We start from the raw sequence: 144,179 nt of genomic DNA, 5'->3' as shown, positions 1-144,179 counted from the left end.
CTTTCTCATTTTACCTTAAGGGGATTAGCATTAACTCAAAGATTGATAAAACAATCAAAGTAATGAAATTGACTAAACAGATTAAGAATCTAGGCTAGAAGGTCTTGGTCATTGCTTTTTCTTCTCTATATCATCTCTGAGATTTATTTCTCCTGATTGTTATCCAGCTGTTACCTCCATGAGGCAATTACATGGCCAAATTGCATCTCCAGCTTTTCTCATGTGCCTATTTCTCTGGATAGTCTCTGAGGTACCATCATTGCTACTAACTTGAAATAAATATACTTTCAACTAGATTCATTCCTTCATTAACCTAAGTTGGAACCCATGGTTCTGTTTTCATTTGTTTCTCTCTAAACCCAGACACCACAGTTTTTTCCCCTTTTAGCATATCTCTTTCATTCATTTTTCCTTACTAGTCCATACTGAGGACCCTATTCAGGTCCTCACCTCCCCAGGCCTGTATTATTTCCAAATTTTTCTAAATACCATTAAATACTTTCCCTCTCTCAATCCAATCTCCACACTGCAATGGGAGTGACTAAATTGATCATATCACTCTGTTGTTTAAAATCATTTCATTGGGGGCATCTGGGTGGCTCAGTCAGTTAAGCCTCTGACTTCGGTTCAGGTTATAATCTCGTGGTCCGCGAGTTCGAGCCCCACATTGGCCTCTGTACTGACAGCTCAGAGCCTGGAGCCTGTTCAGATTGTGCCTTCCTCTCTCTCTGCCCCTCCCCTTCTCACTCTCTCTCTCTCAAAAATAAACATTAAAAAAAAATAAAATAAAAACACTTCATTGGTTTCCATTATATTTTGAATTTGATTCAAATTCCTTACATTTTTTTTTCAATATATGAAATTTATTGTCAAATTGGTTTGCATACAACACCCAGTGCTCATCCCAAAAGGTGCCCTCCTCAATACCCATCACCCACCCTCCCCTCCCTCCCACCCCCCATCAACCCTCAGTTTGTTCTCAGTTTTTAACAGTCTCTTATGCTTTCACTAGACTTCAGCCAGAAAGGCCTTTCAGTTTCTTAAACATATGTGTTATTTCCTACCCTAGAACCATTCACAGCTTCTTCCTCTTGTCTGAAAGACGCTTCTGCCAACTCTTCCAGCAGCTGATTCCTTCTAATCCTGTAGGTTTCAGCCTAAATGTCACATGTCAGAACATGCTTCCCTGGCCATCCTATTTAAATTAAGTCCCTGCACCTTAACGCTCTACCTCCTCCTTGTACATTTTCTCCTTAACATTTAGCACAATTTGTAGTTATTTATTTGCTCATCTGTCTTTCTTCAGTGAATTCTCTGGGGTCAGAGACCAGTATTTACCTATCTTGGTTACCGGCATAGTGTCACTCATTTGCTGACTGAATGGATTAAATAAACGATCTTCCTGCTTCTAGTGGCTCCTTAGTCCAATCCACTGTTAAATCAATTTTTAGACACAGCTTAGTACCTGACACTCTCTTGCCCAAAGACTATAGTGAGACCTGTTTTGAGCAAAACATTTAATATCTCCTCCAATGTAGACCTACCAACTATCTCTCATTCCTTATCTTTCAAATCCTACTTACGCCTCTGATCTTTTCTTCCCTTTTAAATCTCTAGGTGTCAATGTTTTCTGGTTTTCCCTCTACCTATCAAGCAAGATGCTACCCTTCCTTCACAGTTCCTCCATTTTTTTCATAGGAATCTAATCTTCACCTAAACTCTTAAAATAATATGCATCACTAATTTGCCCTTACAGAATACTAGTTATATTTTTATGTAAATGACCTATCTTTTCATCTAGATTTTAAGATTTCTCACGGCCTACTTTATGCATATTTTTGTGTTCAATATATGTGTGCTGATCATGATAATATTAATCTGTAAGTTATAGCATTAAATGAATTTTGAAACCGAACCATTAACCTATAATACAGTAAAAAAAAATAGCTGCACATGGAGTCCAACACTTGCTGTGGGGTCTTAGGTAAGGTACAATTTCCTCGAACTTTACTTTTCTCTTTCTTTATTGTAAGATTTTTACTTAACAGGATAGTCATAAAGAATAGTTAAAAAATAAATTATGTGAGGGGCGTCTGGGTGGCTCAGTCGGTTAAGCGTCCAACCTCGGCTGAGGTTATGATCTCACGACGATTTGTGAATTTGTGATTTCAAGCTCTGCATCAGGCTCTGTGCTGATAGCTCAGAGCCTGGAGACTGCTTCGGATTCTGTGTCCCTCTCTCTGTCCCTCCTCTGCTCATAGTCTCTGTCCCTCTCAATATAAATATATATTTTTAAAAAAAGAATAATTATTAAAAAATAAATTATGTGAAAGTGCTTGGTAAAACATCAAACACTATGCAAAAATATTATTTGCCAACCATTAATGATATTATTTGAAACCAAAGAAAATAAAGTATACCTTTAGAGACTATGAAATAAAACTATGTACTTTTGACCCTAAGATACTTTTAATACTGAAAATAAGAGTTAAAGAAGAGTTTTGGTAAGTTCATAAAACATTAGGCAATTAACTCTTTTTTTTTTCAATATATGATTTTTTGTCAAATTGGTTTCCATACAACACCCAGTGCTCATCCCAAAAGGTGCCCTCCTCAATACCCATCACCCACCCTCCTCTCCCTCCCACCCCGCATCAACCCTCAGTTTGTTCTCAGTTTTTAAGAGTCTCTTATGCTTTGGCTCTCTCCCACTCTAACCTCTTTTTTTTTTTTTTTTTTTCCTTCCCCTCCCCCATGGGTTTCTGTTACGTTTCTCAGGATCCACATAAGAATGAAAACATATGGTATCTGTCTTTCTCTGTATGGCTTATTTCACTTAGCATCACACTCTCCAGTTCCATCCACGTTGCTACAAAGGGCCATATTTCGTTCTTTCTCATTGTCACGTAGTATTCCATTGTGTATATAAACCACAATTTCTTTCTCCATTCATCAGTTGATGGACATTTAGGCTCTTTCCATAATTTGGCTATTGTTGAGAGTGCTGCTACAAACATTGGGGTACAAGTGCCCCTATGCATCAGTACTCCCGTATCCCTTGGGTAAATTCCTAGCAGTGCTAATGCTGGGTCATAGGGTAGGTCTATTTTTAATTTTCTGAGGAACCTCCACACTGCTTTCCAGAGTGGCTGCACCAATTTGCATTCCCACCAACAGTGCAAGAGGGTTCCCGTTTCTCCACATCCTCTCCAGCATCTATAGTCTCCTGATTTGTTCATTTTGGCCACTCTGACTGGCATGAAGTTATATCTGAGTGTGGTTTTGATTTGTATTCCCTGATAAGGAGCGACGTTGAGCATCTTTTCATGTGCTTGTTGGCCATCTGGATGTCTTCTTTAGAGAAGTGTCTATTCATGTTTTCTGCCCATTTCTTCACTGGGTTACTTGTTTTTCGGATGTGGAGTTTGGTGAGCTCTTTATAGATTTTGGATACTAGCCCTTTGTCCAATATGTCATTTGCAAATATCTTTTCCCATTCCGTTGGTTGCCTTTTAGTTTTGTTGGTTGTTTCCTTTGCTGTGCAGAAGCTTTTTATCTTCATAAGGTCCCAGTAGTTCATTTTTGCTTTTAATTCCCTTGCCGTTGGGGATGTGTCGAGTAAGAGATTGCTACGGCTGAGGTCAGAGAGGTCTTTTTCTGCTTTCTCCTCTAGGGTTTTGATGGTTTCCTGTCTCACATTCAGGTCCTTTATCCATTTTGAGTTTATTTTTGTGAATGGTGTGAGAAAGTGGTCTTGTTTCATTCTTCTACATGTTTCCGTCCAGTTCTCCCAGCACCATTTGTTAAAGAGACTGTCTTTTTTCCATTGGATGTTCTTTCCTGCTTTGTCAAAGATCAGTTGGCCATACGTTTGTGGGTCTAGCTTCTGGGGTTTCTATTCTATTCCATTGGTCTATGTGTCTGTCTTTGCGCCAATACCATGCTGTCTTGATGATTACAGCTTTGTAGTAGAGGTTAAAGTCTGGGATTGTGATGCCTCCTGCTTTGGTCTTCTTCAAAATTACTTTGGCTATTCAGGGCCTTTTGTGGTTCCATATGAATGTTAGAACTGCTTGTTCTAGTTTCGAGAAGAATGCTGGTGCAATTTTGATTGGGATTGCATTGGATGTGTAGATAGCTTTGGGTAGTATTGACATTTTGACAATATTTATTCTTCCAATCCATGAGCAGGGAATGTCTTTCCATTTCTTTATATCTTCTTCAATTACCTTCATAAGCTTTCTATAGTTTTCAGCATACAGATCTTTTACATCTTTGGTTAGATTTATTCCTAGGTATGATGCATAGGGGCACTTGTACCCCAATGTTGATAGCAGCACTCTCAACAATAGCCAAATTATGGAAAGAGCCTAAATGTCCATCAACTGATGAATGGAGAAAGAAATTGTGGTTTATATACACAATGGAATACTACGTGACAATGAGGAAAAATGAAATATGGCCTTTTGTAGCAACGTGGATGGAACTGGAGAGTGTGATGCTAAGTGAAATAAGCCATACAGAGAAAGACAGATACCATATGGTTTCACTCTTATGTGGATCCTGAGAAACGTAACAGAAACCCATGGGGGAGGGGAAGGAAAAAAAAAAGAGTGGGAGAGAGCCAAAGCATAAGAGACTGTTAAAAACTGAGAACAAACTGAGGGTTGATGGGGGGTGGGAGGGAGGGCAGGGTGGGTGATGGGTATTGAGGAGGGCACCTTTTGGGATGAGCACTGGGTGTTGTATGGAAACCAATTTGACAGTAAATTTCATATATTAAAAAAATAAATTAAAAAAAAAAAAAAGATTTATTCCTAGGTATTTTATGCTTCTTGGTGCAATTCAATTAACTCATTTTTAAAGTGAGTTAGATATTTTCAAAATTATACTCAAAAGTTAGATAATTCACACAGGGCATCCATCATGTGACGCTGCAAAATGTTTCTTGGTACCACAATCGAAAAGACAAAGATTCAAGTTGGAAGGATCACTGATCCCAATAAGTTAAATATATGAAGTTCCAAAGGGTGTCTGGGTGGCACAGTCAGTTGAGCGTCTGACTTTGGTTCAGGTCATGATCTCACGGTTCGTGAGTTCAAGCCCCATGTCGGGCTCTGTGCTGCCAGCTCAGAGCCTGGAGCCTGCTTCGGATTCTGGGTCTCCCTCTCTCTCTCTGCCCCTCCCCTGCTCACACTCTGCCTCTCTCTCTTTCCAAAATAAATAAACAAAAAATTTTTTAAAAAATAAATTAAAAGAATAAATTTCCATCAGAATGAGAATTCACATGTTCTCTATGCAACTATAAAAGGGAATGAGAAAGGCCTTTATATTCTGATAGGAACAAATATCCAAAATATATTACTGTATTAAAAAATCAAGGATACAGAACAATGTACATATCATGCTCTCACGTAAAAAGTGAGGGAGGGATATATATATATCATATATATATATATTCATACATATATATACATACATATATTCATATTTTCTTGAATGATCTAAGTACTTCCTGCCTCAAAAATAAATAAAACATTAACAAAAAATTAAAAAAAAAAAAGAAACTAGTTACTTATTAGTTAGTTACTGGGGAAAAGGAATAGGAACTGAATAGACCAGGCAAGAAGATTTTCATTGTGTATCTTTTTTTTTTTTTTTTTAACGTTTATTTATTTTTGAGACAGAGAGAGACAGAGCATGAACGGGGGAGGGTCACAGAGAGAGGGAGACACAGAATCTGAAACAGGCTCCAGGCTCTGAGCTGTCAGCACAGAGCCCAACGCGGGGCTCGAACTCACGGACCGCGAGATCGTGACCTGAGCCAAAGTCGGACGCTTAACCGACCGGGCCACCCAGGCGCCCCGCATTGTGTATCTTTAAATACTTTTTTACTTATTTTTACTTAAAAAAATTTTTTTAATGTTTTATTTTTATTTTTGAGACGGAGAGAGACAGAGCATGAGCAGGGGAGGGGCAGAGAGAGAGGGAGACACAGAATCCAAAGCAGGCTCCAGGCTCTGAGCTGTCAGCACAGAGCCTGATGCTGGGCTTGAACCCATGAATTGTGAGATCATGACCTGAGCCAAAGTCGGACGCTTAACCGACTGAGCCACCCAGGCACCCCAATACTTTTTTATTTATGATCTGTGTGAATGTATTACCTAATCAAAACCCTTAAATTTATTAAAATATTTTTAGGGTCATGTATTTTTGGCAACCTTGTTAGAAGATATATTATTTGCTTCAATTACAAACTTGCAATGTTTCAAACTAGACTTACATGAACACAGGAAGCTCACCTTCATCTGAATACCCAAAATACTGAGCGTATACCATTCATTTAATCTTGTAGCATATTAGTTATATGTTGATGTAAGTAGTCCATCACTTTTCAACAACTAGCTAAAAGTTTCCTATATTCTAACTGTGTTCAAAACTTCCTAATTATTCTCACCTCTAAAATCTCGAAAACGCTTAATGCTCTTCAGTGCTAAAAGGGCAGTCTTTAGAGAAGTATCTCCCTTTTCTGTGAAGACAAAAACAGAAGAAAAATTAGTAGATTCAAGAAACATAAAGTACTTCCACAGTGAGCTAAATCGGTTCTCTTGCTGCCCCTTAAAGCATCTTATGGTTTTCTAGCTACGTAAACTTTTGTCCTGAATGCAATCTACAGTCTGCCTATTTAAATCCTATTCATATGTCAAAACCAGCTCCTAAGTCTAGATTTCTAAAAAGCCTTCTGTTGAACCTAGATGATACCCTCTAACCACTACTCTTTCCTTTTTCTTTCCTTCCCAAACTATTTTCTGGAAAGAAATGTTCTTATTCATCATAATCATATTGTCATTCACACATCAAACTGGTCTTATCTAGCTTCCACCCTCTCAAAACTGCTTTTACCAAGTTCACCCATTAACTATTTACTGCCAAATCAATGAATACTTTTTTTTTGGTCTTATTTAATACTTTCCTCTTTCATTCCCAAATTAATGAATACTTCTTAATTTGTTGGTCTTATCTAATACTTTCCTCCTTCAAACTCTTTTTTCTCTTTGTTTTGTTGCTATAGCTTTCTTTTGGTTTCTCTCCTACCGTTCGTTCTAGTTACTTCCTGTTACGTCCTTTATAAACTATTCTTTCTCCACCGTTACTTAAATGTTAGCATTTCAATGTCCTTGGCCCTCTTCTTGTTGCACTCTATAAACCATTCCTGAATTCTCTTGTAACTACAAACTGTATGTTGCTGACTCTCAAGTTTCTATTTCTAGGCTAGACCATTGTCTACTGCACATCTTCAACTCCGTGTCCACTCCATGCCCTCAAACACAATATTTCCTTTTTGTGTGATATATTGAATGTGGTTCAATGAATCCAATGTGCGATATATTGAATGTGATTCAATGAATTCAGTGAATTCAAATGAACTGATGATTTTATTTCCATGCAAATAACAACTCTTTGGGACAGATCAGATACATTTTTTTACTTCCATATTGCCAAATTTTAATTTGATCAGTTCTATATTTATCCCCCTGTGGCAGCTGGAGCACTGACAGTAGACGGAAACTTTCCTCATTCCAGTCTATCAAGGAAAATCTGCAGTTAAAAACTTTGATCAGCAGGCATTCAGAGAATGGTAGGTGGCAAATAAAGATCCTAGTGGATTATTCTAATTACATTTTGTTTTACCTTCATAACTTAAGAAGCTGTAAGAAAAGAGAGAGGACAACTTTCTGTGTGTGTGTTTTTTTAATATAATTTATTGTCAAGTTAGCTAACATTCAATGTATACAGTGTACTCTTGGCTTCAGGAGTAGAATCCATGATTCATTGCTTACATACAACAATATACAGTGCTCATCCCAATAAGTGCCCTCCTCAATGCCCATCACCCACTTTCCCCTGATCCCCACCCCCCCATAAATCCTTAGTTTGTTCTGTGTATTTAAGAGTCTCTTATGGTTTGCCTCCCTCTCTGTTTGAAACTATTTTTTCCCTTTCCCTTCCCCTATGATCTCTTGTTAAGTTTCTCAAATTCCACATGAGTGTACACATAGATCTCTCTTTCCTTGACTGACTTATTTCACTTAGCATAATACCCTCCAGTTCCATCCATGTTGTTGCAAATGGCCAGATTTCATTCGTTTTCATTGCCGAGTAGTATTCCACTGTATATATAAACTACATCTTCTTTATCCATTCATCAGTTGATGGACATTTGGGCTATTTCCATAATTTGGTTATTGTTGATAGTGCTGCTATAAACATTGTGGTACATTTGCCCCTATGAATCAGCACTCCTGTATCCTTTGGATAAATTCCTAGTAGTGCTATTGCTGGGTCGTAGGGTATTCTGCTTTTAATTTTTTGAGGAACCTCCACACTGTTTTCCAGAGAGGCTGCACCAGTTTTCATTCCCACCAACAAGTGCAAGAGAGTTCCCATTTCTCCACATCCTCACCCACATCTGTTGTTTCCTGAGTTGTTAATTTTAGCCACTCTGACCTGTGTGAGGTGGTATCTCAGTGTGGTTTTGATTTATATTTCCCTGATAATGAGTGATGTTGAGCATCTTTTCATGTGTCTGTTGGCCATCTGGATGTCTTCCTTGGAAAAGTGTCTGTTTGTGTCTTCTGCCTGTTTCTTCACAGGATTATTTGTTTTTCATGTGTTGAGTTTGGTAACATCTTTATAGATTTTGGATACTAGCCCTTTATCCAGTATGTCATTTGCAAATATCTTCTCCCATTCCATCAGTTGCCTTTCAGTTTTGTTGACTGTTTCCTTTGCTGTACAGAAGCTTTTTATTTTGATGAGGTCCCAATAGTTCATTTTTGCTTTTATTTCCCTCGCTTTTGGAACTCTCATCACTGTTATTTAACAGAGTGTTGGAAGTCCTAGCTTAAGCAATCAGACAACAAAATGAAATAAAAGGCACCCACATTGGCTAAGAAGAAGTCAAACTTTCACTTTTTGCAGATGACATGATACTCTACGTGGAAAACCCGAAAAACTCCACCAAAAAGCTGCTAGAACTGATACATGAATTCAGTAAAGTCACAGGATATAAAATCAATGTACAGAAATTGGTTGCATTTCTATACACCAATAATGAAACAATAGAAAGAGAAAACAAGAAATCAACCCCATTTACAATTGCACCAAGAACCATAAAATACCTAGTAATAAACCTAACCAAAGATGTAAAAGATCTATATGCTGAAAACTATAGAAAACTTGCGAAAGAACTTGAAGAAGACACAAAGAAGCGGAAAAACATTCCACGCTCATGGACTGGAAAAACAAATATTGTTAAAATGTCGATACTACCCAAAGCAATCTACACATTCAAGGCAATCCCAATCAAAATTGCACCAGCATTCTTCTCAGCGCTAGAGCAAACAATGTTTTAATTTGTAGGGAACCACACAAGACCCTGAATAGCCAAAGTAATGTTGAACAGGAAAACCAAAGCAGGAGGCATCACAATCCCAGACTTCAGGCTCTACTACAAAGCTGTAAACATCAAGACAGTATGGTACTGGCACAAAAACAGACACATAGACCAATGGAATAGAATACAGAACCTAGAATTCGGCCCCCAAGTGTATGGCCAACGAATCTTTGACGAAGCAGGAAAGAGTATCCAATGGAAAAAAGACAGTCTCTTTAGCAAATGGTGCTGGGAGAACTGGACAGTAACATGCGGAAGAATGAAACTGGACCACTCTCTCACACCATACACGAAAATAAACCCAAAGCGGGTGAAAGACCTAAATGTGAGCCAGGAAACCATCAAAACCATAGAGGAGAAAACAGGCAACAACCTGTTTAACCTCAGCCGCAGCAACTTCTTACTCGACATGGCTCTGAACTTTCTGTGCTTTTGACAGTTGTATTAACATCCTTCTTTAATGAACACTGTACGAAGTTTTCACAGACTCTAAGTATGAGTCTAGTTTGAAGTGTCTAGTGTCAATTGGCACAATGGATGCAGAGAAAAAAGAACTAGGATAATTGGATGCGCTAGATATATAAAAGTATTGACTAATGTTATTACAAATTATTTTTATGATATTCTCTTACTTATTTTCACCACTTTCTTTCCTGGTGTATTACTTTATATTGAAGACAGAAGAGGTAAACACAAAATTTAAATAAAAGAATGAAAAATTAAGATGAGGCAAAATTAGGTCTAAAGCAAGCAATAACTGGATTAATTTGCATCTTCTTTTTAAAACAAAATCATTTTATTATAAATCAACCCTCCCATCTCAGTTTAAACTGTTATTTTGGGTTTTATAACATATATCTGAAAGGAATTAGTTTTCACATATTAATTGGTTAAAAGAATGAGCATTTCCGAGAAGTCAGTTTTAATGTAAACCAATGACTATTTGTCTAACAATTTCTTACTTTTTAAACAATTGAAAACAAGAAACTTGAAGATTCATCTAGGGGGCAAACTTTAAAAATGACCACCTACCCAGTGGTAGTGTAGTTCCTATTAATTTTTTTATGTTTTTATTTTATTTCTGAGAGAGAGAGAGAGAGAGAGAGAGAGAGAGAGAGAGAGGAAGGGGCAGAGAGATAGGGAGACACAGAATTCAAAGCAGGCTCCAGGCTCTGAGCTGTCAGCACAGAGCCCGACACGGGGCTCGAACTCACAAATGGTGAGATCATGGTCTGAGCTGAAGTCTGATGCTGAGCCTCCCAGGCACCCCTCCTGTTAAATTTTTTTTTTTTTTCAACGTTTATTTATTTTTGGGACAGAGAGAGACAAAGCATGAACGGGGGAAGGGGCAGAGAGAGAGGGAGACACAGAATCGGAAACAGGCTCCAGGCTCCGAGCCATCAGCCCAGAGCCCAACGCGGGGCTCGAACTCACGGACCGCGAGATCGTGACCTGGCTGAAGTCGGACGCTTAACCAACTGCGCCACCCAGGCGCCCCCCTCCTGTTAAATTTTTTAAAGCAATATGTACATATTGTATATTCAGAAATATGTAAGTACTTATATTTTTCCCGTTAGCTGGAAGAACCTGCAAAATAAATGAGATACTGTGATGTAGGTCAAAGTAAGAAGTGGAAACCCAAACAAAAACATATGTTTCTCATTTGATCTTTCTACCTACCTCACATTGTATTATGGCTGTAAATATTTAACCTGTTCTCCCCACAGAATACTTTTAATTTGCTTACAGTTTAAGTATTCATTTTTCATCAGTAACCAAATGCTCAAAATGTATCCTCTCCTCACAATTCTCATGGAAATTTCTCCAAAATAATATCACTTTTCTCAAACAGTTATAAAGCAAAATTGTCTCAATGATGCTAAACATGGCATGTTATTGAAATGTAAAAGGCTTCCACATCTAACTGAATGAATTAAGAAAAGCTTCAAGGAGGTTACATTTTTACTGACTTGGCGGCATATTTGAAGGTTGACAGAAAGACTCATACGGAAAATGTATATAAGTGAGTATGATGCGTTCTGGAAACTATAAGTAGTTTTTTAATTTTGGATTTAGTTTAAATTATTCTATTTGTGTCTAGTAAGTGTCTTGAAACCTTACAAAAATGTGTCAGAAAGTTTGTGGGCAAAGGTTAATCTTAACAGGTCCAGTAACGGGAACTAGATTTAAAAAGGCCTTGTGCATTTTGTGAAGGAATTTAGATTTATCTATTCTCATTTCAATCTCTTCCCTCCATCATGCCCTTCATCAAACACAATATATCCTAAGCTGAATTCATCTTTGCACTAAAGCCTCCTCCTATATTCCCCAGCTTATTAAAATGCATCACTTGGGTGCCTGGATGACTCGGTTAAGTGACCGACTCTTGATCTTGGCTCAGGTCATGATCTAGTGGTTCGTAAGTTTGAGCCCCACATCAGCTCTGCGCTGAGAGGATGGAGCCTGCTTGGGATTCTCTCTTTCCTTCTCTTTCTGCCCCTAGCCAGCTCACACTCTTTCTCTCAAAAATAAATCAATACACTTAAAAAAAAAAAAAAAAAAGACATCACCATGAAATGTCTCCCAAACCAGAAGTCTGTTAATCATTCTCAATTCCTCTCTCTTTTCCTTCCCTAACTTAACCAAACAATGAAGAATTTCTGCCTCCTAGAACTCATATCTGTTCCCTTCTTCCCATCCCTGGAGCCAATGCCTTACATCAACACTCATTACTTTTAACCCGAATTCTTGCATGCCTTCTAAAATGTGTCCTTGCTTCCAATCTTGCCCCCCTCTGCTCTTTCTTAACACTGCTATCATAATGCCCATTACAAAGTGCAAAATTAGTCAGGTCACTTTTCAAATTTGACTTCTTCAATGACTCCCTAGAGTCTTCAAGATAAAATTCAAACTCTGTTGCTCAGAGAACAACAAAGATAAAAACAAAGCCCTTCTGGATCTGCTCTTGACTATATGGCCACTTCATTTCTTTCTTTTCCCACTCCTTCCACCACTATGCACCATCAAGTTGATAGTCAAACATCAACCTGAACTGTAAAGCTTGTTAAACACACACACACACACGCACGCACGCACGCACGCACGCACACATACACCTTGGCCATGATTCAGATATTCTGGGTTTTTAACAAATTCCTAGGTAGTTCTGATGTAAATCAGTCTGAGATCCAATGCTGTAAGTCCTACTGGACTACTTAGAGTTCCTTGGCTTCTCCATGAGCTTTGTTCTTCTGTACTTTGTACATACTGAACATTCCTTCCTAACTCCTTTCAGCCCCTTTCCCTGCACCTGCAATTCTTGGCTAGTTCCTACTCATATTTCAAAACTCAACTCCAACAGCATCTCCTCCAAACAGCCTCTCTGACTACCTTATCCAACCCTGTGTGGGTTAGGTACCTATTGTATACGTTCCCGTAACACTCTGTTTACCTCTGTCGTGGTATTTAACAATTGGAATTCGCGTTGTTTGTCATCTTGACAGACTGTAAGCTCTTTTATCTTTATATACTTAGTGTCTAGCAAGCAACAGTGCTTAATAAACTTTCATTGAATGAATGAAATAGCTCACCTCTGAACTCTCATACAACTCACTATCATCACTTGTGGAGGAAAAAACTCAGTCCTCCTCCTGTGTTTCTTCTTTACTCTCACTCTATGGCCACGCTTACAGCACTCTGACACTAGATATGTGGGGGGTTTTCTCCCACCAAGCAATTCTCTGCAACACCAACTGAGTGTCATACAATTTAACGCAATTCTGACACTATCTACCTGGAGATGGCATCAGGTCTCACAGGTTAAGGGTTCAGTCCCATGAGACTGCTCCCCCTCCACTGCAGATGCCAATCACAAGTAGTAGGTCCCCAGGTTACCTACAACTTCTGTCCAACTTGGCTACAAATTGGAGGTTCCCATGACTTTCTCTCCCTTGGACTCAATTATTTCCTAAAATAGTTCACAGAACTCAGGGAAATACTTAACATTCATCAGTTTATTAAAGGATATGATAAAATATACAAATGAACAGCCAGATGAAGAGATACATAGGGTCTGGGAGGTCTGGGAGCATCCCAAGCACGGCAGCTCTGTCCCTGTGGAGTTGGGTCAGTTATCTTTCTGGTATGTAGATGTGTTCACCAACGTGGAAACTCCCCAAACCCCATACTATTAGGATTTTATGGAGACCTCCTCACATAGGCATAATCAATGATTCACTCCATTTCCAGACCCTCTCCGTTTTCTGAAGAATGCGGGTGGGGGATAGAGCTGAAAATTCCAAAGTTCCAATCATGGCTTATCCTTATGGTGACAAGTCCCCACCTAGAAACCAGAAGCCTTCCCAGAATCACCTATTAGAACAACAGATGCCCCTAGAGTTCTCATCACTTAGGGATTTGCCAGTGTTTTAGGAGCTCCGTGCCAGGAATGGGGTTGAAGGGCAAATATATATTTCTTATTATAAATCACAACACATCACATCACTATGTCCCTGGCTATTACTCAAGTACTGCCATATACCATTGTAAATTCACTAAACTTTTATCTCTTATATTGTTATATACCCTTTTGTTGTTTACAGCTTGCCTCACCAACTAGACTGAAAGCTTCCTATGAATATTTTATATTTACTCGATTATCTGACACATTACATGACCCCTTACATATCAAAGACACTCAGGATCAGGTCTGTCCCATAGTCATACAGGCCAGGCACTGCCTAACGCTGAAGGGTGCTGTTTACAAGCACCCATAAGTTGTGCTGTACAGCGGCTCCAGTCAATATGATTAATGAAACAATGCTTAAACCCATTTAATAATGGAATAAAGAAACTACTTTTAGGAACTGAATTTAAATGAATAAAAGAACCACATAATAATTGGCAAAATTTGAAAATTATACATTGTTTTCTCTGAAACCTCTTAGGATTCAATCAGTCTCCTCCCACAAATGTCTCCTGCAGAGGGGAGAAAGTCCTCCCTCAGTCTCTTCCTGGCTCAGAGCAGTTTCCCTTCAGCACAGCTTTCACAGAGAATGACCTTGCCTTCCCTGAAGATGCTAAAAACATACACACAGATACACTCTGATGGAATCAACACAGGATACTTCATGGGTCATAAAAAATCTTATTAATCTTATTCAAAGATTTTTCTGTCAAGATAAATCTATGATCTCAGTAGACACGCTCTCTTAGAGTACTTTTTCCATTAGGATAATAAAGAAAAAAATTATTGGGGAGTGATGAATGGAGGATAGGGAAGGGGAATGGAAAATTTGCTATCACTTTATTTGGAAAGTCAACGTAGTTATATATACCATCAACATCAAGCGTTTTCACTAACATCTGGTGTTCTTCAGGCTTTACAGAAACACTGAGGTCATCAAAAGCATCTTTCAAGTCACCAATCTGAATTCTGTTGCAGTTCATCAAGTTGACAGTTTGGAGGGCAGTACATAAACCTGAAAACACAGGGGGATTCTATAGGTCATATATTTCAATTAATATTATCATTATGATTCCAAAATTAATAAGCCAAACATCCCTTTATTCCAAGCATATTTCCCTGAGATGTTCAGTTATTTTTGTCTCAAACTAAAAAAACTAAGATGACTCAGTTTTGTTTTTGTTTTTTAACTTAACTGCCTTACCAATGAGTTACACAAATCATCATACGCTCAAGGTATCAGCTTCTCAAAAGTTAAAATAGGCCATTGCATCTTTTAGGGAAATGTTTCATTGTATATGCATGAGACAGAATTTGGGGCTTACTTCTGTCTATATGAAATAGCCCAAATTTCAGAGTATAAAAATATTAGTCCTGAATTTTCTTCTGCTTATTTTGCTACTGCTTTCATTTTTTGCATATTCTTCATAACTTTCACTCTATTATTAGAAGTCCGCCAAGGAGTGTGGGAGTATTAAGGTGCCCCATTCCCAGCTCTTATCTAAAACCTCTAGGGATTTTCCCTTCTAAATGGGGTCCTTAGGATTAGAGCCAAGCCTCTGTCTGCCTTTTCAATGACTCCCACAAATCATGGTACACTCAAGGTCACTGTTTGGATTATAATCTCTAGTTTATCTAAGAGAATATTTAAAAGGAGGCAAAGTACTGGTACTCAAAAGAATTGCAGGAAAGAGTTGTACTATTTAGTAAGACATTATTAGATAAGACATTTTCCAACAAATCCTAATTCATGAGTGCCTTATTTCTCCAATAAATCCCAGCAGGTTTTTTTTGTAGACATTACAAACTGATTCTAAAATCCACATGGCAGTGTAAAAGTCCTAGAATAGTCAAAACAACTTTTTTTTTTACATTTTTTTAATGTTTATTTTTGAGAGAGAGAGAGCGCGAGAGAGCGAGCGAGCAAGCAGGGGAGGGGCAGGGAGAGAGGGAGACACAGAATCCGAAGCAGGCTCCAGGCTCTGAGCTGTCAGCACAGAGCCTGACATGGGGCTCAAACCCACGAACCATGAGATCATGACCTGAGCTGAAGTCGGACGTTCAACTGACTGAACCACCCAGGTGCCCCAGTCAAAACAACTTTTTAAAAGTAGAACAAAGTTAGAGGGCCAATACTACCTGAATGGTTTCAATGTTTATTGCAAAGCAACAGCAGTCAGACAATGTGGTTTGTGTAAAAACTGACAAAGAGGGGCGCCTGGGTGGCGCAGTCGGTTAAGCGTCCGACTTCAGCCAGGTCACGATCTCACGGTCCGTGAGTTCCAGCCCCGCGTCAGGCTCTGGGCTGATGGCTCGGAGCCTGGAGCCTGTTTCCGATTCTGTGTCTCCCTCTCTCTCTGCCCCTCCCCCATTCATGCTCTGTCTCTCTCTGTCCCAAAAATAAATAAAAAACGTTGAAAAAAAAAAAAAAACTGACAAAGATTAATAGAACAGAAGAGAGAATCCAGGAAATAAATATATATGTATATTTATATGATTTGTTACAAAACTACAAAGGAATTTCCGTATAGAAAGTATAGAGAAAATACAATCTTTTCAACAGTGGTGCTGGAACAAATGAAGGTCCATATGCAAAAACAAAACAAAACAAAAAGGAACTCTGATCCATACTTTATTCCACATATAAAGATTAACTCAAAATAGATCACAGAGCTAAAATACAAAACCAGAGGTGCCAGGGTGGCTCAGTAAGTTAAGCATCCGACTTCAGCTCAGGTCATGATCTCCCCGTGAGTTTGAGCCCGCCTCAGGCTCTGTGCTGATAGCTCAGAGCCTGGAGTCTTGCTTTGGATTCTGTCGCCCTCTCTCTCTGCCCCTCCCCCACTTGTGCTTTTTCTCTCTCTCTCTCTCTCTCTCTCTCTCTCTCTCTCTCTCTCTCAAAAATAAATAAAAATATTAAAAAAATATTTTTTAATGCAAAACCAAAACCCATAATACTTTTAGAAGAAAATATAATAAAACATTTGTAACCTTGGGTGAGGCAAAGATTTCATACATGTGACACCAAAAGCACAATATATAAAAGAAAAAAAAAACTAATTAACTGGACTTCATCAAAATTAAAACTAATGCTCTTGACACTTAAGAAAATGAAGACACTCAGAGAAAAATGTGCTCAGTAGAAGACTCGGAGAAAATATTTGCTAAGTATATATCTCATAAAGGACATGTATCCAGAATACAAACAGAAATACAAAAAAACCCATCCAACTTTATTTTTTTTTATTTTTTTTTAACGTTTATTTATTTTTGAGACAGAGAGAGACAGAGCATGAACAGGGAAGGGTCAGAGAGAGAGAGGGAGACACAGAATCCGAAACAGGCTCCAGGTTCTGAGCTGTCAGCACAGAGCCTGACGCAGGGCTTGAACTCACGAACCGTGAGATCATGACCTGAGCCGAGTCGGACGCTTAACCGACTGAGCCACCCAAGCGCCCCAAAACCCATCCAACTTTTTAATTTTTTTTTAACGTTTATTTATTTTTGAGACAGAGAGAGACAGAGCATGAACGGGGGAGGGGCAGAGAGAGAGGGAGACACAGAACTGGAAGCAGGCTCCAGGCTCCGAGCCATCAGCCCAGAGCCCAACGCAGGGCTCGAACTCACGGACCGTGAGATCATGACCTGAGCTGAAGTCAGACGCTTAATTGACTGAGCCACCCAGGCGCCCCCCCATCCAACATTAAAAAAGATCTGTACAGACACTTTATAAAGATACACAGATGACAAATAAGCACATGAGAAGATGCTCAACATCATTAATCAGTGAGGAAACACAAATTAAAACCACAATGAGATACTACTACACACTTATTAGAATGATTAAAATTAAAAAGACTGACTCCACCAAGCACTCCCAAGGATATGGAGGAATTGGACCTCTTCATACACTGCTGGTGGAAATGTAAAATGGTGTGGCCACTCTGGAAACCAGTTGGCAGTTTCTTAAAAAGTGAAACATACACCTACCATGTGAACCAGCCAATCTTTGGTAACTACTCAAGAGAAAGGAAAGCATATATTCATACGATGAATATTGTTGTACACAACTGTTCATAACAGCTTTATTTATAAGAGCCCCAAACTGGAAATAGCCTAACGAGCCGCACCAGGTAAGTAGACAAACTTCAGTGTATCAGCAAAATGGAGTGCTATGCCAGTAATAAATGACAATGAACTGCTGATACATCCTACGTGGATGAATCTCAAAATAATTATGCTGAATGAAAGCATCTAGCAAAAAAGAATATACCCATTTTATAAAAGTCTGGTAAATGCCAATGGATCTATACTGGCAAAAAGCAGATCAGTCGTTGCCTACGGATGAGGAAGAGGATGGGAAAAAGGCAGGAGAGATTACAAAGGAGCATGAGGCAGTTTTGCAGGTCAGGGATGTGTTCATTACCTTGATTGTGATGACAGATTTATAGGTGTGTGCATATGTCAAACTGTGTACTTTTAATTATAAAAATATACAGCTTTTGAATATCATTTATAGCTCACAATACTGTTTAATAATAACAAAAGGCAATGGGAAATATGACCCACCTTCAAATTCAGGAGCTGGCTTATTTGTGTTCAAAGCCTCCAAAATTTGTTTGAGACTTACTTCACTATTTTCTAAAAAGTAAAGTATAAGGATTATAAAATGGCAAGGTGTCAATAATCATCATTAAAATAACCATGACAGGGAATGGTGTGTGTGTGTGGGGGGGGGTGGGGGGGGGGGAGGGGACAAATTTTGTTAATGTCTGAAAATTAGCCAGATAAAAACTAATCAATTTAAAATAATTTTACCACGAATCTATTCCCTTAAAACAAGAAAAAATTCTAACGGTATTATTTGTCTTAATTAAATATTGATGTATACATTTTACAAATGTGATGCCAGACAGAGGGTGACTCTTAAAAATATTTCCAAGAGTAAAAAAATATTAATTTTAATTTGTTCTCAGTATGCCTACATTCTCATTATGTTTCTAAGACCTAGTTTATCTAAAACATACATATATAAAACATATCCCAAGCACACAGTAAAACTAGGACTTCAACAGAGATTGTTCTTTTAAAAAGGACTCACCATCAATAGATGCTTGACCCAGAATTTCCTGGAACGTCTTGTTGCTTAATAGAATTCTAGCCTTCCGGAGTTGGGACCTCAGCTCATTTATAGGCATCTTATCATTTCTGATCTTATCAAGAGTTGTAATCTCTTTAAATAAATCTGTAAACATGTCAAGAATAGAGAAGTGATGAGGAAGTTGAGGCAAAGCCCTTTTTTAGACTTAACACCCTAACCTGCACAGAGTAGATGCATTACAAAAGGAATTCTGAGTTAGAGGGCTTTCAAAACATGTCAGTGGGCTCTGTTTTCAGAAGTCACTTAAACAATAAGCAAAATTTAACATACCCCTAGCCAGCTAAAAGTTGAGTTTCTGCAACATTTTGTAGAAGTTTGCTTTTATTTATTAACTATTTCTCCTCAAAGGTTTTTCTACTACATGCTCCAGTCTTTCATAGACTGTAAAGCATTTCAAGAACAGCTTGATAATAAATAGCTCTTAGAATGAAGTCAAATATCAAAAATAGAACCCAGCTAGTTGGCAAAAGGAAAACTGAAAAATATAAATCTGTTATACTCTGAAAAACAGTCACACCCTCTCCTAGGCATTAGAAAGCCTCTCTTTCTTGCTAGCCTACCTACTAGTATTACATGCAGTAAATCCTTTTTTTTTTTTTTTTTTGTACTTTTTTTTAACGTTTCACTATAGGTGAGAAAAAGAAGCATATGGAAATTATCGGAGGTGAGAGAAAATTGTATTAGATTCACCAGGGGAGAAAATGTGTACCTTATACTGGAGCATATACTGAGACAAACTATTTTGCTTTAAGAAAGCATATTCTAGGAATGTAATTCTAAATAATTCATTACAGTCAAAGCACAGATTAAATATGATAAGGAATAAGAAAGCAGATTATAACATCTTGATACAGCAAAGAAAACTTAAGGAATTAAAAATACAGGGGAAAACAAACTATATTTTAGAAAAAGAATACCATTGAATGATCTTAGAAATTTACTTTTAATTTTCATTCTTTTACTATACTTACTATTGAATGGTGTTGATGGTTTAGGTGAATTAATGAAAACATCAATTACATCTTTTAAGATCTTTTTACTTTCTGCAAAGTTAAGAAATAAAATGGAATTTAAATAGATTTTAAGCTCATTAAAGCAGGGATCTGGTATTGTTTCAATTTCATTCAGCTTTCAAACTTCTGTGACCATAATGCATGGTAAGAAATACACTTAGATTATGAGCATGTGCGTGTGCACACACACACACACACACACGTACACACACACAAAAAGGGAATGCAAGGAAACACAATCTGGGAATTGCAAGGTACAGTTAGGATTCAGACCTTCCCATCCCCTGCCCCGAGGCAGGTCATAAGACACTCATGTGAGAGATGCCCTTGCTATACCCAGAGGGAGGGTGCATCCTTATCTCTGAAGACTGAGGGTTGGAGGGACACCAAGAGGAATCTGAACGAACAGACCTTACTAAGTTTCCCCTGGTTTACCACGCTCAGCTCATCTCATTTTGTCCTATCACAGTTTTCTACCACTTTCCACACTTCATCAAAGCTAACACCAAAACATTCAGCTTTAACAACTCCTTATAAATATTCCCCTTTCATGTAAAATTTATATTAACTTTGAATGCTTTTCTCTTGTTGATCTGTCTCTTGTTACAGAGCTCCAGCTGGGAACCTAGAAGGGCAGAAGGAAAAGATTGTTTTCCCACTCCTACAGAAGCCTGCTTCAGGGGTCATAGGCTGGTAGCCCACAGACTGAATATAGCTGAGAGTCAGTCATGTTCATTGTCCTAGGGAGTGGTGGGGTTTTCTTTCCATTTGAATTTAACTATCTTCATCTAGGACACATGCTCTCAAGTTACCTTACAGTCCACACCCCTTCCTTTTGTCTTACAGCCAACTCATTTTATTAATTTTGCATTACGTGCCTGGCTACCGCAGGCATTTGAGTTAGCGGACTCTGCAGAGCCTGATTCAAAAGTTACCCTTCTCTATTGAAGTCTATTGTAATTTATCTAAATGGCAAATATTGGAGCTATGGCACTATACCTTTTGAAGTGGCAGGATAATTTGACCCATCTTTCCTATTCGAAGCAGTTAGCTTGGCCTTAAATATTTCCTCACTCCTGAGATTTTTGTAGACTGAGAGTTTTGGTAGGGACTATGTTTGCAAAAACCTAGAATCATTGAAGAAAATATGCCAAATGCCTAAATAGAGAGGAAGAGTTTGTCTGGAGACAGAGACAGAAGGAAAGAGAGGGACAGGGAGGGGTTGAGAGACTAGAGGTTTGATGGGAAAGAGTGAGAATTACCCTGTGGGAGCTTCCCTTCACACAGATGCAGGATTACCACAGGCTCCAACAACAAAGCATCAGTAGAAACACAATGCAAGGAAGTTTTAAAAGCTCTTCCTCTGTCTCCCACATTATGGTGTGACTTTGGAATGGGAGAGGGTGCCAGTAATCAACCACCCTGCCCCCAGGGTCTGATTTAATTTAATTGAAAGAAAAAAATGATTTCAATTTCTGGTATTTAGTAGCCAGATATCTGGATCAGCCCTCCTACTAAAAACAACTAAAAATTCTAAATAAAATTATTGCTATAAAAAAAAAAAATCTTGGGGCGCCTGGGTGGCTCAGTCGGTTAAGCGTCCGACTCCAGCTCAGGTCATGATCTCACAGTCCGTGAGTTCGAGCCCCGCGTCGGGCTCTGTGCCGACAGCTTGGAGTCTGGAGCCTGTTTCAGATTCTGTGTCTCCCTCTCTCTTTCTGACCCTCCCCGACTCATGCTCTGTCTCTCTCTGTCTCAAAAATAAATGTTAAAAAAAAAAATTTTTTAAAAATCTTGAATTCATCAATGTGTTGCCAAGAAAGTAAGAAATTCCCAGACCAAACAACTGATGAAAGGCTGTAATCCAGAAACACGGCGACTGTTTTTACCCAAAGAGTGTTTGCCAAAGACAAAACAAAACAAAATTGGATGAATTTTAGTTTGTAGTTTCAAAGGCTCAGACAAAGCCTAAGTTCCTCCCAAAGTGGAGGGGAACGTGGGGTGGTTATCCTCAATTTACAAAAATGTTTCTCTAGATTTCAAGACCCAGAAAAAAATATCAAGAATAAGAAAACGTTCCTCCTTTATAGATAATTTGACTTTTCTCTCTAGCTACCTTTAAGATTTTTCTTTCTCTTTGGTATGTCACAGTTTCATCATGATAACCCTATGTATGGATTTCCTTTCATCCTATGTGGGATTCACTGGAATTCTTGTATTGGTAGGTTTAGGTCTTTCTCATTCTGGAAAATTCTCAGCTATAGTTCTCCAAATATTTTCTCTGCAACCACTCTGTCTCTTCTCTCCTGTGTGGCTATATATCACATCTTTTCATTCTTTCTTTTTCTAGCTTTACTGAGATATAACTGACATGTAACATTATATTAGTTGTAACTAATATATAACGTAATCAGATACACATATATATTTCAAACTGATTGCCACAATAAGTAGACCTCTTCATTCTGCCTTCCTTTTAGCTTCTTCTTCTTCTTTTTTTTAATGTTTATTTATTTGGGGGAGAGAGAGAGAGTAGGAGATGTGCAGAGAGGGAGACAGAGGATCTGAAGAGGGCTCCATGTTTACAGCAGTGAGCCCAATGCAGGGCTCTAACTCACAAACCACAAGATCATGACCTGAGCAGAAGTCAGATGCTCAACCAACTGAGCCACCCAAGTGCCCCCAGGCTTCTTATGTCTAATGGCAACGCCTCACTCTTCTTCCTCAGTTTCAGGTCACTGGGTTCTTTCTCATCTTCCTGAGCCTTCTAAGCAGAATCCACATTTGTTTTGACACTGGGGCTCTGCCTCACTTGTGTCGGCCTTCCCCTGGCCTTTCTTTAAGTCCTGTTTCTTTCTTTTCAAATTTTAGTTTCCCTTACATGTTTTCAAATTTATCTTTTTTTAGAAGAGTACAGAAAGAGTGAAATTAAAAGAATAGAAAATACATATATATCCAAAAATATACTGTATTGCATATTCGCAGGTTGCTCAGAGAGTAAATCTTAAAATTTCTCAACATAAGAAAAAAACCCCTTTTTAACTATGCATGGTGACGTGTTAACTAGATCTATCGTTGTGATCATTTCATTCTATATGTGAAATATATATACAAAATGTCACAAAATCAATGGTAGAGAAGAAAATGATACAGATGAAAACATAAATTGAGGAAACAATAAACACGATAGAGAGGATCAGAAAGCCAGGAATTAGTTAAGAGTTATTAAAATTGACAAACCGCTAGCATAAATGACCTAAAAAGAAAAAAGATGGGGCGCCTGGGTGGCTCAGTAGTCAAGCGTCTGACTTCGGCTCAGGTCATAATCTCGTGGTCCATGAGTTTGAGCCCCGTGTCAGGCTCTGTGCTGACACCTTAGAGCCTGGAGCCTGCTTCAGACTCTGTGTTCCCTCTCTCTGACCCTCCTCCACTCTCTCTCCCTCAAAAATAAATAAAAACATTTTTAAAAATCTTTAAAAAAGAAGTATCTGATTTTATTTATTTTTTAAAATGTTTGAAACATCTTTTTAAACATTTTTAATGGTTATTTATTTATGTTTGGAGGAAGAGAGAGAGGGAGAGAACAGGGGAAGGGCAGAGAGCAGAGAGAGAGAGAATCCCAGGCAGGCTCCGTCCGTCAGTGCAGAGCACTGTGAGATCGTGATCTCAAACCGTGAGATCATGACCTGAGCCAAAATCATGAGTTGGACGCTTAACTGACTGAGCTACCCAGGCACCCCAAGAAGTATCTGATTTTAAAACCTGGATAAAAACAGTACTTGTTTCTACTAGTCTTCTCCAAATAAAGAAGAGTATCCACACACTTTCCAAAAGGGTTACAACAATTCTCAGTAACCAGTTTATAAACATAGCAGTCCCATAACAATCTTCCTAAACCTATGGTATTAGTATTCTTAAAAAAAAAAAAAAAAAAATGAGCCAGCATGAACACGTATAGTCTAAACAGGAAAACTGAGAGGTAACTCAAGAACTCACCATCTGTTTCAGAGTTCAGTAACACCCCAGGTTTTTCTTCATTTAAAGGTTTCTCCAGGCCCTCCAACGCAGATAAAAGGTCTGTAACTTCAACTTTCCTATCAAAGACACTATTAACAACGTTACATGCATCTTCTATTCCTAAACAGAGACATGACAAAATACAAAGATATCTAGTTGGTCAGTCTATCCAGAGAAGCACATAACAACTTGATTTGGGTGAGATGTATTCATTTTCTAGAATACCCAGTCTTGAGAGATTTTGCCTCTCTGAAATATTCTCCAAACTGAAAGCTCTACAACATTTATAGGTTTACAATGCTTATATCAGAAAACAAGACACACTGAAATAGTTTACCTTACTAGTTCAACACAGGAAGGTAAACAAAACAACAAAATACCAAAATTATCTCTAAGAAAATAGTGCCATGATGGGGAAACAAAAGGGGGCACTTGGGTGGCTCAGTCAGTTAAGTGTCTGACTTTGGCTCAGGTCTTGATCTCACGGTTTGTGAGCTCGAGCCCCACATCAGGCTCCGTGCTGTCAGCGCAGAGCCAGCTTCAGATCTTCTGGCACTCTCTCTCTCTGCCCCTTCCCTACTCATGCTCGCTCACTCTCTCTCTCTCAAAAATAAATAAACAAACATTTAAAAAAAGGCAGCCCTTTCTGTCTTTATCTAAACATTTGGAAAGAATGACAGTGTTGTTGATGACATGCCAATAATTTGTTGCTTTACTAACTCAAGTGTTATTCATTTATATCTTTTAATCTCCCTTGTATCCAAGTTACAACTGTCTTCTTTATTATGTCCTCCCTATTTTTTCCCCTTCATCATACTTCCTAAAGAGTTCTTTATTAGTCTTTTGAAAGAACCAACTTTTGGTTATATGGATAAGTGCGTGTGTGTGTGTGTGTGTGTGTGTTCTATTTCACTAACTTCAACTTTCCACTTTGTTAGCTCCTGACTAGCACTTTTCAGGGGGATTGTACTGCTCTTTTGTTGTTTATGCTGCTGGTTAGCTCTGTAAACTGAACGTTTAAGATAAATTGTTCTGGAGGCGCCTGGGTGTCTCAGTCGGTTAAGCGTCCCACTCTTCATTTTGGCCCAGGTCATGATCATGTCAGCTGCGCTGACAGCAAGGAGCCTGCTTGGGATTCTGTCCTTCTCTCTCTCTGCTCTTCCCCCCCGTCATATGCACTCTCTCTCCGAAAATAAATAAACTTAAAAAAAGATAAATTATTTTTGATATTTCTTGTTTTCTAATAAAAGCATTTAATGCTATAAAATATCCTGTAAGATTGTTTTGGTCACACTCTACACGATTTGATACATAGTGCTTTCACTGTCATCATTTCTAAAATCTTTCAGGTTTCTTTTATTCTTCCACCAAGGAATTACTTACAAGGCAATTTGTTTTTCATCTTAAAAGCAACACTTTTCCTTTCTGTCACAAATAATTTTAATGTCACAACATCATGGTCAGACTATGTGGTCTGAATGACTTCTGATTTTCAGAATTCACTGAAATTTTTATTTGTGGCTTAAATACATCATCTATTTTTGTGGATATTCCATAAGTATTTGAAAAGAATGTGTATGTTTTTAGCATACAGAGTACTCTAATCTGTTTCTGAAGTCAACTTTGTTAATATTGTCACTTCAATCTCAATCTCTTTCTCAATTTCTTTCAATCCGTCTATTTCAATCTTATCTATTTAGAATTCAGTGTTTACCTGGAAATAGATATAAATATGGTTGTGTTTTATGGGCATTAGTAGAAATCCAACTTATATAAAGCATTCTTTGTTATACACGTATTCCATTTTTTCCTTTCTTCATGGAACCGTATTATTACTGAGGTCTCTCTCTGGTGCAAATGTAAATCTAGTTTACTGTTATGACGTGTATGTATGGACCATATTTTATTCAACCATTTCCCAAATCATGGACTCATAGATTGTTTTCATTTCTTCCCTCCCATAATGTTGCAGGGAGCATCCCTGTACATGTCTCTACAAGAAACTTCTCTGGGCTATTTATCTGACAATAGAATTATTGGATCATAAGAAATATGCATACTGAATTTGACAAGTACTGCTAGATTGCAATCTGGAATGCTGTACCATTTTACCTACTCACTAGCAATTTGTGAGTATTGCCAACTCTCTTCATACACATATTTAGCTATGTGGGTTTCTCCTCCTGTATACTAAGTCTTATATCCTTACTTATTTTTCCAATTGATTTCTTTCTTTCTACTGTTGATTTGCAGAATTCCCTTATATTTGAGATATTAATTTTTTGTTAGTTATCTTGTAATTATCTTCTTCCAGTCTGTTACATGTTTTAGAGTCCTTCATTTACCAGAAATCCTTAATTTTGATGTGATCAAATCCTTTTTTACCCCATGGTTGTGCTTTTGGGGAGTAACATCTTTAAGAAGGCATCCATAACCACAAGGCACAATAGTTTTTCTTGCATTTTCTTCCAACAGCTTTATAGTTTAATCTTTGAGATCCATTTTAACATTCATTTGATTCTTTGAAGGTTATTTTTGTATATGGTATGACATAGGGATTCTACTTCATTTTCTCTGCATTGTAAGGCAATTTTCTCAAATCAGAAGCTAAATAATACATCTTTTCCCCCACTAACTGATGATGTCATTTCTATCACATTCCGAGTTCCCATTAATAGAAGTCTCTACTGGGTTCCATATTGTGATGCACTGGTCTATTTTCACAGGTCTATATTAAAACAGCATTATGCTATGTACTAACATGTGACAAAGCAAGATCTTTATCTTTTTTTTTCCCAAAAGGGTCTTAGCTATTCATAGATCTATAATCTTCTATAATGAATATAGCATTAATTTGTCAAGGTTCCCACCAAACTTATCCTGAGATAGTGAGTGGAACTGCATTCCAAGTACAGATTATTTAGAGAGAATCCACTTATTTCAATACTTCTTTTAAAACCCCAGTTTTAGGACTACAGTTCTCAATCTCAATGTCTGTGGTCCAAGGCTGTTTTAGTGTCCCCATGATAGAACTGTGCTGAAATTTCAAAACAAACCGAAAAAAGTTAAGCATTTAGCCAATGTTTTTCACAAGGAGATAGAGAGCAAATGTAAAAAAATATATATATGAAGAAATAAACAAGAAAGATAAGAATACAGAGGGGAAAAGTCATTAGATGTGATTTAAAAAAGCAAACCTGTTACTTTGATTATAAGATGGATAACCCCATCAGCATTAGTGAGGACAAAAGAAAGAATATAGCAATAAAACACATGACAAGGAAGAAAGAGAGACAACAGAAATTTTTTTAAATAATTCAAGAATATTACAGTATGGAAAATATGCATCTATGTGTGAAAACCTAGAGTTTACAACATGAACTGAGTTTAAATGAGAAAATGCATAAAAGGGGGGTTTGGTAGAGTATATATAAAGTCTATATACACACATACCTATACATACACCAACCCCCAAAAATGAAGTTTCTGTTCATATGCATTTTGAATTTCATACTTACTGTGGCACTCGATAAATTCATCACTGTTGTTCAATTCTCTGATGAAATCCTTAAAACTCACCACTTCATCTTTTTTTAAAAAAGAAAAAAAGAAAGAATTTAGGTATTATTGTAAAAAGGACCATTTGATGTTATAACACCAGAGCTATAAACACAAAAATAATGGAGAGGACTGGTAATCCTATTGTGACACATGTGATATGCAGAATAGACCTAAAATAAAGCTGTCAGAGATGCACTTTGAACATCAATTCCTCTGATAAAAACCCGTAAATTGATAGACAAGAAACAACTTTTAATTTCTCTTTTAAAAGATATATGGCAGTATATTTCCTTTGGCATTTAGAGTGAAACTTCTGAAATATGCAAAATTTGTTATTTTAAATTGAAATAATTACTCACCGTTAGGATTAGTGTTATCCAAAGTCTCCTTTATTTTATCATCTGTTAGATAGATTCCAATGGCATTTAAATTTTGCTGAAGTACAGGAATGTCTTTAAGTTCATTTTTGTAAATGTTGATGTTGTAAAATTGATTTTTATTTCCTGGGAAGAGATAATCACCTTCAGTTAGAAAGGAATTTTCATGTTTCTCCTTTATATTTTAATTTTTTTTAATGTTTATTTATTTTTGACAGAGAGAGAGAGAAAGACAGAGCATGAGCTGGAGAGGGGCAGAGACAGAGGGAGACACAGAATCTGAAGCAGGCTCCAGGCTCTGAGCTGTCAGCACAGAGCCTGACACGGGGCTCGAACTCACAGACCGCGAGATCATGACCTGAGTTGAAGTCAGACGCTCAACCGACTGAGCCACCCAGACACCCGTCTCCTTTATATTTAAAAAAAAGTGGGGAAAAAATCTCCCAAGATATAAAATTATACTTAAGAGAAAAGGCAGTATTTGTATTTATTTATGTACCTACAATAATTTAAAATAGGTGACAATAGGTACACAGAAATGTATAAATATAAGTAAGGAAACTGGGGGAAAGAAACAGAAGAGCAGCAAAAATAAGACAAAAGAGAGCAACAGACAAAGTACATTTCATAAGGTCATATACATTAAATTTTGCAACAATATCAAATGTGCATGCATCTAACAAGAGCCTTCCAAATATAGCAAAAACTTGCAGAATTAAAGGGAGGAATGCATGAACCCATAATCAGAACTGCAGATTTGAAAATCTTGCACTTAGTAATTAATAGAACAACTAGAATAAACATCAGGAAGAATTAAGGGCGCCTGGGTGGCTCAGTCAGTTAAGTGTCTGACTTTGGCTTAGGTCACGATCTCACAGTTCATGAGTTAGAGCCCTGTGTTGGGCTCTGTGCTGACAGCTCAGAGCCTGGAGCCTGCTTTGGATTCTGTGTTTCCCTCTCTCTCTGCCCTTCCCCTGCTCGTTCTCTCTCTCTCTCTCTCTCTCTCTCTCTCTCTCTCTCTCAAAAATAAATATTAAAACAAAAAAAATTTTAATGTTTAAAAAAAATCAGAAATTAGAATATCCAACAAAACTAGCAAACAATCTAACCAAATGATATTTATAGAACACTACCCAACAACTACAGAATATACATTCTTTCAAGTGCACATGGAATATTCACCTAGGTAGACCACATGCTAGTCTTTGAACCAAATCTTAATGAATTTAAAAGAATTTAAATTGTACGAAATAAATTCTCTGACCAAGGTGTATTACATTAGAAATCAGTAACAAGATCCCTAGCACATGTCCAAATATTTGGAAATTAAATAATATAGTTCTTTAATTTTTTTAATGTTGATTTATTTTTGAGAGACAGAGAGAGGCAGAGCGTGGGTGGGAGAGGGGCAGACAGAGAGGGAGACACAGAATCCGAAGCAGCTCCAGGCTCTGAGCTGTCAGCACAGAGCCCGACACGAGGCTCCGACCCAGGAACCATGAGATCATGACCTGAGCCGAAGTTGGACACTTAACCAACTGAGCCACCCAGGTGCCCCTAAATAGTACATTTCTAAATAACTCATGTTTCAAATGAGATATCACAAGGTAAATTAGAAAATATTTTAGGGCGCCTGGGTGGCGCAGTCGGTTAAGCGTCCGACTTCAGCCAGGTCACGATCTCGCGGTCCGTGAGTTCGAGCCCCGCGTCAGGCTCTGGGCTGATGGCTCGGAGCCTGGAGCCTGTTTCCGATTCTGTGTCTCCCTCTCTCTCTGCCCCTCCCCCGTTCATGCTCTGTCTCTCTCTGTCCCAAAAATAAATAAAAAACGTTGAAAAAAAAATTTAAAAAAAAAAGAAAATATTTTAAATAAGTGATTATCAAATCACAACATATAAAATTTTGTGAGATGCTGTGAAAGTGCTCAGAGGGAAATTTGTAGTTTTAAATGCTGGAAAGGTATAAAATCAGTAGTACAAAAAGTAGTGGTATGAAATTCTTTTTTCTTAATGTTTATTTTTGAAAGAGAGAGAGCGCGCCTGCGAGCATGAGTAGGGGAGGGGCAGAGAGAGATGGAGACACAGAATCCAAGGCAGACTCCAGGCTGGCACGGGGCTTGAACTCACGAGCCGTGAGATCATGACCTGAGCCAAAGTCGGACGCCTAACCGACTAAGTCATGCAGGCACCCCTGAAACTCCTTTTTAAAAAATTCTTTTTTAGAGTTGTATAATACTCTACTGTACATAGAAACTAAAGTTTATTCAACTAACCTCCAATGTTTACACATTAAGTATTTTCATTCTTTTGCCATCTCAAATAATTCTGTAATGAATAATCTTATGTATCTATATTTTCACATTGTTGGAAGGTATCTTCAGGGAAAATTCCTAGAAGCAGGATTGCTGGGTCCAAAGGTAAAGGCATATGTAGTTTTGTTAGACATTGCCAAATTCCCTCCATTAGACTGGTAGCATGTTAAACGCCCACCAGCTATAGGTAAACGTCTTTTTCTCTACAACCTAACAGTTGTGAAGGTTTTCAATTTTTGCCAATCTAATGGGTGAGAAATTGTATGTCCATTTCAATTTGCATATTTCTTATTATGAGTAAAATCAAACATCTCTTAATATGTTCATAAGCCATTTAAGATCTTTTTTATGATTTATATATCCATGACTTTTGCCCATTTTTCTATTTTTCTTCTGTGATATACATTATAGTTTCTACCATATTGTTATTTGTTCTTTGACTTTACCTATGATATTGTATTAATAGATAAAATTGTTTTTTTTTTTAATTTTTTCCAAGATGGATGTCAGAGAGCTTACTGCCTATGTTTTTTCCTAGATTTTTTTTAAACGTTAAAAAAATTTTTTTAACATTTTTCATTTGTTTTTGTGGGACAGAGAGAGAGAGAGAGAGAGAGAGAGAGCGAGCATGAGCCGGGGAGGGGAGGAGAGAGAGGGAGACACAGAATCCGAAGCAGGCTCCAGGCTCCGAGCTGTCAGCACAGAGCCCGACGCCCACAGACCGCGAGATCATGACCTGAGCCAAGCCAGACACTTACCTGAGTCACCCAGGTGCTCCTCTTCCAGGAGTTTTATGGTTTCAGGTCTTACAAGAGCAAGTATTTAATCATAGTCTAAGATAGGAATCCAGTTTCATTCTTTTGCATGTGGTTGTCTAGTTTTCCCAACACCACTTATTGAAGAATCTGTCCTTTCCCCACTATATATTCTTGCCTCGTTTGTCATAAATGAATTGACCGTATATGCAAGGGTTTATTTCTGAGCTCTCTGTTCTGTTCCACTGATGTCTGTTTTTATGCCAATACCATAGAGTTTTGATTACTATACTTTTGTAATAAAGTTTGGAATCAGAAAGTATGATGGCTCCAGCTTTGTTCTTTCTCAAGATTGCTTTGGCTATCAGGGTTTTCTATGGCTCCATACAAATTTTAGGATTGTTTGTTCTAGGTGTGAAAAATGCCATTGGAATTTTGATAGGGATTGCATTGAGCCCGTATATCGCTTTGGGTAGTATGGACATTTTAACATTATTAATTCTTTGACTCCACAAGCATGGAATATCTTTCCATTCATTTGCATCATCTTCAATTTCTTTCTTCAATGTCTTATAGTTTTCAGTGTACAGGTCTTTCACCTCCTTGGTTAAATTTATTCTTAGGTATTTTATTCTTTTCAATGCAATTGTAATGGGATAGTTTTCTTAATTTCTTTCTGATAGTTTATTAGCAAATAGAAATGCAACTGGTTTTTCTATTTGATTTCATATGGTGCAACTTTACTGAATTTGTTTATTAGTTCTAACAGTTTTTTTTTAATAGGGCCTTTAGGGTTTTCTACATATAATATTGTGTTATCTGCAAATAGTAACAGTTTTATTTCTTTCTTTCCAATTTGGATGACTTTGTTTCCTTTTCTTGCCTAATTGTTCTCGGTAGGACTTCCAATACTATGAACACAAGTTGAGTAAAAGTAGTGAGAAAAATTACGGCATAGGGAATATAGTCAATAACACTGTAATAACATTTTATTGTGACAGATGATAACTACACTTATCATGGTGAGACGTGAGCAATACATAGAATTATTGAATCACTATGTTGTATGCCTGAAACTAATATAACATTTTATGTAAACTATATTTTAGTAAACAAAACAAAACAAAAAAACTGGCAAGAATAGGCATCCTTGTCTTGTTCCTGATCTTAGAAGAAAAGCTTTCAGTTTTTCCCCATTGAGCATATATGTGGCCTTTCGTATATGGCCTTCATTAAGCTGAGGTATGTTTCTTCTGTACACACTTTGTTGAGAGGTTTTTTTTAATCATAAATGGATGTTATCTATCATAAATTGATGTTTGGCAGTTTCTATCAATTTAAATATATATCCCAGCAATCCCATTTCTAGGTATTCAACTAGGAGAAATGAAAATATATGTCCACACAAATACCTGTACATAAATATTTATAGCAGCTTCACTCATAATCACCAAAACCCAGGAAACTTCAATAGTTTATCAATTGGTAAATATACAAACATTACATTCATGTAATGGAATAATACTCATCAATAAAAATAAACACACTGCATGCAAAAAGTTGATGAATGTAAAGTATAATATGCTATGTGAAAGAAGCCAGACTCAAATGAGCTTCATATGTTATGATTCCATTTACATGACAACCTAGAAAAGGCAAAACTTTAGAGTCAAAGAATAGATCAGGGGTCACCAGGAATGAGGGTTAGCGAAATGGATGGACTACAAAAGGACACAAAGAAACTTCTGTGGTGATACAGTCTATGTGCTGTTTAGTAATGGTTACATGACATTATTTTTAAGAATTCAAAAAACAATATACCTAAAAAAAGGTGAATTTTACTACACGCAAGTTATACTGCAATAAATATAAATTTGCTCCTCAAAAATATAGTCAAGAGAGTAGTTGAGAATACATAAAAACAGAAAAGATAGGTATAAAATCCACTTTGCTAGGTTGGTCAAAAGTTTTAAAGTTGTCTTCTTTTTATTTTTCAAATTTTTATTCAAATTCTAGTTAGTCAACATATAGTGTACTATTGGTTTCAGTAGAATTTAGTGATTCATCACTTACATATGACACCCAGTGTTCAACGTAACAAATGCCCTCAATACCCATCATCCTTTTAGCCCATCCCCCGCCCACCTCCTTCCACCAACCCTCAGTTTGTTCACTATAGTTAAGACTCTTCATATGGTTTGCTTCTCTCTTTCCCCCACCTTCCCCTATGTTCATTCGTTTTGTTTCTTAAATTCCACATGTGTGAAATCATAGGTATTTGTCTTTCTCTGCCTGACTTATCTCACTTAGCATAATCCAGTCTGGTTCCATCCACATTGTTGCAAATGGCAAGATTTCATTCTTTTGATGGCTGAGTAATATTCCATTACATATACATATACATACACCATAACTTCTTTATTCATTCATCAATCCATGGACATTTGGGTTTTTCCCATAATTTGGCAATTGTTGACAATGCTGCTATAAACATCAGGGTGCATGTGGCCCTTCAAATTAGTATTTGTATACCTTTTGTGTAAATACCTAGTAGTGAAATTGCTGGGTCATAGGGTAGTTCCATTTTTAACTTTTTGAGGAAACTCCATATTGTCTTCCACAGTGGCTGCACCAATTTGCATTCTAAAAATTATTTTCTCATTGTTTATAATATTCTAATAAATTCAGGTCAGATATACCTAGTGAATAATCTCAGAGAACAGTATATAATCTAATATTTTTCTAGCACTATCAAAGTAAAACCACCCATAACTTTGAGTTTGGGGTAAATTTAGCAGTCTTTGCCATATAATTCAAACACAAGTTATATAAACTAATACTGTATTGTTTTATCTTTAAAAAAATTTAATGTTTGTTTATTTTTGAGAAAGAGAGAGACAGGGAAACCGAGAGCGAGTGGGGGAGGAGCAGTGAGGGAGGGAGACACAGAATCCGAAGCAGGCTCCAGGCTCTGAGCTGTCAGCACAGACCCTGATGGGGGGCTCCAACTCACAGACCACAAGATCATGACCTGAGCCGAAGTCTGACGCTTAAACAACTGAGCCACCAAGGTGCCCCTATATTGTTTTATCTTTATATTGTTTCTTACTTACCTGTGCTTTATCTAATCCTGTGTGTTTTTTAAAAGATGTTTTAAAAAACATCTTTTTTTTGAAAACATCTTTGTTTGTTTGTTTGTTTACTATTTTAGGGAGAGAGAGAGCACAAGCTGGGGAGAAGGATGAAGGGAGAGAGGAAATCTTAAGCAGGCTTCATACTCAGCGCGAATGGATGCAGGTTGAGCCCATGACCCTGGAATCATGACCTGAGCCGAAGTCAAGAGTCAGTTGCTCAACCAACTGAGTGACACAGACGCCCCAATCCTGTGTTGTTTTAACATGAAAACCACTGCCTGTCCTTCCACACAGAGCCAGTAGATACATATTAAGTGGAACTCACCTGAGGCTTTAGGCATGTTCAATGTATCACAGAACTTAATAAAAAAATTCTTCAAAGGTAATCTTGCCATTTTCTGTAATGCAAAGTAAAATGTAGATGAAGGAATTACTGCTTCTGAATTAATCTGTCAGCAGTTAATAGTCAAGTTATAACAAAGGTGAAAAGCCCGGGGGTCAGCCTGTACTGTTCCTTCTTCCTTAACTTCTGCATACATATGATTATCAATTTCTATTCAATTATTTCCAAATACTGCTTGAATATATCACTATATTAGTTAATGCCTATGCTATTACAATAGCATTGCTAAAAATCTATCGCATCAGTCTCATTTCTCTCCATTTATTTTAAACAATGCAGCAAGAGAGGTCTTTCTCTTTAAAAAAAAAATCTGGTTACTCCTCTGAATAAAACCCTTCAGTAGCTCCTACTTGTCCAAAAACTACAAAAGCAAAACAAAACAAACACACGGTGGGCAGGCAAAGAGGCTATAGGCCAATATTCCTTACAAATGTGTTAACATCTAAGTGAAATTCTAGAAAATAGGGTTTAGCAGTATAAGCAGAAACTAAAGTTCTAGATACCTTTAGGACATGCATTTTCACTGAGGGTGATAGGCTTTCAGGAAGGAAAACAGGTTCTTGGAGGGGAAAAAATCTTAGCCATTACAATGGTTTGTGGCCACAGTACATAAGCAAATATTTATTTTTGGCATTAAACATTCATAGCGTGTGGGATGGTGAAAAAGACAAAAATGTCTAAAAAGTCTCCTTAGGGGAGTGATATTTTTTTTTAAAGGTTAAGAAACACTACTTTTAGGATAATGGTAACCACCTAAATTTACTCTGGAGAAATCTAAGAAAAAGGCTTAGAAATCCATAGGACCAAAGATGGCATCTTGATGTGGAACTCAGTGCATAGAATTTGGTGGTGAAGGAAAAGAAAGAAGCAGTTAAAGATGAAGTCCCTACTAAACAGTATCAAAATGTCAGAAGGCTCACTACCCCCACCTCCCACCCTCTGCCCCAAAGGTGCCATTAAAGTAAACGGACTTCATTTACTTCAGTAGAAACTGAAGACAGAGCTCCACACTGAATGTGCCACCCAACACCCTCAACTCTTTCAACAAATCAGGATAGAAATGGATAAAGGAAGATCTGAGATGGGAGCCAACAACTCAGAAAATAGACTGTGTAGAAAGACCAAGTCAGCTCCAAAATAAAGACTCAAGTAAAGTAAAGGTACACAAGGTAGAATGGATATGACAAACTATAGTAAGGGACATAAAGGATAGACATGAAAAGAACCAAAAGGAAAAAAAAAAAAAAAAAGGAGGGGGAGAGAGAAAAGGAAGAAAAAAAAAAAAAACCCAATGCAAAAAAAAAAAAAAAAAAAAAGTAGAAAAGTTTACAGCAGAAGTGACAGAGCCCAGAAATAAACCCCACATATGCTCAACTAATATTTGACGAGGCAGCCAAGAACATTCAATGGAGAAAGGATGGTCTCTTCAACAAATGGTGTTGGGAAACTGAATAACCACTTGGGATACTCCCCAAAATTACCTCAAAATGAATTAAAGATTTAATTGTAAGATCTGATACTGTAAAGAAAACATAAGGAAACAGCTTTCAGACATTGGTCTTGGCAATGATTTTTTGGACATGACACCAAAAGCACAAACAACAAAAGCAGAAATCAACAAGTAGAACTAGATGCAATTTAAGATTTTTCTTTTTTTTAATGTTTATTTATTTGTGAGAGAGAAAGACACAGAGCATGAGCAGGGAGGGGCAGAGAGAGAGGGAGACACAGAAACTGAAGCAAGCTCCAAGCTGTCAGCACAGAGCCCGACATGGTGCTTGAACTCAAGAATCATGAGATCAAGACCTGATGTCGAAAGCTTAACTGGCTGTAGTCGGACGCTTAACCGACTGAGCCACCCAGGCACCCCAGAACTACATTCAACTTAAAAACTTTTGTACAGCAAAAGAAACAATCGGCAAAATGAAAAGGCAACCTACAGAATGAGAGAAAATATTTGCAAACCATATATCTGATAAAGGATTATTATCCAAAATATATAACAAAGAATTCACACAGCTCAATAACAAACAAGCAAATGAACTATTTTAAAAATGGGCAGAGCAATAGAATAGGCATTTTCCCAAAGAAGACATCCAAATGACCAACAGGTGCATGAAAAGGTGTTCAACATCACTAACCATCAGGGAAATGCAAATCATAACCACAATGAGATATTGCTCAAACCCGTTAGAATGGCTATCATCAAGAAGACCGGAGATAAGGATTTGTGATGATGTGGAGAATGGGAACCCTCATACACTGTTGGTGGCAATGTAGATTGGTGCAGCCACTATGGACAATAGTATAGAAATTCCCCTCAAAATTAAAAATAGAACTACGATATGAACCATCAATTCCCCTTACAAGTGTATATTCAAAGGAAACGAAAACAGGATCTTGAAGACATACTCCTGTGTCTATTTCAGCATTATTCACAATAGCTAAAATATGGAAACAATCTAAGTGCTCATCAACAGATGAATAAACAGAGGTAGTGTGAAAATAGACAACAGAGTATTTTTCAGCCATGAGAAAGAGAGAAATCCTGTCATTTGCGACAAGATGGTAGGATCTTGAAGTCCTTATGCTTAGAGGAGATAAGCCAAAGACAAATGTTGTATATATCGCTAATATGTGGAATCTAAAAAAGCCGATCTCACAGAAAGAGAGCAGAATGGTGGTTACCAAGGACTTAGGGGGTGGGGTGATTGGGGAGATACTGTTAAAAAGTACAAATTTGCAGTTAAAATGAATAAATTCTGGAAATCTAATGCTGTGCTGATCTAATACTGTATTACATAATTGAAAGTTGCTAAGAGACTAGATCTTAAATGTTCTCACCACAAAAAAAGAAATTGTGATAATTACGTGATGTGATAGAGGTGTTAGATAACATTACAGTGATAATTATATTGCAATATATAAATGTATCAAATCAACACATTGGACACTCTAAACTTACATAATGTTATTATATGCCCATTATATCTCAATTTTACAAAAAGGAAAAGAAAAACTCTGTGGAGGTGGAGTGGGGGGAAAAAAAAGCTCTAAGTCACTAATATTGAGGATGAAAATGAAGGTATCATTACAGATGAAGCAGAAATCAAAAAAGATAAAAAGCAGATGTCAAGGACAACTTTATCCAATACATTTGAAAAGTCAGATGAAGTGGACAAATTCCTATAAAGACACAGCCTGCCAAAATTGACAGGAAAATAGAATATTTTCTTGGTAATACCATACAATTTCAGAAATTAAATCAATAATCCAGAATTTTTCCATAAATAAAACTCTAGGCCCATAAGGCTTCACCTGTGAGTTCTGCTTAACATTTGAGGAAGAAAAAAAATCTCTTACAGAGAATAGGAAAGTAAAGAATATTCCCCAACTCTTTTGAAAACGTAACAAAAATGATATTCAACAATACCAGTCATTAAAATAACGCAGTTATTTTGTACATTTATAAACATCTGCTTCCTTGAGCCAATGCCGCAGGCAACACCCCCTGAGGTATTCCTGGATATCAGCATAGTTTACCTTCCAAAGGGTTAACACGTGGCGAAGGGCCTCACGGACTCTGTTGTACTCTGTGCATGGCATTCTGACTGAATACTGCCCGTGCCAGTCAGTTCACAAAGTGACCTCATCTCCCAAGTACCACCACCCACAGGGATAAAGTAGGCCCAGACTCACCCATCTGTTCAGTTTCACAGAGCTCAGGCTTGGCACACTATGGTGGCACTGGTGCTCACCAGTCATCTCACTGCAGCGCCCCCCCCCCCCCCCAGGGTGCCCTCCATTGCTGTATATCCCATCCATACATCTCCCATCCCCACTGGTAGATGATGGCCTTTACAACTAGATGCATTCAGACTACTAACCATGTTCAGGTCCATGTCTTAATACTTCATCAAGTAAAACATTAGCTGCATGAAAGTCATTGTTCATCAATAATGCCTTGAGGCTAGAGACATCAATTAGATCATTCTGGAGAATTTGAATAGTAATGAAGAGTAGCTGTGTCACTGAGAAAAAAAAAAAAAGAGCAAAAACGTGCTTCAACAGCAGAAATAAGAGTACATTGTTCACTTTCACTTAATGGGCTTGAGTTGCATAAAAGAACTTTACATGAAATTACTAGTAGTTTTAAAAACCATTGTGTAGGGGCGCCTGGGTGGCGCAGTCGGTTAAGCGTCCGACTTCAGCCAGGTCACGATCTCGCGGTCCGTGAGTTCGAGCCCCGCGTCAGGCTCTGGGCTGATGGCTCGGAGCCTGGAGCCTGTTTCTGATTCTGTGTCTCCCTCTCTCTCTGCCCCTCCCCCGTTCATGCTCTGTCTCTCTCTGTCCCAAAAATAAATAAAAAATGTTGAAAAAAAAAAAAAAAAAAAACCATTGTGTATTGTAACAGCTAGCAGTTACTGAACACTAAGTGCTGGAGACTCTTCTGAGTACTTCTACTTTACCTACTTAAGTCTATTATTACCTATAATAATTCCAAGATAGGCATTATTATCCCCATTTTTCAGATGAAGGAATTGAGGTTAGTGAGATTTAAAAAAAAAATTTAATGTTTATTTATTTTTGAGAGAGACAGACAGACAGACAGACCACGAGCGGGGAAGGGTCAGAGAGAGACAAAGATGCAGAATCTGAAGCAGGCTCCGGGTTCGGAGCTGTCAGCACAGACTCCAACGTGGGGCTCAAACTCACTAACCGCGAAATCATGACCTGAGCTGAAGTTGGGCGCTTAACCAACTGAGCCACCCAGGCGCCCCGAGGTTTGTGAGGTTAAGTGATTTACTAAAGAATACACTGGTATTAAGTGGCAGGGCCAGGATTCAAATCCAGGCACGATATTTCCAAAGCCCATGCTCTTAACTACTGTGCCTTTCAAGTAGACGTATGTAACTGGTCAACCATGATGCCTACAGCTACATAATACTTCATATGTGGACCCTGAAATAATTGTGAAGCATTACAAAGAAGTTTACATCAAAACTTTATTGCCTTATTTCACTTAAAGTTATGTTACAGAGACAAAATAAGAAGAAGAAGAAGGTGCTGTTTCTGTAAGTCGTGCTCTTTATATTTATCTTATAGCCCCACAAATCTTGACAGCCTTGGTCACTTTCCAATGCCTTCAAACAGTTGTGGTTGTTGATGCTGTTTAATTTAATCCACATTTTACTAGCTGTTCTCAGCAGGAGGGTTGGTTTCACATAAGCTACTCCATCATAGTCAGAAGTAGAACCAGGTAACTCAAGCTTTATAGGTAAATTTGATGCCCTGCTCTGGTTGAAAATTACTGTTTAGGTTATTACTTTACTACAAAGCTATAGTGATTAAGACCATGTGGCATAAGAATAAATAAAAATCAATGGAATGGAACTGGGAGTCTAGAAATAAATCCATACATTTCTGATCAATTGATTTTTTACAAGGATGGCAAAACCATTTATTTAAGGGGGAAAAGAATGATCTTGTCAACAAATGATGCTGGGGTAACTGGCTATCTGCATGCCAAAGAATTAAAGTGGACTCCCATCTCACACCACATACAAACATTAACTCAAAATGAATCAAAGATTGAAATTAAAAGGCTAAAACTATAAAATTCTTAGAAGAAAACATTAGTATAAATCTTAATGATCTTGGATTATGTTTAGACATGATATCAAAAGAAGTGACAAAAGAAAATATAAACTGGATTTCACCCAATTTAAAAACGTTTGTGCTTCAAAGGACACCACCAAGAAAGCGAAAAGACCCATAAAATTAGAGAAAAGATTTGCAAATCATCTATCTGATAAAGCTATAGTATCCAGGACATAAGAACCCTAACAACGTGACAAATAACCCAATTTTAAAATAAGCAAAGGGTACATATCTCTAAATGGCCAGTAAACACATGTAAAGATGTTCAAAGTTATTAGCCATCAGAAAAATGCAAAACAAAACCACGGTGAGATACTTGTGAGACTAGGCTAGAATAAAAAAGACAGACAATGTAACAAGTACTGACAAGGATTTAAAAACTTTTTTTTTATTTTTTAATGTTTTTATTTATTTTTGAGACAGAGACAGAGCATGAACGGGGGAGGGGCAGAGAGAGAGAGGGAGACACAGAATCGGAAGCAGGCTCCAGGCTCTGAGCCATCAGCCCAGAGCCTGACGCGGGGCTTGAACTCACGGACCGCGAGATCATGACCTGAGCCGAAGTCGGACGCTTAACAACTGAGCCACCCAGGCACCCCAGTACTGACAAGGATTTAAAGAAATGTACAATGCTGTTGGGAATGTAAAATGGGGCAGCTGCTTTGGAAAATGTTCCAGCAGCTCCTCAAGTTGAATGTAAAGTTACCACGTGACCCAGCAGTTCCATTCCTAGGTAGGTACCTGAGAGAAATGTAAATGTACGTCCACACAAAAACCTGTACTCAAAAAAATGTACACATGTTCATAACAGCATTATTCTTAGTGGCCAAAAAAGGGAAACAACCCAAATGTCTATGAACTGATAAATGGCCAAAGAAAATGTGGTATAACCACAGAATATTATTCTACCACGAAAAGGAATAAAGTACTCATTTATGTTATAATGCAGGTGAACCTTAAAAACAGTATGCTGGGGCGCCTGGGTGGCTCAGTCGGTTGAGCGGCCGACTTCAGCTCAGGTCATGATCTCATGGTTTCGTGGGTTCGAGCCCCATATCGTGCTGACAGCTCAGAGCCTGGAGCCTGCTTCAGATTCTGTGTCTCCCTCTCTCTCTGTCCCTTCCTCGCTCTCTCTCTCTCAAAAATAAACATTAAAAATTAAAAAAAAAAAAAAACAACAGTATGCCAAATGAAAGAAGCCAGACACAAAAAGCCACAAATTATATGATTCTAGTTATATGATGTTCAAAAATCAACACAGATAGAAAGCAGACTAGTGGTTGTCAGTGGCTGGGGAGAGTGGGGAAATAAGCACTACAGGGTACAGGGGTTTTTTTGACGTGATGAAAATGTCCCAGAAGTAGAGTGTGATGGTTGCACAACTTTGTGAATATACCAAAAACCACTGAATTGAACACCTTAAAAGGATGAGATTTGGGGCTCCTGGGTGGCTCAGTCGGTTAAGCAGCCGACTTCGGCTCAGGTCATGATCTCGCGGTCTGTGAGTTCGAGCCCTGCATCAGGCTCTGTGCTGACCGCTCAGAGCCTGGAGCCTGTTTCAGATTCTGTGTCTCCCTCTCTCTCTGACCCTCCCCCGTTCATGCTGTCTCTCCCTGTCTCAAAAATAAACATTAAAAAAATTTTTTTTTTAAAAAAAGGATGAGATTTTATGGTACGTGATTTATATCTCAGTAAAAATGTACATTTGATAAATAATGCCATTGATTATAAAGGTGTTCTAATTTTAGAGATATTCAAACGTGAAGAAAAAAAGACATTTGTTTCCCCAACGCATTTAGAAATACATTGTTGGCAGGGGTGTCTGCATTTGCGGAGAGTTCTTTGGTAGGTGTTCTCTGTAGACATGGGCGTTTAGGGAAAGATGCTGGTGTTGAAATGGTTTCCCTAATTTCAAGGAGCACGAGAGGAACTTTGGGGACAAAGACCAAGCAATTGTCTTTATGCAGCAGGGGCAAAATGATGTGGTTAGGCCACAGAAATGACATGGTAGTAAGAATGATACAGGGATTAATGGCCCAAGCATTTAAAGAAACTAGATAGATGAAGCTAAGATTTCTATAAATGAAATCAATGGCCAGTCCATTTGGGTAAACCTGAAAACTCCAAAGGCCTGTCTTGAGACAGCACAGAGGGTAGTGGTCCTTCACCCAATTTCCACACCTGATTTAATTCATAGATCCAGAACCCCTTGAGTGAAGAAAAATTTATCTCCTCTTGAGGAAGGACTTTATATTAACAGCAAAGGTATTTACTGTGTATCTTCTTCAACCCTGTTTTATTTCTTTTCCCTCCTTTATAACTTTGTCCCATTTTCACTTGTTTTTTTTTTTTTTTTTTATATCGCATAAGCTGCTTGAAATCCTTTTTGACACTATAGAGACTACAAATTAAACACTTGAAATCCATTTAGTGATTTTTTTTAAATGTGATTTCATTATCTTTATTTTACAGTCACTTCTTTAAACTGGAAGTATTCACTTACCTACGGACTCTTTGAAAGGTGGACTTCCTTTAATTCTTTCAAAGAAATCTTTTAAATTCACCTCATTATTATCTGGAAATATCAAAATCAAGCATATTGTCATTAAAACCCTGATACTCAGTCAGTACACAAAATAAAGGCTCTGATTAACAATACCTAAAATCTCATTCTACCTTATTTTCTCTCTCAAATGGCTGAAACTATTTCAATGTAATTTTTCATACTTTCAGGAACCACACCTATTGATCAGTTAATGATATTAATAGTTCACTTTTTTTGACTTCTTACTCAAAAGTAAGAACTTAAAATAACTTTTGAGTTCCTTATGTATACTAAGTATCCTTTTATGATGCTTCACATTTATTAACTAAAATATGCACAAGAATTCATTCTATAACATGCTTGATGTGCCTATCCTTAAAAGATGAAAGCAAAGAGAAATTAAATAACTTGTCTAGGTCACAAGAGCCAGAAAGTGCTCGAGGCTGTATTTGAACTAAGGCAGTCTAAGGCCAGAGGTGACAATGTTAACTATTGGGACACACACACACACACACACACACACACACACACACACACACAGGAAATAAAATGCAGTAATGTAACCACAGCAGAAAATATAGGGCTATACCTACAATGAAAAGACTTTAACTTATAACAAAATGGCAAGCTGGGTAGCACAGGAATGATTACAAATTCCTAAAGATGCTGTATGAAATACTTTATTCTATAAATGCATTATCAAGTTGTATGAAAAGGAAATAATAAAACGTTAAGTGGGCACAGAGATCCAGAGGGGAAAACCAAGTGAATACTAAGCCTACAGCTATTTGGGGATACATATTAGATCCAAAAGCAGCAAGGTGCTTGATTTAAATGTTCATGCATATTCATAAAAGAAATCTTGGGTCCTGCTACACGGAGAGTTTGAATTTAGATACCAAATGAAACTGGGATGCTTAAAGAATTTCAATCCAGTGAAAGGGAGATTAAAATATTATATTCACTGGCCCATGTAAACACCAGGGTGACCTAAATCTTCCCAATTTTGAGAGGCAGTGGGTAAAAAAGATCACCTGTGAAAAATCTCCTGCAACTCATGTGGGCTTAGGGTCTAAATTTATACCACTCTCATGATATGAAAAACTCCAGGTCAAAACATAAAAATTGATTGAGGTCAATAATAATCTATGGCAAAAGCAATAACCAATCAATGCTGGGGAGGTACTCTTAAACCTAAGACATGCTCATGGGATTCCCATAGAAAAAACAAGCTGGTTAAGATAAACCCCAAATAAAAAGCCACCTAAAACTGGTAAAACTCACCAGCTTCTAGAAGTATTCCCACACGATTTGACACTTAAGAGTGGATGTAAATAGGAAAGGAGATCAAGTTCACAATACATGAAGTCAAAGATGGAAAACAAAGATAAATATGTGACCACTTGGAAACAATGATCAAGACTAAATAATTATTCTTCTGAGATGTAATGAAACCTTGGGTATTTCCTTTGGTTAAAAAAGCAGAATGGGACAAGCAAAATAAAAGGTGAAATTGGGTCTCCTCTGAAGAAAGACTGCAGATCAAAATGAAGCTGCTGATGTCATGTCTTTGTTTTATTACATAATGGTATTTTCCCACCCATGCTTACAAGAAATGAATGCTAATTATCTAAATAAGCATATGTAGAGTATGAACAGATAGATACGGTCAGTAAATAAATTAGCAGACTATTTTGGCTCTAATTTATATCAACCTAGGCCTCACTGCGACTGCCTTTAGCATTTTACCTCCATATAAAACACTCTAAAACTGGTTCCTATAAACAGGAAAAAATGAGCAGAATCTCAAGCCAAAAAAAATGCTCACCACCGATGTCACAATATTTAAGGGCTTCACTGACGTCCTCCTCAGCTAAATTAACATTCAAACTTTTCAGGGCATGCTCCAAGTTACGTATGCCAATCTTGCCATTATCAACACTTGTCAAGATATAAGCAGCTTCTTTAACTGCTACAAAGATAAATAAATATATATAAGATACTATTATTTTAAAAAATGCAAAATAGTTTGTCCAGAGTCCACTATAGGTGAACTCTCAATTTAAGTATATATATTTAACTAAAATCTCTGCAGAAAAAAAGCAAAGTATTTTCTACTTGTAACTGACAACCTATTTATTTCAAGCAGCATTTAAAAAAATTAAGGGCGCCTAGGTGGCTCAGTCGGTTAGGCATCCAACTTCAGCTCAGGTCATGATCTCATGGTTCCTGGGTTTAAGCCCCGCATTGGGCTCTGGGCTGAAAACTCAGAGCCTAGAGCCTGCTTCAGATTCTGTGTCTCTCTTTCTGCCCCTCTTCCACTTGTCCTCTCTCCCTCTCTCTCTCTCTCTCTCTCTCTCTCTCTCTGTCTCTTAAAACTAAACATTTTAAGAAAAGAAAAAATTAAACCAAAAAATTATATGCAGAATATGATGGGTTACCTGAATCCACTCATCCATTAAATACTGAGTAAGCTGTGACCCTTTCTTAAATAATAGTAACATCCTGTACATGTAGATCTAAAGACTTCTATCAACTGATGAAATAAACGAAAAAAAAATGCTAAAATTTGAGATTAAAGCTCTTGATCTCCAGGGCCACTACCAGTCTATACTGTGCTTTTGTGTGAATTGAAAAAAGGCACCCCTCTCTATGTATCAATTACAAAGAGGCATACCTTCCTCTAGGTAGCTGCAATCTAGCATTGGTGGTCCTAGCCTGGAGAGCACAGTGGAATGTAGAATGCATTTCAGTCTCTACTTGTACCCTCTCAACCAGGCATCTTTGTGCAAGCACAACCCATACAACCAAATGTAGTCCTGTTGATACCACACCAATTTAAAATATAAAACATGATCATTACTGGGAGTTTCAATTTTTTGTCAATACCATTTCTCACCCCATTTCTCTCTCAACCCCAAAACGAAGTTGTCATGTATGTTTCCACAGTCCGAAAATCGTTGCATTATACTAACAGATCTAAACCTTCAGTTGGAAAGAATACCATAATACCATTTTAGACCTATATTCATTTTTACTAACATTTATTTTATAGCTACTAAGACCAACAATGAAAATTTCAGCCCTCTTAAAGAGTTTCCTTTAAATTCCTTGAAGACAGGGACTGAATTTGTCATGTCTGTAAATAAAATTATAATACATTATATAGTTGGTACTATGAGAAAAATGTGTGCCAGATATGAGCACTGAGCACTCAGATATAAAGCACTGAGACAGTTCACCTAACCTATAACTCTGAAAAGTCTTATGGGTTGAGGAGTGATGTTTGAGCTGAGTTTGGGGGGAAAATGTGAATTTGTTTGACAGAAAATATACAGAAAGGAAACAGCACATGCAAATATACGGAACCAAAAGCACATGGAAGATATGGAACCAATTTAAATTATAATAAGTAATATGGTTACAGAATAAATACAAATGCAGAAGTGATGAGAGATGAGGCTAATGAGATAAGAAGACAGATTTATTGTCATTCTTTAATTCCATAAATATTCACAATTATATAAGTCAATAATATAAAAGATTTGAAACAATGCCTAGCACAGTAAATATCATCTAATATTAGCTATTCAATTAGCTATTAATAAGGGGCTTCTGAAAGCCAAAATTGTGCTAGGATCTGGAGAAACAATGCTAGGACTTGTAGCAAAATGGAAACATGGTTCTTGGCCCAATGATGCTTCCAGGCACGTAAGAAAAAGAATCATTAACCAAATAATCAAAAATGTGACTAGAAAACAACCAGATTTTAACATGGGCAGAAGACCTAAATAGACATTTTTCTGAAGAAGACATACAGATGGCCAACAGACACACGAAAAGATATTCATCACCAATCTCAGGGAAATGCAAATCAAAATAACAATGAGATATCACCTTACACGTGTCAGAATGACTAAAATCAAAAACATAAGAAGTAACAAGTGCTGGCGAGGACGTGGAGAAAAAGCAGCCCTTGTGCAATGTTGGTGGAATGTAAATTGGTACAGCTGATGTGGAAACAGTATGGAGGTTCCTCAAAAAGTAAAAACAGAAATACTATTTGACCCAATAATTCCACTACTGGGTATTTACCCAAAGAGAACAAAAACACTAACTCAAAAAGGTATATGCACCCCTATATGTTTATTGCCGCATTATTTACAACAGCCATGATATGGAAGTATCTCAACTATCTATCAATAGGTGAATGAATAAAGATGTGGTATATTATGGAATTTGACAAAACCATGGAAAAGAATGAGATTTTTTTTGCCATTTGCAACAACATGGATGGACCTAGAGGGTATTATACTAAGTGAAATATGTCAGACTGAGAAAGACAAACACCATATGATTGCACTCATATGTGGAATCTAAAAAACAAATAAAAAAAAGAAAAGCAAAATCAGACCTATAAATACAGGAACAAACTGATGGTGGCCGGAGAGAAAGGGGGATAATGGGTAAAAGGGGTAAAGGAGAGTAGGAGATACAGGTTTCCAGGAATGTAATGACTATGTCATGGGAATAAAAGGCACAGGAAAGGGAATATAGTCAGTGATATTGTAATATTGTTGTATGGTGACAAATAGCTATGTTTGTGGTGAGCATAGCAAAATGTATAGAGAATCACTACACCTGAAACGAATATAACATTGTGTGTCCACCGTACTCAAATAAAAAAAGTTTAATGAGAAATTATATTATTTTGGTCTTAATGAATTAAGATAATTCAAAGTTCTCTAATATTTTTGCTACTTTTTTTCCTAAGTAAGCTCTACACCCAACATGGGGCTTGAACTCATGACCCTGAGGTCAAGAGTTGCATGTTCTACCAACTGAACCAGTCAGATGCTCCTACTTTTGTCACTATATAAGCTAAAATATATTGAGCATTTCTAGTGTCATTTAAAAAAATATTAATGGGTATTTATAGTATGAAGTAAATGCTATGAAAAAGACATAGTTTAATGAAAGCTTATAATAAAAGAAGCTGACCTCGACTAGCAGATAATGACAGGCTCCCTAGAGGAAATTGACATTCATTCAATTTTTTTTTTAATGTCTATTTTTGAGACAGAGAAGGAGACACAGAATCTGAAGCAGGCTCCGTGCTCTGAGCTGTCAGCACAAAGCTCAGCACAGGGCTCAAACTCACAGACTACGACATCATGACCTGAGCCAAAGTGAGACACTTAACCAACTGAGTCACCCAGGCACCCCATCACTCATTTGAAAGATGAGTAAACATTAACTAGGCAAAGAGTGTCAGGGAAAACTATTCCAGGGAACAAAATACGCAAAAGCTTTGTAGTTGGAGTTCTAAGGAAATGAAAGAAAGCCATTGTACTTGAAAATGCAGAAAGCAAGGGTAATGGTACAAAATTATACCAGAGAGCTAGGACATGCAGGATTTTGATCTTTAACAACAATGAAAAATGTTTAAAGAGTTGAAAATAGGGGGACATCACACAATCAGATTACTTTTTTGAAAAAAAAAAAATTACTCTGGCTGGAGTGGGAAGAATGGACTAGGAATCCATTGGCACCTGGCAATGATCCTAAAAAATAACTCCTTCATAGGGAATGCTTTCTTGTATACATATATAAAGTCCTTACCATCTGCTGTTGGTAGTTTCAGATTTGAAGACAAAGCCTCTTTCCTAAAGTCTGCAAATTTAAATAGAGAGATTATGCCATAAGGAACAGCATCCTGATTTTACCCAGTTTGGAAGAAAACCAATGGATAAATTACATACTTCATTTCTCAATAACATTTAGCATTGACCATCCCCTTCTTCTCAAAATCCTCCACTAGCTTCCAGAATAACGTTCTCTACTCATCTTCCTCTTACTTCTTAGACTCCATGGATTCGTCAAGCTCCACCAAGCTTCTTAAATGTGGCTGAGATTCTAATGTTACAAATGCTTCCTTTATCCCTAAGAGAACAGCTTAATCCCCAGGCTCATATATTCAATAAGGTGTTTAATTATTAGTCTGAATTGTCCTTTTTTAGTCCTGCCTGCCTACCTATCTATCTAATTCTGGAGCTTTTCCTAAGGACAAGGTGCAGTTATACGCTTCATCCTATACATTTTCTACACAAATGCAAATTGATACAGAGATCTATTTGAGGGACAAGTGATAGAAACAAAATATGTCCATTTGCATAGATGGACCACATCGCAGTTAGAGAGCAGTTTAGAATAACTCACAACTAGTACAGGTATTACCTTGAAGCAAAAGGAGGTTAGAATCAAGATACATTATATTTACATTAATTTTTAAAATGTGATCCAAGCAGGATTAAAAAAATATAACTAACCTATTAAAAAGTACTTTCAAAATAGTAGGTTTGGCAATTTTACAAGATAACTCTAAAACAGAATTTCTCAACCTGAGCAAAATTACATTTGGGGCCAGCTAATTATGTGGGGGAGTGCTGTCCTATACATTATAGGGTGGTTAGTAGCATCCCTCACCTCTACTCACCAGATCCCAGCATTCCTCCCCCATCAGTTTTGACAATCTAAACTGTCTTTGCAGATTGCCAGTTTTCCCTGAGACACAGATCTGATCTCATTTTTTAGCTGAAGTTAAATTTAAAGGCAGGGGATGGCTTTCCAAGTATTGATAAAACCCATCTGGGTATATCCCAGATAAGAATATGGATGGATCAGGTAAATTCTTTGTAAATAGAGCAAATAGCCAGATCAACACTTACACAGAATGTTATATAGACCAATGGTTTAATTGTTCAACAATAACTTGTATTTTTCAAAGAGCCTGTCACCTAAAAGAAAAAGAAAGCTAGACAACTATTAGGACCTCTCTAAAATTCATAAAAGGAAAGGGATTAACTTTGAAATGAAATTACTCTAGAAAGAAACATTTTAAAGCCATATGACAACGTATATAAATACTTTCAGACCAAGTTTACAATGCAGTCCAAGAGATCATCCAGGAATTTGATACTGTAATAACTAAATCTCCGTGAATATAGAATATAAGATATATCTCTAAATCTGATCTGTAGTAAATTGCATTTCAATACATTTACAGTAGTATTTAGGAACTAAGTATTAAGATTTAATTAATTAGTATTTGGTAAAATATTTTAAAACCTTGGATAAAATTTTAGAAGAAATTTTTATTACAAGTTGCTGGTTATCTGCTCAATCAACTCACCGTCGAGCAAGGAATCATCCAACACTTCTTGAAAACTATTATCAGTGAAATAAATTCTATTGGTGTTTCCAAGTACATCTGCATAGTTGTCCTTGCCAGACTGATCACTTTCTTCCATACATTCCAATGTACCGATGATGTCATTCAATACTACAAACACAGAGAATATACATGCAACATGTAATTCAGTCCATGGATCTAAATTTTTGGAACATAACAGTAAAACTGATGGATTCTTCCAGTTTTGCACTGTCCAAAATGGCAGCCACTACCCACATGTGGCCATTTAAAAAGGTAGAGCAATCCGTTCTCCACTATAGTTTTCTATAGCCCCTTATCTTTATTCTTAAAATTATTTTGTTAAAACTCTGGGTTCTGCGTGGGCTATTCCTTTATGAACAAAAAAGTATGCCAAAGTTTCTCTAGTGATTCTATTAACGAGCTCACCATTTCATAAAAAATACCCTCCATTCGTCACACCTGCTCCCAAACTCCAATCCTTCCCTTTCTACTTTCTTTCCCTACACCCCTTGCTCCTGTCAGCTCACTTTACCCAATTTAGAGAATCAGCAAAGCCTATTATGTTTAGCATGATAATATCAAACATCTGAACTAGGAAATCCATGACTGACCACCCCCCCCTTAATTAAAACAAACAAAAACCTCTTCACATTTCTAAAGTACATGTCTAAAAAAATAATCTTTCAGAATTCATTAAGAGAAATATATAATAAATTACTTTAAAATTAGCTAATTTATGTGAAAGTATAATTTAATATATTATGTTGTTCCATGAGTTAGTCATTAGTCATTGGTAAGAAGTTTCAAAAATAGGCCATGTGAGGAATGGTTGAAAGGAAATCTGAGTCCAGAGAAAAGATGATTCAACATAAAAGAAAGAAAATATAAGAGCTCTCCTCCCATCCCTGGAGGGCTACTGACGGGGAAGAGTCCAAATGTTAAGTTTGGGAATGGAATTATAAGGCAGGATTTCCATCAAATATGTGGAACAATTGACTAGTTCTACAGCTGTCCAAAAATTATGGAATGCGCTGCTTCAAAGAGTCATAAGGATTTCCAAGACAAACAGTAGGATGAGTGTCCCTTACGATTAGCCTGTCCCTGAAGCCCACTAATGTGTTTTTTTAATTTTTTTTTAATGTTTATTTCTGAGACAGAGAGAGACAGAGCATGAGTGGGAGAGGGGCAGAGAGAGAGGGAGACCCAGAATCTGAAGCAGACTCCAGGCTCTGAGCTGTCAGCACAGAGCCCGACACGGGGCTCGAACTCACAAACCGCGAGATCATGACCTGAGCCAAAGTCGGACGCTCAACCAACTGAGCCACCCAGGCACCCCTAATGCGGTTTTTAAATAAACATGTAAAAATCGAAAAAACTCCGTATCTAATTAACACAGAAACTATCAAATCCTCTACTATAGACCTCATTCTCTGACCACAGTAAACTAAAAATAAACAACAAAGAGAGGACAATAATGAAATTCAAATTCAAATTTAAAATTTTTAAATTCATTTAAAATTTTTCAAATAATTGCTTTAAAATTTAAGGTTTTTCTCTTAGGCAACTCTTACATCAAGGAGAAAATCAAAATACAACTGAATATGCTTAGAAAAAAACAAGAATAAAGACTTTGATAAACCAAAGTCTTACTGAAATGAAAATTGATAGTCTTAAACATTTATTTCTCAGTAAGAAGAAAAAAGTAAGTTCATAATTTAAACAACTTAGAAAAACTACAAAATGGACAAAAGGGAACAATAGAAAGGACATCCTAAAGATAAAAGCAGAATTTTTTTTTTACTACAAATAGAAACACTAAAGATAAATCTAAGATGTAGAGCTTTAAAAAGAGAGATAATTAAAAGATCTGCTAGGAAATCTAGAAGAAGATATATATATATATATATGTGTGTATATATGTGTGTATATATACACACATATATACACACACACACACACACACACAAATATATATATACAAATTTAAGAATGAGAAAATAACCAGACACAAAAAAATCAAAAGAATTATCACTGCATAGGATTGTACTAATATTCCCAAAAAACACTTGAATAAAATAAATTTCCTAGGAGAATAAAAATTACCAAAACTGACAAAATAAAACAGAGGATGGCAATAAGCAGTCCACCAAAATCAAAGTCAAAGATGAATAATAAACTAGAAAAAAAATGGCAATAGACAAGACAGAACATTAATGTCCCTTATATATAAAGAGCTATTTAAAAAAAAAAAAGAGCTATTTATAAATTCATATGAAAAAGACAATCTAATTAAAATAAAAGAAAAGCATATTCGACAATCATATGAAAAATGTTTTACCTCACTAGTCATTAAAGACATGCATATTAAAACAATAATAGAATTCTTTTACCAGCAGAATTTTCAATAAATAATATCCATTACTGATAAAAGTGTGAATTTTTACAAACTTTTTGGAGGATAATTAAGCAGTAGCTGTTAACATCTCACATCTGCATATATTTCAGTCTAGCAGTGTGACTTCTGAGGGTTTTATCCCCCAGGAGAACTTTATGCACATATATACATACAACAATGCTCATCAAAATGTTTCAGTGGTGAAAAATTGGCAAATTTTCAGATTTTTAATTGGCAAATATCATCAAAAGTGTTGTGGATAAAATGACAGTACATCCCCCAAATGGAATATTATTGCAGTCTTTAAAAAGAATGAGGTTGCGGGGCGCCTGGGTGGCGCAGTCGGTTAAGCGTCCGACTTCAGCCAGGTCACGATCTCGCGGTCCGTGAGTTCGAGCCCCGCGTCAGGCTCTGGGCTGATGGCTCGGAGCCTGGAGCCTGTTTCCGATTCTGTGTCTCCCTCTCTCTCTGCCCCTCCCCGGTTCATGCTCTGTCTCTCTCTGTCCCAAAAATAAATTAAAAAAAAGTTGAAAAAAAAAAAAAAAAAAAAGAATGAGGTTGTTTATGATACAATGGAACATGGAACAATATCTAAGATACACTGTTAATTTCTTTAAACCTGCAAGTCGTGGAATATTATGGACATGGTAATTTTATTTTAAATTTTTTTTTTAACGTTTTATTTATTTTTGAGACAGAGAGAGACAGCGCATGAACGGGGGAGGGGCAGAGAGAGAGGGAGACACAGAATCGGAAGCAGGCTCCAGGCTCTGAGCCATCAGCCCAGAGCCTGACGCGGGGCTCGAACTCACCGACCGCGAGATCGTGACCCGGGCTGAAGTCGGACGCTTAACCGACTGAGCCACCCGGGCGCCCCCATGGTAATTTTATTTTAATTAATTAATTATTAATTAATTGATTTATTTATTTAGAGAACAAGCAGGGGCAGAGAGAGAAGAAAACAGAGGATCTGAAGTGGGCTCTGTGCTGACAGCAGAGAGCCCAATGTGGGGCTTGAACTCACAAACCATGAGATCATAACCTGAGCCAAAATCAGACATTTAACCAACTGAGCCACCCAAGTGCGTCTAATTTTTAAATAATATCAGAATACACAAATATTCATAGATTCAAATAAAAAAGGCTAAAGGGATATTTACCACACTTTAACAGGGATATTTCCAGAAGGTGACATTACATGAGCCTTGCACTTTATATCTCTTACATTTCTGGTCACTAAATTTTTTTATAACAGTTTCAAAATTACCATTATTATATAATAAAATGTCCTTACTTTAGCTATTGGAAAACATCATAACCTTGTCATTTTCCCAATCTTTTCCATTCAAATACAAATTCTTAAATGAAAAACAAATGTAATCAAGTTTGCCATAACTGGAAGAGTTCAAATGTAGATGAAACAAACATTTGGCACAGATACTACAAAGAAGATCTGAGCACCAAATATAATGTTTGGCTACGTGACCTCTGAATGAGTCCTGTGTTGTTTGCCATTCAACAGTTTTACCATAAAGTTCTTACCAACAAAAGTGGAAAATTTCTGAGTGTCCTTCAAAGCCCTCATACAGTCTTTAACATTCACCACGTTGTCATCTGTAAGAGAGAGAGGGGAGGGGAACAGACAAGAATCCCTGGAAAACGTAATATTAAAAAGCTCATATGAAAATCAAAACCAGCATACAATTTCTTTACTTTACATACAAGATACTTGGGATTCATTTTCACCCACTGTGCCTTGCAATTAACCTTACAAGATTGTAGATACGCTAGTTCTGATTCTACCTGTAAGGCAACTAACCTACTAAGAAAGTTGTAAGTCCAATAACTTTACTTGGTACAAACCAGCAAAGCTAGGTTTTCTATTCACAGAGCTGGAATTTCCAAACTATGTGTTAGTCACTAAATCAAGATCTATCTAAAGAGAGTGGATACCAATGAGCCCACTCCCCCACAAAATTTCTACCTGCTTGCTAAGAGTATTCTCATTAACTGTAAAAAAGGACTTTAAAAGAAAGTCTCCTCTTTAAGGACATTTACAGCAATACAAGCAAATACCTATAGATATTAGCTCAAAGGAGCCCTATTCGCTTGAACAAAAACCTTGCACACTTTCTTCAGTTACTCCTACCCAAAACAAAAAAATGGATAATAATATTTAAATGCTTACCAGAAACAAGATCTGACTGAAGAATTTTCTCTACCTCTTCTTCAGGTGACTTAATCCCAATATTGCCTAGAAAGCTCTCCAAGTTCTTCCCAGATATCATGTCACCTTCAAGCCCATCAAGAGCTAAGACAATGTCTTGTAACTCTAGAAACAGAAAAAAGTGATTCGGTAATTGAACTAACCTCTGACTTAAAAAACAACAGTAGCCATCACTCAAGACTTTTGTCAGTGGTAGTCCATGAGTTATGATCACCTCTTGAATAAGAAATCTCAGTGAAGAATCCAGCCCTCAGGAAATTCTAAGTCCAGCAAAACAATATGCTTGGTCTGCCATGTTTCTTTGGTGCTAATATAAAATTGGCACAACCAAAATGGTTGCTATGGCTGAATTTTTCACTGCAATGACACAAAGTAGTTATTTTAAACTAGAGCTCTAATGGTAGCAAACAAAATTAACTCATCCTGGTGGAAGTGAAATAGATTTCAGAATCATGAGAAATGTAAAATTGTAAACACAAGTATCACAAAGACTCACTCACCTTTTCTTTTCAATTCTACCAAGATCCAGTTGTACTCTGGCATCTGGAATTTTGCTTTATTTCCAGCCCTTTCAAAGGAGGCAGTGTTAAGTACATTCAAATCCTGGCTCCAGGATTTGTGACCTGAAACTATCTGACCTTGAGCAAATTATTACTATTTAACCCCTCTATCAAATTCAGTAGTCTTATATCTAAAATAATTTAATAATACTATCTACCTCACACAGTGAATATGGAGATTAAATATATGATGTATGAAAAACACTTAAAACAACATTAGGTATATAGCAAACACTAAGTGTCATATTAATAGCAATAAAGTTACTATTATTATTATTATTATTATTATTATTATTAAGCCTTCAGGAATAGCTGCAAACAGTAATCACAGCTTCTTAGTACCTTCGATCCCGCTTCACTTTCTGTCCCCCTAACATCTCAGCGAGGCAACTGCAAATGACAGTCACCTAAAAACCTGTATCAGCTCTGCTTGTTTTACCTAAAGCTTGGTTCCCTTTAAAATATGGTTTCTTTGCACAGACACCTTAAGAGGAGTCTGCTCATCCTCCCATGCTCCACATAGGACCAGGAAGCAGAGAAACACTCCTAAGATTCTGCTGTCTGGCTATTTTAGTTCCACCTTCAATCAAACCTATCCCTCCCCTGAGATTCAGGCCTGTCATTGACCTACACTACCCTCCGGACACCATCATCTACTGACTTTCTGATCACTCTTTCACCTTCTTGGAGGATCTTTGGTCACCCTGCTCATAATCCTCCCTCAGCCCCATTTCCCATTATCATCTGATGACAATAAGAATGACCTTGACCTCTCAACTCCAAAAACTTTCACTTCCTTTCCAAAGTCATCCAGATCAATGGCTATCCTTAATCCTCATCAATACCTAGAACTGCCTGCCCAACCTCTAAAATCTTCAACTACAAGATCAGACACTGACCACAATCCCTTAAAACTGTGTGTATACTGAAGGAAAGCATAGAACTTGATCCACAATATGCCTGTTTTCTCAGCCCCTCCAAGTTTGTCAACAAATAGTCCAGGCACAGTGAACTAACCTTATCAGTCAGTAATGAAGGGAACAGTCTGAGCATATGACAGTCAACCTTGCAAGGAGACTTTTCTAAAAAGAGCAGTTTCAGGCCTGCTATGTTAACACTTTTCTTCCAGGGTGGCCCTTCCTCACTCTTCCCTGTAATTATTGGCCTTTTCTTGCACTGGCTGACAGATTCCAGTGTCAACCCCCAATCATTATGACCAGCTCCCAGATTCAGGTACCTAAACTACACCTTTCTCCTTTTTCACTGTTCTCCTTTCTCAATGGTTTAGTTTCCATTTTTTTTTTCCTTCCTCCACATAAAAAGTTATCTGTCCTGAATACCAGTCTTTCTGAACTCTGTTTTCTGATTTCAAAATTAACTACCATTTACCAAGTATATAGTATGTGCCTAATAATTAGATTATGTGCTTTATATGTGTTTTTGCAGTTGATCCTGACAACTCTAGGAGAAACGTGATTTTATTAGCTTCCTTGTTTTAAAGATGAGGAAACCAGAATGACCTACAGAGACTACCCAGCTGGTAAGTCAAAAACCCACAAACCACCATGTATCAAACTCCATAGCCCATGTTCTTTTCTACCTGTGTGCATTGTTTCCTATAGCACGGCTAATCTATTTCACTATACTATATTGATGCTAATTATGTTATGTGACCCAGGTAACATATTTATATGTCAACAGGGAATTATTAAGTACTTTTCTTAACCTAAAAGAGAAACAATGATGTTAAAAATTTTATACCAGGGCAGAGTGGTTATGAAAAATCTGAAAAGTATCTATCTACTTCTTTACACCCAGAAATGACTCCGCTTCCGTTTTCCTAAACATATACCTATGTTGTTATTCTTCTCCTGACAGCGCTCATTGACCAAACAGTCATTTGAATGTTATTCAAATAAATTACCAGTGATAATTAAGTTTTAAACTTATTTTCCCAATAGAAAAGTACACAAACTCCATGAGTATGATCTCCATTGGTTTTAGGTCTATGATTTAACTTTTAAGCAAAAATGGAAGTCAAGTGGTAGGAAATAGCCATGGTACCAAAATGCACATGGTCACTCTTGTATGTTAACAAAATCCAAAGAAAGGAACATGAGGAATGTCTACTAAAGGAAGAGGTAGAAGATTTCTGAGAAATTCTATAATATATAAGCCTTTACACAGGGTAGAGTCCTAAGTCTGAGGCTAAAAATGGTATAGAAAATTTTCATATCTGAAAAATTGTAAAGCTAGTATCTGACTTTACATAAAGTCCAGAACAAAACACACACACACACACACACACACACACACACACACACACACACAAATAACAACAACAAAAAAAGGGATTTAAAATAGGTTACACAGGCCCCATTCCAGAAAAAGGCATTTTTCTTTCATCATGGATGCTGCCAACTTTTAATCAAAATCAAGTTTTGCCTGCCTTAAAACAGATCAATGCCAACATGGTAAGCAGAAATTAACAGAACTAGAAATTCTAAAAAACAAAACACAAAGACATCCATTCAATAAAAGTAAATTTAACAGTCACAAATAATTTACTAGTTACCTTTTAACCTGGAGGCATCACGAATATCCTTTACCACTTGTCCAAATTCTTCTATTTGTACTTCATCATCTTCTGCAAGAAAAACATTTTTTTTCAGTTTATTTATTTATTTTGAGGGGGGGGGGAGGGGAAGAGAGAGAGGGAGAGAGAGAATCCCAAGCAGGCTCCATCCTGTCAGCACAGAGCCAGACAAGGGGCTCGAGTCCACGACTGTGAGATCATGACCTGAGCTGAAATCAAGAGTTGGACAGTTAACTGATTGAGCCATTCAGGCACACCCCCACCCTCCCAGCCTTTTTCCTTTTTTAACATACACCATGGTCAAAAAGAGGATCCTAGGTCGGGAATGCTTACGTTCTTTCTCACGTTTCTAAAGCTCTGTTGAAATACTTAAGCAGTTCACTTGGTCATTTCCCCCACTTTATTCAGAGAAACTCAACTTTTATGATTTATATATTGAGGGACTCTGTAAGATTTCATTTAGAAGAAAAGGATTCTACTGCTTTACCAGCACCAAATATAAATACAAAACCAAAAATAACAAGGTTCAAAACTTTGCAAACCACTGCATTAAAATAGGAATTAAATCACATTGTACTGAAGGTCCAATAAAAGGTCTCAGTAAAAGAGAGGGAAAAAAATCGCTATTATCAGGTAGTATCATATTTTCATCAACCCTCTTCATCTCAAATATGTTAATAAACAAAACAACCAACACACTTAAAGTTCAAAATTACCAGTCTCACTTAAACAGGAGCTTAATGAAGAAAAAGGGGTAAGTAATCCTCACAGGGAAAGACAGTTCTTTGACAAAGACCGTAGACAGCATGCTCTTGTTACGAGGCTAGTTTTGCATAAACATTTCACATAAAAGAGTGTAACAGTACATTTGTAACTTCAAGGTATGAAAAATACGAAGGAGTGGAAATGTTCACCTGTGGTTGTGTACTACCTGTCTCCTACATGCAGAACATCAGCAGTAAATAATAGTCTTATTTGAAAAACTGTAGAGGTGCCTGGGTGGCTCAGTTGGTTAAGCGTCCGACTTCGGCTCAGGTCATGATCTCATGGTTCATGAGTTTGAGGCCCACAACGGGCTCTGTGCTGACAGCCCAGACCCTGGAACCTGCTTCTGATTCTGTGTCTCCCTCTCTCTCTGCCCCTCCCCCCACTCCTGCTCTGTCTCTCTGTCTCTCTCTCTCTCAGAAATAAATGCTAAAAAAAAATTTTTTAAGAAAAATTATAGTCCATGGTCTTTGTTTTACTTTGTAAACTCATTTTTGTTTTGTTTGAATCTTTTTTTACTTGCTAACTTAGTAGTGGTGGTGGCCACCACAAAGTCTATTTTACAGTATGGATATCTGAAGTCATGTTAATAAAAAAACGGGAATAGATCTCTTAACATTTCCTAACAGTCCCCTCTGTGTTCACGGGATATGCCATTTTCCAGTTACATGTTACACAACTTGAAGGTAATCAATGCATATTTGATCAATTTAGAGTAACAATAAATTAGATATTAACATTTTTTCTGTTGGACAACCAAACAATCTGAGGTTTCTTTATATTTTCTAAGTGTATATATTGGCATATCAACCAAGTACAAGATACAAGGAAAAAAAAAAGATTGACGAAAGGCAGACCGACAGTCTTATGTATCTTTTAATTGTAATATTTGGAATACTTACCATCCACTGTTGTTAATTTCAGCACAGCTAGGAATTCATTTTTTTTCAAGTTACTATTCAAGTTAGACAGAGTGGTCCACAGGTGAGAAATCTTCATCTTCCCTTTGCTGAGATTATGGAGGTTTTCAATAGCATCAGGCAATACTGAAAGGTAGATCACACACAAGTTTTACAACACCCTTGTCCAAGAAGTTAGTACAGTTAAACTATTACCTGGAACAGTCAGGAATTAAGGTTTTTATGGCTAAGAAGAATAACAAATACGTTATAAATGATTGCCAATTTTCAAATATTAAAACACAATAAAATATTGAACACCAAAATTAGTGTTTCTTTGAGGATTCTGAAATATTTCAAGAACTTATAGTGACCCACTGCTGAATAACCAATATAAAGAGTCATTTTCATTGACTTATAGATTTACAGAAGTCTGAATTCATAAACAACTCCAACTGATTAAACCATGAATTAAACCATAAAACCAAAATAGCTTTTGCTCTACATCTCCCCCGAACATCGTTCCCTGGATCTTACTTTCTCTTCAATCTACTACTGCAGACCATGGAAAGAAATTTTGTGGGGTTTTTTGTTTTGTTTTGGTTTTGGTTTTAATTCCAATGGAAAACCTTTGGAAGGTTTAAGGGGCAGGGAGTGAAATTATCTCATTACCAATGTGTAAAAGGATCACTCTACTACTGTATAGAGAACAGACTCTCTGGAAGATCAAGCAGTTAGGAAGCTAGTTCAGAGAAAAAGATGACAGTGGCTTCAGCAAGGGTAACAGTGATGAGAACAAGAAGTGGACAAACATAGGACGTGTTTGGAGAATAAAACTGGAAGTATTTTTAAAATTTTTTTTTAATTTAAGATTTTATTTTTAAGCAATCTCTACACCTGATTGTGGGGCTCAAACTTACAACCCAGAGATTAAAAGTCGCTCGCTTTATCAACTGCACCAGCCAGGTGCCCCAAGACTGAGAGTATTTACTGATGAATTGAATGAGAAGCTGGGGCCATGAAGAACTCCTAGGTTTAGAACTTAGCAGCTGAGTGGACAGTGGTGTCGAAAACTGAGGTAAGAGAGCCTAGGTAAAGAATAAGATCGTTGGACAGCAAGAATTCTTTTTTATACATATTAAGTATGAGATACATGGGGAGTCAAAAGAACAGCAATATTATTTAAAGCAATAAGATGATTCGGGAAGAGGCTTAGAGAATGGGACTCAGAATGGATCCTGGGATCATGCTAATATAAAATCCAGTCAGAAAAGAAGGAGCCAGAAAACAAGACCAAAAAAGAGCTAGGTCTACAATGGAATATTATTCCGTTATGAGAAAGAAGGAAATCCTGACATTAGGGACAAAAGAGTGACAAGCACTATGCTTGGTAAGATAAATCAGAGAAAGACAAATACTTATAAGGTCTCACATCTGAAAAAGCAGAACTCAGAAACAGAGTAGAATGGTGGTTACCAGGAAATTAGGAAGAGGCTGGTCAAGGGTACTAATTTACAATTAGAAGATGAATAAATTCTGGGCATCTAAGGCACAGCATTGTGATTATAGTTAGCAATACTATATACTTGAATGTTGCTAAGAGAATAAATCTTGGTGTTCTCACCACAAAAAAAGAAATGATCATTATGTGATGTGATGATGCTGTTAGTTAACACTATGGTGGTAATCGTATTGCAATATATAAGTGTATCAAATCAACACTTTGTACACCTTAAATTCACACAATGTTATATGCCAATTATATCTCAATTTTAAAGAAAAAAAAGGAAGAGCCAATAAGGTGGGGAAAAAATGAGATGACGGTGTCACAGAAAACATAAGGAGAAGAATTTTGAAGAATAAACATATTAAATTAAAAATAATGGTTGAATCATTATGCTGCACACCTGAAACTAATGTAATACTGTATGTTAATTACACTTGAGTTAAAAAAAAACTATAGAGGTAAATAAGATGAAAATAGAAAATTGGCAAATGGAGTTAACAAAGTGAGATTTAACTTTTGTAAAAAGCTAAGGTGGAATGTCAAGGTCAAAAACCTGAATGAGTGGGTTTTTTTAAGTTTATTTTATTTCTATTTTGAGAGAGACAGAGAGAATGAGAGCAGGGAAGGGACAGAGAGACAGTGGGAGACAGAGAGACAGCAGGCTCCATGCTGTCAGTCAGCACAGAGCCCAACATAGGGCTTGAACCCACGAAACTGTGAGACCATGACCCGAGCCAAAATCGAGAGTTGGATGCTCAACCAACGGAGCCACCAAGGCACCCCATGAATGAGTGTTTTTATTTTTTATTTTTGAATGTTTATTTTTGAGAGAGAGAGAGAGAGAGAGAGAGAGAGAGAGAGAGCATGAGCTGGAGAGGGGCAGAGAAAGAGGGAGACACAGAATCTGAAGCAGGTTCCAGGCTCTGAGCTGTCAGCACAGAGCCTGACACAGGGCTCAAACAGCTCAAACAGCACAGAGCCTGACACAGGGCTCATGAACAGCATGATCATGACCTGAGGCAAAGTCCAACGCTTAGCCGACTGAGCCACCCAGGTGCCCCCTATAAAGAGAGAACTGGCAATATAGAATGACAATAGCCAGATTCCCCTTCAATTTCCAATGCAAAACACACTCTATACTGAGTTAAAATATCAATAAAAATAATATTTGGTGATGAATTGAATCAGGGAAGTGGAAGTGGTGGAGCTAGGGCCATAAGGAAAAAAAAGACCAAGAATGACTCCTAACTTTTCAGCCTAAACAACTGAGTGATAAGCTCAATAGAAAGGAAAATCACCAGATGCCAGAAGTGAGGAAGAATTATTGTGTGTGTGCCTGAGCTGACGCCATGGCAGTCAGATGGTATAATGCATAAGTAGAGAACATAAGCTCTGAGTTGCTTTTTTTAAAAATTAATGCACTTATTTTGAGTGAGAGAGAGGGCATGCGGAAGGAGCAGAGAGAGGGAATCCCAAGCAGGCTTCTCACCGTTGCATGGATCCTGATGCAGGGCTTGAGCTCACAAACTGTGAAATCATGACCTGAGGTGAAATCAACAGTCAGATGCTTAACTGACTGAGCCACCCAGGCGCCCCATGAGTTGCCTTTTTTTTTGAGAGAGAGACAGAGTGTGTGCATATGGGAGAGGGGCAGAGAGAGAGAGAGAATGCTTTTTTTTTTAAAATATAACTTATTGTCAAGTTAGCTAACATACAGTGTGCTCTTGGCTTTAAGAGTAGATTCCCATGATTCATCGCTTACATACAACACCCAGTACTCATCCCAACAAGTACCCTCCTCAATGCCCATCACCCATTTTCCCCTCCCCCACAGTCTCCCCATCAATCCTCAGTCGTTCTCTGTATTCAGGAGTCTCTTATGGTTTGCCTTCCTCCCTCTTTGTTTGAAACTATTTTTTTCCTCTTCCCTTCCCTCATGGTCTTTGGTTAAGTTTCTCAAATTCTACATATGAGTGAAAACATGATATCTCTCTTGCTCTGACTTATTTCACTTAACATAATACCCTCCAGTTCCATCCATGTTGTTGCAAATGGCAAGATTTCATTCTTTCTCATTGCCGGTAGTATTCTGGTGTGTGTGTGTGTGTGTGTGTGTGTGTGTGTGTGTGTGTGTGTGTGTATCACATCTTTTTTATCCATTCATCAGTGGATGGACATTGGCTCTTTCCATAATGTGGCTATTGTTGATAGTGCTATTATAAACATTGGGGTACACGTGCCCCTATGAATCAGCACTCCTGCATCCTTTGGATAAATTCCTAGTAGTGCTATTGCTGGGTTGTAGGGTAATTCTATTTTTAATTTCTTGAGGAACCTCTACACTGTTTTCCAGGGAGGCTGCACCAGTTTGCACTCCCACCAAAAGTGCAAGAGGGCTCCCATTTCTCCACATCCTCACCAACATCTGTTGTTTCCTGAGTTGTTAATTTTAGCCACTCTGACCTGTGTGAGGTGGTATCTCAGTGTGGTTTTGATTTGTATTTCCCTAATGATGAGCGATGTTGAGCATCTTTTCATGTGTCTGCTGGCCATCTGGATGTCTTCTTTGGAAAAGTGTCTGCTCATGTCATCTGTCCATTTCTTCACTGGTTTGTTTGTCGGGTGTTGAGCTTGGTAAGTTCTTTATAGATTTTGGATACTAACCTTTATCTGATATGTCATTTGTAAATATCGTCTTCCATTCGATCAGTTGCCTTTTAGTTTTGTTGATTGTTTCCTTGGCTGTGCAGAAACTTTTTATCTTGATGAGGTCCCAATAGTTCATTTTTGCTTTTATCTCCCTTGCCTTCAGAGACGTATCAAGTAAGAAGTTGCTGTGGCTGAGGTCAAAGAGGTTGTTGACTGTTTTCCCCTCTAGGGTTTTGATGGTTTCCTGTCTCACATTTAGGCCCTTCATCCACTTTGAGTTTATTTTTGTGTATGGTGTGAGAGAGTGGTCCAGTTTCATTCTTCTGCTTGTTACTGTACAGGTCTTCCAGCACTATTTGCCAAAGAGACTTTCTTTTTTTCCTTGGATACTCTTCCCTGCTTCATCAAAGATTAATTGGCCATACCTTTGTGAGTCCAATTCTGGGTTCTGTATTCTACTCCACTGGTCTATGTGCCTATTTTTGTGCCAATACCATACTGTCTTGATGATTACAGCTTTGTAGTAGAGGCTGAAGTCTGGGATTGTGATGCTTCCTACTTTGGTTTTCCTGTTCAACATTACTTTGGCTATTCAGGGTCTCATGTGGTTCCCTACAAATTTGAAAGATTGTTTGTTCTAGCTCTGAGAAGAATGCTGGTGCAATTTTGAGTGGGATTACACTGAATGTGTAGATTGCTTTGGGTACTATCCACATTTTAACAATATTTTTTCTTCCAATCCATGAGCCTGGAATGCCTTTCCATTTCTTTGTGTCTTCTTCAATTTCTTTCATAAGTTTTCTACAGTTTTCAGCATACAGATCTTTTACCTCTTTGGTTAAACTTATTCCTAGGTATTTTATGGTTCTCGATACAATTGTAAATGGGATCGATTCTTTGATTTCTCTTACTATTGCTTCATTCTTGGTGTATAGAAATGCAACCAATTTCCGTACATTGGTTTTATATCCTGCGACTTTGCTGAATTCATGTATCAGTTCTAGTTTTTTGGTGGAGTCTTTTGAGTTTTCCATGTAGAGTATCATGTCATCTGCAAAAAATGAAAGTTTGACTTCTTTGCCAATTTGGATGCCTTTTATTTCCTTTTGTTGTCTGATTGCTGAGGCTAGGACTTCCAACACTATATTAAACAACAGTGGTGAGAGTAGACATCCCTGTTGTATTCCTGATCTCAGTGGGTAAACTCTCAGTTTTTCCCCATTGAGGATGATATTAGCTTGGGCTTTTCATATGTAGATTTGATGATGTTAAGATATGTTCCTTCTATCCCAACTTTCTGGAGGGTTTTTACTAATGATGCTGTATTTTGTCAGATGCTTTTTCTGCATCTATTGACAGGATCATATTGTTCTTATCCTTTCTTCTATCGATGTGATATACCACATTGATTGATTTGCGAATATTGAACCAGTCCTGCAGCCCAGGAATGAATCCCACTTGATCATGGTTAATAATTCTTTTAATATACTGTTGAATTCAATTTGCTAGTATCTTGTTGAGAATTTTTGCATCCATGTTCATCGGGGATATTGGCCTGTAATTCTTTTTAGTGGGGTCTCTGTCTGGTTTGGGAATCGAGGTAATGCTGGCTACATAGAATTAGTCCAGAAGCCTTCCTTCCATTTCTATTGTTTGGAACAGCTTGAGAAGAATAGGTACTAACTCTGCTTTAAATGTCTGGTAGAAGTCCCTTGGGTAGCCATCTGGCCCATTTGTTGGGACTCATTTGTTGGGAGATTTTTGATAACTGATTCAATTTCTTCACTGGTTGTGGGTCTGTTCAAATTTTCTATTTCTTCCAGTTTGAGTTTTGGTAGTGTGTGGGTGTCTAGGAATTTGTCCAATTTCTTACAGATTGTCCAGTTTGTTGGCATATAATTTTTCACAGTATTCTCTAATAATTGTTTGTATTTCTGTGGTGTTGGTTGTGATCTCTCCTCTTTCATCTGTGATTTTATCTATTTGGGTTCTCTCTCTTTTCTTTTTGAGAAGTCTGGCTAGGGTTTTATCAATTTTGTTTATTGTTTCCAAAAACCACCTCTTAGATTAATTGATCTGTTCTACTGTGTTTTTTGTTTTTTGGGTTTTTTTGGATTCCATATTGTTTAGTTCTGCTCTAATCTTTATTATTTCTCTTCTTCTGCTGGCTTTGGGGTTTCTTTGCTGCTCTGCTTCTAGTTCCTTTAGGTGTGAGGGTAGATTCTGTTTTGGGGACTTTTCTTGTTTCTTGAGATAGGCCTGGATTGCAGTGTATTTTCCTCTTAGGACTGCCTTTGCTGCATCCCAAAGGGTTGGGAATGTTTTATTTTCATTCTCATTTGCTTCCATATATTTTTAAATTTCTTCTTTAACTGCCTAATTGACCCACTGATTCTTTAGTAGGATGTTCTTTAACCTCCATGCATTAGGAGGCTTTCCAAATTTTGTCTTGTGGTTGATTTCAAGTTTCATAGCATTGTGATCTGAAAATATTCATGGTATGATCTCAATCCTTTTATATTTATTTAGGGCTGCTTTGTGACCCAGTATGTGATCTATTTTGGAGAATATTCCATGTGCACTCGAGAAGAATGTGTATTCTGCTGCTTTTGGATAAAAAGTTCTGAATATATTTGTCAACTCCATCTGGTCCAGGGTATCATTCAAGACCGTTGTTTCTTTATTAATTTTCTGCCTAGGTCATCTCTCCATTACTGTAAGTGGAGTATTAAAGTCATCCACAGGGAAGATGGCGGCGTAGGAGGATGCCGGGCTCACCGCATCCTGCTGATCACATAGATTCCATCTACACCTGCCTAAATAACCCAGAAAACTGCCAGAAGACTAGCAGAACGGAGTCTCCGGAGCCAAGCATAGACGAGAGGACCATGGAAGAGGGTAGGAAGGGCGGAGAGGCAGTGCGTGCTACAGACTGGCGGGAGGGAGTCAGGGCAGAAGGGCAGCCCGCCGGGCAAGCAGAGCCCCCGAGTCTGGCTTGCAAAAGCGGAGGGGCTGGACGGAGTGTGTTCAGACAGCAAGCAGGACTTAACATCTGGAAGGTTATAAGTTAACAGCTCTGCTCAGAGAGCGGGAAGGCTGGAGGACAACGGGAGGGAGAGTTGTTGAGCCCCGGACGACAAAGCTCAAATTGGTGGGGAACAAAGGCGCTCGCCAGCGCCATCTCCCTTGCCCATCCCCCAGCCAAAATCCCAAAGGGAACCGGTTCCTGCCAGGGAACTTGCTTGCACCGCGCAAACATCCAACGTTGTGCTTCTGTGGATCCATCCCACTGGCGGCGGGTCTGACTCCCTCCCGGTGCCGCAGGGCCCCTCCAGAAGCTGATCACGGAAGGATAAGCTAGCTGAGCCTGCCCCTCCCGCCCCTGTGCACCTTGCCGATCCACCACAGCTAATACGCCAGATCCCCAGCACCATAAGCCTGGCAGTGTGCAAGTAGCCCAGATGGGCCACGGCACGCCACCCCACAGTGAATCCCGCCCCTAGGAGAGGGGAAGAGAAGGTACACACCAGTCTGACTGTGGCCCCAGTGGTGGGCTGGGGGCAGACATCAGGTCTGACTGCGGCCCCACCCACCAACGCAAGTTATTCAAGACAGCACAGGAGAAGTGCCCCGCAGTTCCGCACCACTCCAGGGACTATCCAAAATGACCAAACGGAAGAATTCCCCTCAAAAGAATCTCCAGGAAATAACGACAGCTAACGAACTGATCAAAAACAATTTAAACAATATAACAGAAAGTGAATTTAGAATAATAGTCATAAAATTAATCGCTGGGCTTGAAAAAAGTGTAAAGGACAGCACAGAATCTATTGCTACAGAGATCAAGGGACTAAGGAACAGCCAGGAGGAGCTAAAAAATGCTATAAATGAGCTGCAAAATAAAACAACCACGGCTCGGATTGAAGAGGCAGAGGAGAGAATAGGTGAACTAGAAGATAAAATTATGGAAAAAGAGGAAGCTGAGAAAAAGATAAAAAAAATCCAGGAGTATGAGGGGAACATTACAGAACTAAGTGATGCACTAAAGAGAAATATTCTACACATAATTGGTATTCCAGAGGAGGAAGAGAGAGGGAAAGGTGCTGAAGATGTACTTGAAGAAATCATAGCTGAGAACTTCCCTGATCTGGGGAAGGAAAAAGGCATTGAAATCTAAGAGGCACAGAGAACTCCCTTCAGACGTAACTTGAATCGATCTTCTGCATGACATATCATAGTGAAACTGGAAAAGTACAAGGATAAAGAGAAAATTCTGAAAGCAGCGAGGGATAAATGTGCTCTTACATATAAAGGGAGACCTATAAGACTTGTGACTGATCTCTCTTCTGAAACTTGGCAGGCCAGAAAGGAATGGCAGGAGATCTTCAATGTGATGAACAGAAAAAAATATGCAGCCAAGAATCCTTTATCCAGCAAGTCTGTCATTTAGAACAGAAGGAGAGATAAAGGTCTTCCCAAACAAACAAAAACTGAAGGAATTCGTCACCACTAAACCAGCCCTACAAGAGATCCTAAGGGGGATCCTGTGAGACAAAGTACCAGAGACATCGCTACAAACATGAAACCTACAGACATCACAATGACTCTAAACCCATATCTTTCTATAATAACACTGAATGTAAATGGATTAAATGTGCCAACCAAAAGACATAGGGTATCAGAATGGATAAAAAAGCAAGACCCATCTATTTGCTGTCTACAAGAGACTCATTTTAGACCTGAGGACACCTTCAGATTGAGAGTGAGGGGATGGAGAACTATTTATCATGCCACTGGAAGTCAAAAGAAAGCTGGAATAGCCATACTTATATCAGACAAACTAAACTTTAAATTAAAGGCTGTAACAAGAGATGAAGAAGGGCATGATATAATGATTACAGGGTCTATCCATCAGGAAGAGCTAACAATTATAAATGTCTATGTGCCAAATACAGGAGCCCCCAAATATATAAAACAATTACTCACAAACATAAGTAACCTTATTGATAAGAATGTGGTAATTTCAGGGGACTTTAACACTCCACTTACAGAAATGGATAGATCATCTAGACACACAGTCAATAAAGAAACAAGGGCCCTGAATGATACATTAGATCAGATGGACTTGACAGATATATTTAGAGCTCTGCATCCCAAAGCAACAGAATATACTTTCTTCTCGAGTGCACATGGAACATTCTCCAAGATAGATCACATACTGGGTCACAAAACAGCCCTTCATAAGTATATAAGAATTGAAATCATACCATGCATACTTTCAGACCACAATGCTATGAAGCTTGAAATCAACCACAGGAAAAAGTCTGGAAAACCTCCAAAAGCATGGAGGTTAAAGAACACCCTACTAAAGAATGAATGGGTCAACCAGGCAATTAGAGAAGAAATTAAAAAATATATGGAAACAAACGAAAATGAAAATACAACAATCCAAACGCTTTGGGATGCAGCGAAGGCAGTCCTGAGAGGAAAATACATTGCAATCCAGGCCTATCTCAAGAAACAAGAAAAATCCCAAATACAAAATCTAACGGCACATCTAAAGGAAATATAAGCAGAACAGCAAAGACAGCCTAAACCCAGAAGAAGAGAAATAATAAAGATCAGAGCAGAAATAAACAATATAGAATCTAAAAAACTGTAGAGCAGATCAATGAAACCAAGAGTTGGTTTTTTGAAAAAATAAACAAAATTGATAAACCTCTAGCCAGGCTTCTCAAAAAGAAAAGGGAGAGGACCTAAACAGATAAAATCATGAATGAAATGGAATTATTACAACCAATCCCTCAGAGATACAAGCAATTATCAGGGAATACTATGAAAAATTATATGCCAGCAAACTGGACAACCTGGAAGAAATGGACAAATTCCTAAACACCCACACACTTCCAAAACTCAATCAGGAGGAAACAGAAAGCTTGAACAGACCCATAACCAGTGACGACATTGAATCAGTTATCAAAAATCTCCCAACAAATAAGAGTCCAGGACCAGATGGCTTCCCAGGGGAGTTCTACCAGACGTTTAAAGCAGAGATAATACCTATCCTTCTCAAGCTATTCCAAAAAATAGAAAGGGAAGGAAAACTTCCAGACTCATTCTATGAAGCCAGTATTACTTTGATTCCTAAACCAGACAGAAACCCAGTAATAAAAGAGAACTATAGGCCAATATTCCTGATGAATGTGGATGCAAAAATTCTCAATAAGATACTAGCAAATCGAATTCAACAGCTTCTAAAAAGAATTATTCACCATGATCAAGTGGGATTCATTCCTGGGATGCAGGGCTGGTTCAACATTCGCAAATCAATCAATGTGATACATCACATTAATAAAAGAGAAGATAAGAACCATATGATCCTGTCAATCGATGCAGAAGAGGCATTTGACAAAATTCAGCATCCTTTCCTAATAAAAACCCTCGAGAAAGTCGGGATAGAAGGAACATACTTTAACATCATAAAAGCCATTTATGAAAAACCCACAGCTAACATCATCCTCAATGGGGAAAAACTGACAGCTTTTTCCCTGAGATCAGGAACACGACAGGGATGTCCACTCTCACTGCTGTTGTTTAGCACAGTGTTGGAAGTTCTAGCATCAGCAATCAGACAACAAAAGGAAATCAAAGGCATCAAAATTGGCAAAGATGAAGTTAAGCATTTACTTTTTGCAGAAGACATGTTATTATACGTGGAAAATCCGACAGACTCCACCAAAAGTCTGCTAGAACTGATACATGATTTCAGCAAAGTTTCAGGATACAAAATCAATGTACAGAAATCAGTTGCATTCAACAGTTGCATTCATCAGTTGACAAATAAAGAAACTGATCCCATTTACAATTGTACCAAGAAGCATAAAATACCTGGGGATAAATCTAACCAAAGATGTAAAAGATCTGTATGCTGAAAACTATAGAAAGCTTATGAAGGAAATTGAAGAAAATATAAAGAAATGGAAAAACATTCCATGCTCATGGATTGGAAGAATAAATATTGTCAAAATGTCAATACTACCCAAAGCTATCTACACATTCGATGCAATCCCAATCAAAATTCCACCAGCAATCTTCTCGAAACTAGAACAAGCAATCCTAAAATTCATATGGAACCACAAAAGGCCCAAATAGCCAAAGTAATTTTGAAGAAGACCAAAGCAGGAGGCATCACAATCCCAGACTTTAGCCTCTATTACAAAGCTATAATCATCAAGACAGCATGGTATTAGCACAAAAACAGACACATAGACCAATGGAATAGAATAGAAACCCCAGAACTAGACCCACAAATGTATGGCCAACTCATCTTTGACAAAGCAGGAAAGAACATCCAATGGAAAAAAGACAGTCTCTTTAACAAATGGTGCTGCGAGAACTGGACAGCAACATGCAGAAGAATGAAACAAGACCACTTTCTCACACCATTCACAAAAATAAACTCAAAATGGATAAAGGACCTGAATGTGAGACAGGAAACCATCAAAACCCTAGAGGAGAAAGCAGGAAAAGACCTCTCTGACCTCAGCCGTAGCAATCTCTTACTCGACACATCCCCAAAGGCAAGGGAATTAAAAGCAAAAATGAACTACTGGGACCTTATGAAGACAAAAAGCTTCTGCACAGCAAAGGAAACAACCAACAAAACTAAAAGGCAACCAACGGAATGGGAAAAGATATTTGCAAATGACATATCGGACAAAGGGCTAGTATCCAAAATCTATAAAGAGCTCACCAAACTCCACACCCGAAAAACAAATAACCCAGTGAAGAAATGGGCAGAAAACATGAATAGACACTTCTCTAAAGAAGACATCCGGATGGCCAACAGGCACATGAAAAGATGCTCAACATCGCTCCTCATCAGGGAAATACAAATCAAAACCACACTCAGATATCACCTCACGCCAGTCAGAGTGGCTAAAATGAACAAATCATGAGACTGTAGATGCTGGAGAGAATGTGGAGAAATGGGAACCCTCTTGCACTGTTGGTGGGAATGCAAATTGGTGCAGCTGCTCTGGAAAACAGTGTGGAGGTTCCTCAGAAAATTAAAAATAGACCTACCCTATGACCCAGCAATAGCACTGCTAGGAATTTACCCAAGGGATACAGGAGTACTGATGCATAGGGGCACTTGTACCCCAATGTTTATAGCGGCACTCTCAACAATAGCCAAATTATGGAAAGAGCCTAAATGTCCATCAACTGATGAATGGAGAAAGAAATTGTGGTTTATATACACAATGGAATACTACGTGGCAATGAGAAAGAATGAAATATGGCCCTTTGTAGCAACATGGATGGAACTGGAGAGTGTGATGCTAAGTGAAATAAGCCATACAGAGAAAGACAGATACTATATGGTTTTACTCTTACGTGGATCCTAAGAAACTTAACAGAAACCCATGGGGGAGGGGAAGGAGAAAAAAAAAAAGAGGTTAGAGTGGGAGAGAGCCAAAGCATAAGAGACTCTTAAAAACTGAGACCAAACTGAGGGTTGATGGGGGGTGGGAGGGAAGCGAAGGTGGGTGATGGGTATTGAGGAGGGCACCTTTTGGGATAAGCACTGGGTGTTGTATGGAAACTAATTTGACAATAAATTTCATATATTGAAAAAAAATAAAGTCATCTACAATTACCGTATTATTATCAGTAAGATTGCTTATGTTTGTGATTAATTTATAAATTTGGGTTCTACCAAGTTGGGGGCATAAACATTTACGATTGTTATCTCTTCTTGATGGATAGGCCCCTTAATTATGACAATAATGCCCTTCTTTATCATTTGCTACCGTCTTTACTTTAAAATCTAGTTTGTCTGATATAAGTATGGCTATTCCAGCTTTCTTTTGACTTCCAGTAGCATGATATATGGTTCTCCATCCCCTCACTTCCAATTTTCAGGTGTCCTCAGGTCTAAAATGAGTGTCTTGTAGACAGCATATAGATGGAACTTGGTTTTTTATCCATGTTGATACCTTATGCCTTTTGATTGGGGCATTTAGCCCATTTACATTCAGAGTTATGACTGAAAGATATGGATTTAGTGTCATTGTGTTATCTGTAGGTTTCATGATTGTGGCAATGTCTCTGGTCCTTTGTAGTCTTTGCAGCATTCCACTCACAGAGTGCCTGCAGGGTTGGTTTAGTGGTCATGAATTCCTTCAGTTTTTGTTTGTCTGGAAAAGCCTTGATCTCTCCTTTCACTCTGAATGACAGCCTTGATGGATAAAGGATTCCTGGCTGCATATTTTTCCTATTCAGCACATTGAATATTTCCAGCTACTCCCTTCTGGCCTGCCAAGTTTCAGTGGACAGGTCTGCTACTACCCTTGTGTGTCTGCCCTTGTAGGTTAAGGCCCGTTTGTCCCTAGCTGCTTTCAGAATTCTCTCTTTATCTTTGTATTTTGCCAATTTCACTATGACATGCCTTGGGGCTGACCTGCTTCTGTTAATTCTGAAGGGAATTCTCTGGGCCTCCTGGACTTGGATGTCTGCTTCCTCCCCCAGATTAGGGAAGCTCTCAACTATAATTTGGTGAAACAAACCTTCTGCCCCTGTCTCTTTCTTCTCCTTCTGGAATTCCTATGATACAGATATTATTATATCTCATTGAATCACTTAGGTCTCTAATTCTCCCCTCGTGGTCTAATATTTTCCTCTCTCTCTCTTTTTCAGCTTCATCATTTTCCATGTTATCTTCTATTTCACTTATTCTTCCCTCTGCTCCTTCATCCTTGCTGTCTCTGCATCTAGTTTATTTTGCATCTCATTTACTGCATTTCTTAATTCATCATGACTATCTCTTGTGTCCTTGATCTCTGCAGCAATAGATTCTCTGCTGTCTTCTATAGTTTTTTCAAGCCCAGCTCTTAGTCTTATGACTATTATTCCAAATTCTTGTTTAGATATATTGTTTATATCTGTTTTGAGCAATTTTTCTGGCTGTCATTTCTTCCTAGAATTTTTGAGAATTCTTCTGTCTAGTCATTTTGTCTAGTTTTCTGTCTTTTACGTGTTTTAATAGTTTGTTATGTGTCCTGCCCCTGTGAGTACTACTATGTTAAAAAGGGGTCATATACTATCCAGGGCCTGACCCTTCAGGAGGTGTTTTTGGAGTGTGTCACATGCTCTCTGTTGTTGTGACTCTGGTTGCTTTATACCCCTACTCGCACTGGTGGTTTGGACTTTCCACCAGGCGTGCTTTGATTTGTTCATTGAAGTAACCCTGGAAAAAATTAAAAAGGGGAGGGGGTGGAAGAAGCCTTATCCCATAGAAAGAGGGAAATGACAGAGGCAGGGAAAGAGAAAAAAAAATTGAGCAGGCAGAGAATCAGAGAAACTATATGGCTTAATCTAGAGAGAGAGAGAAAAATAAAGAAGGAGGAGATACAGAAGAGGTGTAAAATGCATAGATTAAAAATGCCTGCTTAAACAAATTAACAACCAGAATAGAGAAGGGAAGGAAGAAGAAGAAGGAGAAAAGACAAGAAAAGAAAATATGTATTTCCAAAAATCAAATCAGAAAATGAAAAACTGCCGGACCGTTGTCCGATGGTGCCCTGGAACCAGTGGTTGTGCTGGTCTGGAGGAGGGACCCTCTGGTTGGGTAAGGGTCAATTCTCCCTCCAGCAGATATGCAGTTGCCAGGCATGGTGAGGCAGGGTTTGGTGTAAGCAGTCCAACCTCCACTGGGGGCCTGCTGTCCTGTTCCCTGAAGCCCCACCATGTTGGTGATTGGAGGAAAATGGCATCGTCGCAGTTTCTCCTCCCTAGACCAAACCACCCTGTTCAGGCAGCCCTCACAGCACAGCACAGGCACGATCTGGTCAGTTTGTCCCGCTCCACAGTCTCCTGCACCTCCCAGGCACTCAGCTGGGATTCAAACCCCAACGTCTTAAAGGATCCCACTCCACACACCCGGGTTCTGGGGTGGCACCACTCTGCCAAGCTGACAAAGGGCCTCTCAGGACAGAATCTTAAGCAGGATCCATGCCCAGCACAGAGCCTGATGTGGGGCTCCATCTCACAACGCTGCGGTCATGACCTGAGCTAAAATCAAAAGTCGGACACTCAACTGACTGAACCAACCAGGCACCACTCTACCCGAGTTCTAATCTTAATTCTACCACATACTAGCTATGTGACTTCTTTAACCTCTGTGCTGTGGTTTTCCCATCCATAAAATAAAAATAATAGAGTTGATGTGAGAATTAAGTGAGTTAATAAATAAAAATTATTTAGAACAGTACTGGCACATAGTAAACCCTCAATAAATGTGAGTAATATAATAAGTATTATTGTTATTACTTGATACAGACAAGTCTAGAATTATAGAGGTGCGTACTTAACACCAGGGCCCGGGTAGCTCAGTCAGTTAAGCGTCGACTTCAACTAAGGTCACGATCTCTCAGTTTGTGAGTTCGAGTCCCCCATTGGGCTCTGTGCTGACAGCTCAGAACCTGGAGCCTGTTTCGGATTCTGTGTCTCCCTCTCTCTCTGCCTATCTGCTGCTTGCACTTTGTCTCTTGCTCTCTCAAAAATAAATAAACATTAAAAAATAATTTAATACAAAACAAACAAACAAAAAAAAGACAGGGCCCAGCTTTGCACAGTGGCAGTATCATAGCCAATGAGGTTTATCCGAGGCGCGATTATTGCTAATTGAAAACTTTTCCCAAAAAAGACAGGGCCCCGGAAAATCTTTCCATCTGAAAATTATTAATAAAAACACTTTAGTCACCTTTTTAGGAATTCAAGAAGAAAGCCTGTTCTCTGCCAGAGGTATGACTAGAAGGAATAAAATCTCCAATGATAACCTAAATCCCAAGGCCATCATGTGTGAGTGTCAGGTTCCAAATCAATTTATATAATACATAAATCTCAAAGAATTAATATAAAACTGTCACCAGCTAATATCTTTATGGAAAAAAATTAAATTGGATCCCAATTTCACTCTAAACATAAAAATCAATTTCAGGTGAATTAAAGACTTAACTATGAAAAAGAAATACTTAAAAACTTTTAGGAGAAAATATTGGGAAATATCTTAACGTCCTCAAAATAGTGACAGGCTTCTATTTTCCTTATAAAGGCTAAGTTATCTGCTAAATGTGAGAAGGGCTAAGGTTGGAGTAGGAATGGAAGTTTGAGAGAATGGAGATTGTTAATTAGTTATTTCAGAGAGTAAAAGAATAAACTAACTGGGAGAGGGTGGGAATCACATAATTCCTAGGTAGTGCTGAGGGCCACCAGACACTGATGGTCAAGATTTCAAAGTGTTCAATCTGCTGAGCTATATAATTTTCTCTAGAAATGATGTCAGCCACGAGGAAAAGCCAGGGTTGGGAGTTTTGTAAGACAGGTGCAACCAAAGGGCAATTTAGGGTACTGAAGACTGTAGGGTATTCGAGGTACACAGACCAGTGATTTTCAAGTGGATAAGGAAGAAAAGTGAAAACAGGGAGACTGGTGGGTAAGGACAAAGTTGAGGGATAAATGGATAGAAGGTCCCAATGAGGTATACAGAACCAATAAGCTGTCTGGTGAAGAAATGAGCAGCCAGATGAAGAAAAAAGGAAAGCAGTGAATATAAATGTGCAATATTTAACAACAAGAAAGGAAATTTAACTATAGATACGAGTAAGATAATATACTATACAACTCCGTGATAATAAAACTTTTTAACTCGGGGTGCCTGGGTGGATCAGTTGATTAAGCATCCTACTTCGGCTTGGGTCACGACCTCACTGTTTGTGAGTTCGAGCCCCACGTCGGGCTCTGTGCTGACAAGCTCAGAGCCTAGAGTCTGCTTAGATTCTGTGTTTCTGTCTCTTTCTGCCCCTCCCCGGCTCGTGCTCTCTCTGTCTCTCAAAAATAATAAAAATGTTTAAAAACAAAAACAAAAACTTTTTATCTCCACGAAACTAAAATTCCTAGGATAAATGAAGTGACTAACAATGCAAATAATCTCTTCATCCAATTAATCTATTATGTTCCACCTTGTATAGAAAGCAAATTAAATTGATTTCTAGTGTAAGGTAAAATAACTGTTACTTAAAATGCACTATTACCCAACAGCTAAGCACAAAATAACAAAATGCTACTTTTCGCTTCAATTTTTAAACTAGCTTCACTCCATTTAAAATGTACATATAAGACCTTGTATTTCTTTACAGTGAGCTTCTGAGTGGCCAAGACTGTCTTTCTCATCTTAACAGCTCATCAGCTTAACAGAAAGCATATATAACAATGGCTCAGTAAATATTACTGAATAAATTGGAAGATGGAAAAAAATATATAAACAAATGAAAGAGGAAATTCTGCATATGAGTACTCAGCGCTAGTCACTAGATGGCATCACTTCCCCAAACTGGGAAGACGTTTTACATCTTCCGAAAAGGAATTTTATATACACGGTTCTAGCTCTTTATAGTAAGTGTGAGGATAAACAGGAAGCTCATAAAAACTTTCAATTCATTTGCACATGGAAGTGCTCGAGATTTAGAAATCATTAACAGAGAAGATTGAAACCAAACATCAGCAGTAAGCCAGGCATCTGTTTGGCTGATGATCTACAGGATGACTACCTCTTCTAGTCTGCTACACTCTTCTAAAGTTTGTCACACCAGTTGGTCCACTAAAAGCACAATATATGTTGGGGTGGGTGGCTCAGTCGGGTAAGTGTGTCCAACTCTTGAGTTCCGCTCAGGTCACGATCTCATGGTTTGTGAGATCGAGCTGTGCACTGGGCTCTGTAACTGACAGTGTGGAGTCTTCTTGGGATTCTCTCTCTCTCCCTTTCTCTCTCTCTGCCCTGCCCCTGCTCTTTCTCTGTCTCTCAAAATAAATAAATAAACTTGAAAAAGTAAATAAAAGCACAAAATGTGATGTTCTTACATAATTTTTCAGAGAAGCGTTCCGTATTGGTCATCATTGTATCAATGAAATCTTTAAAATTCACTTTTTTCGTTTCTAAGGAGAAAAGAATATTTTCTTCAATATCTTCAAATGTTAATTATGACAACTATAGAATTATGTAAAATAAATTATAGGGAGATAACATGATTATAGCCATCAGCTAATACCACTAAAAATATATGGTTCTAAGAGGAAAAAGCAATTCAACACACAAGGAGAAAGTAAAACTGAAAAATGCCAGGAAAGTTAATCAAAATCTTTCTAGTTACAAGCGTACAACATTTTTAATTTTAACTTACATTATCTTGTCTTGGCCTGACAACAACTCAAAGATATGTCGGTAAAGAATTAGTGTATTATTTTATACATTTTAAAAAATACTTAGACATGATATCATGATTTTTTTCCCCAGGTCACAAAAGGAAATACAAGATCAGAGATTAGAAGTGAGCTTTCTTGACCTCTGGTTTCTCCCACCTCAGGCTACCATTCACTTTGTTATCTTTATTCCAGTATGCTTTTGAAACTATTAAACATTTTAATAGTCATTCTATACTTAGAAAATGTCTTTCTTTGATTATATATAATATCCCAATATTAGAATGGATAAAGATTTCTAAGAATTTTCTAAGGCCGCATATAAAGGTTTTATATAAATAGGATGAGCTTTTGATAACACTACTCCTTTGTTTATCCCACTAAAAAAATCAAATTCCAGTTCTAATCTATAAAAGATAAGGCACAGCCTATTGCCTATTTCCAAGATAAAGAATCTTTGAGAAGTTTACTTTAAGGAGCACCAAATTACTTTGTATTCTTAACCAAATATTTAAAGACTTGAAAAAAATGAGACTTTGAAAAATTCTAGGCGAATGTTAGAGTTAATGAAGATTTACATTCACTAACAGGAACATATAACTTTCTAAAGCAATAGATTCCCTATTTTTGATAATGTCTATTTGATACACAAATGTTTTAGCTGAACCACTGAACCCACCTCCCATTTGAAGAACATTATTGTTTTAAGGACAAAATTACTTTTTATTTTTATTATTTTTTAATATAGTTTATTGTCAAATTGGTTTCCATACAACACCCAGTACTCATCCCAACAAGTGCCCTCCTCAATGCCCATCAGCCACTTTCCCCTCTCCCCCACCCCCATCAACCCTCAGTTTGTTCTCAGTATTTAAGAGTCCTTATGGTTTGCCTCACTCCCTCTCTGTAACATTTTTCCCCCTTCCTCTCCCTCACAGTTGAAGAACATTATTAACACCACTGCATCTGCGTCTGTGCTTCCCCCATTCTATTCTACTGCTTCTCTACAGAGAGAACATTGCTGAATTTTTTAAAATTAACCAAGGTCTTGCTTTTTTACATAAAATTTTACACAGGATAAACAAAATATTCCTTAATTTTGTTTTACAGCTCTATAAAAATAATCACACTATAGCAACCTAGACTTGCTTTTTTCATTCAATATATTTCCAAGAACCATCCATATAGTATATTGCTATAGTTCATTTTCACTAACGTACACATTATCAGTATTTCATCATGCATCAGTGGTAAATACCACAATTTATTTATACATTCTATCACCGATCATGTTGTTTCTTTTTGTTCCTTCCTTCCTTCCTTCCTTCCTTCCTTCCTTCCTTCTTTCCTTCCTCCCTTCCTTCCTTTTTCTATTAGGATCAGAGCTGCTATGAGCACTTTTAACATGTCTCCTTGCACATCAGTGCAGAGATTTTCTGGGATGTATCACTAAAAAATGGATTTTCTAAGCCATGAAGTATGAAAACCTTACAGAATACTACATAATGTTTTTCAAAGTTCTTTCACCACTTTTGCCTTATTTACCAACAATTAAATTAACAGACCTTAATTTTTGCCAATTTGGTCAGCATCAAAAGGTATTTCATTGTGACCTAAATTTTGCATTTCCCTGATTACTATGATGTATAAAAAGACTTCATATGATTATTAGCAACTTATGTTTCTTCATCTGGCAATGGCTGTTCTTGTAATTTGGCCATTTTTCTCTTGGGTTGTTAATTTATAGGGGTTTTCTATTTATTCTCCACAATGATCTTTCGCTGTTATGAGTGTTACAAATAATCTTTACTCTGGAATGCCTGGGTGGCCCAGTCAGTTAAGCATCCAACTTTGGCTCAGGTCATGATCTCACAATTCATGAGTTCAAGCCCCGCTTAGGGCTCTGTGCTGACAGCTGGGAGCCTGGAGCCTGCTTCAGATTCTGTCTCCCTCTCTCTCTGCTCCTCCCCATCTCATACTCTGCACCTCTCTCTCTCTCAAAAATAAATAAACATTAAAAAAAAATTTTTTTAATAATAATCTTTGCTACATTTGTGGCTTGTATTTTCATTCTGTTTGTATTACCTTTTAATAAAGAGAAGTTCTTATTTTTAATGTAGTCAAATGTATAAATCTTTTCTTTTCTGGTTAGTGATTTTGTATCTTAAAAATAATTCCTTGTAACTCTAAGTCAGAAAATTTTTCTTCTTTCTCTAAAGAGAATTTTAGTGTTCGTATCTGGAAATCATTACTGAATATGATATATAGGTAGGGATCCAATTCTATTTTTTACATTTGAATAATTAATTATTCCAGCACCATTTATTAACTGGTGCTTCCCCTCCCCCCCAGTAATCTGCCACCTCATTATATATGTTTCCTTATATGTGTGTAGATATATTTGGAAGTTACTTATCCTGTCCTATCAGTCAATTTCTCTATCCCTGTGCCATTTTCACACTGTTTTACTTACTGTAACTTTATAATGAGTCTTAATATCCAGGGTAGCAAGATCCCTCCAACACCACTCATACACCCTATCCACGTTTTTCTTCCTCAAGAGTGTTTTAGCTACTCTTGATCTTTGTTTATGCATACAAATATTAGAATCAATTCATCAAAAAAGTCAGGGTTTTATTAGAATTGCTTTAGATAAGTAAATTAATTATGAGAATTGGCAGACTTGGGGGTCTCTGAGTCCATTAATATGGGATATATTCCAATTTATTTAGGTATTCTATAATGTCTTTTAACAAAGTCTTATTTTCTCACGTAAGGCACATAACTTCTATTTGTTCTATTCTTTTTTTGCTTTTCATTATGGAAAAATTTTAATACACACAAAATAAGAAATATATTGTAATAAAAGTTCACATACTCTTCCTGTACTCTTCACATACTCTTCATGGCCATTCTTATTTCATCGATAGCCCCACACACTTGTCTATCTCACAACCACCCTTTCTCTTTAGAAAAGATGCTGCTAAGTTATAAGGGTAGAGATACTCAAAACTAGTACCTTCCTTATGAATTATAGGCTTTGGCATAATAAAGAGTCATTTGTCCCATTTAATGACTTCTGTCCTGACCTCTTCCTTGTCAGAAAGCAAAACCACAAACTCTACTTTCTTTTTGTTTGTACTTTTGCCTATAGGAAAAAAATGTCTGGAAAGACTGTTAATACTGGATATTTCTGGATCATGGGATTTTGTGTGTTTTGTTGTGCTTTTGAGTATTTTTCTGTATTGACTTCATTTTAATGGACTTTTTTCTAATCAAAAAAATAAAGTCATTATTCTGAGGGAAAAAAATAGCAAAGTGACCATCTTTTCACATGTGTCAACCCAGTTTTCACTTACTGTCAGCTTCAGTCAACTCTGTGATCTTCTCAAATTCTGGCTTAGAAAGGTAAACTCCAAAATGCTGAAGACAAGTATTCATATCCTCATAATCAATATTTTCATCTTTAATTTTATCAATGGCTTTAATGACATCAGTCAACACTGAAAATAAAGCAGTATGCTAATGAGTATTAAATATAAGTCAAAAAGAAAACACCAATAGTAAGATGAATTTTAGTTCTAACACTAAACAAGCATAGAAAATAACTTCAGAAATGTTATATATGAAAAGAATTACCAGAATCTTTAATACTGAAAACCAACAAAGTACAAAATGAGAGCCAAAAATATATTCTACTTTGCTATAATCTCTGTATCGAAGGAAGTGCCAATTTAATTGCAATTTAAGTGCACAGGAACAAAAATATTATACAATTTCCCCATTTAATTTTCTAACAATTTAAAGTTTCTTAGTAGTCTGTTTCTCGGTAGCAGATACAGAAATAAGTAGAAAACTTTCAATCCTGAATAATGAATTGGGGTAAGATTTTGTAGCAATACATGGCTCAGTCCCTGGTTAATCTTAGTTTATCTTCTGTGTACATAAATATTATCACTTGGAAATAACTATCCCACATGTCTTTTTATGATACTTTGGAATATATGCTTCACAAATTTGGGCAGTATTCCCTCCATTAAATTTAAACAAATTTTTACTGCAATGAAAGCTTTAATGTTTATTTTTGAGAGAGAGAGAAAGGCACAGCATGAGTCAGGGAGGGGCAGAGAGAGAGGGAGACACAGAATCTGAAGCAGGCTCCAGGCTGTCAACACAGAGCCAGACATGGGGCTCAAACTCAGGAACGGCGAGATCATGACCTGAGCCAAAGTGGACCCTCGATCAACTGAGCCACCCAGGTGCCCATGCAATAAAATTTTCTTAAAATAACTTAGAAACACATAGAATTATTAAGGGGGTCGACAGGTATGCATGCGGGTGTGTTTTTGTGTAAATTTTGGAACAAACTAAACTCAAATAGATTTTCTCTAATAGAAGATTAGGATAGGGAAAGTGAGGAAGCTGGGCAGTGGAGGGCATTAAAGCCATTATCAGGAGTTAATCGACTTTAGGCAGTCACTGGATGTCATTATGGATTACTAAACAAAGAAATGATCAAAATGATGTCTGAATTAGATGATTCTTAAAATGATTCTTAAAAAGGTAATTTTTATGTATAAATATGTAGAACAAGATATATGATACTATCTTGTGAAAGGAATTTTTAGATGAAAAAAATTCTCACTTAAAAGTAAATAGCTTTACTGGGCACCTGGGTGGCTCAGTTGGTTGGGCACCTGACGTCAGCTCACGTCATGATCTCATGACTCATGGGTTTAAGCTCTGTGTTGAGCACTGTGCTGACAGCTCAGAGCCTGAAACCTTCGGATTCTGTCTCCATCTCTCTCTGCCCCCTCCCACTCTCGTTCTCTCTCTCTCTCAAATATAAATAAACATTAAAAAATTTTTTTTAAAAAAGTAAACAGCTTGTGAGTGATGTCAGTAAGATGGTTGAGTAGGACGCCCTGGACCCTTCTTCTCCCCACAAACACACTGATTCAGCAGAAATTAAAAAATAAATTCCTTTTGTGAGAAATTAGAAACTAACGGACAGGCTCTTGTATCCCAGGAGAATGCAAAACCAGACGTACTGAAGCTGGTACAGAGATTTGGGACACCCTCCCACAAGTGCTGCCTCCAATGCAGCACCATATGATCCAAAAAAGACTCTAGCTCCCAGCTTCAACCAAGGGGAAGAAGAGTTTGGTCCACATATCCAGAAATTCAGCTTTTCCAAAATGCCTCCCCAGAAGATTGGCGTCTGTTTTGCCAGCCTTGGAGCTCTGATGGGTCTAGCACAGTCCAGTATTTGGGGTAGAATAAAGCGATGGCTTGGGCTGGTAGAAAGCAGTGATCTTCCCCTCTGTTCAGCACAGGATTAGATTAAAATTCCGAGCTCTTAGTTTCCTCCTGGAGAGGTAAAGAGTTTATCCAGCACATCAACTTTTTCAGGGCGTCCCAAAGAACCATCAGCTATCTTGTCAGTCCTAGAGCCTGGGGAAGGAAAAAGGTGGTAGAGGCCTAGGGCCTATCAGGCTGGGCCGATGGGTGGGGGTCTTCTCCTGTATAGGGACAGTATGTGAGGACTGGGAGAGCTGCCTGCTTTTTCTCTTGCACAAACACCAACACAGAAAGTCCAAATGGAGATTTAATGACTAAAAAATATGATGACTGAAATTAAAAGTTCAGTGGATGGACTCAACAGCTAAAAGGAGGAGAGAAAGGTAAGAATCAATGAATTGAAGGCAACTGAAATCATCCAATGAACAACACTGAGAAAATAAACTGAAGAAAAAAATGAACAGTTCCAGAGACCTGTAGGAATATAAAAATGATCTAACATTTGTGTCCATCAGAGTCCCAGAAGAAAAGAGACTTAAAAAGGCACTCAAAGAAATAATGCCTGCACACTTCCCAAATTTTTATCAAGAGACATTAACCTACAGATCCAAGACGAAAGTGGACCTCAAACAGGATAAATCCAAAGAAATCCATGTCAAGATCCATCATAATTAAACTTCTGAAAACTAAAGACAAGGGAACATTTTGAAAGCAGCCTAAGAAAAACACTATAGGGAAAGAAAACCAATTTGAATGACAGAATTTCCAGCAGAAACCATGGAAGCCAGAAATAAGTGACACAATATTTTTCAAGTGCTGAAAGTAAAGAACTATCAACGTAAAATCCCATATTCAGAAAAACTATTTTTCAGGAATGAAGAGGAAATCAAGATGTTCTCAGATGAGAGGAAACTAAAAGAATTTGTTGTCAATAGACCTAAGAATGGATAAAGGAAGTTCTTAAACAGAAAATAAAGGATAAAACAAAAAAACTCTGGAATATCAAGAAGGAAAAAAGAAAATGGTAAGTCAAAATATGGGTAAATATAGTAGGCTTTCCTTCTCTTGAATTTTTTAATCAAGTCTGATGGTTGAAGTAAAAATAATACCACCTGATGTGGTTTTAAATACATATAAGGAAATATTTAAGGTAATTATATCATAAAGGAGGGAGGGATGTATATGGAGATAAGGCTTCTGTATTTCACTTGAACTGGAAAAATGATGACACCAATAGTGTGATAAGTTATGTATATATACCTGAAGCAACAACTTTAAAAGAGATATACTCTGAAACACTATAGATAAATCAAAATGGAATTCTAAATATGGGCAAAAGATTTGAATATATATTTCACCAAAGATATATGAACAGCTAGTAAGCATGTGCAAATAAACTTGACATTATCAGTCATTAGGGAAATGCAAAATTAAAACCATAATGAAATTCCACTACACAATTATTAATTATAATGATTATAAACAAAAAGATAATACCTAAATGTGGAGGATAGGAAGAAACCAGAATCCTTACACATTGCTGGTGAGAATGAAAATGGTATAGCCACTTTGGAAAACAGTTTGGTAATTTCTTTAAAAGTAAAACATAAATTTACCATATACACTAGCAATTATTCTCCTAGGAATCTACCCAAAAGAAATGGAAACATGTCCACAGAAAGACTGCAATGCAAATATTAATTTCAACATTATGCATACCAGTCCCAAACTGCAAATAAGCAAAGGTCATACATTGGTGAATCATCAACAAAATGGAATATACCTATAAAATGTAATATGGACTTATTTAACCATACAAAGGAACAAACTACTGATACATACAACAACATGAATTAGCCTCAAAAAAAGTGAAGTCAGGCACAAAAGACCACATGTTTTATGATTTCATTTATATTAAATGTTTTTTAAAAAAAGGCAACTTTATGGAAACAGAAAGCAGATCAGTGGTTGCCTGGGAATGGAGGTAGAGATTAATGATAAATGGGCACAAGAGAATTTTAGGAGTGAAGGAAACGTTACAAACCTGGATTGTGTCCACTTCTGATTATATATCCCAAAGAATTGAAAGCAGGGGCTCAAAGAGGTATTTGCATACCCACATTCACAGCAGCACTAGTCACAATTGCCAAGAGGTAGAAGCAACACAGGTGTCTATTAATGGATGAATGGACAAACAGAATGTGGCATATACATGCAATGTGATATTAGCACGAAAAGGAAAGAAAAATCTGGCACGTGCTACGACATGGATGAATCCTGAGGGCATTATGATAAGTGAAATAAGCCATTCATTCACAAAGACAAATACTATATGATTCCACTCAAGTATCTGGAGTAGGCAAATTCACAGAAACAGAAAGTAGAATGATGGTTGTCAGAAGCTGGAGAGGCACAGATGGGTAGTTGTTGTTCACTGGGTATAGAGTTTCAGTTTTGCAAGATGAAAAAGTTCTAGAGATTCGTTGTACAACCGTGTGAATATACGTAACCCTAATGTTATTGAACTGTACAGTTACAAATGGTTAAGATGACAAATTTTATGTTACGTGTTAGATACCACCATTAAAAATAAATTTTAGGGGCACCTGGCTGGCTCAGTCCAAAGAGCATGAGACAATTGATCTTGGGGTTGTCAGTCTGAGCCCCATGTGGAGTGTAGAGATTATTTAAATAAATAAAACGTTAAAATAAGATAAATTTTAAAAACAGTATAACGGGGGAAATGGGAGGGAGAAGTCGGCTACAACCACGACACTACTTCACAAAACAGCAATGAAACGGTGACTAAGTTCGTGAATGAATGATTACAAGGTAAAGCACTCAAGAAATTTGCTAATATTGTCTTTAAGAACACCACTTAAGCAATTCATCATAACTGACAAATTATAATGTAGCTTTTTTTTTAAGTTTATTTATTTTGAGAGAGAGAGAGCACACAGGGTAGGGGCGGAGAGAGAAAGAGAGAATCCCAAGCAGGCCCTGTGTTGCCCACAAGAAGTCCAACACAGGGCTTGAACTCACAAACTGTGAGATCATGACCGGAGCCGAAACCAAGAGTCGGACGCTTAATGGACTGAGCCACCTAGGCGCCACAATAATGTAGTTTTTAACATGAGACTTCATGTAAGTATAAGAGAAAAATCTCTTCCTTTGGATTAATTTTTCTCTATCTGAGAAATCCTTTGGGAAGACACAAAAAGCTTATCTTTCATTTTTAGCATATGAATAAACAAAAGGAAATAAAAACAGCAAGGCTTAGTATCTTTCATTTCTCATTTTAATCTTGCTGAAAAATACTTAATTATTTGCATAAAAACCCAAATCATTGCAAGCAAAATTTTTAACAAACTGATTGTGGTGTTGATTGTATGACTCTATACATTTCATGAAAATTAGTGCATGAGTGAGTTTTATGTATGTAAATTATAGCTTAATACAGTTTTTTTAGAAATGTTCTAAAACAAGGGAAACAAAACCAGTATTTCATTCAAACAAGTTCCTTATAAAAAAATTAAAAATCAAATCACCCATCAGTTGCTAAAAATGGGGCTAATCACCTGTTGGAATCCCTCATTACCTTACTATACATTTATGTAGTACTTTACAGTTTTTAAAATCCATCTAACAATTCTGTGAGGGAAGCAAGTTAGCTATCACTACCCTAATACATCAAGTTTTCATGGCTTGCCTGAGAATTTCAGAACTATTAAGTATCTACCCAAAAAGCAAACTCAGTTCAGTTGAACCTCTTTTCAACCTAACCACTTCTTTCCTCCAAATCATTTTAAAATAAATTTCCTACCTACCATCACATTCAGGAAGACTTTGCTCCTTGGAGAGAGCGCTCATAAAGTCATCTAACTTCACCATTCCATTTCCTGTAAAATAAAGACTTTAGATCATGCATTCTTTATATTTTTGCATAAAAGGTAAATTCATAGTTTCATACAACTATGAAAAAAATTACTTCTTCACTTCATCATAATTCTATTTCTCCTTTCATATCCTGTCTCCCTAGATGAGTCTCTGAATTAGGTCAGTTCGTTTCATTTTGATAATTACTCAATAATTTTTAAATACCTATTATAAAGTGCAATGGACTGAGCTAGGTCCTCAATTTTTGATAGATATAGGAAAAAGGAAAGGTGACCATATAGATGGACCATGAGAAACTTAAGGAGTCTATTTCATACCATCATGAAAACCCAGTCAAAATGCTATCCATTAAGACACCTTGACAATACTGACCAATCCTGACAGACCCAAGTGTCCCCATTACTATCAGCTGATCCAATTAACTACCTATTTTTAGATATACACCCTCCACAGTGATCCTACCAATCCTGATAAGCAACATGAAAGGGCTCAATAATTTTAGTAGCACCTACACCTTAGGTTTTTTTTTTTTTTTAATCTTCTTTCCCATTTGCCTTAGCTAAGAAATTTTGCTCAGGTTCTAAGAATTCATTTCTAACATATTCCCAAGTCAGTCTTTCCCCAAAATGTTGCCTCTGCCCTCTCCTCAGCTGAACTTCTGTTGTGGATGGGTCTTACTTAATGATAAAACAACTTCTCCAATACAAAAGCTCTTCCTGGAAACTTAAAATCTGCCTTGAACTTAGGCTGGTGACCGGGATATGCTATTTAACATCTAGATGCTAATCATCTGCCTTGATTGGTTAAGTACCATTAGCCCTAAATTCCTAGTTGTAGCACTTCCTTACCATTTTGGAATCTCCGGTTATTTCTTCTTGGATGCTTTAGGCTATTTGCTCAGAGATTTTTGTACCCCTTGGATTTTGTGCTCTTATTGCCTGAACCTCCCTACAACTGGGCCAGCCTTTCCAGTACCTGTCCCATACGGGAAGGCATAGCTAGGGATAGTGATAGAGTGTTACATAACAATTCTGAGATATAAAAGGCCTAGTCCCTCCAAACCAATGCATTAGGGCAGATTTTCCAGGAATTTTTTTTTCCACTTTCCATTTTTATATCTGTTCTTTTAGAATCTTCTTTAGCATGGCCCATTCTGTTCCATTCCTAGTTGAGAACTTACTCCATCATTTAATACTATCCCATAAAAGTATCTAATTTTTTCAAAAAGTTTGGTATTATCAGTCTCACCATTTTGAGTAGTCTTTGCCACAATCTCCTTGAACTCTTTGTCTGATAAAGTAACTCCTATTGAAGGCAAAATGGATTGAAGTTCTTCTGCAGCAATGTAATTTTCTTGGAGTTTATTGATAGCTTCACAGATGTTTTGTAAATATACAAAATGTAGAAGACTATTCAGCCACAGAATTTATGTGTCTTAAGCAATAATTAGCCCCCAAAGTCTTTAGCAATTAGAAAACAAGTTTTATCTAATTATTATTACCTCATATGACTGCTTTTTTCTTCATATTTCTGTTGTAGCTTACATTATACCTAAATATTTCCCATATAGCTCAAACAGAAAACAATCTTGAAGTTCTATAAATGTTTATAAACTACTTGTTTGGAGGAACAGCCTGTTCCAGTGACCCAGCCAATGCTGCTTGGTTCTGATTAAAATATAATGAACGAGTTCAAGAGATCACAACAACAAAGTGTTTTGTCTAAATTCCAGGATTCCAAGCAAACAATGAGAGTTCTTCCCCTTCCCATCATTTTAGGCTACATGTTTTCAGTTCACAATCTTCAAAATCATAAAATCTTAGCAGTAGATACGCATGGCCGTCATGAGTCCCCTAATATCATGCACTGAGATAGGCATAGTATCACTTCTCTGTAATTCCCACCAAAAATGCATAACCTGAACTTACGAAGAAATATAAGGAAAACCCAAAACGAGGGACATTTTACAAATTAACTAGTCAATACTCTTCGAAAGTGTCATGGTCATGAAACTATCCTAGATCAGAGGAGACTAAGGGACACATGACAACTGAATGTAACGTGTGATCCTAGATGAGACCTTGAACCAGGAAAAATACATTTATGGACCAATTGAAAAAAATTGAATAAGGTCTTCAGATGAAATAGTAAATAATATTGTATCAGTGTCAATTTCCTGATTTAGTTCACTGTACTGTGATTATACAAGATCTTAATACCTGGGAAAACGAGATGAAGAGTATATAGAAATGTCTTTCCCTTTGTGTAATTCTTATGATTTAAAAATTATCATAACATGAAAAGTTAAAAATGTTTTTAAAATGTATATCAAATGACAGTCACATTTCAGAAATGCTCAATTACCATCAATTTATCTTGAGAAGTTATACCAGATAAACTATTTCACACTTCTCTTTACAAAGAATATTAAGTATGGCAAAGGTTGGCGACACCAGCAAGATAGATAAGCACTTTCTTCCACAGGCTGCTTCTACCCATGGGCTAAATGCCTACTATTCCACTGTTCCTTTAACAAGTGTTTTAATCTTACTGGAATATAAAGAACTCAGAATTAGGAATGAGGCACAGAGTAATAGTAGTGTATCAGTAAAGGAATCAGAAAGAACATTGTTGTGCCTCCTTAAAAGAGCACATTTTCTGTTCAACTGAGTTGTTTAAAATTTGTATTACTGTGTAAGAACCACTAGTATTTCACTAAGCACTCATTTTAACAATTACCTTCAATATTAAATGCAATAAAAAGATAAGTTTCTTTCAAGAAAATAAACAACTTGAGTAACTTCAGCCAAGGACTATAGGAAGGAGTATTTAATTAAGTTCCAAACACAGGACTTCTGTGATAGAGGTACCACGGAAGGAGGAAACTATATATTGGTTGGAAAACCTTGCTCATCTTTGAGAAAGACCATAAAGCCCTGGGGACCCAAACTGTAAAATAGTAGTTATTTTATCTTTCTTCATATTCCCATGTCCAAAAGAGATGATATCTGAAGCATTATCATATCATGTTGGATATGGATATCATATATTTAAATTACGGAACCTGAACAAAAATTTCACATAGACTCCTTACATATTTAGTTTAAAAATTATAAAATAAGCATTTCCAAAAGAAAACAGGCCCTCTATTTCTAGGGAACTTGAGTGAGTTGAATTAATCTCTGAATAAACTTCTTGGTCAAAGTTAGGCATCTGAAAAAGGGAACACAACCATCTAAAAAGGCACAACTTAAAACCACTGTGTTGTATACACTGATCTATATACCAGAAGTGGTGATTACTCAATAGCACTGACAAATGAAATGCAAACAACTGTCTAATCAATGGTTAATTCAGCTTGTTTCTGTGATGACTCAAGAACTCAAGGACCTATATTTTGACTTACATATATGATACTGACCCAGAGCATTCACTGCAATCTTTTCTTTCGACGAAACCCGTTTTAGGAGGCTGGAATGCCTTCTCACAGCTGGCTTCTGAAGTTTCGGGATACTAAAATTATCACTTTTATCCAGAGACTTTTTGAGGCTTGTAATGCTCTTCAAGCTATGTGACGTAGACTTTGAGTCATGAATTTCAATCTTCTCTGAACTTTTCTTAAAGTTTATGCCATCCTTTGAATATGGTTCCCAGAATCCTGTATCACTGCTATCAACCCCATTTAGGAATTTTTTTATTTGCAAAGGATTTTTTGATCTTTTAAGTTCAAGGTAATCATTATCCTCCATAATTTTATGATATTGGAGGTGTTTTCCATTTAACTTTGGGAATAATGATGGTTCACGTAGTCTGGAAGAGAAACTGCTTTTCATCCTATACTGTGGATAACATTCTGATATATTTGATAACTTTCTGTTTGAAGTAGATTCATCCAAGGCAGATGATTCCATACCTGCTAAGCAAGAGAAACATATTTAATTATTCTATTTACCTGTACCATTTGTAATAGTTTTTAAAAAGTAACAACTAAGTCCTCATGAAAACTATTCAAGAAATTATCAATTGCTTAAATAAACAAAGTTTAAAAAGTTAAATAAGGTTAATATGTTGAAAAACTAACAGAGCTGATAACTAAGACTGAAATATTAACTAGGTTAAATATAATCTTCTGGTTTAATATATTTAAATTCTTTTATCCAAAGCTATTTGAAGTTGCACCAAATCAAAAGTGATAGCCTACTGAAGGTTGTAGTTCTCATTCCCCACTCTGCCAATTTTGAAAGATTATAGGCTAAATATGCCAATACAGCTACAAATCCCTTAGTTATGAGCATACTGAAGTATAAGGAAGTTGGAGTGGGGAAATTTTTATTTATAAAATCAGAATACAGGGGCACCTGGGTGGCTCAGTTCGTTGGGCATCCCAGTTCGGCTCGGGTCATGATCTCACTGCTCATGGGTTTGAGCCCCAGATTGGGCTCTGTGCTGACATCTCAGAGCCTGGAGCCTGCTTCAGATTCTGTCTCCCTCACTCTCTGCCCCTCCCCCACTCACGTTCTGTCTCCCTCTCTCTCAAAAATAAACATTAAAAAAATTGTTTTTCATTTAACATCAGAATACAAATATTTACCCTCCTAAAGATTCTCAGTACTTGTGGGAAAAAATAGTTTGTATATAAAATAACCTCTTCAGAAAAATATTAATACAATGTCCCACTGGGGCTTCCTTTATAAAATTCATCTGATGGCTCAGAATAGTACCTTACATTTGAATAACACATTTTAAAGTATTTCAAATGTTATAATACTTGATTTTATGATAGACTATTATTCTCCTCTTAGAAGTTTAAAATATGTTTGATCATTGAAGGCAAAACTTATAAAACATTGTCTGAAGTTTTCAGTGTGTATAGTGGTAATACATAATAAAATTACAGCTTAACAGAGGGAGGGTAAAAAGATCTATATAAGGGTAAAACTTCTATATTCCACTTGAAGTGGTAAAATATTTATTTTAGCATACTAGAAAAGGTTAAGTATGTATACTATAATCCTTAAAACAACCACTGGAAAAATACAGAGATATAGTGAAAATACATATAGAATAAATTCACATACTAAAAAAATGCTCCCAAAAAAAGAAGGGAGAAAATGGTTGAAAAACAGAGGAAAAAATAGAAAACAAATAATAATATGGTACACCTGGTCTGAATGTATAAGTAATTACATTACATATGATCTAAACACTCCAATTAAAATACAGGAATTATACAAATAAATACAAAAAACATCACCCAACTCTGTGTGGTTTACAAAATACTTCAAAACTGGTGATATAAGAAGGTTAAAAGTAAAAGGATGGAAAATACTTACCATCTAAGCACTAATCAAAAGAAAACTGGAGTTATATTAGAATCAGAAAAAGTAAACTTGAGAGAAAAGAAAATTACCAGTGATCACATACACATTGCATAATGATAAAAGAATCAGCTCACCAAGAAGATAGAACTATTCTAAATGTGAATTCACCTAGCAACAGAGATTCAAAATGCATGAACCAAAACCTGACAAAACTGAAAGGAGAAATAGACAAATCTACAATTATATTTGGAGACAATATTCCTTTCTCTATAACAGAACTAGTAAAAAAAAATCAGCAAGGATTCAGAAGAATGAATAACATGAATTATTATGCATGGGAGTGGGTATGTGATTATTAGTAATATCTATGTCAGAAAAGAAAAATTAATGAAAAAACTTCCACATCAAAGACAAAATTAGAATTCAAAATAAACTTTGAAACGTTCAGGTAATAATAGCAAATTGAACAGCCTTCAAACACTCCATTTAAACTAAGGAATTTTGGGGATGCCTGGCTGGCCCAGTCAGTTAGGTGTCCAACTTCAGCTCAGGCCATGATCTCGCGGTTTGTGAGTTGGAGCCCCACATCAGGCTCTGTACTAACAGCTTGAAGCCTGGAGCCTGCTTTGGATTCTGTGTCTTCCCCTCTCTCTGCCCTCCCCGGCTCGCTCTCTCTCTCTCTCTCAAAAATAAACTAAAGGAATTTTTAAAACATCACAAATCCATAATAACAAAAAAGAAGAGGAAAAGAAACTACTACAATTAAATTTTGGAATCTGGAAAGCTGATGAACTTAGTAGACCTGAAAAGGCTGAACCATAAGGCAGAATGGGGAAAGCCAAGAAGCAACCCAGTTCATAACACAAAAACTCCAAAAGCTCATAAATTAGTAGCATTTAGGTATCTCTAAAAGTGAGGGTAAGAGTGAAGCTAAAAAGAAAGAACTGGTTAAAATCCCTTTAAGTAGTAATTTGATACCTAGGGTCTCTTCACACGGCCAGATATTCACTTTTATCCACTGGGCACAGCCAGTTATTGATCTTCTCCTACTCCAGCAGGAAAGTGACAATTCATCAGAAAGGGTTAAACACAAGGGCTCTGGATTATGGAATACTAAACACAATAGAGGGTAGGAGTATTACCTGCAAAACTCGGAGGGAGGCTTACACTGAATAATGGGAACTTCAGTCTTTCGTCTTATTTAACACCTGGAATTCTATGAAGCAAGGCTATACCTGCGGGAAGGATATTCAAAGTTTCTTTGAACACTCTGACCATCTCAAAAGGAAATATACCCTAAAGACAGTCATATTAAGGGTTTTCCAGGCAAATAGCCCAGCCAGACCACCCGATAGCAGGGTTTCTCAGTCTCAGCAGTACAGGCATTTTGAGACAGATACTTCTTTATTGAGAGAGCTGTCCTGTGTATTGTAGGATACTCAGAAGCATCCCTGGCCTCTCACCACTTGATGCCAGTAATACAGATTGTGATGACCAAAAATGTCTCCAAATGTTTCCAAATGTTCCTGGGGGAAGGGGAAGTTCGGGGCGGGGGGCGGGGGAAATCTCCGAATCATCTCTGGTTAAGAATCATTATCCTACAATGGAACTGGAGAGTGTGATGCTAAGTGAAATAAGCCATACAGAGAAAGACAGATACCATATGGTTTCACTCTTATGTAGATCCTGAGAAACATAACAGAAACCCATGGGGGAGGGGGAGGAAAAAAAAAAAAAAAGAGGCCAGAGTGGGAGAGAGCCAAAGCATAAGAGACTGTTAAAAACTGAGAACAAACTGAGGGTTGATGGGGGGTGGGAGGGAGGGCAGGGTGGGTGATGGGTATTGAGGAGGGCACCTTTTGGGATGAGCACTGGGTGTTGTATGGAAACCAATTTGACAGTAAATTTCATATATTAAAAAATAAAAAAAAAAAAAAAAAAAAAGAAAAAAGAATCATTATCCTACAGCTCATAATCAGCTAGTTTTGCCCTCAGTCTCAGAGCTTCCAAATAGCTTTTGAGTTCACCATTCTCAAATATGAGTAGACAACCAAAGATCACCAGACATTTGAGGAACACTCCTAAAATGAAAAACAAACAGAAAAAAATACCTTGGAGGAGACAGAATATGAATGAAAAAGGAAATCTCAAAAGCATTGCAACAGAAGTTCTTAGTTGCAACAGAAGATATTGTTTGTGGAACAATAGAAATGCTCATGAAATAAGAGGAGGATATTATAATAAAATAACAGAGGGGAAAGAAATTATTGGAAATTTAAAAGTACAAATGAAAAACTAAATAGAAGCATTGGAAGATAAATTTAAGGAACTCTCTCAGAAAACATAACAAAGAGTGGCACCTGGGTGGCTCAGTCAGTTAAGCATCCGACTCTTGATTTCGGCCCAGGTCATGATCTCACAGTCGTGAGATTGAGCCCTATGTTGGGTTCTGCGCTGGGTGTGGAACCTGCTTAAGATTCCCTCTCCCTCTCCCTTTGCCCCTCTTCCACTCTCACTCATGAAATAAATAATAAATAAATAAAGCATAACAAAGAGATAAGAGAAAAAGGTTAAAAAAAAAAGGAATCATCCCATTATGTCACATATCCAAATATCAAGAGTTCCACAGAGACAGAAAAAATAGAGGAAAGGAAATCATCAACAAATTATTTTAATTTTCCAGAATCAAAGGACGCTGTATTCAGCACAATCGTTACAAAGAAACTTCTTTCAAGGAGACTTTCAGAAGACTAGAAAATATCCTATATGCTTGAAAAAAAAAAAAATCAGTGTCAAAGTCAAGAGTCAGAAAATTTTGCACTTCAATGGCAATACTGAAAAGTAGGAAACATAGAAAATTATTTACAATCTAGAATTCTGTACCCAAACTATCAATAAAATATGAAGACAGAATCTGTCATAGGAGGAGAGAAGTGAAAAGTCTCCAGCATGTTAATGAAGAAACATCTCAAGATGACAGTTGCACACAAAATGTAGAGGGCAACAAATTCATACTGAAGAACATCAAAATACTCTAAAGAAGATTTCTTCAAGAAGACAAAACTACTAGAATACCTTGTGCAGACAAACTTACGAAGAGGATATTTAGACAGTTGGCAGAGTCTAAGCTTCAATCAGTAATATATATACTTTTTTTTTAAACCAAGCAAATAAGTAAATAAGACAACTCAAAGAGGGAAAAATTGTACAGAAAGAGAAAGCAGCCACAAGATACTTACATGTGGCTCAGCAGTGAATAGTGTGTACATAAATATATTAACATAAATACAGAATTAAAACTTACTCAATTACCCTATGACTATATTAGGAGGATGGATAGGTATGGGAAGTGGATATGGTGGGGACAGGGAAAATGAAACAGAGCTAAATCCTTATTTTTCATATTAAGGAGTTTACTAGGTCTACCCAAAATTTTAAAAAATCAACAAGAAGCAATACAAACATGTTATTTACAGTCATGAAAACAAATATCAGGTAATCAGCTAAAATGTTTGCCTCTGGAGAAACTGAGGAAAGGATCAGGCAAGAGGCTGCTCTATTTGTAGCAAGTTTATTAGAACTATATAATTCTTTTTTCTAATCTTTTTGAATCTTTATTTATTTTTGAGGGAGGCAGAGACAGACTGTGAGCAGGGGAGGAAGAGAGAGAGAGGGAGACACAGAATCCGAAGCAGGTTCCAGGCTCTGAGCTGTCAGCACAGAGCCCAATGCGGGGCTCGAACTCATGAACCGTGAGATCACGACCTGAGCTGAAGTCAGACACTCAACCAACTGAGCCAAATTGAGCTTAAAATTATACACATAGATAATCTTGACCAAAGGATGTCCGGACAGAGAAAGAAAAGGGAGTGACACCATGTGTAATAGGAAGAGATTTTTAAAAACATACTTAATGGAGAAAAACAAAACTAATCATGAATGATACTGAATAATATACTAAAAACAATTTTTAAAAAATGTTTTAATGTTTATTTATTTTTGAGACAGACAAAGCACAAGCAGGGGAGGGTCAGAGAGAGAGAGGGAGACACAGAATCTGCAGCAGCCTCCAGGCTCTGAGCAGTCAGCACAGAGCCTGATGAGGGGCTCGAGCTCACGGACCATGAGATCATGACCTGAGCCGAATTTGGACATTTAACTGACTGAGCCACTCAGGCACCCCTATATTAAAAATTTTTAACTGTCAATGTCAGGATGTCAGAATGACCCACAAATTGCAAATTACATTTTTTTTCTTAGTGTTATTATTTTGTTTTAAAGTTGACTTCATGTTGCAAAATATTAAGGGAAAGATAAAAGAAAATTATGGTAGTTACATAATCAATACTGATTAGGTATATTTAGGATTTAAACTTTTATCTAAAGAGTTAGAGTAATGGGGGGGGGGGGGTGCACACGGGTGGCTCAGTCGGTTAAGCGTCTGACTTCAGCTCAGGTCGTGATCTCGCAGTCTGTGAGTTCGAGCCCCGTGTTGGGCTCTGTGCTGACAGCTCAGAGTCTGGAGCCTGTTTTGGATTCTGTGTCTCCCCCTCTCTTTCTGCCCCTCCCCCGCTCACGCTCTGTCTCTGTTGCTCTCAAAAAATAAGTAAAACATAAAAAAAAATTTAAAAGAGTTAGAGTTAATGGGGTCAGAGAAGGCTTTCAGATTCCATATGATAAAACCTACAAATTAGGATTTAATTTAAAGGCAATTTATTTATAAATAAAACTTGCTGTAGCAACAAGAGCTCACTTACAAAAATCTTCATACTGGTGCTGTAGTTCATCCAAAATAAATAGAATATCTCTAATATCCACCATGTGGTTACCTGTAATAGAAAGAGTAAGTTCAAGTGCTGTTATTTCTTTTTTGAACACAAATCTAGTTTCCATCCCATTCTAATACAAAAACAACACAGAGATGTGTGAAAGTAGGAACAGAGGTTGTGAATAATATCTAGAATTGTTAATAGCTCAGTATACACTGAAACATAAAAGACCATTATTTTCTTTTTCCCTTAATAAAAGAGTTTCCCATCAAAAGAAATTAGTCACATTTTAAGCTCCACAGCTAGGTAATCAGGTTAATATTTCATTCATTTAACAAATAGTGTTTTGAGAATTTACTATAGGTAGAATTTCAAGTTTTAGCTCTTTTGTCTTTCTCACTGGATTGTGAGCTCTTCAAGAGTACAGGATGTCATTTGTTTCCCCAATGCCTAGCAAATTATATACTTCCTAGCACTTAAAAACTAATTTTTTTGAGGGGCACCTGAGTGGCTCAGTCAGTTGAGTGTTTGACTCTTGATTTGGGCTCAGGTCATGATCTCAGAGTTCATGGGTTCGAGCCCCACGCTGGGCTCTGCGCTGACAGTGCAGAGCCTGCTTGGGATTCTCTCTTTCCCTCTCTCTCTGCCTCTCTCCCACTTGCACTGTCTCTCTCTCAAAATAAATAAATAAACTTTAAAAAAATTATTTTTTAAAAATTATTTTTGATAAAACAGGGAGGGGGACAAAACATAAGAGACTTGTAAATATGGAGAACAAATTGAGGGTTACTGGAGGGGTTGTGGGAGAGAGGGTGGGCTAAACGGGTAAGGGGCACTAAGGAATCTACTCCAGAAGTCCTTGTTGCACTATATACTAATTTGGACGTAAATTTAAAAAAATAAAAAATTAAATAAAAAAAATATTTTTGAATGAATAAATATACTAAAGGCTGTAAAGAATCATGCAATGTCTACATTGTGGATAGCAGTAAACCATTTACTTAGCATCTTACACATGTACAGCACTCCCATAATTATAACTTCTACCATTCCTTCCCTTGCCTCTGTCTAAAACCATTTTCCTTCTTGGACAGTGTATGACAGAGAATGGGGTCAGAGACAGTGACCTCAAATAATGTTGTTCCAATTGGACACCCAATAGTTCTTGCCTCCAAATGTCTAACTTCGCTTGACATTCAAGGTGAGAAAGACCAGGTGTTGACTTACCTACTTATAAAAATACTAGGTTTGTTCTTCAGCCTATGCCTAAAAAATCAACTATTCAGTTATAAGCATAAGCAAAGACCCTGAAAAGAAGATGCCAGTTTTTAATGTGCCTTTTGAGTCCAAGAATTATTATATACACTATGGTTTTGGTGTTGGGTAAGATTGATTCATTCTGCTTCTTTGAAAATTGGTAAGCTATGTCAGGTCCAGGACTTTAAATCACTGCAAAGCAAGTAAGTATTTGACCCAACCAAAGAAGTGCTACACCAATTGATGTTAAGTTGCCTTCTGATTAGAACTGCTTCTCACATTCTGGGGTTTTTTTTAATTATTTTTAATGTTTATTTATTTTTGAGAGAGACAGAGACAGAATGCAAGTGGGTTGGGGCAGAGAGAGGGGGAGACACAGAATCTGAAGCAGGTTCCAGGCTCTGAGCTGTCAGCACAGAGCCTGACGTGGGGCTCGAACTCACGAGCCACGAGACCATGACCTGAGCCGAAGTTGGACGCTTAACCGACTGAGCCACCCAGGCGCCACTCTTACATTCTGTTTTTTTATTTTCTTGGTATTTATTCTCATTCTGTTCTTGATTGTGGTTCTAACACCCCAGTGAACTTCTGGAACTTCTGTAGAGTCCATATCCCAAGTTCTTAGATCAAAGCATAAGTCCTAAAATAATTCAAGGCTTCAACCCTCAAACTCGTGAATTTGATCAGTGTAAAGTTTCTGTTGGATCATCCAAAAATTAATCCAATGGAGAAGGCTGTATTGTTTATATCTGGTCTCTACTTAAAGAACTCCCCTTTCTGGAAAGAGGTCCAACATTGACCAGTGAGCATGCAGTAGCCAACCATGTATAGATTTACTAGCTCTCGCTCAAATTTATTCCTTCTTCTATGCAATGACAAATACTTCTCACACACATCTAAGACAAATACTACCCATTTATATAGTCTCTGGTGGCCAAATAAGCATTACAGAATCTGAAATTACTATTTTGACCCCTATCTAGCTTATCAAAACCTCAATGAATAATTCCTGGTTGAGACTGAGACAATCAGTACAGTTACAGGTAGCATTTACTTCATAAGAGAAGTTCAAAACAGCTTCCCACTCTTACATTTGTCCTTCTGGAGGAAGCTCATATTGGAACTTTCCTTTCCATTCAACCTGGAAAATGTAACTATCTAATGTGAAAAAAAAGTATCCTAATCATCAAAGTCATATTCAAGGCAACATTACTTTGAAGGTGTTAAATGACTATTAACACATTTCCATAATCTCCACAATAGCTCCACAATATCAGAGACCTTCTCATCAAAAATCGTACTAGTTACTACTTTTCACCCAATTCAATTACTAGATCGGTAAATACCACGAGAGAAAAAACTACTGCACCAATATCCTATCTCAGAAACCAAACTACCAGAACTGTCATCAAGTGATTTTCCATATTCCTCTTGCCAGATCTTAATGAAGCAAATGCTTATTGGACTTCCTTGCAAATTCCAGCAGCATTCCTCTTCATCATGCATACTCATGAAGATATTCTCCATGTTATCAGTACTGCTCCAAAAAACCAAACCAAATACAAAAACAAGATGTTAAAACAGTACCTATATTGGGGCGCCTGGGTGGCGCAGTCGGTTAAGCGTCCGACTTCAGCCAGGTCACGATCTCGCGGTCCGTGAGTTCGAGCCCCGCGTCAGGCTCTGGGCTGATGGCTTGGAGCCTGGAGCCTGTTTCCGATTCTGTGTCTCCCTCTCTCTCTGCCCCTCCCCCGTTCATGCTCTGTCTCTCTCTGTCCCAAAAAAAAATAAATAAAAAACGTTGAAAAAAAAAAAAACAAAAAAAAAACAAAAAAAACCCAGTACCTATACCAGGGTGCTACGACTTCTACTAGCAGGATAACCGACTTATATCACTCCTTACTTCAAAATTCTGTTACAGAAGAATCCATATCTCTTACCGGGGTAACCCAAAACTTTTGGCATTCTGAGGGTGTCCTTTCCTTTAATGTTTAAGTAAAATAGCCCCGACCCCACACCATACATTATATGAACAGCAATCAATACTCCCTCCAAAATTTGAAGATTCCTGAGTGTTTTATACTCTGGCAGTTGATTTTCGTTTTTTCTATTCCCGTGGACTCCTGATCTCTCTCACATTATCACATCCTATAGGTGCTATCTTCTCTCCACCCCAAGCCTACCTAACACAGAACCTACAGACCCTTTTCCTTTAAATCCACCCACCACATGACTAACACAAGGCTATTGTATATAACCAACTCTTACTAGATAACTTGAAATTAATGAGAGTAAGGGATTTCTTTATAGCACAGCAAGCACTACATAGTATTGTCCTAAAGTTCTACAGCCACTCTCTATTGATTGCTAGACCCCCATCCAATCTTAGGTTCCCTCAGTGTTCCTCTTCCAGCTGCCGATTAGCCACTGTTGTATTCTAAGTTCCTGTTGTTGTCTTATATAGAGTACTTTACCTTACCTTTTTGCTCAAACTAGGTATCTCCCAATAGGCTTTAGCTCTCATAATCAAACATACCTGTTAAAATGATTTTCCTAGTCAAAAGACAAGGACCTCCCCTATGAGGAATTTTACCTTAAGTCACAACCAGGTTATTAAAAATGACAAAATGAAAAAATCTTATTCTCTCTGGTTGGAGGAGATGGAGTGAAGGGTGAGACTTATTAATTCATTCAACATATATTTGTTGAGCAGTTAATATGTGCCACAAGCACTGTATGGAGTACTGAGGATACAATATTGAGCAAAAGTACACATGATATCTGCTTTCTTGGTATTTAGTCTTATTTGAGATACAGATCTTCACAAAACCATAAGAAATAGGGGTACCTGGGTGGCTCAGTCGGTTGGGCGTCTCATTTTGGCTCAGGTCGTGATCTCGTGGTTTGTGAGTTCGAGCCCCGCATTGGGCTCTGTGCTGACAGCTCAGAGCCTGGACCTTGCTTCAGATTCTGTGTCTTCCTCTCTCTCCCTGCCTCTCCCTCACTCACACTCTGTTTCTCTATCTCTCTCAAAAATAAACAATGAAAAAAATTTTTAAAAATATAAGAAATAAAAATTGCAACTGTGATTAGTGCTGTGAGAGTGTATGAGAACTTGACCTAGTCAGAAAAGTCATGGAAGCATCCTTAAAGAATAGAGTGGAGTTTAGATCCAAAGTATGAGTCGTAATTCACTAGGAGGGAAAGAATGCTCCAGGAAAAGAAAAGAATATATGTAAAGGCTATGGCAGGAGGAAGCCTGGTATATAACTGAAACTCTAAGAGGGCACAGTAAGCAAAGCAGAATGTGGTCTGAGATGACGCTGGAGATCTAAGGTAAAGGCCAGACATTGCAAGTCCTTGTACGTGACCTTAAAGGGCTCTTCATCCCAAGAAGTATTATTAGAGTTTATGCAAGGAGGTAACATGATCAGATGTGTGGGGTTTTTTTATTTTTTTATTATGTTTATTTATTTTTGAGAGGGGAGGTGGGGCAGAGAGAGAGAGGGAGACAGAATCTGAAGCAGGCTCCAGGCTCCGAACTGTCAACACAGAGCCCAACATGGGGCTTGAAACCACAAGCCTGAGATCATAACTTGAGCCAAAGTCGGACACTTAACTGACTGAGCCACCCAGGCGCCCCACAGATGTGTGTTTTGAAAAGATCATTCTGGCCATAGTGTTAAGGGGGATAAGACTGGGTGTGGGTGGGGGCACCTGGGTGGCTCAGTCGGTTGAGCGTCCGACTTCGGCTCAGGTCATGATCTCACAGCTCGTGAGTTCGAGCCCCCCGTTGGGCTCTGTGCTGGCAGCTCAGAGCCTGGAGCCTGCTTCGGATTCTCCCTCTCTCTCTGCCCCTAACCCACTCGCATTCTGTCTCTGTCTCTCTCAAAAATAAATAAACATTAAAAAAAAAAAAAAAAAGACTGGATGTGGGTGGACTTGTTAGGATGAACAGTGATGGTCCTAAGGAAAAATTATGGTAACTTGGACTAAGGAAATGGTGGAAAATAGAGAGATTTAAGAGATATCTAGAAGTTTAAAATAATAGTAATTCACAACGGTTGCATGAGGAGAACAGAGAAAACAAGAGTTGTCAAGGATAATTCCCAGGTTTCTGCTTCCTATTTCTTGAGACTATTCTAGTGCCAATGGGTTCTATTTAATTCCTACAACAATCTATGAAATCAGCATAATTTTTCAGTTTAGCTCCCCAAGTACAAAGCCTAGAAATCCAGACCAGAATTCCATAAGCCAAAAAAAGAAAAAAAAAAAAAAAAAAAAAAAAGCCACAGTGGTTTCATATGTAATTTCTGTTGCTTCTGGTAGAGCATGCCCTAAAGGCTATTTAATAATATGACTTGAGATTAAGCTTTAAAATCCCTATTTTATGGGCATCTTTATGCTCCAGAACATCCCTCCACTTATGTCTATCAACCCAGAACTCACCATAAATGACTACCTACTAAAATCCATGCAGCCTGGTTCTATCTTCACACTACATCCCAGCCACCAAAGACCCCCTAAAAGCCACCACTGACAAATGACAAAAACCTGTGGAAGCCCATGGAAAAGGATGCCATGTCTGATAATGTTCCTGCCATATTTACACAAACTGTTCCCTCAGTCTAAAATGTCTTTCTCATTCTTCATTACCACCTTCAACCAACTAACCCCTATTGATCCTTCAAGATTTAGCTCAGACATCACATTCTCTGATTATCTTTCCCTGGTGTTTCCAGTATACATTTGCAGCCTAACTACATTCTGTAACAGTATTTGCTATATACGACATTAAATTTTCATTTTATTTGACTCTTTCCACGCTAGAATGTGAACTCCTTTGGAAAAAGAAATGTGTTCTATTCATCTCTGTATCACCTTGCATAGTTCCAAGCACAGTAGATATTAAATGACTGACTCATTAAATACATGGATAATCAATGAATCAATCATTTATCAATCCATTATTATCAGACACCCCTGGTGACATATAAACATGTAATACAAAACATCTGCTAAATATATTCATAATGTTTTTTTAAAAATCTACATTTTGCAAAGAGTAACTGAATAGCATGAGAAGATTGTGTAATCAAAGCTATCTAATAAAGTTAAAAATTCAAGAAATTTAGGTCTCCTAATTTGTGAAGCCAATGCCCTTGACATTAAAGAAACCATCTCTCCACAAACAAGAAATGGAAAAGAGAGGAAAGTTTGAAAAGAAAATAAATACATTTTTCTCTTAGATTTTTATCAAACATACCAAAATCTAATAATTTTAGAAATTTCTCATTTAATTTTTCTAGACTATCTCTTACCACAGACACCAGTAAGCAACATTGATAGGTGGCAAGAGGTAAGAATCAAGAAGGAGAGATAAAGGATGAATCAGAGCACTGATATCCAAGAAAGGTATATTTACATAGTAATTCAAATAACTCACTGTCTATACTAGCATGTTTTATCACTTCCTGGAAAAGTTTCAGGAATTACAGGAATATCCATGCTATCCAAAACAGCAGCCAGTTCATCAGTCGCAACTCGACCACTTTTTATCCTACAGAAAATCTTCAAGGCATTCTGGAATGCTGCAAAAATATAATAAACAAAGAAGTTATTTTATCATGAGAATCAACAGCTTTTCTTGGAGGGGCTGATTTTGTGTCAACAGCCTACCAGGGTACAATACCTTTACATAGGCATAGGGTTTTCTAAAAATTTACCTGCAAGTAGGCATTTGCCCAATTCCATTTGCCCAATTTATATTAGGACCACATTCCTAATATAAAATGTAATATTTGCTATTATCACTATTGATATAATATTAGCAAAGATAGGTGGTATTTATTGAATGCTATCTATATGCCAAACATTGTGCTAAAAGCTATAGGCATTGTGCTAAAAAGCTCTGGATTATCTGATTATTCTGTATTCACCGCTTAGTTAAGCCTTGTAACTAAAATAATTTCATATCTATCAGTGGTATAATCTATAATAGCAAGGCAGCTTAATCTAAAATTTGAGGGCATCATTGTTTTAAAATGTAATTTAGAAAAAATAGTGTAAAAGAAAGAACAGAATAGATGCAAAATTTCTCTTCAGATTTTTTATATTACAAAGAGTTTAGCAATGGTTTAACCACTATTTAAAGGTCTTCTATTTCTCCACAGAAACTTCATTTTCTTATGCTAACAGTCCTTAACATCAAAAATGAATTGGAAAGATTTGCAACAATATGGATAGAACTAGAGTGTATTGTGTAAGTGAAATAAGTCAGTTAGAAGAAGACAAATATGTTTTCACTCATATATGGAATTTAAAAAACACAACAGATGAACATAGGGGAAGGAAAGGAAAAATAAGATAAAAACAATGAGACTCTTAAATACAGAGAACAAACTGAGGGTTGCTGGAGCGGAGGTGGATGGGGGATGGGCTAAATGGGTGAGGGGTATTAAGGAGGGCACCTGTTGGGATGAGCACTGGGTATTATATGTAAGTGATGAATCAGTGGATTCTACTCCTGAAACCAATACAACACTGTATGTTAACTAATTTGACTTTAAATAAATAATTTTTTAAAAATGAATTGGACAGAACACAGTTAAATGAAAATATTCATATTAATGAGAGAATTTTCCCTAAACAGATGTCCTCCTTAAAATCTAAACAGATTGATACCTGTGTCCTAATGCTAAATTTAAGTGATCCTCCGACTACCGCACCCCTTAATTTGATAAGGAAACACAATTCCCATAATCAACTTCAGAGAGCGAATCACTTTTTGTCAGACTACATTTTCTCAGAATTCAGGATATAACAAGCCTAGTGATCCACAAGTTCTTAGATTTGCACAATCATGGCGGAAGAACTGGGCATTATTCACTCATCCAACCAACCAGTTGTTATTGACCAGGCGAGCAAAAGTAGCAGAGGAAGGACCTCTGGGAATCCTCTCCTCCATAAAAGCTGTGAGAACACGGACGCAAACTGTCAGAATCAACTTTTTTCAAAACTCTGGCTATAAATCAAAGGCTTAGAGTAATCCAAAGAGTGTTTTCTTTCAGAAAAACGGCTGAACTTCAGTAATAGTGAGCTTTGTGGCATTTTAGCTTGCCATTATTCCCATCTTACCATCCCAGCTTCCCAGGAGCCTTGAAAACTAAGAGCCTACCCTCATGATGAAAAACAGCCGCCTGACAGCCAATGGAGAAGAATGAGTTTGGAACTTCTTCAAAGCCCCATTCTCTAAGAACTGTCATTATTAGACCTGTCTTGTGGCTCCCTGGAAGACCCTACTTGCCAAGCTGCCTTATTTGACCGGACTCAAAGCTTGCCCAAGGCAAAGAGCCTTTTCCCTGGAAGTACTCCTCAAACACAATCAGAGGCAATTAGTTAACATTATAACGGTCTGAAGTGGTGGGTAATAGTTGGAGCAAGCACTGGATGTTACATGTGAATGATGAAGCACTAAATTCCACTCCCGAAACCAGTATTATACTATATACTAACTAATTAGTTTAAGTAAAAACTTGAGACAAATGAACAAAAACCAGTCAGATTCAGGAGCCCTGCTCTTAAATGCTATTGCTGCTCTTCCAATGACATACTAATATTTTTTAGGATTAAAAAAAATTTTTTTTTTTTGGAGAGAGAGAGAGAACAGGGGAGAGGGGCAGAGTGAGGGAGGGAGGGAGGGAGGGAGAGAGGGAGAGAGAGAGAGACAGAGAGAGAGAGAGAGAGAGACAGAGAGAGAATCCCAAGCAGGCTCCATGCTTAATGTGGAGCTTGACTTGGGGCTTGATCCCACAACCCTGGGATTGTGACCTGAGCCAAAATCAAGAGTTAGATACTCCACTGACTAAGCCACCCAGGGGCCCCGACCCACTGATTTTTAAAAATCAAATAAACCCACAACTGTACAAAGAAGAAAGATAAAAGCAACACAAATTTCCCAACCAGGGCATGCAAAAAATGATGCATTTTGATTAATATCCTACTTGGATACCTTTCTATGTCTCTTTACGTTCATCAACGATTGTGAACATTTCACTCAATTAAAACAGTACATATAGTATACTGCCTTTTCACTAAAAATATGCCATGGACCTATTTACAAGTCAATAAATGTAGATTCATGCCATTAAAAAAAAAACAATTGGGGCAAATAATAGGCTAACAAACAAGCTTAAAAGGAAAATCTGGGAAATGAGACGTCTGTAGAGGCCTTTGAAAAGTTCCAACATATTCCTGAGCATCTAGATGGCCACACACATAAACAGGTCTGTACCCAGGAATACCAGAGTAGGTTCTGAACTCTCAGGTCTGGCTTACGTTGAGGATATACACACGCAGGAAGTGAAGGCTAAGGAAGAGTTGAAAACTATCTGTCTGAGTGTTGAAGGCATGCCCCAATGCACACATAGGGGTCCCTCTGGTTCTCCTCTACCTAATAACTGGCAACTAATTTTGCCTTGAAAGGAACTTAAGGACACAAGCACACATATATAAACTATAATGTGAAAATAAATATGTATAAAATATAAAATATAAGAAAAGATATTCATTGTGAAAGTGTCTATAATAGGAAGATAATTAGAATCAATAAAGGATTAGTTAAATAAATTATAGTACATCTACATTTTTCAGACACCATGCAGCTATTAAAAAATAAAAGGATCGAGCACCTCGGTGGCTCAGTTGGTTAAGCATCCGACTATTCTGGCTCAGGTCATGACCTCATGGATTGTAAGATCAAGCCCCACATCAGGCTCTACACTGACAGCATGGAGCCTGCTTGGGATTCTATCTCCCTTACTTTCTGCCCTTCCCTCACTTGCTCTGTATCTCTCTCAAAATAAATAAAAATAAACTTAAAAACAATTTTTTTTAAGTAAAAGGCTGACCTACACTTACTGGCATGGGGAAAACTTTCCAAGACATATTACTCAGTTAAAAAAAAAAAAATCATGCTAGACAACAAAGTACATAGCATGATCCCTTTCTCTTAAAGTATAAGATGATCATATTTTTCCCTTTTATTTTCTTAGGGTCTCTTGATTTCTAACTGTATGCTTGATCTTTTCACTTGCCTCTATAAGACCCAGGTACTCTAGTTCTCTTCTGCCTAGTAACTGATAACTCATTTTCTCTTACAAAATATGTAAATATATACATTCATAAATGCATATAATAAAAGATGCTAAAGTCAACATTAACTTTAATATAGGAAGGATTAAAGAGGGTATTTTACATTTATATACTATTATATTGCTTGGATATTTTACTAAAAATAGTGTATTTGAGAATTAGGCATACTGTTTTAAGAGGAAGAAAAGAAATTTGGCACTTCTTGGTTGGTCTCAGAACATTTGACCATAAATAATAAATAAGGTCAAAATAGAAAACCAGAACTTGAAAAACAAAGGAATACATGATAGCTCAACTGTGGCTCGACAAGCAGGCAGTACTTAGGTACCCAAACACACTTACAAATCTAGTCAAGAAAAAGCTATAACCTGAAAACCAAGTAGACAAAGAGGAAACCCAGTGCTATAGGAGTTAATCAAAATGCCAAGTAGGAAGAAATTCAAAGAGGGAAAGCAAGCCAAGCATCACATCTATATTGCTAACTGATGCATACGGTAATGTATTAAATAACATTCACTACATTAATGAATAAACATTAAAGAGTTTTTCTTGCCTCTTGCTTCTTATCCAGGTATATAAAGATTATCACATTCATATATCCTTGATTCCAAGAAAATACAGGCTGGTTGACAGAAATATATAATCCCAAGGACAGATCATAGGAATTTGATCTTGCCTAATGGCAAAACCAAGGAACTGGTTTTTGTTTTGATTTGTTTTAACCCAAAGAACTGTTAAAATTAGGTCGCAAACCCTAGAGATCTCAGAATATTGGAAGCACTGTTTCTATCAGTAACATGAATATTTCTTCCAATCACTTTCTTTGCTATTTATAGGAGTGTAAACTAAAAGTTGTTAGGAGATCCATCAGTGTCGGAAATTTTTAGGGAGAAATACAAGCAGATTCCAAAGAGAGCAAAGAAAGTACTATTCACAATGGAGAAGAAAACAGATATGAGATTTCAAAGGGAAAAAAAGAAAAAAACACATGAACAAAGAAAGGCCTGGAAACAAGAATGAAATTGGCATGTATAGACATTTGTGTCTATAACTGGAGCATGGGGTTCTTGCCTGGAAAAGATTCTACCAAGAGGAAAGTGGCAAGAAAAATTATAAGGGGGTGAGGATGTCAAGCATAAGGGTTTGGACCACATTCATTTCATCACAGGAAAAGCATCTAAATTTTTGAGCAGGAGAATGATATGACAAAAATCGTGTGTTAAGAAAATCTAGCAGTTGCATGCAGGAATAAGTGGAGATTATGGATAGAAAATTAGGATACTCATTGGGGTGGACAGGTTTTTAGTGCCTTTTATGAAATAACTCGTGTCTAATTTTTCTCAACCTAGGCTACAGGGGAAAAAACTATGTAAGAGATCTGAAAAAAACATAAATTCATATAACCATCCCACCCTAAAATCAGTGACAATCAAAATCATTCTTTTCTGCAATTTTGAAGAATCGTTTTTTTTTTTACCTGGATCCTGGGAGACCAAATAACAAACATCATTCACAGTCTTAAGGAAATCTGAAAAATCCAGCATTCCATTAACTATAATAATGGTTCAGAAACAGAAGGAAAAAAACTGCATTAGCAAACTCATTAAGAACATAAGATAAAAATGCAAACTAAAAATGTGAATAGAATTAACTGATAGTCTAGAGGAGCATTAACATTAAATATAGAATGTAAAAAGAAAACCTATCATAAAAACATAATTACACATTTTAATTATATAGTAAATAGTGCCCAGCAATAATCAAAATGATATAGATTAGAATTTAAGATACTGCAATATTCTTTACTCAAAGCTCTAATTTTTATACTTGTCATTAGGTGCAAAAAAATCATGCAATTTGTCAATTTTACATATATAATGGTTTTACCTGAAAAGAATAGGACTGATTTCATCGTGTTCTAGCTAAGACCCTCTATACCAGTGGTTTTAGGGGAGATTACAGATCCAGATGAGACTCTAATGAAAGCTTTGCCTCAAATCATTCCATCTCCTTCTCTCCTCTCCTCCTTTCCTCTCTCTCTCTCTCTCTCTCTCTCTCTCATTACACACACACACACACAAAATGCATTAAACAAATGCACAAAATATTGCACAATATTAAAATCTTCATCCAAAAAATCATCTCATTTATCACGCAAAAAGTAATGCCTATTTATTAAAAGAAAGAAAGAAATCTAAATTGTACAAATGAAAATTTCAGTAAGAAATTATTGCTTGGTTTGAGTGAGAAGTTGAAATTATGGAGCTTTTTTTTCTGCATGTTAATGCACAGGTCATCTCTGATGAGCAGCTAGAGCTGAAAATCCAGATTTACAAAGTGTGACAAAACACAGAATCAGGATTCTTCTGCCTCATTTTCTAGACAAGCATAGATCTGTGTCAAGCAACATCTTAATTTTTCAAGACTCTTCAAGTTAAATAACTCTAATGTCATTTTCCTCTTCATATAGTAAATGAGGCCAATTTTGAAAGGGTTTATCTGTGTTTGGAAGAAACTTATTATAAATTTACATTTTAAATTAATGTAATCTGAACAAAGTAACTTATAAAAGAACATTTCAGTGCTTCTGGTGGTCTGCAGGCTTCTACGTTCAGAGAAATTGACAAGGCTTAGTTGTTCTCATTTCTAAACCACAGAAACACTTTCTGGATTGGAAAATTTGTCAAGTTGTCTACCTCAAAAATTTTTTTTCAGTGTAATAACTTGAGAGTGGTTTCTCCTTTCCTTCAAAGAAACAATGAAACATTTGTGCAAATTTCAATCAATTATTTTGATTTGTTTTCTGACTTCTATGTGATTTAGGTTTAAACAAAAACCTTATAGATAAAACATCAAGAGCACAATCCATACAAGAAATAGTTGTAGACTAGACTTCTTCAGAAGTATGAACTTAAGTTGAAAGATATTCTTCAAAAATTGGGGTGGCTGGGTGGCTCAGCTGGTTAAATTCCGACTCTTGATTTTGGCTCAGGTCATGATCTCACAGTTGGTGAGTTCAAGCCCCGCATAGGGCTCTGTGCTGACAGGGCAGAGCCTGCTTGGGATTCTCTTTCCTCTCTATTCCTCCCTTGCCTGTGCTCTCTCTCACATATCCAGTAAAGGACTCGTATTCAGAATATATACATTCAAAATGCAATAGTAGGAACACAAACACATTTTCAATGGGCATAAGATATACAGGTAGCAAAAAAAGCACATGAAGATATATTCAAAATCATTTGATCATTCAGGAAATGTAAATTAAAACCACAACGAGAAAACACCATACATCTATTAGAATGACAATTTTTAAAGGCTCACCAATTCCAGGATTGACAAGGATGAGAAGCATCTGAAACTGTCATAAATTGTTCATAACAATGTAAAATAATTCAGCTGCTTTGCAAGCACAGTTTAGCAGTTTCTAAAAAATTCAAATATACCTACCATATGACCCAGTCATCCTACCATCAGGTATTTACCCAAGATAAGTGAAAGTATATGACTACACAAAGACACATAAATGAATGTTTACACCAGCTTTATTTGTAATAGCCAAAAACTAGAAGCAATCCAAACATCATCAATTAATGAATGGATGAACAAATCATGGTACATCCATAAGAGAGAACGCTGCTTAGCAATAAAAAGAAATAAACCTGATATGTACCAAAGCATAGATGAATCTCAGTATAATTAAGCTGAGTGAAAGAAATCAAACTAAAAAAATGAGTACTTACTGCATGATATCATTTATATAAAGTTCTAGAAAATACAAACAATCTGTAGTGACAGAAGCAGGTTAGTGTTTGCTTGGGAAGTAGTGAGGGGGGGTTGTGGAAAGAGAATGGGGGCTTACAAAGGGGTATAATGGGATTGAGTTTTCACAAGTATATACATATGTAGAAATTTTCAAATTGTATACTTTAAATATGTCAAGTATATACCTCAATAAAACTATAAAATATGCAGATAATTTAAAATCCATTGGAATAGCCAATTCCAAAAACAGTACAGAGGTTTTGTCTAAAAATTAAAAACAGAACTATCATATCATCCAGCAAGCTCACTTTTGGATATATACCCAAAGGAAATAAAAGCACTGTCTCAAAGAGCTATGTGCACTTCAAACATTGCAGCATTATGCACAATAGCCAAGAAATGGAAACAGCCTAAATGCTCACCAACAGATGAATAAAGAAAATGTAACCTCTATGTATATGACATATTCTGGAGGGTGGAGGGAATGGGCAGATGTTTGTCAAAGGATACAAACTTTAGGTATAAGATGAACAAGTTCTGGGAATCTGATGTACAGCATGGTGACTATAGTTAATAATACTATATTGTATCTTTGAAATTTGCTGAGAGACTATATCCTAAGAGAGTAGTGTTCTCATCACACACAAAAAAGGTAACTATGTGAGGTGATGGAGATGTTCTTTACTTGATAGCTGGTAATCATTTCACAATGTATATGTATATCAAATCATTATGTTGTACACTTTAAATATATGCAATTTATATTTGTCAATTATATCTCAATAAAGCTGGACAAGATAACATGACTTGACATAAACCATGTTCCTATAGGTATATGCATATCCTATGACCCAGCTTCTTCATTTCTAGAAATCTATCCTATAAAAATATTTACACAAATGTGCAAGAATTGATGAACAAGGATGCTCTTTATAGCATTATTTGTAATAGCAAAAATTTTAGAGGTAACTTCACCATTAATCAATATGAGACCAATTAAAATGTATATAACAAATATCCAGGAAAAATACCTACCAAATTATTAAGTGTGTACTATGAAGAATTGTAGGGAAAGATTGAGGTGAAGAGATAATTTTCGTTTTGTAATTTGTAAACTTCTTTAAGCTAAAAATACTAACTTAAAACAAAAAAACCTTTATATTCAGTTATTAAACTTTTTCTTGTATTTGCAATTTTTACCAAGATATTCAATATAGGTCTACATTTTTTCAATGTAAAAATTAAGGAATAAAAATTTAAACTAACATATGTTATCTAAAATTGTTTGTATGGACACTAATAATGAAGCAGCAGAAAGCGAAATTAAGAAAACAATCCCATGTACAATGGCACCAAAAATAATAAAATACCAAGAATAAACTTAAGCAAGGAGGTGAAAGATCTGTACTCAGAAAACTATAAAACATTGATGAAAGAATGTGAAGATAACACAAACAAATGGAAAGACATTCCGGGCTCACGAATTAGAAGAATATTGTTAAAATATCCATACTACCCAAAGCAATCTACAAATGTAATGCAATCCCTATCAAAATACCAACAGCATTTCACAGAACTAGAACTAACAATCCTAAAATTTGTATGGAAACAGAAATGACTCCAAATAGCCAAAACAACCTTCAAAAATAAAAAGAAAGCTGGAGGTATCATAATTCCAGATTTCAAGTTATATTACAAAGCAGTAGTAATCAAACCAGTGTGGTACTGGCACAAAAATAGACACATAGATCAATGGAACAGAATAGAAAACACAGAAGTAAACATACAGTTAAATGGCCAATTAATCTTCAACAAAGGAGACAAGAATATGCATTTGGAAAAGAGAGTCCCTTCAACAAACGGTGTTGGGAAAACTGGACAGCAACATGCAACAGAATGAAACTGGACCACTTTCTTACACTATACACAAAAGTTCAAAATGGACTAAGAACTTAAATGTTAGACCTAAAACCATAAAAATCCTAATAGAGAGCAGAGGCAGTAATTTCTCTGACATCAGCCATAGCAACATCTTTTTAGATACATCTCCTGAGGCAAGGGAAACAAAAGTAAAAATAAACTACTGGGATTACCACAGAATAAAAAGCTTTGGTACAGCAAAGGAAACAACCAATAAAACTAAACAATAACCTACTGAATGGGATAAGATGTTTGCAAATGACATACCCAATAAAGGGTTAGTATCCAAAATATATAAAGAACCTATATAATTCAACACCAGAAAAACAAATAATCCATTTTAAATGGGCAGAAGACAGGAACAGACATTTCTTCAAAGAAGACCTACATATGGCCAACAGACACATGAAAAGGTGTTCAACATCACTCATCATCAGGGAAATGCAAATCAAAACCACAATGAGATATCACCTCACACCTATCAAAGTGGCTAAATTTAAAAACACAAGAAAAAACAAGTGTTAGCAATGATGTAGAAAAAAAAAAGGAACCCTTGTGCATTGTTGGTGGGAATGCAAACTGGTGTAGCCACTGTGGAATACAGTATGGAGATTCCTCAAAAAATGAAAACTACCATATGATCCAGTAATCGCACCTCTGGGAATTTACCCAAAGAATACATAAACATTAATTCATAGGTATATAGGCATCCCTATGTTTATTGCAGCATTACTTAAAATAGCCAAATTATGGGAGCAGTCCAAATGTCCATCGATAGATGAATGAAGATGTGGTGTGTGTGTGTGTGTGTGTGTATATATATATATACACACACACACACACACACACACACATACAATGGAATATTATTCAGCCATAAAAGGAATTAAATCTTGCCATTTGCAAAAACATGGATGGAGCTAGGGAGTATAATGCTGAGTGAAATAAGCCAGTCAGAGAAACACAAATACCATATGATTTTACTCACATGTAGAATTTATGAAACAAAACAAATGAACAAAGTGGTGGGGGGCGGGGGTGGGGAACAGGACAAACCAACAAACATACTCTTAACTATAGAGAACAAACTGGGGGTTACCAGAGGGAAAGTGGATGAGGGGATGGATGAAATAGGTGAAGGGGATGAAAAGTATACTTATCTTGATGAGCACTGTGTAATATAGGGAATTGCTGAATCACTATATTGTACACCTGAAACTAATACAACACTGTATGCTAACTAACTGGAATTAAAATAAAATAAAAACAAATAAAGTAAAATAGGTTGTATGGCTTTGGAGTAGACTTTTATCTTTCTGTCCCTCAGTTTCCCCAACGGTAAATCCAGGTAATTGGAAGAAACTCCATCTGAAGTCTTGAAATCTAAAGTTCTAAAGATTTATTGCTTTGAATTTCTTTTTTTTTTTTTTTAATTTTTTTTTTCAACGTTTTTTATTTATTTTGGGGACAGAGAGAGACAGAGCATGAACGGGGGAGGGGCAGAGAGAGAGGGAGACACAGAATCGGAAACAGGCTCCAGGCTCCGAGCCATCAGTCCAGAGCCTGACGCAGGGCTCGAACTCACAGACCGCGAGATCGTGACCTGGCTGAAGTCGGACGCTCAACCGACTGCGCCACCCAGGTGCCCCTGAATTTCTAATAACAGTATTACTTAAAAGCCTTAAAATGTTCACATCCTTTGACCTAGCAATTTCAATTTTAGTAACCTATCTTTTGCCTGATGAGATAAAGAGAAAAAACCCAGCTTATAACAGCAAAAATATTAGAAATAACATATTTATTTAGATTATTTGTTATATAGCTTATTTTTCAAAACAATTTGTTTTTGTGCTTTGATCTGTTCCACAGAATAATTCACAGCTGCCAAAAGCCAAGCTCTCCAACCAGCCTGATGGCAGGGCCCGGGCGGTGGACGGATCGGGACTGCATGGCGGCGCACCGACAGCGAAGCTTCTCGTACTCCTGCTTTTATGTAATTTGGCCTTAGCATTGGTCAGGGAAGCCCCCCTACCAATGAAAGTACCTGGGGATTTGTCGGTTGGGGAATTGCCCATGACAGGCCCCCTGGGAAAAGGACCACGGGGGAAAGAAATAAGATTCCGCAGGGAAATTATGCGGGCCTATATCCAGCCCTTGCCACCCCCTGTAAAGACTCCCCTACCTAAAGGAAGGATAGCCCCATATATTTCCCAGCCAGGGAGGGGGACAAATGGATTTGAAATCCCCACCCTGGCAACAAAGGAATGTATCTATGGATACAAATTACTCCAACCCTAGGCCCACTTGGCCCCCAGGAGGCATTCCAGATGATAACTGGACCTGGTGGGTTAAGGTACAGAATGGTTCATTAGTTCCTAGGTATACACTGTCTCCCTGGGAGCGCATAAGGCGTGGGTTCCCAGGGCCGTCTTGGCTCCCTCCTGGCACCCCGGACCAAAGCGAATAACTTTTGTTCCTTATACGCAAATGGTTCAAAGAAACAATTAAGAAGTCATGTCCCTGTAAATGTTCCACTTGAGGTGTTGAGAGATAGATGACCTTTCATGAAAATAGCAAAGCAAATGCTTTATAGACTATAAATAAACATAGATACATAATGAAAATAATATGAAGAAATTAATCAATTTCTTGTAACGTTACAAGAAAATAACCATGTTGTCCCTTAATGGGTGATTACACAAAGGAACATTTTTAGAATTAGGTAAAGCCAAGAAACATAGATGACGCACGCTACAAGGAAATTGCTAACAAACATAATGCCACGGTTGCCGCAATAAAGCGGCCAGTCTAACACACTGTTGTTGTCCGTGTCCATTTGTTATTTTCGCCGACACCGTGAATCCTTCAGGAACCCCAGGACCTGCTGGGGCTGGACCCTGGCACACAGCCATTTAAAAAGGCAGTGTTGGGGTGCCTGGGTGGCTCAGTCGGTTAAGCGTCCAACCTCGGCTCAGGTCATGATCTTGCGGTTTGTGAGTTCGAGCCCCACGCCCGGGCTCTGTGCTGACAGCTCAGAGCCTGGAGCCTGCTTCTGCTTCTGTGTCTCCCACTCTCTCTGCCCCTCCCCCACTCATGCTCTGTCTCTCTCTCAAAAATGAATAAATGTTATTAAACATTTAAAAAGGCAGTGTGGATCTGTATTTATTTACATGGAAAGTTGCCTAACATATAAAGTTAATAGAAAAAGGTAACAAAATTGTATGCATGTGAGTCAACATATATTTTTTCTAATTATGTGTTTATGCATATGTATATACCACAGTTACACACATACACGCACACACATGCTTAGAAAAATCCTAGAAAAATATATGTAAAAATACCAAAGTTCAGCTCTGGGTAGTGGGATTACACATAAGTTTTATTTTCTCCTTTCTATTCTCCTATGCTTTCAGAGAATAAAGTTATTTCCACTTTGAATAATTATTTTAATAATAAATCTCCAAAAAATTATATGTCAAGAGAATTAACATATGGATAAATAAACATGTCAGAAAAAATAGAGTTGCTTTTTAGTCTTTCTAAAAGTTAGATTTATATTTATTATTTTATTTTTATACCCTCTGAAAGTTGTGCACAGTAGACACTCAAAAAATGTTGGGGTGACTCGGATAGATAGACGAATGCACGCTATTGTAACTTGTCAATTCCTGTTAGGTTGCTAAGTAACGTTCTATTGGTGGTCCATTTGACTCCTAGTATTCTCCATCTACAAATTTTTTATAATAACCAATCCACATCTTTTATTTGAGTAGCTTGATGCTTTTAACCTCAGAGTATTACTGTGTCATTGTGGGTATTAAGTTTATTTTATTTCTGACCAATCCTTCAACTTATCTATACCATTTTTATTCTAAACTTATCTCTCCTCCTTAATAAGCTTGGAATGATCTGTAAATGTAATCAGTTCTCTATTTATTATTTACTTCTTTAAGTATTGGACACTGACAACAAAAGAACAATTACTTTTCCAGAGGTTTTAAAATAAAATTATTAGGATTTTGATTTGCATTTTTTTGACTACTGAGGATGGAAAATATTTTTATATGATTATTGGCTACATATATTTTCTTTTATGTGATATTCTTATCCATGTGTCTTACTCACTTTTCTATTCCATTGTTTGTTACTAATTTGTATGAGTTCTTTACACATTCTGAAAACTAACCACTAGTCACTTCTGTGAATTGCAAATATTTCCAAGTTCATAACTTGTCTTTTTACTTTAAAGTGTCTTTTGATAAATAAAAGTTCTTAATTTTAACATAAATATATTAATCTGGTCTTTTATACTCAAACACTTTTGCCTTAAGAAATCTTCCCTATCGTATGCAAGTAGCAAAAATTAAAAGTCTAAAAATATCAGATGTTGATGAAAGTATGTCATAATCCAATCTAGTAATCAACCAATCCAATTGTACCGGAGGCCCAATTTTTTAATATTATCGTAAATGTGCAAAAAAAGGTTTTAGAACATATTATAAAGCTTAGCTTTCCTATGATGTGTAATTAATCTGACCAACATAGAACTTACATCCATGTTTGCAAACCTTAAACTAATAATGAAAACACAAAACTTACCATCAATATCAACAGTCTTTAGTGCCTTTTGCATTTCCGAATCACTTATAAAAATCTTCAAGGTGTGATGGATCATTGGCAGATCATTCACATAAATTTTACCACTTTGAATTTTGCTAAAAATTTTACAGGCCTTCTGAAGTGCTAAATACACACGACAAAACGGTTAATTAATTCAAACGAATAATTATCGTCAACCCCGCTACACTCTCTCCCAATGAAAAAAACAACAATGATCAGTAAAGGAAGAAAGAGGAGCAAGTCTTTGTGTTCTAATTCTTTGCTTTAAAATCAATCTCATGATTTCTTTAGGTATGTCTAGAGTTAATGACCTCCAAGTCTACAAGTTTCCTAAACAACTCTCAGAAACTGAGAAAAGTCATGCAAAGCTCACATAGCAAAGGCAGTCACCATTTTCCCTGGGAATGTTTAAATCCTTCTTCCATGCTCCCATATCACTTGGTACATATCTCAGACAAAGCTATTGGTATTGTGATTGCTTGCATGTCAATATCCCTCACTCAACTATCAGGCTCTAGGGGGCAAGATTTTTCATTCTTCAAGTGCCAGTGTCTACTTCAGAACAGATCCTCAAAAAATGTCTGTTGAATTAAACTGAATTTAGTTCAGTGGGTACTACCCTTAGTTTTCAGAAAAAGAGGTGCTAGATGACAGTGCTAAATACCAGAGAAAGACTAACATATTGATAACAATGTGTTTTTTTTAATGTTTACTTATTCTTGAGAGAGAGAGAGAAACAGAGTGCAAGCTGGGGAGGGGCAGAGAGAGAGCGGGAGACACAGAGTCTGAAGCAGGCTCCAGGCTCTGAGCTGTCAGAACAACCTATGTGAGGCTCGAACCCATGAACTGCAAAATCATGACCAGGGCCGAAGTTGGACGCTTAACCGACTGAGCCACCCAGGCGCCCCACGATGGCTTTAATAACAGGAGTTTTAGTAGAGTATTAGGGGTGGAAACCAGGTTTCAGTGAAATAGGAAGTAAATAAATAATTAAGGAAACCAACTCTTTCAAGAAGCTTCTTTGAAAAACATAGAGTATAATATTGACACAGTCCCTGAGGAAGCATAAGAAAATTCAATGAAAGAAAATTAAGAGTGAAGGGATTAGTGACATGAAAGGGACTCTTCTCCAATGAGAAAATAGGGAAGGCTATGGATGTTGTTTACAATCCTAACAGTTCTCCTCATGAGGAAAACTTTTTTTCCTTTTTTTCTGTATCTATATGAGATGATGGATATTAATTAAACTTACTGTGGTAATCATCTCACAACATATGTAAGTCAAGTCATTATGCTATACACCTTAAACTTACACAGTGCTACATCTTAATTATATCCCAATAAAACTGGAGGATAAAAGATGTCTGGGGCACATGGGTGAGTCAGTTGATTAAGCATCCAACTGCAGCTCAGGTCATAATCTCGTGGTTCGTGAGTTCAAGCCCCACATTGGGCTGTGTGCTGACAGCTCAGAGCCTGGAGCCTGCTTACGATTCTGTGTCTCCCTCTCTCTCTGCCCCTCCCCTGCTCACGTTCTGTCTGTCTGTCTCTCTCTCTCAAACATAAATAAACATTAAAAATTAAAAAAAAAAAGAAAAGATGCCTAACATAGGGGCACCTGGCTGGCTCAGTTAGAACACGCAACTTCTGATCTCAGGGTTGTGAGTTTAAGGCCCACGTTGAGCACAGAGATTACTTATGAAAAAAAAAAATAAAAAGATGCCTAATATGATGATCAGAAAGGAAAAATATGCTAAATGACTCCATAAATATAAAGGAGAGGCCCAAGATACGGGAGAGTTCAGTGTCAAGAAGTGAAGGGGGAAAAAAAAAGAAGTGAAGGGTACTATGTACCAAGAACTAAGTCCTAGTAAAATCAGTGACTCTAGTGCTTACTAATATATTCATTGGATGTAATATTCACACTTTTTTCCCAAAATATTTTAACTAAAATAAGCACATATGTTACATTTTGCCTATCAATATAACAGAAGATATTTCTAAAAAAAGACATTTATGAATCCTTATTTTACCTAGTTTGCTTATGCTTACTCACAGACTACAGCATTTGTCACATCATGTAATATTAGTTGATATCATATGCCATTAGGAGTAAAGAAAGCGACACTAATCACTGAAACAATTTCTAAAATGTACACAATCAGGTAATTTATTCAAGAAGTTCTAGAATCTATTATTACCGCTTAATTCTTGTGAGTGTAAGTGTCCTTGAGGTACTTCATTATATGATGTCTTGCAGACGCTAGAAACCATTTCCCTTTTCCTGTCAAAGAAACAGCCACATTAGAAAGCAGCACAAAAACGAAACAAAACACCACACACACAAAATATTTATGCCATTTTTCCATTAAAATATTAGCAAGCCTATCAACAGTTTGAGATTCTCCAGTCTCTTACTCCATAAAAACCTTTGTTAAAAGACCATCCAAGTGATAGTGAATTATATACTCTTCATCCCAGAATTCCCACCTTGCTTCTTTTAGACATCTCTCTATGGAGCAGAATTTACCCTGGTCAGTAAGCAGTGCCCATGATTCACTATCCTTTGGCTGTCGTCCAATTTTTGCTACTCTTAATTCAAGTCACAGCAAATTTTATAGAAAGTTATTATAGAAAGGAAAAACAAGAGTATCTTTAAATAGCAAAGAATCCCAGATTCCACAACCTGTCAGTAAAAATTTTTTGAAAAGATGATTTATCTAATCACCTAACATGTAAATAACTCAAATCATAGAATGTTAGTGTTAGAAGAAATCTCAAGGGTCCGTCTAGTACAAGATTCTTGTACAGATGTGGAGACTGAGGCCCAGAGATATAAAGTGAATTGTACAAGAGCCTAAGCTAGCAAGTGAGGTCAATAAGGACCCAACGTTAAGTTTTTGAATTCCACATACAGTGATCTTAGCTCTACGCCACCCTCCCTAGAGCATAGTCTTAGTTTGCACAAACTATTTTGCATACTTTATGTGGAAATGATAGATGATTCTGAAAAGAAAAACCCAAATCTTAATGCAACATTTAAGGGGAAAAAAAAAAAACAACAACAATGATTTAAATACCGAATAATTGAGGAAGATGTACAAAGGGGTGATAAAGTCTTGTGAACACTGTACTGATTCGGAAACTTGAGTGAAGACCTTTCTTTCTTAGTCATCTTCTCCTTCAACAGCTTCACTGAGGAAGAGGCAATCTAGAGCCAAATGCAGGAATGTTGGTGCCTGAGATCACACTGGTAAACCAGCATTACTGGAAAATAAACCTCTTAAAAAGATAGCTAATCATATCTGGGTTCCTCACTGATGTAAAATTGCTTTTTGTAATGGAATTAGAGTTTACATACACTAAAATTTTAAATAAACTATAGAATTTTTTTTGCAGAGTCATGTTTTTCTAAGTATGCAACTAAACCACCTTATTAATGTCGTGTCAATTTACAATAGTGGATTTCACAAAGCAGGGCAAATCTATGGTATAGTGAAGAGAAGACCACCAGATTCTAGGCTACATATATGGGCTTTGACTAGATGAGCAAAATAATGTGGAGAATCAACACAGTTATTCAAATAACACAGGTACTTATGCTTTAAATCATCCTCATGACTGAGAAAATTATCCACTTAACATGTATATGCATAAGCATGATTCAAAAGTGGCAAGTAGCTGGGTAGACAGAAAAGCATCACTTTAGAAAATGAGGACTGTAATAATAGGTGTCTTCAATTTTACGTGGAGCCTAGAACCTTGTTTACATGGAGTCTAGGCCCCTTTTGAAGCACAGAAGTATGCAGAGTAAAATCTGTCTTTGTCTCAGCTCCAGGCTGGAAAAAAAAGAGAGAGAGAGAGAAGAAAGAGTACTCCTCTGGATTAGTTATAGTGATAGATCTACCCACACAAGTACAGAACTCAAATCTACACTAAATATGTGGGGTAGGAGAATAGAAACCAAAAAAGTCATTTAAAGTTGTCCCATGTTCATCACATCTCTGAAGTGCAGTGCAGAAGAGAATTCAAATTCTCTTGGAGGAGAATACTCTAGATCCAGACTCACGTGAGATTCCCACAGATTTAGATCAACAATATATGAGAAAATAAACAAAAAGTACAAAGCACCCAAGGACATAAGTTAATGAGTAAGAAGCAGACAAAGCAATAAACAGAAGATTTAGATCCACCAGGGACTTTATATTATATTTATCAGGTATCAGTCTTGAAACAACTAAAGAACATGACCAAAAAACACGACATAAGGCAGATTATAAGAAGAACCAAATGGGGGTTCCAGGGTGGCTCAGTCGGTTGAGCGTCTGACTTCGGCTCGGGTCATGATCTGGCGGTTTGTGAGTTCAAGCCCCGCGTCAGGCTCTGTGCGCAAAGCTCAAAGCCTGGAGCCTGCTTCAGATTCTGTGTCTCCCTCTCTCTCTGCCTCTCCCCTGCTCATGCTCTGTCTCTCTCTGTCTCTCAAAAATAAATAAATGTTAAAAAAAAAATTCTTTTTAAAAAGAAGAACCAGGGGCGCCTGGGTGGCTCAGTTGGTTGAACGTCCGACTTCGGCTCAGGTCATGATCTCGCGGTCCATGAGTTCCAGCCCCGCATCGGGCCCTGTGCTGACTGACAGCTCAGAGCCTGGAGCCTGTTTCAGATTCTGTGTCTCCCTCTCTCTCTGACCCTCCCCCGTTCATGCTCTGTCTCGCTCTGTCTCAAAAATAAATAAACGTTAAAAAAAATTTTTTTTTAATTAAAAAAAAAGAAGAACCAAATAAAGTTTCTAGAGGTAAAAAATATAAGCACTGAAATTAAATTCTCAATAGACAATTTAAACTAGAGATTATATTCAGCTGGAGAAAGATAAACGAGAAAGCAGATGGGAGAAATTACCCAGATGAGATAGACAGTATATCTAAGTACATCATATAGTGAATGAAGCAGGCTGAATGGTGGCCCCAAAAAGATAGCTCCATGTCCTAATCCTTGGAACCTGTATATGTGACTTTATTTGGATAAAAGGTCTGTGGAGAGGGAACAAAGTTAAGGATCTCAAGATGAGATATACAATGAAGTGTTTATAAAAATGGAAGGAGACTTGAGATATAAACACAGGGGAGAAGACCATATATAGAGCAAGATGGGGGCCAAGATTAAAGTTATGCTGCCACAGCCAAGGAATGCTCAGGGTCACTGTTACAACAGCAGAAGTGTTAACAGAGAGTATAGTAATAAAAATAAAGATCTAATGGAGAAGGAAGGGGAAAATGTCATATTCTTCTGAATGGGTTCCTTGTTACATTTTTTGTAAAAAAAAAAAAAAAAAAAAAAAGAAGAAGGAGGAGGAGGAGGAGGAAGAAAAAGAGGAGGAACAGGGGAAGGAAGAGAAAGAAGAAGAAATATTTAAGATTGTGACATTTCAGGGGTACCTAGGTGGCTCAGTAGGTTAAGTGTCTGCACAAATTTCAGTTAAGGTCATGATCTCATGGTCATGAGATCAAGTCCACGTCAGGCTCCAGGCTGGGTGTGGAGCCTGCTTAGGATTCTCTCTCTCCCTTTTCCTCTGCCCCTCTGCCCCTTTCCCCTGCTCACACTCTCTCTCTCTTCTCAAAAAAAAAAATGATTTTGATTGATGTGACATTTCAATACTTGGACTAAAATGTGATGGAATGTTTGAAAGCTAAAAACAATGCTCAAAAGTAAAACATTTTCAGATCATATGTACCTCAGTTCTTTCAGTATGCAACTGTACTTGTAAACTTTTCTTTCTTCTGAACTTTTTCTCTCCTGAAAAATCAGAGGATTTCTCTTCTCCACAGAGGAATATTGATGTTTCATACCTAAATTGCACAGAAAATTGGAATAATTCCTGAGTTGCTTTTTTTCTTACTTTTTCTTTTTTTCATCTTTTACCTATAGAAAATTTCAAGCATATACAAAAGTAGACAGACTAATGTGATGATTGGGGCGACTGGGTGGGTCAGTCGGTTAAGTGACTTTGGTTCAGATCATGATCTCATGGTTCATGGGTTGGAGCCCCGCATTGGGCTCTGTGCTGACAGTCCAGGGTCTGGAGCCTGCTTCAGATTCTGTGTCTCCCTCTCTCTCTGTCCCTCCCCCACTCATGCTCTGTCTCTGTCTCTCAAAAATAAATAGACGTGAAAAAGAATAATGTGACAATCTTCCCATGTACCCATCACCCAGCTTCAATAATAGGCAATCCTATTTCAGCTATATCCCTACTCCAGTTTCTTATTATTTTGAAGCAAATTCCAACATCATATTATTTCATGAGTGAAAATTTTAATATTAATTTCTACAAGGTGCTTTTTCTTTTATTTTTGAAAAAAAAAATTTAATGTTTATTTGTGAGAGAGGCAGCGCACAAGCAGAGGAAGGGCAGAGAGAGAGAGAGAGAGAGAGAGAGAGAAAGAGAGACAGAATCCGAAGCAGGCCCCAGGCTCCCAACGCAGGGCTCGAACTCACAAACTGCGAGATCATGACCTGAGCAGAAGTCAGACGCTTAATAAGCCACCCAGGTGCCCCAAGGTGTTTTTTCTTTTAAAAAACCACATTTAAAACACAATTATGACACCCTAAAAGTTAACAATAATTTCTTAGTATCATCAAACATGGTCAGTGTTCAAATTTCCAATTGTTTCATAAATGTCAAAATTTATTAACACTCTGCATAAGGATTCAGTAAGGTCACCATTACAGTTTGTTGATTGATGTGTCTTTTAGATCTCTTTTTTTATCTATAGGCTCTTTTTCCAAGTCTTTTATCATCCTCATTATCACTATTGCCAGGCAATTTGTACTATAGATTTTCCAGTCTGGATTTTGCTAATTATATCACCATGGTTGTAGAATTTTAAAGACTTGATCAGATTAACTTCAACAGATTAAGTGTTGAACCACTAAACTGTACACCTAAAACTAGTACTATACTATATGTTAACTGGAATTCAAATTAAAACTTAAAAAAGATAGCCAGGTGATTTTAACGTGTAGATAAATTTGATAGTCACTATGCAAACCACAGGCTTGTTCCTATTCAGAACTCCCATCAATTGGTCTATAACTCAGTATTTTATAAGAAATACCTTATTCTTCCTTATAAAGGAACTAAAAGCAAAACTAAAAGCTCTTTAGCAGAAGTGGCTCCTTTTTAGAGTAACCTGCTATACAAGGGCTACTTAAGTAATACAAAGGACAATGATAGGATTGAATCTATAACATCTTCAGATGAATTTGGCCCCAAGCAAAATTGTGATGTAGAGGTAATTTTTATCATGCACCTACCTCAACTGCCCTTCCTTAGCAGGTACCTTGCCCTTTTGACTCTCTATCCCTTTAAATCTAATCCCATGAATTCCTGCCCTGAGAGTGCCATTACCTTGCTCTTAGCCCCCCTGAATCTGCCCTATTATTAGTCTCCTCTGCAGTCCTCCACTCACAAAGGGAATGACTTTAACTCTTTTGATTACGACCCAGAGTATAAAATACATTTCTATTGAGATGTAGTACACATATACAAAGAGAGAGAACTGAAGTAATTTCACAAAATAATACTTATTATGTGAAAAACACTCTAGTGTCTTCAATATTATTCAAATTTCTTTTTAAACAAAATACCAGTTAGTGACCTCCTAAGTTGATTTTATAACACACAAGTGAGTCATAATCTAGAATCTACTGCTACTTTATATCACCCATCCTCTCCCCATATATCTCCATTGAGATCTTCATATTTCTGGAATAATTATGATTTCCACATTACTACATGATTTTTCAAATCCTTTATTATTTTTCTAAAGTATAAGTGTGTTTATGTTATGAGCTGCCTCAAACATTTTACAGAATTGGGATGACTTACTATAAATAATGAATAAGTGAAAACATTTGTTCTGTATCCTATTCTCCTAGGGCATTGTGTCTCCCAGGTAACCTAGTTTATACAGTGCTAATGAAAGAATGTAAAGGAACACTTCCACCATCTCCCATTCCTTCCTAGGTGACAAGTTTTATTGCGATGTTCTAGAAATAATTATTTTGCCTTTTGTCACTGAACATAAAGGAATAGTGGGATTCTCCATGAGATTATCACCAGATTTGTCAGCAGGAACCTTGCAGGCCAGAAGGCAGTGGTATGGTATATTTAAAATCCTGGGGGCAAAAAAAACCAAAAACAAAAACTTGCCAACCAAGAGTACTCTACCCCCCAAAGCTGTCCTACAGAACCGAAAGACAGATAGTTTCCCAGACGACAAAAAAAAAAAAAAAAAAGGCTAAAGGAGTTCATCACACTAGATAGACTGACCTTATAAGAAATGTTAAAGTGGGGGTGCCGAGGTGGCTCAGTCGGTTGAACGTCCACCTTCAGCTCAGGTCACGATCGCATAGCTCGTGAGTTCGAGCCCCATGTCAGGTTCTGTGCTCAAAGCTCAGAGCCTGGAGCCTGCTTCAGATTCTGTGTCTCCCTCTCTCTCTGCCCTTCCCTTGCTCACACTGTCTCTCTCTCTCTCTCAAAAATAATAAATAAACATTAAAAAAGAAAAAAGAAATGTTAAAGGGAGTTCTTCAAGCTAAAATGAAAGGATGCTAATTAGTAACATGAAAACAAATGAAAGTGTAAATCTCACTGGTAGAGGTAAACATATAGTTAAATTCAGAATACTGAAATCTTGTAATGGTGGAAGGTAAATCACATATAACTCTCACATAAAGGTTAAAAGATAAATGTATTAAAAACAACAATAATCTGTTAATGGATACACAAATATAAAAAGATGTAAGTGGTGACATCAAAAACAAAATGAGAGTGAGGTGTTAAAATGCTGAACTTTTGTATACATTTGAAGTTAAGTTGTTACCAGTTTAAAATAGGCTTATAAGATGTTTTAAATTTTTTTTTTTTAACGTTTATTTATTTTTGAGACAGAGAGAGACAGAGCATGAATGTGAGTGTCAGAGAGAGGGAGACACAGAATCTGAAACAGGCTCCAGGCTCTGAGCTGTCAGCACAGAGCCCGACGCGGGGCTCAAACTCACGGACCGCGAGATCATGACCTGAGCCGAAGTCGGACGCTTAACCGACTGAGCCACCCAGGCGCCCCAATGTTTTATATAAGCCTTATGGTAACCACAAAGCAGAAACCTACAGTAAATATACAAAAGATAAAAAGAAAGGAATCAAAGTATATCACTAGAAGGGCACCTGGCTGGCTCAGTCAGTGGAACATGTGATTCTTGATCTCGAGGTTGTAAGTTTGAGCCCCACATTGGTTGTAAAGATTACTTAAAAGTTAAAAAATATAATTTTAAGTATATCACTAGAGAAAATCATCAAATCACAAAGGGAGAGAGTAAGAGGAAGAAAGGAACAAAGAAAACAAGCAACCAAGCCAGAAAACAAGCAACAAAATGGCAACAGTAAGTCCATACCTATCAATAATCACCTTCAATGTAAATGGACTAAATTCTCCAATCAAAAGACAGAGTGGCTGAATAGATTAAAAGAAAAAAAAAAAAAGACCCAAATATCTGCTGCCTCCTAGAGACTCCCTGTAGCTTTAAGGACACTTATAGACTGAAAGTGAAGGGATGGAAAAAGATATTCCATGAAAATGGAAACCAAAAGAGGGCAAATCTAGCTATAGTCATATTAGACAAAATAAATTTCAATAAATATTTTTTGTTTTTTGCTTTTTTAATTTTTTTAATGTTTGTTTATTTTTGAGAGAAAGAGACACACAGAGAGTGAGCGGGGGAGGGGCAGAGACAGAGGGAGACACTGAATCCAAAGCAGGCTCCAGGCTCTGAGCTGTCAGCACAGAGAGCAACACGGGGCTCAAACCCATGAACCATGGGATCATGGCCTGAGCGAACGTCAGTCACTTAACCAACTGAGCCACCCAGGCACCCCTCAATACGTGTTTTTTTTTTAATGTTTATTTTTGAGAGAGAGAGACAGAGCATGATTGAGGGAGGGGCAGAGAGAGAGAGGGAGACACAGAATCTGAATCTGAGCTGTCAGCACAGAACCCCATGTGGAGCTCCAATTCACGAACCGTGAGAGCATGAACTGAGCTGAAGTTGGACGCTTAACTGACTGAGCCACCCAGGTGCTCCCATCAATGGATGTTGTTTTTTTTTTAATGTTTATTTATTTTTGAGAGAGACAGAGACAGAATGCAAGTGGGTTAGGGGCAGAAAGACAGGGAGACACAGAACCCGAAGCAGACTCCAGGCTCTGAGCTGTCAGTACAGAGCCTGATGTGGGGCTCAAACCCACGAGCTGTGAGATCATGACCTGAGCCAAAGTCGGACGCTCAACCGACTGAGCCACTCATGTGTCCCTCAATGTATGTTTTTAAGCCAAAAATTACAACAAGAGACAAACAAGAATCATTACATAATGATAAAGGGGTGAATTAATCAAGAGGATATAGCAATTGCAGTGTTTATGTATCCAATATTAGAGCATCTAAACATACAAAACAAATACTAACAGATCTGAAGGGAGAAATAGACAGCAATGCAGCAATAGTAAGGGACACTTAAATACCCCCACTTTCAACAGTAGATAGACTAACTAGAGAAAAATGAAGGAGAACATTGAACTTCAACTATACTGGAAACCAAATGGACCTAACAGACATATAGAGAGCATTCTATCCAACAGCAGCAGCATATACATTCTCCTCAAGCACACATGCAACATTCTCCAGGATAGATAATTTGTTAGGCCACCAAACAAGTCTTTAAAATCTTAAGAAGACTGAAATCATATCAAACATCTTCTGTGACCACAAAGGTATAAAACAAGAAATCAATTACAAGAAAAAAAATGAAAAAAATGACATATGTAGCGATTAAACAATATGTTCCTGAACAACCAATTGGTCAAAGAGAAAATCAAAAGGGAAATAAAAAATACCTGGAGACAAAGTAAATGAAAACACAGTATACCAAAACTTATTGGATGCAGCAAAAGCTGTTCTAAGAAAAATGTTTATAGAGATAAACACCTACATAAAGAAAAAAGAGGGGCACCTGGGTGGCTCAGTTGGTTGAGAGTCCGATCGGCTCAGGTCATGATCTCACATGACAGCTGATAGCACAGAGCCTGGAGCCTGCTTTGGATTCTGTGTCTCCCTCTCTCTCTGCCCCTCCCCCACTCACACTCTGTCTCTGTGTCTCAAAAATGGATAAACGTTAAAAAATAAAACTTAAAAAAAAGAAAAAAGAAAGATCTCGAATAAACAACTTAATTTTATACCTCAAGGAACTGGAAGGGAAAAAGGAACTAAGCCCAAAGTTAATAGAAGGAAGGAAATAACAAAGCTCAGAAATATAGACTAAAAAGACAATAGAAAAGATAAAAGAAGCTAAGAGTTTGTCTTTTGAAAAAATAATCAAAATTGACAAATCTTACTAGACTAAGAAAAAAAGAAAAGTCTCAAATAAAATCAGAAATAAAGAGGAGACATTCAACTGATAACAGAAATACTAAAGCTCATAAGAAATTACTATGAACAATTATATGCCAACAAATTAGATAACCTAAAAGAAATTTATAAATTTCTAGAAACATACAAGACTGAATCATGAAGACATAGAAAATGTGAACAGACCAATTATTAGTAAGGAGATTGAATCAGTAATCAAAGACCTCCCAACAAAGTCCAAGATGGCTTCACTGGTGATTTCTACTAAACATTTAAGAATTAACACCAATCCTTCTCAAACTCTTCCCAAAAACTGAAGAGGAGGGAACACTTCCAAACTTGTTTTATGAGGCCAACACTACGGGTAACAAAACCAGACAAGGACACTACAAGAAAAGAAATCTGCCGTCCAATATCCCTGATAAACATAGATGCAAAAATTCTCAACGCAATATTTCAATAGTACATTATATTAGTACAATATTATTACAATACAATATTAATACTAATTAGTACAATACAATACTAATATTGTACAGTATTAGTACAATATGCTAATATTTCAATTGTACATTAAGAGGATCATAGACCATGATCTAGTGGGATTTACTTCTGGAATTCAAGGATGGTTCAACATAGGCAAAAAGGTAAATGTGATACCCCACAATATAGGGAAAAACCCATTCTTCTTCTGTGTTTCTCCTTTACTCCTCCATGACTACCACACTCACAACACTTCTGACACCAGATGTGTGAGGTATTCTTCCCCACCACCAAGCAATTCTCTGCCACACCAACTGGGTGTGGCACCAACTGGGTCCTACAATTTACCTCAATTCTAACACTATCTACCTGGATATACTGTCAGATTCCACAGGTTAAGGGATCAGTCCCACAAGACTGCTCCCACCCCACTTGTGCCAATCACAACTCCAGATTGTGACCTGTGCTTCGGACTCATCACCTATAAATGAGAGGCTCCCAAAAGACCCTCCTTGGATTTGATTAATTTGCTAGAAGAGCTCACAGAACTTAGAAAAATAGTTACATATGTTTACCAGTTTATTTTTTAAAATATGATAAAAGATACAGGTGAATAGCCAGATGAAGGGATACATAGGGCAATGTCTGGCAGGATCTTAGCACAGGAGCTTCTGTCCCCAAGGATTTGGGAGGACATCAGCCTCCTGGTATGTGGATGTGTTTACCAACCTGGAAGATCTCTGAATAGGCCTATACTATTGAGATTTTTATGGAGGCTTATTCATGTAGGTAGGATCAATTATTAATTCCATTTCCAGTCCCCTTCCCCTCTCTGGAGAACTTCTAGGTTGGTGAACACATCCACAGACTAGGAGGGTGACACATCCCAACCCCATGGGGACAGAAGCTCCTGTGCTTGGGACCCTCCCAAACCTCACCCAATGAATATCTTCATGTGACTATTCTTCTGTATACTCAGTCATGTCCTTTAATAAACTGCTGAACATAAATGTGTCCCTGAGTTCTGTGAGATGCTCTAGCAATTAATTAAACCTGAGTAGGGGTCATGGGGACCTCTGATTTGTACCCAAGTCAAACAGATTACAAAATCAATAGACAAAAATCAGTTGTATTTCTATACACTAACAAGAAACTATCAGAAAGATAAATTAAGAAAACAATCCCATTTACAATAGCATCAAAAAACAAAATACTTAGAAACAGATTTAACCAAGGAGGTGAAAGATGAGTACACTGAAAACCATAAAACATTAATGAAAAACACTGAAGAAGACACAAATAAATGGCAGGATGTTTTGTGTTTGTGGACTGGAAGAATTAATATTTTTAAAATGTCTTATACTACCCAAAGTGATTTATATATTAAATGCAATTCCTGTCCAAATTCCACTGGCATTTTTTGCACAGAAGTAGAATAAATAATCCTAAAATTTGTATAGAATCACAAGAGACCTCAAAGAGCTAAAGCAATTTTGAAAAGGAAATAGTAACACTTGTAGAACATAGTAAGCTCTTCGACATTGGACAATAATGTTTTGGATTTGACACAAAAAGCAAAGGCAACAAAAGCAAAATTAACAAGCGGGACTACATCAAACTAAAAAGTTTCTGGACAGCAAAGGAAACCATCAGCAAAATGAAAAGGGAATCTATAGAATGGGAGAAAATATTTGCAAACCATATATCTGATGAGTCAATATTCAAATATACAAGGAATTCATACAACTCAATAACATAAATAATCCAATTTTAAAAGGACTTGAATAGACATTTTTCCAAAAAAAGACATACAAATGGCCGACAGGTATATGAAATGGCTCACAATCGCTCATCATCAGGGAAATGCAAATCAAAACCATAATGACGTATCATCTCATACCTGCTAGAATAGCTGTTTTCAAGGAGGCAAGAAACGAGTATTGGCAAGAATGTGGAGGAAAGGAAACACTTGTGCACTGCTGGTGGGAATGTAAATTGGTGCAGCCACTATGGAAAACAATGTGGAGTTTCCTCAAAAAATTAAAAATATAACTACAATATGATCCTGCAATTCCATTTCTGGCTATATATCTGAAGGCAATGAAAACACTCTCAAAGAGATATCTGCACTCCTATATTCATCACAGCATTATTCACAACAGCCAAGGTATGGAAACAATATAAATGTCAATCAACAGATAAATGGCTAAAGATGTGTCATCACACACACACACACACACACACACACACACACACACACACACAGGAATACTACCCAGCCATGCAACATGGATGGACCTTGAGGGCATCATGTGAAGTAAAACAGGTCAGACATAGAAAGGCAAATACTGGACGATCTTATATATATGTGGACTCTAAAAAAGCCAAATTCATAGAAACAGAGAGTAGAAGGGTGGTTTCCAGGGATGGAGGTGGGGGAAATAAGAAAAGAGAGAGGCTGGTAAAAGGGTAGAAACTTTCAGTTAAAAGATAAATAAGGTCTGTGGGCCTAATGTATAACATGGCTATAGTTGATAACACTATATTGCACAATGGAAATTTGCTAAGAGAGTAGAACCTAAGTGTTCTCACCAACATAGTAAGTAAATAAGGTAAACATGTGAAATGAGTAAAAGGTGGTAATCATTTCACAATGTAAACATATATTAAATCTTCACATTGTAGACTTAAATACATTATTTTGTCAAAAAAGACAAACTTGCAGGCATATGGATAATTGCTCTGCTGTAACTAGAAGCCCATGGTGGCTTATAGGCTTCCACATAGCTGTGAGAGAAATGAGAAAAAAAATGAAAAGAATGGCTACCTAGGAGTTAAAACTATACCAAAAGAAAGGCCACAAATATGCATGATCCTCCACACTTAGTACCTTATGAGAACACAGGAGCTACATTTTTGGTTCTCTCAAGCTTGCAGCAGTATAATTCCATTAAGTGAGTTCAGAGTTTAACTTACCTTTTTTTGTGCTCTAGCCTCAAACCCCTAATTTCATGTGAAATTGTCTTCTGTGTCATTTGAGAAAACTTGATGTCTTTCTTGTTGTCAATATGTCTCGATGGCAAGTTGGTTGCAAGAGAATTACAGCCTTCATCTGATAAATCGCTATTTTCTTCTGCCTGGGGAGTAACCAAGAGCCACAGTCAACCATGTTCTCTTTGCACAGGTAAGTTCAGTATGACCTTCTGGGTCAAATAATTCATTGTAGATAAATATTTTCTCTAAAGTGATGCTACCAGACAGAATTTTGTTGAAAAGGATTTAATTATCAGTGCATTAGTTCACATTAGGTACATGTTCTAAATGTCACCAACTATCCTTAGTGCATTATGTAGCTATAAAATGCCCAGCATTCGTGAACATAGCTAACGGTTGTGGAATCTAGTTCTTAAGGCATCTTTAAACTTACTTCATTAAATTAAAAACTCTTCTCCATGAACATAAGGGAAGGGAAGTGAAAATAATATAAAAACAGGGAGGGGGACGAAACATAAGAGACTCTTAAATATGGAGAACAAACAGAGGGTTACTGGAGGGGTTGTGGGAGGGGAGATGGGTTAAATGGGTAAGGGGCATTAAGGAGTCTCCTCCTGAAATCACTATTGCACTATATGCTAACTAACTTGGATGCAAATTAAAAATATATAAAGTAAAATTTAAAAAAATAATTAAAAAGAAATAAAAACTCTTCTCTACATCCACTATCAAGAGGATGAGAAGACAAGCCACAGACTGAGAGTAAATACTTAGAAAAGACATATCTGATAATGGGCTTTACTCAAAGTACTGTTATTCTGTATATTCAAAAATATATACAAAGAACTCTTAACAATAAGAAAAAGCACAACCCAACTTAAAAATGGGCAAAAGATCTTAACAAAGAAGACGTGCAGATGGCAAACAAGCAAATGAAAAGATCATTTGCTCAACATCATGTCAATAGGAAAGTGCAAATTAAAACATCAAGATACCACTACACATCTGTTAAAATGGCCAAATCCAAAATACTGACAAAACCAAATGCTGGCAAGGATGTGGAGCAAGAGGAACTCTTATTCATTGCTGGTGGGAATGCAAAATGGTACAACCACTTTGAAAGACAGTACTAAACATACTTATACCATATTTTGCAGCAATTACACCTTACTGGTATTTACCAAAGGAGTAGAAAACATATACCCACACAAAAACCTGCACACAGACGTTTAAAACAGCTTTATTCAGAATTGCCAGAACTTGGGGAAAAAAACAGTGCCCTTCAGCAGATGAATGGCAGTAGACTCAGTACATGAACTGTGGTACATCTAGAAAATGGAATACTATCTGGCACTAAAAAGAAAGGAACTATCAAGCCATGAAAAGACATGGAGGAAACTTAAATACATATTGCTAAGTAAAATAAGCCCATCTGCAAAGGCTACATACTATATGATTCCAACTATATGACATTCTGAATAGGTTAAACTATGAAGACTACAGAGACCAGCGGTAGTCAGTGGAGGAGGGAGAAAATGAATAAGCAGAGCACAGAAGATACGTAGGGCAGTGAAACTATTCTATATACTATAATAATGGCTACATGTCACTATACATTTGTCCAAACTCACAGAGTGCACAATACTGAATCAACCCCAATGTAAAGTATGGACTTTGGGTGATAAAGATATGTCCGTGTAGGTTTATTGATTGTAACAAATGTACCACGGTGGTGTAGGATGTTGATAGCGGAGGAGGCTGCACATGTATAGAGGCAGGGAGTATATGGGAACTCCCCACTCAACTTTGCTGTGAATCTAAAACTGCTCTAAAAAATAAAAGTCTATCGAGAAAAAAAATAAAGCAGCTATATTTCTTCTAAACAGACACCTCCCCCTCCAAAAAAGAACTAGGGCCTACGAGCAATGAACATGTTTAGAAAAAGAGGAATGAAGTGAGAAATATACTCTTTTGAAATGCGGCTGTTTGCAGGTCATCTGGGTAGCTCAGTGGGTTAAGCATCCAGCTCTTGGTTTCAGCTTAGGACATGATCTCACAGTTCATGAGTTCGAGCCCTGCATCGGGCTCTTTGCTGACAGTGCAGAGCCTGCTTGGGATTCTCTCTCTCCTTCTCTCTCTCCGCCCCTCCACTGTTCATCCTCACTTTCTCTCTCTCTCTCTCTCTCAAAAATAAAGAAACTTAAAAAAAAAAAAAAAAAACATGGCTGCTTGCTTAAAACAACTGGACTGCATCTAGCTGATCAAAGGTATATTAGTTTTTAACCCCTGAACAAATTACAAAGGCCATGTATAAAGCAGATCACTAAGGGAGTTTAGAGAATCTCTATTTCTACACAAAATGTAAATTAAGGGAACTATTTCAGTGACTTTTAGGGTCTGCATACATTCATCTTACAACAGAGGCACACCTTTAACAACCTGCTTCAAAAAGGCAATCTGATTTGCTGCCCTAATATTTATTAGGAATGATGAAAAGTTTCCTAGAGATGTTGAGAAAAATGACTCAAAACAGAAACCAGGAAAATAAAAGGAGGAAGATCTAAAAAGACAGAGAGGCACAAAAACCTGTTATCAAAGACCAGATGAACAGAAGCAGTCAAATAGTGAACAGAAACTTTGATGATACAGAAAAGGAAGAAAATAATCTCTGAAATTCTGTGGTTAAAGGTGAACTGTCTGTGAAGTATAAACTACACAGTCTAAGGAAGACAAACTGGTATGATATATTAATGCTGTTAATTATTTTAACTTTTAAGAATCAGCTCTTCCAAATCAGCTCATGAGGATACAATCAACTAAGTATTAGGTATAAAAAAGTGGAACAGGTTAATAGACATATCACACTTCTTGGTACTTAGCAAGAAGCCTTGAAATTTTTTTTTTTTTTTTTTTTTTTGCAGGGGTGGGGGGGCGCCTGAGTGGCTCGGTTGGTTAAACATCTGACTTTTGTTTTTAATTTTTTTAATGTTTATTTATTTTTGAGAGAAAAAGAGACACAGATGAGTGGGAGAGAGGCAGAGAGAGAGGAAGACACAGAATCCAAAGCAGGCTCCAGGCTCTGAGCTGTCAGCACATAGCCCGTCGTGGGGCTTGAACCCAAGAACCATGAGATCATGATCTGAACCAAAGATGGATGCTTAACCGACTGAGCTGCCCAGGTGCCCCTAACTTTTGATTTCAGCTCAGGTCATGATCTCACAGTTTGTGAGATCCAGCCTCACACCACGCTGTCTGCTGACAGCACAGAGCCTGCTTGGGATCCTCTCTCTACTTCTCTCTGCCCCTCTCCCACTCATGTTCTCTCTAGTGCACATGTGCTCTCTCTCAAAATAAATCAATAAACGTTAAAAAAATTTTTTTTTAATTTCTTTCGGATTACAGTATAGGTACATGTCATATGGTAGCACCAGATCCATTGAAAGCGTATATTTAAAAGGTTAAGACTCTCAGTTGACAATGTTGAATTTTTCCTGAGCCTTGTGCTCCTGGAAAACAGTGAAGATTAAAGGAATCCCTTCACCCTTTTGTGTTCTGAAAAATGGCTTGCTGCAAGGAATCACCCTTTTCCCCCATAAGCTTTAGATAAAACTCACAGATGCCACCCTTGTTTACCTATGTCAAGGCCAAATATCTTCAAAATTCCTTTTCTTTGCTCTACGAAATGATTTGCTAAACTGTTTTAACCCCACTGATTAATTAGAACAAAAGGATTATTAGCCAAAATGTGGTTAAGCTTTCCTCCTTCCTCCAGGCCCCTAAAATATTCTCTGATCTGTTTATCTCATCATGCCACTCTTTCATCCCACTTCCCCCAATCCAGTTCCTAGCCTTGTTGACTCCTCTCCATGAAAGAAAAGCCATTTTTGCCTAGCCCTTGAGCTCCTTGAAGATCTTATGGTCACAGCCTTCCCTCTCCTATTTCAATAAATAGTCCCTTTCCTCCCTTGGAATAATCCTTTCGAATAAAGTCTCTCCTTACTAAGTCCGGGTTTGTTTTTTGTTTGACACAATACTGGCCAATGGATAAGAACATCTCCTGAATCACAGGGGAGAAGGCTAGAGACACTTGGTATCTTTTAGATTACCTTCTGGTTAGACTCCCACATCATTAATTATGTTACCTACAACCATTTATGTAGGTTTAAATCCTTTATTCTCCTAAAAAATTATCCCAGTCCCCTACCCCGCAAAATACTCTCAACATACACCACAGACCTCTTGATATTGCTGGGATGAAAGTTCATTATATGCCCACTAAAAGAACTCAAAACTCACCTTAGTTATTAAAAGATCCTATAATTATATTGCTCTATGAATCTGCTTACTGATTATGGGTGTGAGATAAATATAAACTAATTTTTTAATGTAAACTATTTTTAAAGAAGAAGAAGAAGAAGCAGCAGCAGCAGCAGCAGCCTTTAGAAACTATTTTTGAAAAAAATACCTGGCAGAATAAAGGTACTTTACTTTCCATTTTTCAGTTTAGAGATAAATTCGGCCCTTGAGGACTCAAAGGTCTTGATGAACAAGTATGAATGAGCACAAAAGGATTTCCTGCCAAAAAAAAAAAAAAGATAAGAAAAAAATCATATGCCTGCTTAAGAGACTTAATTACATTTACCTACCTGGTTATCCCTGTAATGTAACACAGTATAATACCAAATAGATATTCCCCAAGCCATATATGTGTACAAAAACTAGAAAAAGCAGTTAGTAGATTGTAATTCGCAGGAGATCACACTGTACCTTAATTTTACCTTTTGTGGTATAAGAAGTAGAGAAATCCAAAACAAATGACATAAAAGGCAGAGAAATCCAGTTATATTTATTTATTCAAATAAACCCAGAGAAACAGAACTACTAACATAGCAGCAATTCCCAATGTTATTTAATGCTTACTATATACTAGACATTATGATGAACACTTTAACATAAATTATTTCATTTATTCCTTACAGATATTTTTTTAAGGAATTATCATTATCTTTATTTTACAGATGAGGAAAATAAAGACTCAGATCAAGTTGTCCAAGATTATACCGCCAACAAATAGCGGAGTCAGAATTTGAAGTCAGACAGCCTAACTCAAGAGCCATGGTCTTCAGCACCCTATAACATCGCCTCTCAAAAAAATACTATTGTAAACAAAAGATGCCTTAGCCTGTTTTAAATCAAAGATTTCCACATCACATACCAACCAATTTTCAAAATTCCTTGCATTTTCACAGGTTTTTTTTACTTATATCTGAGTTACAGTGGATGTGCTATTTATTACATTGCTAGTTATATTACATTGTTACAATTTTCAGGGTCATTTGCATACCATGAAGTTTTACTGCAAGTATTAATATTCTTAACAGAGATAGTACTTTAAAATCACTTACTTCTGAAATGTTATACTAATTACTGCTGAATGTGGTATGTCCAACATTCCTGGAATTCAAACCATGTTAAAAATCAAATGAAACCTTGTGACAAATAGCCATCTCAGAAGACATTAGGTGGCTATGCAGATTTCCCCAGCAACCCACTCGATGTAACCTCTTCGAGGTCTTCTCTCATGAGCTCAATCTTTACTTAGCAACTATTTGGTATAGTATGGTCTCCACCATTGTTACTGTCTTCACTATTCAACTGGCATTAATCATTTGCCTTGTATTTTTATTTGCCACATATACATCTCCTATATCAACTATAACTTATATTTCATGGATGGACTGAAAGAATGGATTGGTATCTTATCATTCTTTGAATTATTTCTCACAATAACAAGCACAATGCTATTTGTATAAAACAAAGGAAGGAGAGAGGTTCCGGAAGATGGCGGCGTAGGAGGACGCGGGGCTCACAGCGCGTCCTGCCGATCACTTAGATTCCACCTACACCTGCCTAAAGAACCCAGAAAACCGCCAGAGGATTAGCAGAAGGGAGTCTCCGGAGTCAAGCGCAGACGAGAGGCCCACGGAAGAGGGTAGGAAGGGCGGCGAGGCGGTGCGCGCTCCACGGACTGGCGGGAGGGAGCCGGGGCGGAGGGGCGGCTCGCCGGCCAAGCGGAGCCCCCGAGTCTGGCTGGCAAAAGCGGAGGGGCCGGACAGACTGTGTTCCGACAGCAAGCGCGACTTAGCGTCTGGGAGGTCATAAGTTAACAGCTCTGCTCGGAAAGCGGGAAGGCTGGAGGACAAAGGGAAGGAGAGCTGCTGAGCCCCCGGACGGCAGAGCTCAGCTTGGCGGGGAACAAAGGCGCTCGCCAGCGCCATCTCCCCCGCCCATCCCCCAGCCAAAATCCCAAAGGGAACCAGTTCCTGCCAGGGAACTTGCTCGCTCCACGCAAACACCCAACTCTGTGCTTCTGCGGAGACAAACCTCCGGCAGCGGATCTGACTCCCTCCCGCTGCCACAGGGCTCCTCCTGAAGTGGATCACCTAAGGAGAAGCGAGCTAAGCCTGCCCCTCCAGCCCCCGTGCACCTTGCCTACCCACCCCAGCTAATACGCCAGATCCCCAGCAACACAAGCCTGGCAGTGTGCAAGTAGCCCAGACGGGACACGCCACCCCACAGTGAATCCCGCCCCTAGGAGAGGGGAAGAGAAGGCACACACCAGTCTGACTGTGGCCCCAGCGGTGGGCTGGGGGCAGACATCGGGTCGGACTGCGGCCCCGCCCACTAACTCCAGTTATACACCACAGCACAGGGGAAGTGCACTGCAGGTCCTCACCACGCCAGGGACTCTCCAAAATGACCAAACGGAAGAATTCCCCTCAGAAGAATCTCCAGGAAATAACAACAGCTAATGAACTGATCAAAAAGGATTTAAATAATATAACAGAAAGTGAATTTAGAATAATAGTCATAAAATTAATCGCTGGGCTTGAAAACAGTATACAGGACAGCAGAGAATCTCTTGCCACAAAGATCGAGGGACTAAGGAACAGTCACGAGGAGTTGAAAAACGCTTTAAACGAAATGCAAAACAAAATGGAAACCACGATGGCTCGGCTTGAAGAGGCAGAGGAGAGAATAGGTGAACTAGAAGATAAAGTTATGGAGAAAGAGGAAGCTGAAAGAAAGAGAGATTAAAAAATCCAGGAGTATGAGGGGAAAATTAGAGAACTAAGTGATACACTAAAAAAAAATAATATACGCATAATTGGTATCCCAGAGGAGGAAGAGAGAGGGAAAGGTGCTGAAGGGGTACTTGAACAAATTATAGCTGAGAACTTCCCTGAACTGGGGAAGGAAAAAGGCATTGAAATCCAAGAGGCACAGAGAACTCCCTTCAGACGTAACTTGAATCGATCTTCTGCACGACATATCATAGTGAAACTGGCAAAATACAAGGATAAAGAGAAAATTCTGAAAGCAGCAAGGGATAAACGTGCCCTCACATATAAAGGGAGACCTATAAGACTCGTGACTGATCTCTCCTTTGAAACTTGGCAGGCCAGAAAGGCTTGGCACGATATCTACAGTGTGCTAAACAGAAAAAATATGCAGCCGAGAATCCTTTATCCAGCAAGTCTGTCATTTAGAATAGAAGGAGAGATAAAGGTCTTCCCAAACAAACAAAAACTGAAGGAATTTGTCACCACGAAACCAGCCCTACAAGAGATCCTAAGGGGGATCCTGTGAGACAAAGTACCAGAGACATCACTACAAGCATAAAACATACAGACATCACAATGACTCTAAACCCATATCTTTCTATAATAACACTGAATGTAAATGGATTAAATGCGCCAACTAAAAGACATAGGGTATCAGAATGGATAAAAAAGCAAGACCCATCTATTTGCTGTCTACAAGAGACTCATTTTAGAGCTGAGGACACCTTTAGATTGAGAGTGAGGGGATGGAGAACTATTTATCATGCTCCTGGAAGCCAAAAGAAAGCTGGAGTAGCCATACTTATATCAGACAAACTAGACTTTAAATTAAAGGCTGTAACAAGAGATGAAGAAGGGCATTATATAATAATCACAGGGTCTATCCACCAGGAAGAGCTAACTATTATAAATGTCTATGCGCCAAATACCCGAGCCCCCAGATATATAAAACAATTACTCATAAACATAAGCAACCTTATTGATAAGAATGTGGTCATTGCAGGGGACTTTAACACCCCACTTACAGAAATGGATAGATCATCTAGACACACAGTCAATAAAGAAACAAGGGCCCTGAATGATACATTGGATCAGATGGACTTGACAGATCTATTTAGAACTCTGCATCCCAAAGCAACAGAATATACTTTCTTCTCGAGTGCACATGGAACATTCTCCAAGATAGATCATATACTGGGTCACAAAACAGCCCTTCATAAGTTTACAAGAATTGAAATTATACCATGCATACTTTCAGACCACAATGCTATGAAGCTTGAAATCAACCACAGGAAAAAGTCTGGAAAACCTCCAAAAGCATGGAGGTTAAAGAACACCCTACTAACGAATGAGTGGGTCAACCAGGCAATTAGAGAAGAAATTAAAATATATATGGAAACAAGCGAAAATGAAAATACAACAATCCAAACGCTTTGGGACGCAGCGAAGGCAGTCCTGAGAGGAAAATACATTGCAATCCAGGCCTATCTCAAGAAACAAGAAAAATCCCAAATACAAAATCTAACAGCACACCTAAAGGAAATAGAAGCAGAACAGCAAAGGCAGCCTAAACCCAGCAGAAGAAGAGAAATCATAAAGATCAGAGCAGAAATAAACAATATAGAATCTAAAAAAACTGTAGAGCAGATCAACGAAACCAAGAGTTGGTTTTTTGAAAAAATAAACAAAATTGACAAACCTCTAGCCAGGCTTCTCAAAAAGAAAAGGGAGATGACCCAAATAGATAAAATCATGAATGAAAATGGAATGATTACAACCAATCCCTCAGAGATACAAACAATTATCAGGGAATACTATGAAAAATTATATGCCAGCAAATTGGACAACCTGGAAGAAATGGACAAATTCCTAAACACCCACACTCTTCCAAAACTCAATCAGGAGGAAATAGAAAGCTTGAACAGACCCATAACCAGCGAAGAAATCGAATCGGTTATCAAAAATCTCCCAACAAATAAGAGTCCAGGACCAGATGGCTTCCCAGTGGAGTTCTACCAGACATTTAAAGCAGAGATAATACCTATCCTTCTCAAGCTATTCCAAGAAATAGAAAGGGAAGGAAAACTTCCAGACTCATTCTATGAAGCCAGTATTACTTTGATTCCTAAACCAGACAGAGACCCAGTAAAAAAAGAGAACTACAGGCCAATATCCCTGATGAATATGGATGCAAAAATTCTTAATAAGATACTAGCAAATCGAATTCAACAGCATATAAAAAGAATTATTCACCATGATCAAGTGGGATTCATTCCTGGGATGCAGGGCTGGTTCAACATTCGCAAATCGATCAACGTGATACATCACATTAACAAAAAAAAAGAGAAGAACCATATGATCCTGTCAATCGATGCAGAAAAGGCCTTTGACAAAATCCAGCACCCTTTCTTAATAAAAACCCTCGAGAAAGTCGGGATAGAAGGAACATACTTAAAGATCATAAAGGCCATTTATGAAAAGCCCACAGCTAACATCATCCTCAACGGGGAAAAACTGAGAGCTTTTTCCCTGAGATCAGGAACACGACAGGGATGCCCACTGTCACCGCTGTTGTTTAACATAGTGCTGGAAGTTCTAGCATCAGCAATCAGACAACAAAGGAAATCAAAGGCATCAAAATTGGCAAAGATGAAGTCAAGCTTTCGCTTTTTGCAGATGACATGATATTATACATGGAAAATCCGATAGACTCCACCAAAAGTCTGCTAGAACTGATACATGAATTCAGCAAAGTTGCAGGATACAAAATCAATGTGCAGAAATCAGTTGCATTCTTATACACTAACAACGAAGCAACAGAAAGACAAATGAAGAAACTGATCCCATTCACAATTGCACCAAGAAGCATAAAATACCTAGGAATAAATCTAACCAAAGATGTAAAAGATCTGTATGCTGAAAACTATAGAAAGCTTATGCAGGTAATTGAAGAAGATATAAAGAAATGGAAAGACATTCCCTGCTCATGGATTGGAAGAATAAATATTGTCAAAATGTCAATACTACCCAAAGCTATCTACACATTCAATGCAATCCCAATCAAAATTGCACCAGCATTCTTCTCGAAACTAGAACAAGCAATCCTAAAATTCATATGGAACCACAAAAGGCCCCGAATAGCCAAAGTGATTTTAAAGAAGAAGACCAAAGCAGGAGGCATCACAATCCCAGACTTTAGCCTCTACTACAAAGCTGTCATCATCAAGACAGCATAGTATTGGCATAAAAACAGACACATAGACCAATGGAATAGAATAGAAACCCCAGAACTAGACCCACAAACGTATGGCCAACTCATCTTTGACAAAGCAGGAAAGAACATCCAATGGAAAAAAGACAGTCTCTTTAACAAATGGTGCTGGGAGAACTGGACAGCAACATGCAGAAGGTTGAAACTAGACCACTTTCTCACACCATTCACAAAAATAAACTCAAAATGGATAAAGGACCTGAATGTGAGACAGGAAACCATCAAAACCTTAGAGGAGAAAGCAGGAAAAGACCTCTCTGACCTCAGCCGTAGCAATCTCTTACTCGGCACATCCCCAAAGGCAAGGGAATTAAAAGCAAAAGTGAATTACTGGGACCTTATGAAGATAAAAAGCTTCTGCACAGCAAAGGAAACAACCAACAAAACTAAAAGGCAACCAACGGAATGGGAAAAGATATTTGCAAATGACACATCGGACAAAGGGCTAGTATCCAAAATCTATAAAGAGCTCATCAAACTCCACACCCGAAAAACAAATAACCCAGTGAAGAAATGGGCAGAAAACATGAATAGACACTTCTCTAAAGAAGACATCCGGATGGCCAACAGGCACATGAAAAGATGTTCAACGTCGCTCCTTATCAGGGAAATACAAATCAAAACCACACTGAGATACCACCTCACGCCAGTCAGACTGGCCAAAATGAAGAAATCAGGAGACTATAGATGCTGGAGAGGATGTGGAGAAACAGGAACCCTCTTGCACTGTTGGTGGGAATGCAAATTGGTGCAGCCGCTCTGGAAAGCAGTGTGGAGGTTCCTCAGAAAATTAAAAATAGACCTACCCTATGACCCAGCAATAGCACTGCTAGGAATTTATCCAAGGGATACAGGAGTACTGATGCATAGGGGCACCTGTACCCCAATGTTTATAGCGGCACTCTCAACAATAGCCAAAT

At 37.4% G+C, this 144,179-nt stretch overlaps 2 pseudogenes; one reads left to right on the top strand and one right to left on the bottom strand.

Moving 5' to 3' along the window:
- Positions 1-38,534: 38,534 nt before the first annotated feature.
- On the bottom strand, positions 38,535-137,436 carry LOC145715152 (EF-hand calcium-binding domain-containing protein 13-like; annotated as a pseudogene).
- Positions 75,294-75,420, top strand: LOC145715155 (U4 spliceosomal RNA; annotated as a pseudogene).
- Positions 137,437-144,179: the final 6,743 nt, after the last annotated feature.

Source organism: Panthera onca, assembly GCF_046562875.1.
Source record: "Panthera onca isolate mPanOnc1 chromosome E1 unlocalized genomic scaffold, mPanOnc1 haplotype 2 h2.Chr16_ul_4, whole genome shotgun sequence".
Lineage (NCBI taxonomy): Eukaryota > Metazoa > Chordata > Mammalia > Carnivora > Felidae > Panthera > Panthera onca.
Note: the sequence above shows the minus strand (reverse complement) of the source record. Positions and strands in the feature narration are given on the sequence as shown.